This window comes from Callithrix jacchus, chromosome 4, assembly GCF_049354715.1.
Source record: "Callithrix jacchus isolate 240 chromosome 4, calJac240_pri, whole genome shotgun sequence".
Lineage (NCBI taxonomy): Eukaryota > Metazoa > Chordata > Mammalia > Primates > Cebidae > Callithrix > Callithrix jacchus.
Genome location: NC_133505.1, coordinates 28977462 through 29121640, shown reverse-complemented (window position 1 = coordinate 29121640; position 144179 = coordinate 28977462). Strand labels below are relative to the sequence as shown.

The 144179-nt window shown below is 43.1% G+C and overlaps 1 pseudogene; it reads left to right on the top strand.

Annotated features, from left to right (window-relative positions):
- Positions 1-72103: 72103 nt before the first annotated feature.
- LOC108591137 (small nuclear ribonucleoprotein G pseudogene) lies at positions 72104-72451 on the top strand (annotated as a pseudogene).
- Positions 72452-144179: the final 71728 nt, after the last annotated feature.

Sequence of the window (144179 nt, the reverse complement as noted above, 5' to 3'; positions counted from 1 at the left end):
CATAACGTTCTCAAGGTGCATGCATGTTGTAGCGTGTGTCAGAGTGTCCTTCCTTTATATGGTCAAATCTCATTCCATTGTACTTATTTTATTTCTCCGTTTATCTGTTGATGGACACTTGGGTTGTTTCCACTTTTAGCCATTGTGGATAGTGCTCTGTGGACGAGAGGAAGTATTTGCTCAAGGCCTTGCTTTCAATTTGTTTGAGTATATTCCGAAGAGCAGAATTGCTGGGTCATATGGTCATCGATTAGTTTTTTGAGGGACCATCAAACTGTTTTCCATGGCAACTGCACCATTTTACATTTCCACCAGCAAGTATGAGGGCTTGAATTTCCCTATGTCCTTGGCGATACTTGTTTTCTATTTGTTTATTTAACTTTTATTATAGTCATTTTGGTGAGTGTGAAGTGATATCTCCTTGGGATTTGATCAACATTTCCCTAGTAACTAATGATGCTGACTTTTCATGTCCTTATTGGTCATTCGTATTATCTTCTTGGAGAAATGTCTATTTTAATTCTTTGGACATTTTAAAATTGGGTTGTATGCCTTTCTGTTGTTGAGTTGTAGGTGTTCTTTGCATATTCTGGATGTTAAACCTTTATCAGATACATGGTTTCCAAACATATTTTCCCATTCCATAGGTTGTCTTTTCACTTTCTTGCAAATGTCCTTGGATGATCCACAACTTTTCCAAAGCAGGTAAAATGGCTTTTCTCCCTCTCTCCCTTTCCCCCTCCCTGGCCTCCTTCCTGCCTCCTTTCTCTGTGAAGGCAGACAATTAAGTGACTGTGGGAAGGAAGGGGGCTTTGATGTGCTGGGACACCAAGGGAGACCTTCTCAATCTGGCTTTCTCAAAGAGGCCCTTTCTTTCCTGAGGGTATCACCCCACAGAATATAAAATTCCTCATGGCGAATTAATCATTTCCCATCTACAGAGGCTACTTTTCAAAGTAAATATCCCAATCATCCCTCACTCCTGGGCAGAGTCCTAAGCTCTGCTCAGCCACATCTGCTTCTAGCAACCCATGTGTCAGGACGCCCACGTTCTGGGGCAGAAACTCCACCGTGCAATCACAGAGCAAGGCTGCTTCTAAGACCTTCATCTCTCCGCTGCTTCATAATGGGGAAGAGATGTGCCTGAATGTTTCAAATTAAGACAGGGTGTGGGAACCTAGTTCTGAAATGAAATGACAGAAACCTCAAAGCTGGGGTCATTGCAAAGGATGCTGTTCATGTTTTCCATCTGAGTCCAAGACAGAGCTTGGCGTTCTGTAGAGAGTAGTCCAGTCTCATTAACAGAGTCAAGGCCACTGCCACTCCTGGCGCCCCTTCTCAGCTGGGTGAGTGCCCACACCTGCCAGCAGCCCTCCTCCTCTGTCCCCAACTCTAGAGGTCCTGAGGGTGGCAAGAACAGATTCATTCCCCAGGACTGTGTCAGTGAAACTCAGCCAGGGCCTTGTGTGTGTGTGTGTGGTGTTTTTTTAAACATTTATTATGGAAAATTCTAAGCACATGCAAAAGAAAACCTCCAGATTCCCACAGTCAGCTTCAACAATTATCCACGCATGGCCAATCTTATTTCAATTTTACCCCCACCTTCTGCCCCCTGCTCAGTACCATTCTAAAGCAAATTCCAGCCCTCATATAAATTCAGTCATCCAGGTTTCAGATTATATCTCTAAAAGATAAGGACTTATTAATATAAAGACCCAAATCCACGATCACATGCCAAAAATATTAACAATGATTTCTATCATCATCCCATATCCAGTTATGACTCATATTTCCAAATGTCTCATCAATGTCTATTAATGATTCTATTTTTTTGAATCATGGATCCAAAAAAGATCACACATTGCATTTGGTCAATATGTTTCTGGTATAGCTACACTGGGTGATAAATAAGCTAAATCTGGTTCTTGGGAGAGGGGGTGGCAGGTAGTGTGTTCTGGAGAGGTGGACCTCATCACAACAGAGTCCCCTGAAGTGGGTCTTCAGGAAATGTTTGCAGGAGGTGGTTCTCAGAGAAGAGTATTCAGATGGAGGATGGTGTGGGGGGGTTCGGGGAAGTTTAGGTGGGATATTCACTTGGTAGCATTTAACATTTTTATAGTGAGACCACATTTGTACGTTATGTATGAAATTTTAAAATGAGTTTAAAAATAAGGGAATAACCTGAAGACAGAGCACAGTCAGCTTGACACATTCTGGAGATGTGGCTTGGAGACAGAGATGTCTGTGCAAATACAACAAGAACAAGTGAAGGCCCTGAGCAGAGGAGAAGGCCAGGAGCTCCCTCCATCCTTTACCTCTTCCTTAGGCCAGAGGGACAGCAGAGAGGAAGACCTGGGTGTTCTTTGGTCCTTGGCCATGAGCTCCACCGCCCTTCTGCTAGACCTGTGGACGTACCATTTTCTGCACGTAGATTTCGACTTTCCACCTTACCCTGCTGTGATTTTTAGGATCCTGTCCCTCCATGGCTCACCAGATACTGGATGCAATTACAAGAATCAGATAGAGATGAAAAACGACTAGCTCTGATGAATAATGCAGGTGGGACCAGTAGCCACAAGGGCTTTTTAAATTTTAAAAAAAACCCTTGAAAAGGTCAGATTCCCTCCTGAGCCTCAGGTGCAGTTCTAGCCACCATCCTTCACCCCACTGGAGAGAACAGGGCAGGACGCCTGACCTGGCCTGAAGATGGAGAGCCCAGGAGAGGCAGAGGTGCATCTGCCTTTACTTCCTTCTCCCAAGCGAACCCGGTAAGCAGAGGTCTCCATTCTCTGGGGAAGAGAGGGTGAGGGATGGAGAGAAGCTGCAAGACTCCTCCCCAGCTTTTCCCCCAGAGGAGTGTGGTGGAAAGTCCGTTCTCTCTTAGAAAACCTAAGGAGGCAAAGATAATGCAGCCTCTAGTTTAGTCTCTGTGCTTCACTTAACTAACTGGGAATGTCTTTCCCTTTCCAGTACTGAAAAGAGAAACAATGTTTTAAATGTGTCATCCTAACCACTATGCTGCACCACTGTAGGGCTTTTTAGGGCCAAGTAAGAAGTTCCTGTGTTCAGACTCTGCCCTTAGGGCATAGGGATCTATTGAGGAGAAATAGCATAGACTTCAAGGTGAGTGACTGAATGTATTTGGCTGTTGTTGGCACATATACACCATGGAATGCTATGCAGCCATAAAAAAGGATGAGTTCATGTCCTTTGCAGGGACATGGATGAATCTGGAAACCATCATTCTCAGCAAACTGACACAAGAACAGAGAACCAAACACCACATGTTCTCACTCATAGGCGGGTGTTGAACAATGAGGATGGACACAGGGAGGGGAATATTACACACTGGGGTCTGTTGGGGGTTGGAGGGCTAGGGGAGGGATAGCAGGAGGTAGGGAGATTGGGGAGGGATAATATTAGGAGAAATACCTAATGTAGGTGATGGGGGGATGGAGGCAGCAAACCACCATGGCATGTGTATACCTACTTAACAATCCTGCATGATCTGCACATGTACCCCAGAACTTAAAGTAAAATAAAATAAAATAAAAGATAACATCCTAAAGATGTAACTGGGAGGCCAGCAGAAAACCCCTGCTTTAGATGTTCTAATCTAACTCAAAAGCCTCATTTCTAAGGCAAGTTATCTCCAAATGGAAGATCCAATACTGTTCTGTTGCACGTGGCAATGAAACATGAAATCTACAGCTGTGGAAATATGGATCCCATTGTACACAATTTTTAAAATAAATTCTATTTCTGTAAGCAGTTCTAGGTTCATAACTTGAGGGCAGAACACAGAGATTTCCCATGCACCCCCTGTCCCTCCCTCAGCCTCCCCCACCATCAGCATCCCCCACCCGGTGAGACATCACTTAGAATGGATGAACCTGCATTGACACATCATTATCGCTGAGAGCACATGGTTTGCATTAGGGCTCATTCTTGGAGCTGTATTTAATACATTCTACGGTTTGAGTAAATGCCTAATGACATTATCCTCCATGTAGTATCACACTGAGCAGTCTCACTACCCTAAAAATCATCTGTGTTCCAACCACTCATCCCCGATTCAAAGATGAAATTGGCTTTTATTTGTGATTCTGGAATTGGGCAACACCTCATTCTGTAAAGTAGAATGAGTGCTCCAATGAGATGAGCAGAGGCCATCTGTGGTTTTTTTTTTTTTTTTTTTGGAGACAGACTTTCACTTTTGTTGCCCAGGCTGAAGGGCAATGGTCTCAGCTCACTGCAACCTCCGCCTCCTGGGTTCAAATGATTCTCCTGCCTCAGCCTCCCAAGAAGCTGGGATTACAGGCGCCCACCACCAGTTCCAGTTAATTTTTGTATTTTTAGTAGAGACAGGGTCTCACCATGTTGGCCAGGCTGGTCTTGAACTCCTGACCTCAGGTGATCTGCCCACCTCCACCTCCCAAGGTGTTGAGATTGCAGACATGAGCCACTGTGCCCAGCCCTAGGCAGTTAGCTCTATAGGCAGAAAAGTGCTGAAGAAAGCAGCAATGGGACAAAAAAGTAGATTGGGTGCATCCAAGTTACTTTCTTCATAGGGTTAAAACAGAGGAGACTTCCTTATTATGAATATTCCGGTTGACTGTAATATCCTGGGTTTTTTGCGGGTGAAAACTGACTTGTTTCAAAGTTGAGCCTGATTATGTGGTACTGAGCACAAGGGACTCCATTCTGGCTTGGTGTGTTCTGCTGGGGCTTAGCGCAGGAGCTTGGCCCAAACCAATGGCCTCCTGTAAAATTTGTTTACCACCACCCACTGGCTTTTCAGGTCCTTGGGTTTTAAGTCCTCTTTGCAGGCTTGGCCATCTTTTATGTCTTCCAGACCACTGTGACTCTAGAGTTTCTGTCTTAGTCCCGGAGAATTTCCATCCCCAACATTGTCCCTCACTTAGCTGGCAACAGTATCCCCTTTCTTTGTCTAATTAACTGCCATTATAAGCTAATTTATTCATGTAAATCAAGGAATCCCAAAAAAGAAAAAAATATACCAACTGAGTCAGGGCAAAGCAGAGAAATAAAAGTACATGGTAATGTTATGGTAATAGCATTTTTATTATTCAAAGATCATTATTTTTCTCCAAGGCTTTGAACAAAAGTTGTTGATTTATATGATGGGTAGTACTCTTTCAGAATACAGTTATTTATTTTAATTTTATAATTGCAACTTCTAGGGTTAAGTCATCTTAGGGCACAATTATAGAGGAATAACAATTAGTTAATTGAAATATGCGACTAGTATAAAATTACCAGTTTTAAAGTCAGTAAAACATAGGACGATCTTAACTTACACAAATGAAGACTGAAAGGTTGTATTGTCTTGGCCAATGATCCAGTTGCAAAAGTAGAGGGTAATTTAACCTCATGCAATTCCCCAGTTCAAGCTGTGATGATGGATGTCCACTACATTTATTTTATGTTGACATAGAGTGGTTAACCTAAGCACAAATGTTTGATAATAACAGTGTATATAGCAGGCCTGGACATATGAGGTTTGTTCACTATCTCAGAATTAACTTTTGCAGTGATAAAAGTCAGGGACGTGTGGAGAGAAGAAGGAGAAGCAGAAGGAGAAAGAGGAGAAGAAAAGGAAAAATTCTTGGCATAAATTGTTCATCAACAGGCGATTTTCATTAAAACAAGGTTAGGATCAACTCTGGAAAGCTTGATAAATCCCTGATAAGGTGCCCAGATGTTCTAATGAACTTTGTTGGGGGTTTTGCCATTTCAAGTTTATGTGTTTTGCCCAAGGCCAATGATTGGGATGGCCTCAGCATCTGATATTGATTCTTCAAAGAAGCAACCCCTCCTTGCCCCGGGACATTGAGTGCCTGCTGGAGAGGCTGCAAATTGGATCAGCCTAATAGAAACTGCAGTCACGCCTGGAAGCAATATTCCAGCTGACGTTTCCAGGAACAGCGTTCCAAGAAAGAAAGGATTCTTGGGATCTTTTCGCTGCCTGACAGTGATGAGTCTGTTTTTCAGGCCAGAGTGCAGGTTGCCTTCTAAGACCCCCAATACGTTTTCAAGTCTACTTCTTGAAGGCCCGAGCACAGAAGATTCACTCAAAAACCAATTGATCTACAGTTCTTTGGTTGATTTCCCAGGCTCTGGGGATTCAGAGATGAATAAAGCAGGGTCTCTCTTCTCGAGGAACTTACAGGCCTCTAGAGATGTATGTATGTCAACTGACAAAGACCGTGATGTGGCAAAAGCATAAAAAGACTGTTAGGTCCCTAGACCCTCAGCCTAAAGCTCCCACGTGAGACTTGATGGCTCCTGACACCCAGGACTCTGTTCTCCTGTCTCACACGCACCTGCGCTACTAGATCTGCTGAATTCATTTCACCAAAGAAAGATTTGTCATCAGTTGTTTGTCCTAATCTGATTGCTCTAAATTTTGTAAAATTTACAACAGGGAAGAAGGAAATGGACAGATATCAGTCACCCAAGCTATAAAATGATTTTTTAAAAAGTTAGTTCTCATTTGGAATTTGGTTCAAAATAGAAGACCAAAGAAATTCTTTTGTCCTACAAAAGTGCATCAAGATTCATAGCTGAATTTGGAGATATTTTACTTCAAATAAAGGTATGTTCTGTCTTTAAAAAAAAAAATCAGCCTTCACTTGAAGTTAGCTACAAAAAAATGAATATATAAATACGAGGATTAGTTGGTCCAGTCCACTGTTCTTAGCACTATATTTCTGTTGCATTTATTTAACACAGTGATAGGCTGCTAGATCTGAAAGGAAGCCTGGCCCCAGAAGGGCAAATCACTTTCATTAAAAAAGCCAATAGCAGTGGGCTGGTGGGGGCTGCCTGGAGCCCAGGGTTGAGAAGAATTCTGAGTTCATGTTGGAGCCCAGGGAGGTGATCAACAGATGATGTCTGCCATGAAAGTGACTTGGGGAGAAAGGGCACGCCTCATAGATGACAGGCTCCTTTTCTCATGAATAAGAAATGGGACGCCCCGAAGCCATTGACATACAATAAGCTAAGTGTGTGCTCCTGGCAGAGCTTAGAGGCAAACCCATGTTTCCCCCTCTGTAGAGGAGTACATGCCACAAAGGAGGAGTTGAATCAGCCAGGGAGCCAGCAGTCGGCGGGGAGGACATGCACGCGGATCAGCCCTGGCGGCACACGCCACACCGTGCACTGGGGAGCCGTTATGGCTACAGCCCAGTTTCCTGTCCACTGGAGGCCTTTTCTTGGCAGTGGATGGGGACAGACAGCAGGACTTGACCGAGCAGAGAATGAGGGGAGGGATGTGCCCTGGCATATGGGAGAAGAAGCATTCCTTGCACGAGTGGCAGCGATTAGTCACACTTGGTTCTATCCATGCTTCCAAGCCTGGCTTATCTTTAACACCCTGTCTACCTGAAGACAAACAATATAAAGGAGAGAAAAAACACTTTGGGGTCATTTGGAATTACTTGCGTCACAGCACCGATGACAAGAGCAGCCATCGAGCCACGGAGCAGGGGGAGGAAGCTGGGTGCCAGGTCTGCAGCTCAGGAGCCGGCTCCTCACCTTGTGCAAAAAGTACTTTTGTTAGACATTCCTGGTCAGGACTTAGAAAATGATGTTTTGTTCCAGAAGTTATTTATCCTGAGATATCTCCAACCTAAGTAGCTTTCACCAAAATGTCTAAAACAAAACAGAACAACACACACACACACACACACACACACACACACACACACACACTAAAAATTACAACCTCTGAATTGAGCTGGCAAGAATAGTATATTGGAGAAGAATAAAAATTTCATTGTGGGGGTTTCTATACTAATGAAGTAACAAAATTTGAGGCCTGGAATAATAACTAAAAAAAAAAATTTAGCTGGATTCCAATGGAACAGAAGACGAATTGTTTGACGACAGTGGAACAAACACCAGCAAGTGCTCATGGGCAGAAATCGCCAGTATTCTCATCTATGGTATTTCTGAATTCTGTTCTGAAATCTTAACAGGACAGGGTTCTTCTATTTTGGCGAACTCCTATCCAAGGGTGGAGTGTTTTGGGTATTGACACCACCCATGTTCTGATATGAGGAATGTTCCCAGCTCCTCTCTGTTCTCTATGACTTTGGTTTAGGTTGACATGATAGTGTGAATGCCCTTGTCACCACGTGACATGTCCAAGCCTGACCTACCCCTGCAGGCCCTGAAGAAATTCTCTCTCTTATCCTTGTCTCATGTCTCACTCACTGACGCTCTCTTTCCCTTGTTTGAACAATTGCCATTCCGTTTGCCCCACACTTACTTTTACTGCTACCCATCACTTGTGCAAAATGGTGACTGACTACAGACTTATGGTGCAGTGAGCAGATTTGTCCAAAAGTGCCCCTGGGGGCTCTGACTTTGCGTTGCCTGGTAGATAAACTCTCTGGTACCGAGGGGTTTCCCTAATTTTTTCAGTAGAAGAAGCTGCCCCAAACCTCATTTCCCTCAGGACTGGGGATTCCTCCCATTGCAGAAAGGACCCCAGATTCCTACGGGTGCATACATTCTTCAGGCTCAGGGTGGTCATTGTTCAACAGGCGTTTCATGCTGTAAAGAGCGACAGAGCAAACCCAGACTGTCTGGCGCTGAGTAGTCTTGCGTTGATGTCCCCAAGGACAGGGCTGCTTGGCTGTGGGGTTCCTGTGAAGAGGGAGACCCTCGGCCCCTCCTGGAACACAGCCTGTGCGTTAGGTCCTGCTGTGCCCGGGGCTGGCACACTGCCCTGTAAGGTGTCGGGAAGCTCAGGGGGTCCTGCACTGTTCTTCTCTTTTTGACCCTGGCGCAGGTGAAGTCTCCTGAGAAATTCTGCTCAGCTCATACTGTGCAACTTCCAGACGTTGTCCTGCCCTTCCGCGCATGAGGGGAGGTGCACAGAGGGTGTCACTGGGATGAAGACACACCCCTGGGTGGTTGCATCTCATCTCCCCTACTGCATCAGGGACGGTTTAGCCAGATGGGGCCATTGTAGCTCCTCTTACCTGGTGAGGACGCTGAGGAAGGAGACACGGAGAGATCCTGGGAGAACACAGGGTTACTGTGAAGGTCACAGTGATGAAAAAGTGAGGGTTAAGGAAGGGGGCTTAGAAGGCAAACCCACGAAAGAAGACGCTGAAGTGAGTCCTGCTCCGGCCCCTATGTGCACTTAAGCAAAGGCACTCAAAGTCTCTGAGCCTCACCAATGGCCTGGAAAGCCAGGGGTCTGCTCGCCTGACACGAAGTCCTCTTCTTCTCTGCGTCCGCTGCCAGGTGCCCCTCTTCCTCAGCACCCTCTTCTCTCCCTCTGGCATCCCGAGCCCTCTCTGGTTTCATCCTGTCCTGCACTCCAGTGACTGTGGCTTTTTCCTTCTCCATCTGCCTCTCCCATCCTCTCCTCCTCTCAGTCCATGTCCCCTCCTCACCGGACACCTGGAACGCCTCACTGTGTGGGGCTAGACAGCTGCTGCCTGCCAGCACTGTGGGCCAGCACGGGGCCTGGGGCCCCCTTGGCATTAGCTGAATTTAGTTGAGAAGAAAACAAAGGTACATACCAAGGCACCGAGTGCCATGTTAAGGCACCACGCACGTCCCAGGGTATCCACCAGTACCCTCGGGACAGAGGGGCACCGCTGCAAAGGCATGAGTGCCTGGAGAGCGAGGAAATTCCCACAGAGCAGATTGTGACAGGGGCCTCCAACTACAGGAATGCAAGGAGCCCCGGGGCCCCACTGCCAGCTCTGAAACCCATCACTGGCTTCCACCTGTCCTTGGAGGTTATGCTTCCTACAGGCAGGTGGAAGACTAAGGCAGTATCTCTCCTGGGAAATGGGGAACTCCTCTGATACGCCCTTTGGCTTGAGAGCCATCTGATAGCCCCTCAGATACATTCTAATACTATGGAGTGGTCCCGGGGTGTTCCCCAACCCTTGCCCTCCTCTCTCCTTCAGTAAGGGTCTGACTTTCACCACAGCCCGGGGGCTCCTCCAGGCTTACCTGGCTCTCCCATTCTTAGAGGTCTTTCCCCTTAAGTGCTTCTCTGAGGACCTGGACTAACACAATGGGCCTTGCATCTGGCCCAAGTGTTGGCAGACACAAGGAGGAAGCCTCACTGCCGAGCCTCAGAGCTGGAAAGGGATCTTGAACTCTGTGACAAGTCAGTAATGTCTGTTGTTTCCCACTCCTGGGTAGTAACCACATGAATGGTCAGTGTCTGTGGAGTCACAAGATGATTCAGGCTTGCAAGGCAATTAAAAATTCCTTAGATATGCCCAAGAAAATGTGATAGAAAATAACAAGCATGATTCTGACATTAGGGCAGGAAAAGGGTAGACCCAGAGTTATTCTCTCCAAATCTCTGCTTTTTATTTTTAAAGCTGTGAAGACCCATCTAATTGGTTAAGATGTATGACAAGTATGCCCCAAACATTTTTTCAACTAGCTCAAACCATTCTACTTTATAAAAGCATTCCAGGAGTAACTACTAGGAAATTCAGATGATCAAATGAAGACTGTCAAGAATCTTTCCAGATACTAATGCCCAACATCCACTAGGCAATCTTGGAACCGTGACTGATTAGAATAGTAATTCTAAGTTAAATGGTGAAAATGCTGGGTCCGCAGAGGAACAGGGTTGAACTGCCCCAGCAGGAGCTGACCATTTGTTCAGCAGGGTGTGGAACAGTTCATGGAAATGGGTAGACAGGCGCTGACCTAGTGATTCTTACAGCATCTCCACGACGTATTTATTATCATGCCCATTTTGCAGATATGAGTGCAACTGAGGCTCAGGGTGGTTAACTTTCACAGTCGGGCTCAGGGTGGGTGACTTTCACAGTATGAGCCACTGAGGCTCAGGGTGGGTAACATTCACAATCAGTCAATAAAATTGGACCCCATGTCTGTTTCATCTAGTCTTCCCCGCATTCATACTTCCAAGGGCCTGCATTCATCCCACCAGGTGAGAAGATGCTAAATGGCCCTGCAGAGCGTAGGCAGAGTCCGTGCCCATCCACTTCTCCGTCCTCAGCATCCAGGCTCTGCCTGGCACAGGCAAGATCCTCCATAATATGCTGAGTTGAAGGGAACGAAGTGACAGTTTAATGAAGGGCCATCTTTCCAGTGTTTAGAAACCGTGTTTGCTTATTTGTTTTTGCTTCAGCTTAATTTTCTTTTAAGCCTCCACCTGTGGTCTCTGTGGTTTTCAAAGGTTAGACTAATTCATCAACTACAGGGTTGCCCTGCCCTGGGGCGGCCTTTCTTCCGAAGAGCAGGCGCAGTGACCAAACTCTGTGCCCTGTTCTTTGGTCTAGAAACATAGTCGCCCAGCAAAGTAGATTGTCAGTCCTTGTGGTCTGAATTAACCCAACTGACCTGGAGGAACCCTGGAGGAAAAATGGAATTCTCTTGGGTGAGTAGGTCAGTACCTCTTTCGAGTTGACTTTTCCTTCCATTTCTTAGGAATGGTTTTTTGAGAAATGTTTTATAAGTGTATCTCTTCTTAATACAAAAGAAATATCTTCATTATAGGAACATTAGATATAAACATAAGCAAACAAGAGAGAATTTAAAAACACTCATGGTTTCTTTTCTGTCTCTTTTTTTTTTTTTTGAGACAGAGTCTTGCTCTGTTACCCAGGCTGGAGTAGAGTGGTGTGAGCTCGGTTCACTGCAACCTCTGCCTCCTGGGTTCAAGCGATTCTTACGCCCAAGTAGCTGGGGTTACAGGCATGTGCCACCACGCCCAGCTAATTTTTGTGTTTTTAGTAGAGACAATGTTTCACCATGTTGGCCAGCCTGGTCTGGAACTCCTGACCTCAAGTGATCTGCCCACCTCAGCCTCCCAAAGTGCTGGGATGACAGGTGTGAGCCACCGCTCCTGGCCTGATTTCTTTTTAAAATTTACCACAATTATGACTCCGTAAGACTCATTACTTCATCATCCAAAAATCAGTGTTATTTACACCCCAGCATGTGCCTTTCCAGCCCCTTTATACATTTGTCCCGGATGCCCCATAACCTTTCAGTGGTCCCTGGGTGCTGACGTTGTTCTCCACGCACAATGCTGTTGGAGATGGACATTTGTGATTTTGAGATACTCAGAGCAGATGTTGGTAAATATTTGTTTTTCTATTTGCCAGAACATGGGGTGATGATAGTACCTTTAATTGGGACGCTCTATATTTAGACATAGTTGTTTCTAATTGTATCAGCTTATATTGACTGCTCCGTCATATATTTTTTTTAAGTTAAAATTATGTTGTGAACATCTTTGTACTTCCACCCCTAGTTGCTGGAGCAGCAGGATGGGACCCCCTGTTCTGTGGGTGCCATCACTTACTCACCCCATCCTCTGTTCCTGGATATTTAGTGGCTGATGCTTCTCCCCACTCTTTTCAGTTACAAATGATGCTTTCAGGAAAACAATTTTACTATGTCTTTTTGTTTTTCTCCCTAGGTTATATTCCTCAAAGTAGAATTTCTGGGTTAAAGGGTATGCAGATTTTTAAAGCTTCAAATACTCATACCAAATACACTTCCAAAAAAGTTGTTCTTGCTCACATTCCTACAACCTCGATGAGAGAGGCTATGTTCCGACCACATACTCCTGCAACTCCGTGTGTGTGAGCATGTACATATGTGTATACAGTCGCCAACTTTATAAACAATATTTTATTTTTCAAAAATTTTTCCCTGTTACTTCTTAAAACATGGCTGGTTTACGAGAAAATAAACCTATCTTTCCTAAGAAATGAATTCCTGGTCCTTGATGTCTCTGGCATTCTATATCTGTGTTTTAAAATATGAGCTCATTCTTATTCAGGTATGTAAGGCCAACAGATCAGGAGATGACTGCCATCGAAGAGACAGCTTATTACACACAGTTCCAAAGAGGAAGGGCGTGCCATGTCATGAGGGCACAGGAAAGCACCAGGGTGGTTGGGAGGTAGAGGAAGGGGAGACACTGGCCAGAGCCTTTACTGGGTTTCAGCAGGGAGGGACAGGTAAGGAAGGGTAAGCAGGCTGAGGACTGGCCTGCTCGAATCGTTTCAGCAAGTTCTAGCTCATAGGACTGTCCCTAGTTGTCTGGTACATGGATCTGGGTGTATTAGGGCAGGTGGTTGGTTGCCAGAGCATGAGAGCCCCATAAGGGAGGTGGTTGGGTGTATATGAAAGGTGAGCTTGCACGTGAGTTGTTTATCATCTCAAAGAATTAGTTAAATGGGGATGGGGAGTGGGGCGAGGCAGAGTGGGGAGGAGCAGTCTCTCCAGGGTCAGCCTTGGTCCCAGATTTGGAAGCATCAGAGTATAGAAAATAAAGGCACAGCTCACACAGTATGCCACTGGCTCATGGATGGTGTGCCGGAGGTTGCAAAATGATCTCGTGTCAAGTGAGGTGACTCAGGCTGCTGTCCTTGTGGCCGCAAGCCCTGCTTGGAGAATAAAGACCCACTTGTTGTAAGGGTCCCCCATACATCCCAGCACCCCATGCATCCCACCCCCTGAGTGGGACTGAGGGCATGCTCCACCTTCTATCACAAAGACCAATTAGTATTAACAAGATGGCGCCCCGGAATGCACTTTTTAAATTGTGGACTGTGTTAGCAAATTCCTAAAAGCACACAACACCTCTTCAAGCAAGAAGGTGAAGTCCTGCTGTTTAGAGTTCACTTTTTCCTTGTAATATATTCTATTTCGGAGACCTTTCTTATACATTTGATTTAGCCAGGGCTCTTTGCCAAGGAGTTTCCATCCACCCTGCTGCTATTTGAGGCCATGCTTGCTATGAGTCTGGTTTCTCCAATTCCTCTCCTTGCTTCACCCACTCCTTCTGAAAAACACAGCTAATTGATGGTGAATTTGGCCACAGAAGCCTATTATTATAAGTGATGGAATACAGGAGGATTTGTGGACTAGAATTTTTTTTCTTCTTCAAGAATTACAAGCTAACCCCAAATTATGGCAGGAATTCTTCAGGTTCAATAATTAAAAGGAAAAGGCAGTCCCCACGGAGAGAAAAACAAGTGTGGTCTGCAAGATATCTTTCAGATTGAAGCAGACTGTGTAACTCCCAAATATTACGAATACAAATTAGCTATATTTGATCACTGGATCTTATTTACCCTAATTGTCTTCATTTCTGTGGTTTCCGCAAACATTGCATTTACAGCACACTCATTGTAGCAGCTCAGTGTTGGGGTCTGGATTGCCCGGGTGGGCGGTGAGAGCCAGCTTCAGATTTGAGGAGGGAAGAGGGTAGATGGTGGGGGGGCGGATGAGGGGGAAGGGAGAGGATGAGGGGGAAGGGAGAGGATGAGGGAGAAACAGACACAGAGGAAGGGAATGAGAAAGACAGGAAAGACAGAGACATAAGGACAGTGAGAAACACAGAGAAAGAGAGAGAGAGAGAGGGAGCAAGAGGGTGCTTTTTTGGGAGATATGCTTTTTCTCAAAGACACAGAAGTCTTACACATTCAGACCAAAGATATGCTAAAAGCCAACACATTGTGTTATGTGAAATGTTTCGCTTGTCTCTTGGAATGATTGATGTGAACCTGAGAAGAATTTGAAATTTGAGCAGCCAAACAACCAGGAATTAAGACCTTATCTAAAATTTAGGCAAAAACTCCAGACCACTGTAGTTAAGAAATTGGGTTCAAAATCTCCTGAGAAGTGACTTTCCCACAAAGATTTCTGACACTTCCTACTTCTGCATGGATGAGAAATATGACAAAAATGTACCATTGCTTTTAGTATCGCTTGTCCCTTTTTCTGGTTTGGGGTAAAAGTAGGAAACCAAGCGATGCAAACCAATGAATAAACAAGTGTCCCTCGGGGGAGTCATTCTGGTGTTTTGGGCTGCGCTGGTTTGGATTTCGGGAATGTCGCAGGGGGTTCTCTTTTCCAAGCTTTCTTTTCTGTTCCCAGAACCTCAGCCTGCAGCGGATGTGGCACTATTGTCACAGTGGATGCGGATGGTTGTGCACTGGCTCTCCTCGGGTGACTTGACTTAAACTTCTGGCTGGTTCAGAAGGAAAACAAGACTGGTGGTCTTCATGGACCTAGTTTTTGTGGGCATCTGTTTGTGTGATGCTTGCATGCACGTCCTGTTCTGCGGAGCTGGTGGGCATCCCAGCAAAGTCCCAGAGCAGAATGGTGGGGGTCCCAGTGGGTGCTGCGGGGAGGCTGGTGGTGGCCTTGCTGTGCTCACCTTTGCCCACAGCTGGATATTATTGCTTCACGTGTGAGGAGCCCGTGTTTCCACTTCCCCTGCACCAAGAGTCTCCACACACACAGTGCCTGGCCATGCACTTATGCTCTGGGACATGGGAGCCGTGGGGACCATGTAGACAGAGCCACATCTGTGCCTGGGCAGGAAGCAGAGCAGGGAATGTGCCTGGGAGTCTGTGTGTCCTTGCGTGTGTGTGTGTGTGCGTGCATGTGGACATGTGTATATGTGTGTGTGTGTGCACAGGATGGGGCTGTAGTGATCTAGACCTTTAGATTCTAGGGGATTATAATTGACTTCAGGAGGGATCACGAATAGCTGGTTGCATCTCTGACAGGCTGACAATCCTGCACTGATCCATGCAGGCTATTTCTATCACAAATTGGATTTGCTCCTGAACAGCCAATTCTTGGGGAAATGCATTGCACTTCTTTTCTGGATGAATGATATGGCCTCAGATGCCGATTGGCTCCTACCCTGGTTGAGTCAGGAGAAGATGCAGGAGGCCACGCTCTTCCTGGGGTGGCCATCCTGAGAGCTGCCAGGCCCAGCTCACTCCACCTACTTCCTCAGGATGGGAAGCCCAGGTGGAGGAGGCATGTCAGGAAAGTTTTGGTGGATAGTAAGTTTTTTCTCACTCCAGGGTAAAGCTCCAGTATTGCAGATTCAAGGAAAAATTTTGTTTCATTTCAGTTTTCGTTTTTTCTATCCAATGTAGGTCAGCCGGATCTCTCAAGCTATTCTGACTGGCTTCTAAGGCATAGCCTGTTGATTCTAAGGAAATTTGCATTATTCTCCATCACAGAAAGGTGAGGGGGGAAGTTTGTTGGGGAAGAGGAAACAAGAATTGCTAAGACTGGTTAAGAAAATGTCTGCTCGAGAGTTTAGTTCTCCAATGCTTTTGGGGGACAGAGAATTCTGTAAAGATCATGAGGCCTTCCAGAGCTTTCCATCTTTTTAAATGAGGAATTTGTTTAAAGTCATCCATAATTTAGTAATATGTTGCTTTAAGATGCCAATATTTTAAAATAAATGACCACATAGTTATCAATAAGCCTTCTATTCTTTCAATTGTTATTTGCTAGAAACTTTTGCTGGACTTGCTCCACTGATCATGTTTATTATTTGTTTTGTGTATGAAAATGGTCTGTTAGAAATTGTGTTACAGTTTACGGCTCAGTATGCAGGACCAACAGCAAATCTATCTCCTTACCTGTCTACAATGAATCAAGATTCATTTCAGCATTTCAGGCTGATAGCACTTATGTGGTTCTTGCTTGTCCCCAACTTACAATAACACAGTCTTTTATAAAACACATCTTTCCACGTTTATAGCCTATAGATCGAGCCATCAAAAAACAAATGATTTATTTAAGTTCATTAGTCTAAATTTTAGATGTGCTTCTACCACTCCAAAGCCTATTAAACCTATTACCATAAGTGAGTCTGTTCCTTCATCTTCCATGAAATGCATAAGCCTGCTTTAACTATGTAGCTATTAATTACATACTAACTGCATGAATATGGAAAATCATCGTACATGTTTTATGCATCACCCCTGAGATGTGCATGCCTGTTGCAAATTGAGTAGAGTTGTATCAAAATTACATTTCACTTTTATGAATTCGACCTTATGTGTTCAGCAAAAAGAAAAAAAATATTAAATGCTGTGGTTAGTTACACCCTCTCATGCTTCACTGTATGTCCTGGACTGAAGCAAGGCTGGGGGTTCCGTAGGCGCCGTGCCCCTCATCAGCTATGTGCGGCATAAACATCCCAGGCACTGGGTGCGAGCCTAGGGCTTACAGAGAAATGGCATCTAAACCCAAGCAACAACTTCATTCGCTGTTTAACCAATGAAGCAGCCAACACTTCCACCAATGAAGGAAATGACGAAGGACATGTCCACGTAGGGCATTCTGAGGACGGTTCAAGGTCCTATTTCCCTCTTATGTTCTGACATGAGAAGCTACTCTGTGGGTGAGCTGCAACTCCACTCAAAATGAATGACAGATGGGTGGTATTTCCAGCACAATTTGAACTTCCTCGTTTCTGTCTCATGTTTACTTCTCTGTTGTTTCTGTGATCCTTTCCTGAACTGCAGCCTGCACTCAGCACTTGCTTGCTGCCAGCTGTGCAAACGCAGGGCAAAGAGACGAGTGCGCTGGAAAGTCAGAACAAAAGAGTCAGCAGGGTGTGTCAGCCTCAGCGTGGCTCCAGGCAGCACCTTCCCTTGGCAAAAGCAGTCTCTGAAGCAGAAAATAATTCGGTTCTGACACATACGCAATTCTTACAGAAGCAACCCGTACCTCAGAGGTCCCCTTCTTAAGGCTTTCTAAGGAGTCACCACGTCCTAATGAAACACTAAGTAGGCCTATCCTGACCACTGCTTTTCAGCTTTACTTTTAAAAGCACCATTTTCTGAAAATATACCCTGCCCTGACTTGAGCTGAGGATGGATTTTTATCATTAGCTGTAGCTGCTGCTGATATGCTGTGAAGCTAATTTCATTCAAAATTCTGAAGCTCCTTTGATCATGAACCAAATGTTAAAACAGATCATTTAAAATTATAGAGTGAATTTTGGCATTTCCAAGCACACACAATAACAGGTTTCCTTTGGACTGAGTCATCCGAGTTGTCTTTTTATAGAATAAAGGTGTATGTGATACATGGAGACTCCCCAGTTTTCTCTTTGTTGGATTCAATAGTCACCGAATCTGAAGTCCCATTTGCATCAAGGTTAACACTAAAGCTGCACCCACATCACCTGGCCCTGCAGATTCTGATGTACTAGATGGTGGTGGCACAGAGGTCTGAGGCTGGGCGATGGTAGTGGGTAGTCCTTGTGTTGGCTGGACCCGTCCCCAGGTCTCCAGGAGAAGGTTTCCAGTTGTTGCTGTGGCTTGGCTCGTCCTGCACCGTTGGGAATGCTGCTCATGGAAGAGGATGGCCTTTCCTCCCTTCCCATGTCCAAGCCATCCTGCCATTGTCTAGTGTGAGGTCCTGCTGCAAGCACCCTGAGAAAAAAGAAACACAGAGAGAATGCGTGACAGACACAAAATTTGCATCACAGAGTGAAGTGGAAAGTTTTCCATGGCTTCTCTGGCTATGTGTCTGTGCGTGGATGGTCTCCACAGGTGCTCTACTCTCCGGGCAGTCAGGTGCTCCGTGCTGCCTGGAAATAGGCCATTGGCAAGTGTTCATTAGCCCAAAACATGGGACACCCATTTCTCTCTGGATTTAAGAAGCTCACATTCACCCTTTTGTGGACATTGCTGCCTCAGGGTTTATGAGCTAGGTTACTAAGCTGTAAGACCTTGGCCAACGTTAGCAGAAGATGTCCTCTAAGTGTCCTCCCTTAGTTCTCTTGCCTCGTAAGTTATGACAAGAGCTACGCATCTCAGAGAAGGATCAAGAGCCTCTTTTCTCTCCTCACATTCTCGTTCCTTCCCAAGGCTCATTACACACATCTGGGTTCCCTTTACAAAAGCAAAAATTATTCTCCTGGATATCTATGTTGGGGGAGAATTCACACTTCATCTTAAGGTCATGGGAAAATAATGTAGGGGCTATAAAGGGTTGAAAAGCGATAGCCCCCCCCCCCCCATCCTCCAACCTGTGAATGTGGCCTTATTTGCAAACAGTGTCTTCATAGATATAATCAAGTTAAGATAAGGCCATACTAGAGTAGGATGGCCTCTAAATCCAACATGACTGGTGTCTTGACAAGAGAAGGAAGTGTGGACACACACACACACACACACACTCACGGAGAACACCATGTGAACACGCAGCCATTTGGGGATGCTCTGCAAGCCAGGGAATTCCAAGCATTGCTGCAGCACCAGGAGGAGCCGAGAGAGAGCCCAGTACAGAGGATCTCTCAGGGCCTCCAGAAGAAAGAGGCTGGCCAACACCTAGATTAAGACTTCTGGCCTCTAGAACCGTGAGAGGATACGTTACCGTTATTTTAAGCCACCCAATTTGAGGTGATTTGCTACAGCAACTTTAGAGTTTAGAACTGTGAATAAAGGTTAGTAGCTCTTATTAAATTACCTATACTGTAAAATGAAACATTAGAGGTTAGACACTAGTTAGGGAAGTTATCGGTGGTATTTAATGCATTTTACATTGCTGATAGTGGGGACTCCATAATCATTTCCCACTTCTCATTCCTTATTCTATGGAGACATTTCAGGATTACCCTCTCCATGCCTTCCACTGAGACGCCTATGTCATTATTTTCCTTTGTGGCAGATAATCAAGGTAAGAGGCATTTTTCTCCTGGGTCTGCTTGATGCAGAGAAAACCCACGTGGGTTCCCCACTCCCCATGCACAAAGCTGCACAGCCGGAGAGCAGGATGATTTTCAGGCCTGGGTTAACACTGCCCCTTTGATTGCTCTCAATTTCACGCTGAAAATGGACACCACAGCTTTGTTGTCTTCTTTATCTCCTTTTCTCTTCCCAAACCCCAGTCTTCTCTTTTCTGTCCTCCCTGAACAGCACTGGCCAGGGGGGAACATGGGTCAGAAGGGCAGGCGGGAGGAGCTGGTACAAATCACTGAGACCCTGGTTATTGGTGTACTGATGCAAATTCTCCCAAAGAGAATTTTGCCTGTAAACATCGTCATCAGGGCCTTAAACCAGAGCCTTTCATTGGTCCAGAATCCCAACAGGAGAGGTGCAATGTGCATACACACTTAGGAAATGATCAAAAAGCTAAGTCTACCCAGAATGAAAATTAATACAACCACTCCAGAAAACTGTTCAGCAGTGATCTCTTAAAGCTCAACACACACATTACCTAAGTCTCAATGATCCAACATACACGCACACAGACATGCACACACTATGTTCAGCAAAAGACACGTGTCTGTTCACGGCAGCACCATTTTCACAGCCCCTGCTGTGGGAACAGCCTAAGCATTCTAGAATAGAATGAACAAATACTGGGAGGAATTCACACAGTGGAAAACCATGCAGCAATGAGAATGAACATAGCCTGGATAAATGCTGAAACATCATCTAACGCAAAAGGAGTCCATATCAAAAGGCACATTTGACACGGTTCCATTCACATAACATTCAAAAACAGCACAAATGGGACGATGGCCTTAAAAGTTTGTGTGAAGGCTACGGCTGGAGGTGGAGGGCCTGGGGCCAGGAGGGAGCTTGGAGGAGGCTGGTCGTGCCTGTTTCTGGAGCCCAGTGCTGCTGGCATAAGGGTGCTTCCTTTTTGAAGATCCATCCAGGTGTTCAGCTATGGGTTGTGCACGTCCAGCAGTATTCAGGTGGCCAGTGTTGGCCAGTGTAGAGTGTAGACCACCACAAAACCACAGACTACCAAAGACTTCGATGAGAGCTTCCCAGAAAAGTCCCTCAGATGTGTCGGGTCCTAATGGAGTGCACTGGAGCATGCATTGCAGCACAGGTCCTTTCCTTTCCGCAGCTATAACATCCCTGAACCTCAAAACATTCTAATACATGGTGGGTGGCTCCAGCCTGTACTTGGCCAGACCTTCCCATTAGACCCCTATTGAGTCAGGATCTCCACAAGAAATAAATGGTGGATCAAATGATAATAATTTGAGGGGATGGGCAGCGTTGAAAATAGGGTTTTGAGAAATGACAGGGGATAGTCACGCCAGATGAGGGCAGCCAGTGGCTACAGAAACCCGAAAGGAGAGCGTGCTGTGGCAAAGGCTGGCTGGAGAACTGCCACCTTAGCTCGGAGGACAAAGTCCGTCAGAAGCAGCTCTTCAGGAAGGAAACTGAGGAACAAATGCCCCGACCTCACTCTCCATCACCAAAGCCAGCTGGAAGTCAGAGCACAGGAGCCCAGTGGAGGGGCCCATGCCAGGATGGAGGAGACACATCATGGACCTGCGGAAACCAGAACGGCGAACAGCCTCTGGGGTAGATGCCGAGAGTGCTGTGCTTGAGGCCACGTGGAGCCGCAGCGGCTGCTGCCTGGCCAGGCCCTCTGCGGCCAGCTTTGAAATCCCAGAGCTTTGACTGGTGAACAAAATGGTTTGTGTTTGCCTAATGTATTAGCTTTAAATACTGTCTAGAAATGTCTTGATTACTGACAAGGTCAAAAAAGGGTACTTAGATAAGAAACAGAAGGAATTCCTTGCACAGGGTTACCCTGGAAGAAAAATGCCTCAAGATTTGCTATTCTTTTTTTCTAAAACCCTTTTTCCTGAAGTTTGCTAAACACAATGTGACAAAATCTAAAACATGCAAAGTAGAACCAGGAGCAGTGGCTCATGCCTGCAATTGCAGCATGTTGGGAGGCAGAGGTGGGAGAATTGCTTGAGGCCAGCAGTTCAAGACCAGCTTGGGCAACACAGGGAGACCCCATCTCTACAAAAAATGAAAAAAAAAAATTAGCCGAGCATAGTGGTGTATGCCTATAGCCCCAGCTACTCAGGAGGCTGAGGTGGTGGGAGGACTGCCTGAGCCCAGGAGTTCGAAGCTGCAGTGAGCCGTGATTGCACTATTGCACTCCAACCTGGGTGACGGAGTGAGACCCCATCTCTATTTTATGTATTTATTTTGAGACGGAGTTTCGCTCTTGTTACCCAGGCTGGAGTGCAATGGCGCGATCTCGGCTCACCGCAACCTCCGCCTCCTGGGTTCAGGCAATTCTCCTGCCTCAGCCTCCTGAGTAGCTGGGATTACAGGCATGTGCCACCGTGCCCAGCTAATTTTTTGTATTTTTAGTAGAGACGGGGTTTCACCATGTGACCAGGATGGTCTCGATCTCTTGACCTCATGATCCACCCGCCTCAGCCTCCCAAAGTGCTGGGATTACAGGCGTGAGCCACCGCGCCTGGCTGACCCCATCTCTAAAACTAAACAAAAACACCCTGCAAAGTAAAAGTTGTTGAACAGAAGCCAGGGGGTGGGTGAAGGGATAACACCTGAGGTCAAGACAGGAACTGGCAACAGCAAATTAAAGGGCAGGAGATGGACTCCTTTTCCCTAAAACCTACACACCACCGACTCTCAGGTATAATGCACCCAGCCCAAAGTTCCAGAATCTCAGTGCACATTAAAGGGCTTTTCCTTTATTTGCTTTGTGCTTACCTGAGATTTAATGATGGAGAAGAGACAGGGAGAGCACGTCTATGGTCATAGTTCATGCACATTTAAAACATGAATTATTTTGGTGGGGATGACATAGACTCAGAAATGTGCCCACAGGAGCAAACAGCTCCATGCATTTCGCACTGTGGACACACCCGGCAGCCATTAGGCTGTGATGTTGTCTGGAGCCTTGGGTACGCTTGGATGACCGGTTAGGCCCAGTGCCATGGGAGGGGCTGCCTGAGCCACCCTCTGTGAATCAGCCCAGGCTTCTTTTTCCTGGTGCACTTGGAAAATGATGGATCCTCCTAGGGAGAAAAATCCTCCCAAAAAAGTGCTTGCATGGAGTTCTGGAAAGGAAAGAAAAACAAGCTAGTGAAGTGGGATGGGATGAATTGAAGATTATACGGGAAGTGTTTTGCCATATTTTATAGAACAGCGTATCGGGCATTGCCGTCCAACCTCCTTTACTCATCTGGAAGAAGCAAGAACTGTTAACAACCTCACGAGTAAATGTAGTGAATTCTAAGGCGTGACTTGCTTAAGAGCAGGAATGCTAATGTCGGGGGTGGTTGTAGTATAAAAAGAAGATGTGTTTACAGAAACTTAATTGAACCTTTAGGCTGACAATGGGCTTAATAAAAATGACCTCTTTTTGCTGCTTTATCGTGTAAAATCCAGTAGAGCGAGTCAGAAGAAAAGTGACCTAATACATATTGCCACTCCATCAAATTCACTGTCTCGGGGAGCTGTGGATTTAATGATACTGACCAGACTTTACAAGTATTGGGTTCTTTTGGTCCATTAATAATATTTAGGGTGTGTAGTAACCACAAATGAAGTTAGGATGGTGAGCCTGGAATAATGAGCCTTCAGGTCTTGGGGCTTATCCTGCTTTGGGGTTATGTTTTCCATATAGGATTACATAATTGGCTAGCAAATGTATAATGGTTTGGATGTAATAATGGCATAGTCTGACTTCCTAGCGGTCCCTGACTTTCCGAAAACCAGATTCATCCAAAAACTTAAAAACCAAATAAATATTCCTTCAAGTGATTACTGCATTCCAGTTGTCATCTGGCTTGTAATGACTGGTTTTCAGTGTTCAGTGATGGCCCGGGCATAAAATAAATCTCGCTCCGATCCTCCATGTCAGCACAGGCATTAAAGCCCATAAACCATCCTCTGCCTCGTCTGTCATTGCCACCACGTTCTGACTACGAGCTAACATAAACCTGTCCTGCTGGCCCAGCAGCCACCAGACAGACATTTTATGGTTGCTGTTCCCTAAGCCAGATGAAAATGATTATAAACTACAAGGGCTCTTTGATATGACCTATTAATAGCCATGTTAGTTTTTGATGAGGGTTGCAGGGAGCCTTGGCATGGAATGGTTGACAATGGGCACTGTCTTCTATCTCCCAGGGTGATGCCTGGGGCTGCTCCACGCCTCAGCCCCGGGACAAAGGTGTGCCTCCGTCTCCCACACTGCTGCCGCTGGCCTCCTTCTGTCCCTCTACTGGGAAAGAATGCTCGACATTCAAGCTATTCCAAGCAGCATCCTTGATGTCTCGTTTCACGGGTCTGTCTCACACCGTGGTGAGCGCTGGCTATAACTCTCATACCTCGGCTGTTTGTCTTGGCAGCTCCTCCTGTTTTGCTAACTGGACAGAATCTGGCAGAGGCAGCCTCCCCTGCACACAAGGGAAGGGGTGACATCTGTCATCCTCTTCTGCCTGTGGGACCCCCACAGAGGCCTCTGGGCAGGGCCAGAGGGTGAACGTTCTTCATCTTTCTCTTTCTCCCTCTCCGAGCTGTGAGGAGAATGCTGAGAGGATGAGTTTGCTCACAGCCTTTTGGGCAGACATTGAAGTGAAACAGATGAGGAGGGTTGCCAGGGCTGACTCAGAGTGGACACCTGGGGAGGAGACCCGGGGCTCCCACCTGCCACACTGGCCAGCCCTGGCATGAGGATGTGCTTTGCACACTGTCCAAGCCATGAAATCACCTGCATAGGGGAAGTTGTGTTTTCCATGTGCCCAAGTGGCATAGCTCCACAGGTACCACCCAACAGGGCAGGGGCATTAGCCAGGCAAACCTTCCTCATAAGTTTAGACCTCCAGGCTGAGCAAGGGACCTTAGCCAAGACCTCCTGATGCCAAGGGAAGGAGAATGGGCCAGGGGAGGCAGAGCTTTGGATAGAATTTCTCCTGAATTAGAGATAACACTGACTGTCCGGTTGCAGAGTTTAAGAAAGAATATAGAGTAATGAAAGGATTCAGAAACTGGAGAATGAATTCTAGTCATGTGTCAGACGAGATTCTCTCACTATTGGCTTCTGCTGAGGGAAGCAGGGATGAGAAATTGGCTTCATCCAGAGTTGGCTACTATATTTTTGTGACTCACAGCCAGTGTGTGGCACTGGTCTTCAAGAAATGTTAGCTCCATTGTTCCCAGTTTGGTTTCTTCATCGGCTTTTACTGGAGGTTTGCATATTTGACCACATGTCCATCTAAACATCCTCCAGGGTAAAATCCCAGTTGTCCTTTGGACAACTTTGAAACATTCTAACCAAGATGATATTCCATGGACACCCCTTGCTGTGGCCCTCTCATGACTGTTGTGTCTAGATGGTACTGGGGAGAGCTCAGCTTGTCCTTGGCCCAAGCAGGAAGGAGCCAGTGACCACAAGGACAGGGCTGGAGTTAAAGAGGATGAGAAGACAAAAAATAATGTATAGACTGTAGAGCATTTGTCCTTGTGGATGGGGCCGGAACAATCCATCTTGACACTCACGTGAAATGGTTAGATTTCAACCCAAATACTTATCTCTGTGGAGGACAATGTCATCAAGGATCTTAACAAGTGATAAATGAGGGACGAGGAATGTATTATTCTCTGAAAGGTTGTCTTACTATGGGGAAATAAATTTTTAAAGAAGCCACAGAGGCAGGGCGCAGTTGGGGTTACAAACCTGTAACCCCAGCACTTTGGGAGGCCGAGGTGGATGGATCACCTGAGGTTAGGAGTTCGAGACCAGCCTGACCAACAAGGTGAAATCCCATCTATACTAAAAATACAAAATTAGCTGGACATGGTGGCATGTGCCTGTAATTCCAGCTACTTGGGAGGCTGAGGCAAGAGAATTGCTTGAATCCGAACCCGGGAGGCGGAGGTTGCAGTGAGCCAAGATCATGCCATTGCACTCTAGCCTGGGCAACAAGAGTGAAACTCTGTCTAAAAACAAAAACAAAACAAACAAAAGAAGCCACAGAGAAGTGACAATTAAAATAAACCATGTGTGCTCACTTCGGGGCAGTGTGTTTGGGTTTTCCTTGCCTTTACAGGGGCCATTTCTCACCTGCTCCCTCGTGGGATGGTTTTGGGTTGTTTCTCACTGGTTCAGATTCATTTGCTAAATGAATTCTTAGCTTCGCTCCTCTGCTTCTGCCCACAGGGTCTTGAGAAAGTTGCTTCACTTTATTGAGCCTCAGTTGAGTCATCTGTGAATAGGAAGAGCCTTAATTACCTCTTGGAGCTCCTACTATACATAAGTTCAGAATATCTAGATAAAATGTGTGCAATTGAATTTTCTGTTTTGCATCAGACTCTTTTTGTTAGGAAAATAGGAAAGTGTTGAACAAGAAAAACCTCTTTATTTTCCTCTGACTCTTACATCAAAAGCTCTTAATTTCTAGAGAGAAATACTTCAGTTTCTGTTGTAGCATATTTCAATGTCTTTCATTAGGGACAGCCAGAAAGTGTTACCTAGTTCATATGCCATGCACTTCCCGATTGGGCAGGAGTGAACAAAGGGCCACTTGCACCAAACAGGGATTTTATTGTCACCTGGAGAGCTTGGCTTATGTTTAGATGGAAAGGACAAGGAATGTTTCGGAGCATGGAGGAAGCTTCCCAGGCTCTGAAAGGAGGGCACAGTAGAAGAAGGGCACCCTAGACCCTAACACATCACAAGTTAGTGTCATGGATGTCCAGGGCCTTGGGCTGGTTCCATGTGGGCACTGTCTGGGCAGCCATCTGAGGCTCCACATAGGGTCTCCACTTCCTCCTCCAGGCATGCTTCCTCCTCCTCCCTCTCCGCAGGGTTTGTTAGAGCTGGCATGGTGGCTTCCCAGTACGGGAATCACCAATCTGCTGCTCTTGTCACTTTTCCCTTGTCATGTTCTGTCTCTCTCACACACACAGGCACCCACCCTACTATCGTTTCAAACATTGCTTTTGGCACTCTCCAGGCCAAGCTATAAATAAAGGGTGCATTGGCCCCGTCAACTGTTAAATTAGAGCCATGGCGTGTTGCTGAGAATACCACGGATGACTCCGAGCAGCGCAGCAGAGCACCAGCTGAGAAAGAGCTCATTCGACTCATCTAACTATGATGTCATCCTGCCAGAGTGCTGGGGGTTCTCATCTCCTGGGGCAAGAACAGCATGCAACCCTTATGAACCCGTCTTGGAAGGCAGTTGGGGAGTCTGAGACAAGACCATCGGGAGTCTCAGGGTCACTTTGGAGAGGTCTCTGTGCTGGAGGGCTGTACCTCTCATGAAATGGACAACTTACATAAGTTACACACGGACAAGAAAATAAGAAACTCCTACTCAGGGCTGTGCTATGTGCAGTAGCCATTTAACATCAAGAGCATCCCTGTGAGACAGGTGCTGACACTGGCCCATTTCATATTGGAGGACACTGAGGCACACAGACTGCGTGACTTGCCCAAGGCTGCCCACCTGGTTAGAAGAGCTTCAGGATTCCTATCCAGTCCAAACTCAATATGCGAGGTGGCAACTATAGGCTGGAGTCAATCTGGATAACTGCCTGTTGTACGGCCTGGCAACTAAAAATTGTTTTTTACGTTTTGAAATGATTGGCAGAATTAAAATAAGAGAATATTTCATGACATCATGAAATTGTATGAAACACAAATTTCAGCATCTACAAATACAGTTTGATTGGGACACAGCCACCCTCATGCATTTGCAGGCCATCCACGGCTGCTCACAGGGTCCACACACAGTCCACAAAGCCTGAGATCTTTACTATCCAGCCCTTTACAGAAAAAGTCACCAAACACTAGTCTAAAATGTCAGTGTGCATCAGAACCCCTTGAGGGGCTTGTTAGAAGGCAGCTTCCTGGCCCCGCACCCAGTCTCTGATTCAGTATGCCTGGGGCAGGGCCTGGGAATTTACATTTCTAAAAAATTTTCCAGGCGACAGTCATGCTGGTCTACAGACCACTTTGAGAGCCACTACCCTAAACCCTGGTGCTCTACTGCTTGTCATCAGGGTGGCTGGGGCAGGTGAGGAAGAAGTCTAGCCGTTTCTTGTGAGACCCATGCTGAGGCCAGTGACCTCTGCAGCATATTCCCACGTTCCTTTGCAGTAGCTGTTCACCTTTGTAACCATGTGAGTTATTCATGCTGTCTGCTGTGATCCTGAGGAATCCAATGGGCAGGACCAGAACTTTTGAAGTACAGCCCAGCATTGCTGTCTGGCATCCCTATAAAGCAGATTTTGAGATTAGCATGAGGGCCACTAAGCAGTGCGTCCTCTCTGGAGCAGTGTCTAGCGGGGGTGGGACTGGAGAGAGGGGAAGTTGGACTGCTGAGGATATCACAGAGAGATAGCAGCCTTTCTACAGCAGAGGCCTGAGTGCACACTCACTGAGAGGACCCTCTGTGCAACAGGGCCACACAGGAGTTTCCCTGCCAGATGATCCAAGTGTCCAGGGAGGGGACGTGGCACACATTTCTTGTTCAGAGGGGGCAAAGGAAAATCTGCCCCATTCCTCCCAAAGTGATTGGCATGGAGGAAAGAGGGGTGCCAGTTCTGTAGGCTGAGCTGGTGACTGTTGAACTGCTCCTGGGCTAGCTGGAAGGTGTAATTATTTTTACTAGTTGGCGTTCTGGAAGGCTCTCCTCTATGTGAGATGAAAGAGCATATCTTTAAGAGCTGCAACTTTGAAGCTCTAATATAGAATGCTTTTGGTGGCAAGTAATACTTCATAAGGGGCTTGAAGACCCTTGGTGGCCGAGGCAGTCCCTTTATCGCCTGGGCTGTGCAGGACCGAGCTTCCACAGTGCCACTGTGGCGCAGCAGAAGCAATTGCAGTGGTGCATCGAGGATTTTCTTTTGCACTGAGGACTCCAGTCCCACCTTCACCCTTGGACTGGGAAATCTTTGGGGTCCATGGACAATTCTGAGAAGGGGATACTTAAGAGAGTGATGTTAGAATTTGATGTTTTGGTTTATTGTATCAGAAAATAAAAGAGGTTGGATTTATAGTTCAGTTTGCGGTTCATATCAATTTAAATAGCATTGAAATACTGATAGGGCCATCATGGTTTTTTTGGTTGCTGAAATCCCGTAACCAAAACAATGCCTCAATAAGCTTTTAACCACAGCTCCCAAGCCCAGGTCTATAACAAAGTTTTTACATGCCTCTGGGTAAAAAATTATGAGCCAAACATTTATAAAGTTAAATTTCTAGGCCTATTTTTTATTTCTAATCCTATTTTTTATTCTGCTAGTGTATTGTTATGTATTTTCCTACATATTTAGTATCAAAATTTTCTTCCTCTTATGAAATATTAGTGATTTTAAATGATAGGATTGTAAAAAGTGTTTTTACTTGGTAGATAAAGATTTAGCAAACTAATACGTACTTCTCAAAGTATTCCTAAATCAGACTGTTCTATAAAATCTATTAAGTATGAGAATTGTTGATATGATGACTTGTAAACCAATGTAATCCAAGTTAAAATGTAAAACCCACGGCCAATATCACACTGAATGGGCAAAAACTGGAAGCATTCCCTTTGAAATCTGGCACTAGACAAGGATGCCCTCTCTCACCACTCCTATTCAATATAGTACTGGAAGTTCTAGCCAAAGCAATCAGGCAAGAAAAAGAAATAAAGGGTATTCAATCAGGAAAGGAGGAAGTCAAACTGTCTCTATGTGCAGACAGCACGATTGTATATTTAGAAAACCCCCTCGTCTCAGCCCCAAATCTCCTGAAACTGGTAAGCAACTTCAGCAAAGTCTCAGGATACAAAATCAATGTGCAGAAATCACAAGCATTCCTATACACCAATAACAGACTTAAAGAAAGCCAAATCAAGAACGAACTGCCATTCACAATTGCTAGAAAGAAAAGAAAAGAAAATACCTGGGAATACAACTAACAAAGGATGTAAAGGACCTCTTCAAGGAGAAATACAAACCACACTGCTCAAGGAAATAAGAGAGGACACAAATAGATGGAAAAACATTCCATGCTCATGGTTAGGAATAATCAATACTGTGAAAATGGCCATACTGCTCAAAGTAATTTATAGATTCAATACTATCCCCATCAAGCTACCCATGACCCTCTTTGCAGAACTTGAAAAAACCACCTTAAACTTCATATGGAACCGAAAGAGAGCCCGCATAGCCAAGACAATTCTAAGCAAAAAGAACAATGCTGGAGACATCACACTACCTGACTTCAAACTATACTATAAGACTACAGTTATCAAAACAGCATGGTACTGGTACCAAAACAGAGGCCTCAGAGGCAATGCCACACATCTACAACCATCTGATCTTTGACAAACTTCACAAAAACAAGCAATGGGGAAAGGATTCCCTATTTAATAAATGGTGTTTGGAAAACTGGCTAGTCATGTGCAGAAAGCAGAAACTGGACCCCTTCCTGACACCTTGCACTAAAATTAACTCCAGATGGATTAAAGACCTAAACATAAGACCTAACACCATAAAAACCCTAGAAGAAAACTTAAGCAAAACCATTCAGAACATAGGCATAGGCAAGGACTTCGTGACTAAAACACCAAAAGCATTGGCAACAAAAGCCAAAATAGACAAATCGGATTTAATTAAGCTCCAGAGCTTCTGTACCGCAAAAGAGTGAACCAGCAACCAAGAGAATGGGAAAAAATTTTTGCAATCTACCCACCTGACGAAGGGCTGATATCCAGAATCTACAAAGAACTAAAACAGATTTACAAGAAAAAACAAACAAACTCATTCAAAAGTGGGTGAAGGACATGAACAGACACTTTATAAGACATCGATGAGGCCAACAAATATATGCAAAAATGCTCAGCATCACTGGTCATTAGAGAAATGCAAATCAAAGCCATATTTAGATACCATCTCATGCCAGTTAGAATGGCGATCATTAAACTATCTGGAGACAACGGATGCTGGAGAGGATGTGGAGAAATAGGAACACTTTTACACTGTTGGTGGGAGTGTAAATTAGTTCAACCATTGTGGAAGACAGTGTGGCGATTCCTCAAGGCCTTAGAAATAGAAATTTCATTTGACCCAGCAATCCCATTACTGGGTATATATCCAAAGGATTATAAATTATTCTATTATAAAGACAAATGCACATGTATGTTCATTGCAGCATTATTTACAATAACAAAGAACTGGAATCAACCCAAATGCCCATCAATGATAGAGTGGACAAGGAAAATGTGACACATATACACCATGGAATACTATGCAGCCATAAAAAACGATGAGTTCATGTCTTTTGTAAGGACATGGATGAACCTGGAAACCATTATTCTCAGCAAACTGACACAAGAACAGAAAATCAAATGCCGCATGTTCTCACTCATAGGAGGGTGTTGAAGAATGAGAACACATGGACACAGGGAGGGGAGCACTACACACTGGGGTCTGTTGGGGGGAAATAGGGGGGGACAGCAGGGAGGTGGGGAGGGATAACATGGGGAGAAATGACAGATATAGGTGATGGTGGGATGGAGGCAAGAAATCACATTGCCGTGTATGTACCTATGCAACAATCCTGCATGTTCTGCACATGTACACCAGAACCTAAAGTGCAATAAAAAAATACACACACAAAAGAACATTGGATGAAAACTTAAAATTTCAGCTGGGTGCAATGGCTCATGCCTGTAATTCCAGCATTTTGGGAGGCCAAGGCGGGTGCATATTAGCCAGGTCAATATAGCAAAACCTCATCTCTACTAAAAATACAAAAATTAGCCAGGGGTGGTGGCATGCCTTGTAAGTCCAGCTACTTGGGAGGCTGAGGCTTGAGAACAACTTGAACATAGGAGGTGGAGGCTGCAGTGAGCTGAGATTGTGCCACTGCACTCCAGCCTGGGTGATGGAGTGAGACTCCATCTCAAAAGGAAAAAAAAATCCTTAAAAATTTGAAGACTCTAGTTCATAATAACATAAAAGAAAAACTTGTAAAGTACTCCATAATTTACATAGTATTTCTGTCTCAAATATCTTTCAACCATTAAGTTAAGAGTGTGACTGGCCATGTGTGGTGGCTCACACCTGTAATCCCAGCACTTTGGGAGGCCGAGGTGGGTGGATCACCTGAGGTTAGGAGTTTGAGACCAGCCTGGCCAACATGGCGAAATGCCGTCTTTACTAAAAATACAAAAATTAGCAGGGCATGGTGGTGCGTACCTGTCGTCCAAGCTTCTCAGGAGGCTGAGACAGGAGAATTGCTTGAACCTGGGAGGCAGAGGTTGCAGTGAGCTGAGATTGCACCACTGCACACCAGCCTGGGCAACAGAGCGAGACTCCATCTCAAACAAAAAATTTAAAAAAAAAGAGTGTGACTTAATGACAAGCGCAACACTTGTATGCTTTTTCAAAACTGCTCCTGAAAGCCAGCAATGTTGGTTTCTCCTTTACCCTGGATAAAATCTGGGATAAGTCGGAGGGTGGGGGGAAGAGGGAGGGATGGCATTAGGAGAAATACCTAATGTAGATGATGGGTTGATGGGTGCAGCCAACCACCATGGCACATGTATACCTGTGTAACAAACCTGCACGTTCTGCACATGTACCCCTGACCTTAAAGTATAAGAAAAAAAGAAAAGAAAGAAAATTTCCTCTAGTCACTTCTAGTCACCGCAACAGTTTAATTTTAATCATTAGAAGACCTACTTCTATGCAGAAATATGAGCTCCAAACCTCTGGGTATGGGAACAGAAATTGCCGTAGCACACTAAAAACTCTGTCCAAAGAAATTCTATCTATTTTCTTTGCCGTTAACCATTCTATATCCTTGAGATGGTGTTGAGTTGAGCTGCAAAGCCGGCCTTGGCCACAGGCCCTGAGAGTCCTGCCCAGTTGCCCCAGCACCTTGCCCTGGGACGTGGCCAAATTGGCCACCTGCTGTTCTGTTCGTTTCTCCGATTTCTGTCTCGCTGCTCTTTTCTGGAGTTCATCAGCTCTCCCCGGCTTCCCGCCACCCGGCTTCCCGCCTAGCGGTTCAAACTGGCCAACAGTTGCCCACCAACTCAGCCCCCAACTTTTCCACTCCTTCAGTCCTTCAATCCCTATGATACTACCCTGCCCCTCTGAGCGGCGCGGCCATTTTTCCTTTTCGTCCCGGCTGGCACTCCCGGAGGCGCTTTCCTCTCAATAAAGCCTGAACTTAAGGAATTTCCTCTAGCCTGCGGTCCGGTTTTTTCCGAACGAGCTCAGTCCTCCCGCAGAGGGTAGGTCGGACACCCAGCTGAACAGATCTCCTCTTGGTCAAGGGGACCCTGGAGAAACCTTAAAAACTGAGTTCCTGGCCATGAGAGGAGGGAAGGTCAGCCACCCTTGTTACACTGCTGCCCTTGCTGACTGCCATTGGCTTTCTCTTTAAGGGTTACACAGAAACCAGCCCTTTGGAAAGACTCGCTCTACCTCCCAGCCAAGCCTCATGCTGCCCCTCCCGTATGGTTTTGACACAGGACTGATCAGCATTCCTTCCTGATGAGAGATGACTGACCACAGAGTGGCTCTGGCCTGTCCACAGACGCTGCACACAGAGGGCCTCCATGTCCGCTGCTTTACCATTTGATGTTTAGAGCCTCCTTGAAATACACTTAAATGTTAAACGTCTCCACCCCAAGGTGAGCAGGGAAGCGTGCTGCATGACGGTTGGCTTGTGCACATGCCCTTGCTCCCTTTTGTGAGTTTCCATCACTCCTCCCATAACCTGTGGAACATGTGTACTCAGCCAACCTGCTCAGCATCCATTCCTGTTCCTTTGCCCTATCCCCTGAAGTACTTTTTCTGGAGGTTACACTTCTCAGCCTGCAAGATGGCCAGCCTGCAGGCTGTAATGCTTTATGAGAAATAAAGCTTTTTCCAAATTTATGAATTTCATTCTTCAGTTGGCAGATTTCGGACACTTGTTTTTCTTGTACAGTGACTAAGCATATTCATGGAACTAATGACCTGCATTAGCTAGTTTGGTTAATGACTTCCTAGAACAGACTATTGTGAGGTTTATGCTATTTTCATTGATGTAACTAATTTGTCTCAAATCCACAAGACATTTAAATTTTTTTTTTTTTTTTTTTACTAAGCAGAGTCTCGCTCTGTCATCCAGGCTGGAGTGCAGTGGTGAGATCTCGGCTCACTGCAACCTCCGCCTTCTGGTTTCAAGCCATTCTCCTGCCTCAGCCTCCCAAACAGCTGGGATTACAGGTGCTTCCCACCCCGCCCAGCTACTTTTTGTATTTTTAGTAGAGATGGGGTTTCACCACATTGGCCAGGCTGGTCTTGAACTCCTGACCTCATGATCCACCTGCCTCAGCCTCTCACTATGCTGGGATTAACAGGCATGAGCCACTGCACCCGGCCAAGACATTTAAATCTTATCCTTAACATGTTCATAAGATTCTTGCATCTTCATTGATTAGATTTTTCAGTAATCCAACGGCCTGTTCATGATTTTGACTCAGAATTTATTTGTTCTTTTTGATGGATTACTTTTTGAATTATCTGGACACTTTTTGGTTAAAACTGGCAATTACATCAGAATAATTCCTATCAATTTTATCACATAGCTTCTTGACATTTGTTCATATTCCACTGATTTTAATGTGAATTTTTCCTCTCTGTTCCTTAATAAATTTAAGCTTGGCTGAAGAAGACACTTCAAAATACATTAAAGTCAAGGGTTCATTTATTTTCGTAAAATGTTTTCTTTTTCTTAATTGCTGAAAAAAATGTGTTCCAATTTTATCAAATATGCCATTCCCATCAAAAAAGAAAGAAAGCCCGGTGAACTTTCGTTTTGACAAGATATTGCCGACCCTGTGCAGGTAATGTTACCTAACTGATGACTGCAGGCGCTTGTCTCTCCTCTACTACCACCGCGGGGTACTGTAGCATGCGTTCTTATCGCTGGCCCTGCGTCGTCAAGTCTTCTGCTTGGTGAGTAGACACAATGTGCAGCAGGAATATTCCTAGAAGCCATCCCTACATCAGGATGATTAGCAAGAACTTAACAGTAAGAAGAGTGCCCGGAAGTCACATACATTTATTCCATTAAATCCAAATTAATTATGGCCCCAACTCTACTGCCCCTAACTGGATCCCAAGTGGCCTTCAGCCACCTCAGCTCCCCCTGCAGAGGAGAAACATGATGAACTGGACATGAGCATGGAAAAAGACCTGAATTCAGTGCTCTTAAAGTATCTTACTTTTGCAAATTGTGTTATATATGAGCACATGGGCACAGCGTTAGGAGCCCGCTCGAGAAATGCATACTCACGTGAACACTGCCTGTGGTGCTCACCCAGGCCTTGGAAGCGGGTGGTGCACTGAAGGGCGCTGCAGTGTCAGCTTGGCTCGTTTTATAGCAAATCACTTTGAACACCTATTAATTAATTCATTTGGCCATTCTTGTTAATTCTTAAAAATTCTACTACACCCCCAGTACTGGGAGATATCAAGGGCAGGAGAACCTGCGTGGGTGGTTTACCATCCCCCTTCTTCTCAGCTGCTTTTCCTTTTTCTTTTCTTTTTTTTTTTTTTTTTAAGACGGAATTTTACTCTTGTTTTCCAGGCTGGAGTACAGAGGTGTGATCTCAGCTCACTGCAACCTCTGCCTCTTGGGTTCAAGCGATTCTCCTGCCTCAGCCTCCCGAAGTAGCTGGGATTACAGGTACCTGCCACCACACCCAGCTGATTTTTTTGTATTTTCAGTTGAGACAGGGTTTCACCATGTGGCCAGGCTGGTCTTGAACTCCTGACCTCAGGTGATCCACCCACCTCAGCCTCCCAAAGTGCTGGGATTACAGGCGTGAGCCACCACGCCTAGACCTTCTCAGCTGCTCTTTTCCAATTTTACAAAAGAAGGGCAGGCCTCTTCCTCACATTGGGGCACATTCCTTCAGGATGTAGAAGTGCTTGGGGCAACAAGGAGACGATTCAAAATGTTGGTGTTGAGAAAGCAAATGAGGAGCCAGCTTATTTTTAATATTCTGCCTTTAGTAAAATTAAAGGAAGATTTCATGGATTGGCAGCTAATGGATGGTTAAAAATAGCTTTGATTATCCGTCATAATATGACTTTTGGCATGTAACTCAGAAGAAGTTCAAAGAATTGAGTGACGTTCCTGCTACAAATCCTTCGTTTACCTCCACTTTTTTATGTGAACAGGGTTTCTTTGTGTTTACACGTATAAATCATTGCTGAGTTCTTTCTTATTCTAACAATATGTAGTTGCTGTGCAGGGAAAGAATCACACAGGTATACTGAAACGTTTTTGAAAAGTTTGAAATGGGCAAAGAGATTGCTGGGTGTCCGTGCAGCACACCCTTCCAGGTTATCTCCGACTTTCATCATCTTTGAGCTATTTTAGAACACTGAACGTTGAAAACGTTGAATAGTAATACAAAGAATTCTTCACCAAAGAAATGTTGAATTGTTTCCAGTGGTGATAAAATTAATTATTGCCCCTATAGATATTGACACATTTTGGATCTATTTGTAAGTTCATTTCAACATTTCTAATTGCCCGAACACTCCCTCACCACCCCAGCATGTGTGTGTGTGTGTGTGTGTGTGTGTGTGTGTTGGATTCTTTTTTGAACTGGTTATAGTTGATATCTGACTGGTACCCTTGTTGGTTGATGATGTAAACAAAATCTTTGTTTATTAAAAATAAAATATGTTTATTTTATGAAAGTCATGAGGATTTTACCTTTTAAAAATTCTGATACACACACACACACACATACACGTGTGCGCGCTCGCGAGAGAAAACAAACTTGACCTGTGCGGTTTCTACTTTTGAAATGTATTGAGATATAATTTTTCCCTGCACTGTAACATGGATTTCTAAGATCCAGGGCAAATAACATTATGTGCCCCTCCAAATTAAAAAAAAAAGTCCTAATGAAATCACTTACATGCAAATCTCAAGGACTATGTGGATGAAAACAAGTTTCTAACGGGCACCTGAGCAGCTGTGTATGGAAGTGGAAGTATCAGGAGAAGCCCTTTAGCTTGGCAGAGTTTTGCTGCTCAGGACCATCCTGCTGTTACTGCTTATCGCTGATCTAGGCTGATGGCAAATACCAGGGACTTTTCAACATCAACTAGAAGATGCATCCCTGTCTCCCAGGGTCACTGTCAAATGTTCCCTCAAGCTCTGATTTTCTATTCCCAAGGATTTTTTTCTTATCAGAAATAGTCCAAATCCTACTCGTCAATTGTACTGTTTTGTTTTTTGCTACCTGCTTTTCTCTTGTTATGCTTCCAACATCTTTCAGTGAAACCCTCCTCAGTAGCCTCCCCCCACTCCCCTGTGCCCACTGTATCTACTCAGAAAAAAGACAACAAATTCATCATTTGCAGAAACTCAGAGGAGTGCTTGATTTTGTCCGGAGCCAACTAATTACATTCGCAAAGGAACCAGAAAATTTCTCACGGTGTGTCAACTCCACAACTAGGCAGAAGAGACAAAACTCAACCAGGCTGATGTACGGCAGTTCAGACCCTCCCAGGAGCTGAATAACAACTCGGTGTCATGGTCCTGGCAGCACAGTGTTAAGTTAGATAGACATCTCATCTGATCGGCTATGGCTGGCCTTGAGATGAGCAAGGAAGAAACGACTGACATTAGATCCATTTCTTGGGTGGTAAAACCCCTAATTGCCCCTGCACACCCCCCACCACCCCAGCATGTGTGTGTGTGTGTGTGTGTGCATGTGTGTGTGGAGATGGAGAGAGAGCAAGAGGGCATCTTGTGCTTGGCAGGAAAACTCGTACTGAGTAAATATGTGCCTGAAGGGAGGCCAGGGACAGTAAAGGGAAGAAATGAAAGAGAAGAGTGCAGAGAGATCCCTACGGGGGGCCACCAGAGAAACTTCCCTGGGACCTAGGAACATCCAGGATGGCTGGAAAGTTCCGTGCCTTCTCCCTGGGTTGGGAGGATCTGTAGGCTCTAGAATGTCTACATTTGTCAGTGTGCGTTATACCTCCAGGGCACGCTCCTCTATTTCATCACACATGGGTTTTCTTTATCTCACAGGGCTGCAACAGGAGTCTGTTAGTGAGCTCAAGGCCCAGCCCCTTAACATGTTTTCCCCAACCCTGAATCTTTTCATCTGCTTCCCACCAAGTCCTGGAGACTTCCAGGTGTTAACTGAAATGACTATTTAGGCACCAGGTTCAGGTGGAGCATGCTGATTAGAATCTGGTTGGCTAAAAAACCTGTTGGCAGTGTCTTTCTCAACTCTCTCTTGCCAATGGAAAACAAGCCCACTGCCAAACCCCATTCAGTAAGAGGCGCTAATGAACCTCCAGCAATTAGACTGTTGATGTCAGACTCATTAGCTGGGGCCAACGTTTGTGAAGTTTGACTTTTAAGCCAGTTTTCTCTCTCTCTCTCTCACACACACACACACACACATGCACACACGTGCACACATGTGCACACACACGTACACACATGCATACTTGGCAACACTTTACTTCCCTGCTACCCACCTATCCATGAACCCACCCACTGCATCCCACAATCATCTAGAGATCTTTTACCTACTCTTAGAAAAGGTCAGGGTTACAAGTATATAACTCCAGCCTTCTGATAAGTAAAGCAGATTCTAATATTCAAAATGAAGCTACAATTTACCTGAACTTTTAAGAGTAAGAGTCTGTTCCCCATATGCCTCAGCGCAGCATCTGGGCACATTGGAGTGAAGAAGGTGTCTGCTCACGCCTGGCTAGTGCTGTGCTGTTAAATGCTTAACAATCAGCTCTCCAACAGTGAAAAGCCCTGGCAGCATCTGCCTATTTCCATAGTGTAAATATTCCCTTCATGGCTGATGATAAGGCACAAACACAAGGCCACTCAGCATGGAGTTGTGAAGGACAGCACATGGTTGTCTCTCAGATGCCAGCAGGAGCCAGCTTCAGACCCGACTGGCTCTGGGCTTACCATGACCCAATCTCTAAGCATAAATCAACTACCCAGAAGAGTAACAGCTTACGAAGTAATTAGGGTCAGATTTGGAAGCAGGGTGGTGTAGAGAATCTGAAAGGGTTTTTCAGATTCAGATTTCCCAAGAATTATCTTTGGCAGAGTAAGAACCAGTAGTATCAGCTACACACCGGAATGACCAGTCTCTTGAGTTGGACAATATTTATCAAGCATCTTTTCATGTAGCACACTTTAATAAAAGTTTAAGCCAAAAGGGGCCAACCTATGCCCTCTATGGCTATAAAAATCTCCAGAAGTTGATGACCTGTTTACAGTTTGTGACCCAAGATTCTTCATACAATAATAATAGGGTTTTGTGAAATTTTAGGATTTGGAAAAGACCTCACGGAGTATCCATTCTAGTGACTTTCAACTCTAGCAGACTCAAGACCCCAGTTCTCCCCCATTTAATGGAGGAATAATGGAAATATGTATTTTAGGTGTACAAACTGATCAGTTTTGTGTATGCATACAACTTTGGAACCATCAGTACCATCTTCATCTTTTAAAAATATTCTGTAACATACCATGAAAGAAACTCATAGATCTGTAATCCACTTACAAATATATTTTTAAAAATCAATATAATGATCAGGTAGTTACTAAATGTGCAGGTAGTTCTGTGCCAGGAGGACATAGTGAAGAAGTGAGTTAGGTGCATGTACATAGAGAACCATCAAAAATCAACAGTCAGTATGAATGAATGAACACTGAACAGAAGAATGAAAACATGTGGGGCTCAAAAGTGGGCAGCTTTGCAAAATGTGAGCTGATTTTCCAAACCGGTGCCCAATCTTGTCATTGTTCCAACAATAAAATTTTAAAAGTCTCAAGATTTACATGATCACTGTATATTAAGCCTGTGTAAAGAGTCTTTGTGCTTTTATGCAGAATGGAGTTAGATTCTAGGCACAGATAATGTTATAAGCAGGCTTTTGCCTACATGGATATATAGCATAACATTCTCAGATCTTGCAGAATGTGAGATAATTATTTTGGGGAACGGTCTTGTGCATCACAGGACATCGCCCCCTGAATTCATGTGACAATCCCAAAATTGTCCCATTGCTCTTGGGAAGACGCAGATGTACTGTGATACATATTTTGCAGAAACAGCTCTTGTGCTCTAGCTGCATTAGCTGTTTTCAGTCATAAATAATATAAAGCTCTGGCTCCCACTGGCTTGGACAACCTAAGAATTTATGACCTCACAGAACAGCTGCTCAGTAATGTCGCTGGGGACTGAGATTCTCTCTCTGCCTTTCCTGCTGCCCTCCAGTTGGCTGCAGGCTGGCTGCGCAGTCCAGCGCCTGTTGGACACAAGTCTCACCAGAGGAGAAGAGGATGTCTCAGAGATGCCCCTTCTGCAGGCTCCCTCATTTAGCAGTGCCTCTCAGGCAAACAGGGCAAACGTGATTGGCTAAGATGAGCCAGGATCTTCCCTGGGTGTTGTCATCTGTTTGGGCTGCTGTATCAAAATACCATCAACTGGTGGATTCTAAATAACAGAAATGTATAAACAGCCCTAGCTAGCAGTCCCAGAGGCTGGAAGTCCAAGATCAAGGTGCCAGCAGGTCATCGTCTGGTGGAGTCCCACTTCCTTTATTGATGCTGTCTTCTTGCTCTGTCCTCATGTGAATGGAAGGTCAAGGAGTGTCTCTTGAGCCTCTTTTATGAGGGCACTAATCCAGTTCATGAGGCTCCACCCCCATTACCTAATCTCCTTCCAAAGGCCCCACCTCCTAAACCATCACCTTGGTATTGGTTTCAACACACAAATTTTAGGGGGACACAGGATTCGAGCCATAGTATTGGGGCAGTATATGAGCAAGTGGATATCAGGATAAAATGGTGATAACTTGAAGGAAGAAAAGGGGAATTGGGGATGTGGCTTAGGCAATCAAAGGACAGCATCCAATGTATAGAGAAACTGGTGAAATGTTGACTGATTGTGGGTGGGGCTAGATGGACAAGGGAGGTGAAGGAGGGTGGGGAGCCACACCCTGAGATTGCTGCTCACCTTTCTGTTTCCTATGCAGGCAACAGCAGAGGCCTGAACGAGGGGAGAAACCCAGGGCTCTGACGGTCCCGGTGTTTTGGTCACCCTCCATGATCAGCTGGCAACGCGATGGGGGTGCTGGGCCTGGCTGGCATCTCACAGAATCCACAGCCCTGAAAACCGTGCTTGCCCACGGCAGCAAGCACCTTGCGGGCAGGCTGGATTTGTGTTCTGTTTCAAGCCCAGCACTTACTGGGACCATCATACACGAAGCACTTGATGGTGTTTTACCAAGTGACTGAAGGCAGCTCTGTCTCTGGGCTGGCCATCTGCCATTTGGGCTACTTGTAAATCCACAGCCTGAATTGCCAGGCATATCTCCCGCTTCATCTACCCTTGCCTCACTCATCCATTCTCCTTCTCTATACAAGGGCCGTTTTAATTCCTGCTGGGTAACGCTGAGCAGAAAGTCACTTTAGGAACTAACTGTGGGATTCCTCCCTTGGACAGAGCTGACTTTGCTTAGGAATATATCTAAATTGGCATGTTTGTTTATGTAGATGAGGGCATGGCCCACAATGACCAAGAAATTGAGAAACGCACGGTGCTAGAGAATAACAGGATATGGTGGGTGGAGACTGACAGCAATGCATGAAGAAGGTGTGAGGGCACGTGGACAGCACTTCCACCATGTTGGAAGACCAGAGACACAGGGGGAAAGTCAGCTGAGAGGCTCACGGGAGCAGCTGTGGAGGAGGGATGCCTGGTTTTTTGTCTTGAATCATCTGCTATGCTGCGTGGTATGCCCCCCCAACCCTATCTTCCTCAATCTCGAGTCAGGGTCTCCTATACACCCCCCAACTTATGTGACTGGAGTGTGGTGGAATCTGTGGCTGGGTTGGGGTGACATGGGACAGAGAGAAGGAGTCACTCACAGGAGGTGAGCTGTGGATGAGATCGAGAGGTCAGGAGGTCAAAAGATTGGAACAAGAGGTGACCATGGGAATGTCACCCCACAGAGTTTGCAGAAATCTTGGGTAGGGCCCTGGCCTTCCCACAGGATGTGGGAAGGAGGCTTAGCCAAGTCTAGTTGAATCCTGGAGGACCTGGTGGCCCCACTGACTCCTGTGTTACACAATCTCCACCGCTCACTCTTCTGGCCAAAAATTGACACAGGGAATAAAAAAATGTAGAAACCCAGGATCTTGATACATCAAGTTTGGCGTGACTATAAATGCAAAATAGTACATGACGGGCACCTGGCAGCTCTGTTCACATTTGCCCAAGCATCCATCCCATTCCTAACATTTGCAGTCCCAGCAACTGGGCCAGGCACCAGGAATAGCAGGCGTGGGGCTCTGGTTGCCTCGGTGAGGGATTCCTCACGTTGGACCCACTACCCTATGGCTGTCTCACCAAGTCAGCCATTTCCCTCACTAGCTCTGTTACAAACAGTCTGCTATTCACCACCCTGTGGCTGGTGGGGCTTACCTATCCTAGGGAGTCTGGAAGTTAATCTAGAGGAAGGGACTTCTTGGCTGAGACTCAAAGGATGGGACGGTGTTAGCCAGGCAAATAAAGGAGTCTGATGAGTAACAAGAATTCCAAAAGTCCCCATGGCTTGGTCTGTCTCTGCAGTGGTTTGATCAGAGTTGTGGTGTCCCATACAGGAGACTGGCCTGCAAAATGACGACATGCATGCCAGGTCTGTAAACTCTCAGCTTCTTCCCGAGACCCGTATGTATGTGGGTGCACACACATGCAAATGCACGTTGCATTCTTTCCTCATCCAGTGCATGGAAAGCTCTGGTGTGTGTGTGTGTGAGAGAGAGAGAGAGAGAGAGAGATTTATCTCATTTCATTGCTCTACAAAGAATGAGGATATGGTGGGGAGGATGAATAGAAGGTGCTCTTATAATTAGGTGTGCGGAGATTTTGATTGCTTATTAAGACAGCAGTCTGAAAAATGACACAGTACTGCAGTGGTTAAGATTATAGAAGCCAGCTTGGCGCGGTGGCTCATGCCTGTAATTCCAGCACTTTGGGAGGCTGAGGTGGGTGGATCACCTGAGGTGGGAATTTCAAGGCCATCCTGGCTAACATGGTCAAATCCCATCTCTACTAAAAATAGACAAAATTAGCCAGGCATGGTGGCACGCACCTGTAGTCCCTGATACTTGAGAGGCTGAGGCAGGAAAATCACTTGAGCCTGAGAGGTGGAGGTTGCAGTGAGTTGAGATTGCACCATTGTACTCCAGTCTGGGCAAAAAGAGCAAAACTCCATTTCAAAAAATATATAAAATAAAAAGATTGCAGATGCCCCTCCACTTACAATAGGGCTACAGCCCAACAAAGCCTTCCTACGTTGGGTGTGTTGTAAAATATCCTAAGTCAGAGATGTGTGGCTGATGGGGAGGGGGGCTCACTGCCACTGCTCAGCACCATGGGAGAAGTATGGTGTCTACGAGTGCGTTGCACCATCCTGAAGTCGAATCATTGTAAGTCAGGGATGGTTTGTACATGCTTTGAAGTGATTGTGTTTGAAATCTGGCTCTGCCAAGTTCAAGCTGTGCCAGCTTCCTGGCATCTCTGTGACTCACATCTCTGTTTCCCATGGCAGCCCATCTGACACCATCTATCTCCTGGGCTGGTTGTGAGGGGGTACTAAGATCACGCAGGTGAAGCACCTGCAGAGTGCTCACTAGACATCAGTGAATGTTACCGTTTTCACAGGGGAGGGATATACCAAGATGACTCCTTTAGCTTCCCCACTCATGGAGGTGCAAATGGTATGAAGTATCTGCCTCTGGATCAAAGAGAACAATCCATTTCTAGAGGTTCTATTTTACAAATGTGGTTCTTTTTACAAATGTCCTCACTCATCTTCAAAATCCTAAAGTGATAAAATATTTATTGAACATTAAAACATTAACATAATTAAATAATTTAAAACATTAAAATAATACTTGGCTGGGTGCAGTGGGTCATGCCTATAATTCCAGCACTTTTGGGAGGCTGAGGTGGGAGGATTGCTTGAGGCCAGGAGTTCAAGACCAGCCTGGGCAACATAGTGAGACTCCGTCTCTATTAAAAATAAAAAGGTTAGCCAGGTATGGTAGTGTGCTCCCGCAGTCCTAGCTACTTAGGAGGCTGAGTGGGAGGATCGCTTGAGGCCAGGAATTTGAGATCATCTGGGGTGTATTAGTTGGTTCTCACTTTTCTATCAATAGCTACCTGAAACTGGGTAATTTATAAAGAAAAGAGGTTTCATTGGCTCACAGTCCTGCGGGCTGTACAGGAAGTGTGGCTGAGGAGGCCTTAGGAACCTTTTAATCATGGCAGAAGGTGAACAGGAAGTCAGCACATTCTTCCTACATGGTGGAAGCAGGAGGGAGAGTGAAGGCGGAAGTGCTACACACTTTTAAACAACCAGATATCATGAGAACTCCTCATTATTATGAGAACAGCAAGGGGGAAGTCCTCCCCCATCATCCAATCACCTCCCCCCAGTCCTACAATATTGGGGATTATAATTCAGTATGAGATTTGGGCAGGGACACAAATCCAAACTATATCACTGAGCAACATCGAGAGACTCTATCTCTACATAAAATAAAAAACAATTGCCAGGCGTGGTGGTGGCCCATGCCTGTAGTCCCAGCTACACAAGAGGCTGAGGTGGGAGGACTGACTGAGCCCACTGCACTCTAGCACTGTAGCCTGGGTAACAGAGCACGAATCTGTGTCTCTGAGTGAGAGAGAGAGAGAGAGAGAGAGAGAGAGAGAGAGAGAGATGGTGGCCCATGCCTGTAGTCCCAGCTACACAAGAGGCTGAGGTGGGAGGACTGATTGAGCCCACTGCACTCTAGCACTGTAGCCTGGGTAACAGAGCACGAATCTGTCTCTGAGTGAGAGAGAGAGAGAGAGAGAGAGATGGTGGCTTATGCCAGCAGTCCCAGCTACTCAAGAGGCTGAGGTGGGAGGACTGCTTGAGCCCAGGAGTTCAAGGCTGCAGTGAGCTATGATTGCACCACTGCACTCTAGCACTATAGCCTGGGTAAAAGAGCAAGACCCTGTCTGTAAAAGAGAAAGAGAAAGAAACAAAGAGAGAGAGAGAGAGAGAGCGAGAGAGCGAGCGCCTCTTTTTTCGTTTACTTCCTGTCATCGGATGTAGTTAACTACGTGTTGGGTGGGTTTTTGAGGATAAATCCAGGGTGGTCCAGGAAAATTCAAAATGTCTCTGGGAAATTGCAGCAAATAATGTCCTCAGGGCGCCTTTATATGTATATATCTGAGCAAGCATCGAATTAGGAGGTGGAGATTTGGGTTGGAGTTCTGGTCTTTAAGGCCTCCATTTTTGTGCCTCTCAAACAAGTATATTTTGCCTTGCTCTTGTGGTTTCTAAGATTAAATTGGAACTATATAAACAAAAGTGCTTATAAAAGTGCGATCCATTCCACAGGTGAAAATGATACCTGTGTTCATTTCTCATCTGGTGCTATTCTCTTAGGAAGCAGTCACTTCTTCAAGAATTTCTCAGAACCCATGAAGAAAGAGTGACTGGAATAATTTCTTGGCGATTGCCAAGCGTTCGGAGGACGAATGTTTTGTTGGCTTGTTTTCTTAGATATATTATATCACTCTGCTACTCAGGCTGGGCTCAGTGGTCCAGTCATAGCTCATTGCTGTCTTGAACTCCTGGGCTTAAGTAGGCTCAAGTGGGCTCAAATGATCCTCCCACCTCGACCTCCTGAGTACCTGGAACACTTGGTGGCATGTGCCACCAAGCACGGCTAGTTTTTGTTTGTTTGTAGAGATGAGGTCTTGCTATGTTGCCAGACTGCTCTCAAGCTCCTGGCCCCTAGTGATCCTTTGGCTTCTGTGTTCCAAAGCGCTGGGATGACACAGGTGTGAGCCACCAGGCCTGGCCTGAAAGGCGAGTTTTAGATGTCATATACTACTGCTGTTGCCTACAGTGATTGACGTCTTACACTAACACAACTCAAAAGCAAGACAGCTAGTCCTGGGCGAGTCATCAAGAGTTCTGGAGCAGAGAGAAAATAAAAGTCATTCCCTTTCACTGGTGTAACTTTCTTTCCCAATGGCCCCCAAGACAACTCCCATCGGGGTCATTGAGGGGGGCACTTAAGGCATCACCAGGTCTAGTTTCTCCATAAAACGTCCCTGGTGTAAAGTTAGCTGTACGTCTCTCAAACTAGCCGCTTTGAATGGCTCTGTCATTAGGAAAGAATTTAGTGGCCTTACATTAATATAAGCTAATGGTTTCTGGAGGATTTTTGAGCAGCAAATAATAAGTTTAAGCAGCCTCCTGAGAAGGCTGAATGACGTACAAACTCTAAAGCACCTGAGAGCAGTATGTCTGCCCTTTCTGGGAGCAAAACTTCGGTTATTGAGCTGAATTTGTCTGAAAGCCACTAGCTCCGACTTCATATGTGTACTTGACCCTCCTATTTCTTCCATGTCCCTGGATGACTCTTTTTTGTTTGTTTGTTTGTTTTTTTGAGACGAAATCTCACTGTGTCACCAGGCTGTATAGCGTGCAGTGGCGTGGATCTCAGCTCACTGCAACCTCCGTCTCTCAGGTTCAAGCAATTCTCCTGCCTCAGCCTCCCAAATAGCTGGGACTACAGGCACACGCCACCATTCTCAGCTAATTTTTGTATTTTTAGTAGAGACAAGGTTTCCCCATGTTGGCCAGGAGTCTCCTTTCTTTGTTTTAATCTCATGGTGTCCACTATAGAAAATGACTTTGTGCCTGTGGGAGTTTGGGGAAGAAAAGAAGGAGAAAGGACAAGGGCAAGAGCATGAAGGGAAAGCCTGCTGCGTGCCAGCCTGCTTGCTGGCTACATGTGAAGAAACTGACAAACTGATTTTGATGAATGCGTGGTACAGAAAAGCACTTGACATCAAGTCAGAATGCAGTGCCTTCAAGTGTGTAGGAATAGTTTGGTGGACCTGAAACATGGCCAGTTAACGTTTTTTCTGACACTAAACTTTTTGGAGTTCTACACAATGACATAAGAACAAACCATAATCTGACGTATTACACATACATAACACGGCATAAAATTTACTGTTTTAACCTTTTTCTTTTTAGAGAGACAGGGTCTTGCTCTGTTGCCCAATCTGGAGTGCAGTAACATGATCATAGCTCACTACAGCCTTGAATTGCTAGGGCTCAAGCCCTCCTCCCACCTCAGCCTCCCAAAGTATTGGAATTACAGGCATAAGCCACAGTGCTTGCTGGCCCGTGTAAACCATTTTTTAAGTTGACCATTTTCGGTTCTTAGGCATTAAGTCCATTCACACTGTTGTGCAACCATCACCATCAATTATCTTCAGAACTTTCTCATTTTCCTCAGCTGAAACTCTGTATCCATGAAGCAGCTTTCATTGTTATTGGAAAACAGGTAGGTTGTTGAGGATGCCTGATCACCGTGGCACACTGAAGCACACGGACAACACTCTCGGAGGAATGCCATTCTGGGTTGCGTCTCCATGGGAAGGGGATCATCGAACAGGCTCTTTGGAAGGGCCCAGGCAGAATGATGGGGAGTTCAGATTAGCACCCCAGCCATGGGGACTGCCTGGGGCAACAATGTGAAGGATGGCAGCTGGACCCCTCCTCAGGGGTGCTGCAGCATCCTTTCATTTCCTCCTTGCTGACTGGCTTAGCAGTCCCTGGTAGGAGTGCAGGAATAAAACACCAACCCAGCTCCTGCGTATGGTTCACATGCTGACCCTTCAAGAAAATACCATCTGAACATTTGGCTATTGCCAAATTACCCCAAAGAAATGATCTTTGAGCAAAGGGAAAAGTATTTTTCACTCCCAGCCTGGTGAGTTTTCTCCAAAGTAAACAGATATGCCCTTCCAAAAATAACCATTTTGCCCACTGGGTCTTAACTGTTTACATTCGGTGAGATCCATAAAGAGCCAGGATTTAGGCCAGCAACACTGAAGAGGACATCTCATGGATGAAGGCTCTCATTGTGCTCTCTGGAAAAGGCTTTCGGGAGAAAAGTCGGAGCCTCGCAAAGAGAGCAAGGGAAGGAGGGGTTGGAGGAGCATGGTGGGTGCGGGGCCTTGAGCTTGGTCAGTGCGCCCTGCTGCAGGCCTGGTCTGCTGGCATTTCTGGGGAGGAGGGTGGGCAGCAAGGGTAGGGTGTTTCTGGGGAGTTGATGGCATTTAGAAATTATTTTCTAAAACATAACTCGAATGTCTCATGTTTTGATGATCCGGAATTGCCTTGGGAGACTTTTAGGCTGACTGGAGTCCTGGGGGCCTTCAGTGGCACTCGGTGGATGTTGCGGTGAGCAGCTGGAATGCTGACCCAGGAGCAGAAGCCTCCAGGGGGGTCATAACCGCCCGCAGGCCAGCAGCATTGTGAAACAGCCCTCCTGAGGGGGAGGCTCACATGACCGGGAGGGAGTTTAGGGAAGAAAAGAAGGAGAAAGGACAAGGGCAAGAGTGTGAAGGGAAAGCCTGCTGCGTGCCAGGCACCTGGCTGTATCGTTCAGGTCTTCGGAGATCATGTGACTTTAAGGAAAGTGTGGCTCTGAGAGCTTCCATCACTTGTTGAAGGACACGTGGGACCTTCTGCCAGTGCCGGTCTCCATTCGCCTCCAGCCCCGAGGTGCTGCAGAGACGCTTCACGCCTCCTCACAACTTCCAGCTAGAAGGAATGCTGACAATCAAAAATATTTCAGATAGTTTCAAGAAGAAATAGACATTCAGAAAACCACAGAAAAGTTTTTTTGGGGAAAGTCTTAGCAATGGTTTGCATTTAGATAGTAATAAGAAGATACATTATATGTGTAAATCCAAGAGAGTTCACATAGATATGCAGTATTTAAAAGACGGTGCTATGAAGCCAGGTGCTAATATTCCCATTTTACAGATGAAGAAATTGAGACTCAAAGAGATAAGTGACTTCCTGGTTCACGAATGAAGAAAGAGGAGGAACTAGCTCTAGAACCAGATCTTCCCATAGTTCTTTCTGTGACAACCCATTGCCTTTGAGCAAATCGATGGAAGGCATTTTAAATTTAGATTGATCAAAAGGTAATTGTCGGTTATAGTTTCATTGGTCTGAAAGCCTTTAAAAAAATATTTTTGTTAAAAACACGTAAGGCAATTATTACCTGATAAACTTCGATTCTGAAATGCCAACCTCTTTCCAGGCTAAGGTCTGTGTGAGTCTTGGATCCTGTGAATGACTTTTGCTACGTTGAATTTATAAAGCATGACACTGAGTTAAACTACTCAGTACGGGAGGGGAAGGATGGTTAAGAAAATTTGGAAGAATTAGGCAAGAGTGTAGAAAACGGTCAGTTTATTAGAAAAAAAAAGACTAGGTTTTAGGCTATCCAGTAAATATTGTATTTCTTTTAGTCATTTTCTCTTGTCTGACTTGTGCAAAGTAAGAGGTCAGAGAAGTTCTCTGAATGTAGCTCAAGGTCTTGGGGCAGTTTAGCAACGGGCTGTGCATAAGATCCACATATTGTAACTTTTTCTAAACTGAAGAACTTTAATTGCTGGTTCCCAACCAGGAAGAAGAAAGTGATTTTGATGTGTGAAATGCAGAGTCAAATAGATTTCCCAGAAGCATTTCAGCTGTGAAATGAGGACCTGAGGGAGTTATAATGAAGCGTCAAGCCTGGAGGGGAGAGGGGGAGGAAGAGTGTTAAAGAGTGATTGATAACAGAAGTGTCCAGATGGTTTCATTATTTAAATTTCATTCCCAGTGCTGGATTTGTAAATACTAGCGAGATTAGTAATAGGAGTTACAAAGGACGCTTAACCTCTACCAGGCCATGTGATTCATCTGGGGCTACCTCTGGCCCCAACTCCCCTCCGAGACTGGGGCCTGAGTACCCCACTGTCCACTCCACATATCCTCTGAGATACACAGAGCAGCTCAATTTCCACACATCCAAAACCATGCTCCAGGTTTCTGACAGAAGCTGGTGCACATCCAGCTTTCTGTCCCTGAAGCCCAGGACCCCAATTCCAGAGGGTAAAAGTGGGCAGTCTCCTCCCTTCTCCTCCCTGCTATTGCCTTATCCTCACTCACTCCTCACCCTCCATCACCTCCCAATCCCTCCTCATCCCCTCCTCACCCTTCCTCATGTCCTCCTCACCCTCCTCAACTCCTCCTCACCCTCCTCATCACTTCCTCAACCCTCCTCATTCCCTCCTAATCCTCCTTATCTCCTCCTCACCCTCCTCATCACTTCCTCAACCCTCCTCATTCCCTCCTAATCCTCCTTATCTCCTCCTCACCCCTCCTCACCCTCCTCACTTCCTCACCCCTCCTCATTCCCTCCTAACCCTCCTCATCTCCTCACCCTTCGCTTCTCCTCCTCACCCCTCCTCACCCTCCTCACTTCCTCACCCCTCCTCATTCCCTCCTAACCCTCCTCATCTCCTCACCCTTCGCTTCTCCTCCTCACCCCTCCTCACCCTCCTCACTCCTCCTCATTCCCTCCTAACCCTCCTCATCTCCTCCTAACCCTCATCTCCTCCTCACCCTCCTCATCTCCTCACCCCTTCTCATCTCCTCCTTGCACATCCCCACCTCCTCCACACCCTCCTCATCACTTCCCCACCCACCTCATCCCCTCCTAACCCTCCTCATCCCCTCCTAAACCTCCTCATCCCCTCCTAAACCTCCTCATCTCCTCCTAACCCTCCTCATCTCCTCCTCACCCTCCTCATCCCCTCCTCACCCTCCTCATCCCCTCCTAACTTTCCTCATCACTTCCTCACCCCTCATCATCTCCTCCTTACCCTCCTCATCACTTCCTCACCCTCGTCATCCCCTCCTAACCCTCATCTCCTCCTAACCCTCCTCATCTCCTCGCCCTCGTCATCACTTTCTCACCCCTCCTCATCTCCTCCTCACCCTCCTCATCACATCCTAATCCTCCTCATCTCCTCCTCACCCTCCTCATCTCTTCCTCACCTTCCTCATCTCCCCCTCACCCTCCTCATCTCCTCCTCACCCTCCTCATGTCCTGCTCACCCTCCTCATCTCCTCCTCACCCTCCTCATCTCCTCCTCACCCTCCTCATCTCTTCCTCACCTTCCTCATCTCCCCCTCACCCTCCCCATCTCCTCCTCACCCTTCTCATTACCCCCTCACCCTCCTCATCTCCCCCTCACCCTCCTCATCTCCCCCCCACCCTCCTCATCTCCTTCTAACCCTCCTCATCACTTCCTCACCCCTCCTTATCTTCCCCTCACCCTCCTCATCTCCCCCTCACCCTCCTCATCTCCCCCTCACCCTCCTCATCTTCCCCTCACCCTCCTCATCTCCCCCTCACCCTCCTCATCTCCCCCCACCCTCCTCATCTCCTCAGCCTCCTCATCTCCTCCTCACTCTCCTTATCTCCTCCTCACCCTTCTCATCTCCTCCTCACCCTCCTCATCTCCTCCTCACCCTCCTCATCTCCTCCTCACCTGTCTTATCTCTTCCTAACCCCTTCTCATCTCCTTCTAACCCTCCTCATCACTTCCTCACCCCTCCTTATCTTCCCCTCACCCTCCTCATCTCTTCCTCACCCTCCTCATTTCCTCCGCACCCTTCTCGTCACTTCCTCACCCTCCTTGTCTCCACCTCACCCTCCTCATCTCTTCCTCACCCCTCCTCATCTCCTCTTCACCCCTCCTCATCTCCCCCTCACCCCTCCTCATCTTCCCCTCACCCTCCTCCTCTCCTCCTCACCCTCCTCATCTCCTCCTCACCCTCCTCATCACCCTCCTCATCTCCTCATTGCCCTCCTCTCTCTTCGTCACCCTCCTCATCTCCCCCTCACCCTCCTCATCGCCCCCTCACTTTCATCTCCCCCTCACCCTCCTCATCTCCCACTCACCCTCCTCATCTCTTTCTCACCCTCCTCATCTCCTCCTAACCCTCCTCATCTCCTCCTCACCCCTCCTCATCTCCTCCTCACCCTCCTCATCTTCTCCTTATCTCTTCCTCAGCCCACCTCACTCCTCCTTATGTCCTCACCCATCCTCATCCACTCCTCACTCACTCCTCACCCTTCCGTACCTCCCTTCAATCTTCCTCCCCGCATTGATCCCTCCTCACTCCCCTGTCTCCCCACATCCCCAGCACTCCCTCCCCTGTCCAGACATCAGGGTCTTTGTCTTGAACTGGTCTTTAGCCTTTATACAGCTCTGCCAAACCCTCTGCTGCCCATTCCAATGAATTCTCACTCTGCAGCCAGATTAATCTTGATAAAAATGAAACTTGCAACATATCCATAGATTTGCTAATTGTTTCCCGATGTATACATATATCAGAACATTACGTGGTTTACCATAAGGATATGAAGTTTGTATTTGTCAGTTATACCTCAATAAAGTTGGGGAAACGCACAAAAAGCCATCAACAGCTTTCCCTGTCCCTAGGAGAAGCGCTGTTCATATGGTCTTGGAGACCCTGGCGGTGGTGGGGCGGGAGGCGGCCACCAGTGTCTCCAGCAGCCACTCAGCCCTGCTGCTCTTGCAGCCTCAGCAGGTCCTCACCCTCACCATGCAGCCCTGCCACCCACCCTCTGACACGGCCCGGTCTTACATGTTGGCCTCCCTGCCTGGACAGACACGTTCTCCTGGCTTTGCTGAGTTAACTCCCACCCCTCCTCGCCCTTCAGATCACAACCTGGTCCCAACCACCCCATTGGGCGGCGCCCCCTGTTGGAAGAGCCTGGAACTCCTGGTGCCTCTGCTCGGAAGCCCGTTTCAGAATCCGAATTTAACTCCGGATCATGACTATTGAATGACTGCGTGAGCCTCTCTGGATTACAAGCCCCACACAGGCAGAGACTGTTTCTGGCTTTGCCTTCTATACTTTTGAGTTGAAAGAATCAATAATACGTGAAATCCTAACTAAGCAGGAAATTGCTGAAAGCGTTTTCGTGGTTGCCATTTCTACGGAAAGCCTGTTCAGTCCGAGTATAATTAAGTTACGCTAATTTAGACAAGATAAGAAATAGGGGAGTGGTCATGCTCAGAACAGCCATGAAAGTGCAAACCTAAAGGATTGTGGTAAAAAAAAAATCACTCTGGCAAAATGAATCTGTAATATCATTAATAAAGTTTGATTCTACATGAATTAAGTTAGCTTCCTTTCTCCTCGTTTTAACGAGAAGACAGACAAGGCTGCATTCTGCGCATGGTAACTTCCTAATTTTCTAGCGATTTACCCCCCTTTCTTACTTTTTATGTTATCCTGGAGCTTTGGTTATCTCTGTACAACTTTGGAGCTCTCAGAGGAAGAATCCTCACATATTTGGAGAACGCCAGGTTTGAGAAGAACTTTGAACAGTGTCCAGCTTTCAAAGATCTTGGAAAACTCACAGCCATCTCAGCCTGCTTGTCGTGATTTCTGTGGATTTTCACTAAAGTCTTTCAATGTACGCATCTGAAATTTCCTGAAGAAATTTAATGAGTTAAACCAGTTAATCAGCAACTCGATGGTTTTACCAACTTGCTAAACTTGAAAGTGAATCTCTATCCAGGGAGGTTTACTAAGTGGAAGTTTGAGTCTGGGGTAAGGCTCCCTGTTCTGTGAGTGTTTGCCTATGAGTCCTACGCTGTATCTGCATTAACATTCTGAAGTTACACAAAATTTACAAAGGCAACGGAAACAAGAAGTGATTACATATCCATGGGAACCTGGGGATACTGTAAATCAGCCCCCTCCACCCCCGCCACGGCTGGCTCTGAGGACTCAGCTGACATCTTGGCTTTTAGATTTGGGGAACATAATTCAACCTCAGCACTGGGTTCATCATGTGGCTTCTTCCCAGAAGAGCCTGAAAAATGTCCTGAGAGTTTTCAGATTACAGCTTATTAAAATTCTTAAATCATCTCAAGAAGGGAAATAGAACCTGAGTGAAACAAGTATCTTTTTTTTAAGTGACCATCAGAACAAAGTCTGGTGTTTTATACTAAACAATTACTATGAATTGGGCTGCCATGGAGAACTATTTCAGGCTTTGGTTGAATTTAAGTCACTTACTCATGGCCATATAATAAGTATATTATGCTTAAGATGCATGACTGTGCATGCCTCATGTAACACAATATTAAGAAACTTGAAGCCAGCTTTCAACAGCTGAGGCAGAAGTTTCAACAATTTTCCTGTGAATTAGCATCATTCTGAATTAGCAACGTGGTTAGACAGCCAATTTGGACTATTGAGACCCCAAAGTGGTGTCTTCGGTCTGATTTATTTGTTTTGGCTGTCTAGGTAACTCCCAGTCACTAGACAATCATTCATGGGGAAAACAGGGGAAATGCCCTTCTTCTGTGTATGTCTCCTTTCTGGGCCGGTATTAAAATAGGAGTTGGTAAGACTTCGCCTTTCCTGTGATTGAAGGAATGACTTCACAAGGTCTTACATTTTTACTTTTCATTCTTGAAGCCCAGACAGCAATGGAACCTCATGAGCCCTGGAAAGCCCCTGATGGCAATTGTGGGATGATATGTTTTAATTGACAAAAGAGCCCCTTGGCTAAATTCTCAGCTTTGTAGAACTTGTCAGAAGTGTTCAGTTTCAAGCCAAAAAGCTGCCAGAATGAGGGCCAATCATTAATGACAGAAAGATTAGGAGAGCAGACATCAGCTGGCTGTTCACCAGCACATAATGAGACGAAATGCTGACAGTAAACTAAGGGCAATTGACCCACAGCCAGGACTGCGCAGGAGGGGACCTCAGCACCAAATGCCTCCCACCTCACCTCGGCATTTCTAACACGCATAGCAATGATTTGTCTGTGCCTCATGATACAAAATATGATGCTGTGAGTGTGTTCCTAACTCAAGTTTTTAATCTGTTGAACATTTACACTGTTTCAGGCACAGGGGAAAATGGAAGAGTAAAAAGAAAGCAAGTGAATACACCACCGAAGTAATTTACTGAGCAAACGCTAGAGAGTGGATCCTAGGTATTCCAGAGGTCAACACTCACACACAGTGGACCCCAGATAATCCATTGTGGATTTTTTCCACGCTGTGAATTAACTCCAAGAAAAGTTTTTGCATTTCTGAGTTATACATGGGGTTGACGGATGATGTAACAGAAATACAGTACAGAGACATCTACTAATGGATCTGAAGATAATTCTGCCCTTGCCCTGGTCGTTGTGGTTTTTGACTTGTTCTTGACTATTGAAGATGGTTGCTCTTAGCTTTGTAAGAGCTACAGGTGGAGTGGAGAAATATTTTTTTTCCATTTGCCTCCTGGCAGCACCCCTTTCGTGGTACCAAGTCAGAAGAGTGAGGTGCTTGATGGAACTGAACTTCAGTTGATCAGTCTTGAGATTTACTGTTTGTTGTGATTTCCTAGAAAAGAAGCTGGAATTTGGCTAAGAAACTTTCTGAATACTTACATTTTTCCCTTAATTGTAGAATCCCCATCAATATAAACAATGACAGGAGAAATAATTACTATGTGAGTATTTGTACCTTCTCCCCCACTTTCACTCAGGAAAGGGCATCTGTCTTAGCCGCTTCACTTCTGAGTCTTTACTGGACAGAGATCATGTGAGGAGATAGTGGTGAAAGTAGAGAATCCAGGAAAAGTTGATTGATTTCCCGGAAGTTAGAGGTGAAAAGAAAGGGATGGATGGGCAGGGAGAAGGGTAAGCATTAGCTCAGACTGACTTGAAGGAGTATTTTGGGGAGAAGGAGGAGAGAAGATTTAGGGGAAGTTGACATGCCACTGGGACATTGAAAGAAAGAGAACAATGGGGAAGAACATTTTCCTTAGTCCTTTATGAATTTTGTTTTTATTTTACTTATTTATTTTTGTGGAGATGTCATCTCACTGTTGCCCAGGTGGATCTCAAATTCCTGGCCCCAAGCGATCCTCTCACTTTGATCTCCCACCTTTTCTTCATTTTAATTAATAGAATCCCCTCTGCATTTCTAAGGGAATCCAGTAAAATCTATTTTAATTGTTTTTCCAGTTCACATCATGGATGACAGTGTTTCTTTGTATTTAAACCTTGCTAAGACTGAGTGGCAAAGTGTCTGGGTTTATGTGGTGACCTATGTAATGGAAGCCTTGCCTAAAGGATGCTGAACATGAGCGTAAAGAAGGGCAATTGTGGCAAAGGCCCCCAAGGCCAGAGGCTTCTGTGGTGCTGGTGATGCTTGGATTTGATGTGTGGGTCATAGATACCCAAGTATCCCAGCTCTGTGCCCACGAAGTTGCAAGGGTCAAGGTTTCAGGAAGAGCTGGAATGAATGATTAAACTGCAGACATAAATAGGAGCACCTGTGCGTGTTTCCAATAGGTACATTCCTTGAAATAAAATGTCTTGTTTTAAACCTTGTGTGTAACTCAGGCAGGGCAAGACGTTTAAAGCCAAAAAAACACTATTTTCTATTTTCTAAAAAGCTGCTGTTTTCAAAACAAACGAGGGCAGAATAATCATCTCAAAGTGAAACAGTCAGTGCTTGGTCATTTTCCATCAGTGCCATAGCAATTTTCACTAGCAATTAAAAAAAATCCTGTTCCAAGCAGAAAGCAGGTTTGGCCATGAAAGTTAACTCCCTTCCGGCTCGTGATCAAATGTGACTTCCAGATTTATAAGCTCACAGGCCACTCACATCGTGTTAGCTGTTGAAGCAGGGCGAGGTTTGGCTTTGAAAGATGTTTACAATATTTTTTAGATTCTGTAATAAGCAAGTGTCCAGTGAAATTTACCATGTGGACCCCAGAACGCCGCTGCCGTTTGCCGCCTGAGTTATCAGCTGAGTGTTGTCGCCTAGCTTGATGACAGAGGCTTAAACAATATCAGAATGACATGGTAATGCTGAATCATAAGATGCTGAAAGACCTTTATCTGAGTGTCCTACACACCAATGTTAAGTGAAATCATCCTTTCTAAAACTTTAGCCGATTACAGGTTTTCATATGCCTCGGGCAGGAAGCCAGCCGTTTCTGGGAACATGAGAAAGTACGGATTTGTATCTCCTCTATGTTTTCATGGAGTGTGAATTCATTCCACTCAAATTATTTTATTGAAACGTCTTTTAAGAACCTGGGACTGGAGAGTCACGGAGATGTCTGCGGAATAACTTGGCTGTACTAGTTTCCTATATCTGCGTGACTCAGGGCTGTCAGTGCAGGTGGAGCTCCCCATCACCGATATTTTGGAGCTCAGCATTTCATGAAGTTATTTCCAGACCCCAGGCATTCTGAGGCCCGTATGTCTTTGGCTACCAGGTAGAGCCATCGACTGGGAATACAGGGAGGTGGTTAGAAGCTGGGATGAAGAATGACCTGCGTTCCTCGTGTATACTCATACTCACAATTAATGTAACCCTAGGGCTAGCTCTTTGGCAACTGCCTCCCCTGTTCTTTCTACAGCCCCTTCCAGGCTGCTGTATCATGCTCTTTGTGACAGCTTCGCTTCATTTCAAGCCTACTCTGTGTGTTATTGTAATCAGATTCAGTGCAAAAATGTTAAAGAGGGTAGAGGAGGAAAAGGAAGACACGCTGATCTGCTTCTAACAGCCCCACCACCCCACACGCACACCTGGTCTTCACGATCCCTTCTGTTTGTTTAGTTCTGTGGTGTTCCTCCTTTCCTCCTTCCTATTCAAATCTTTCAGCCCAATGAATTGCACAAATTAATGTGAATTAAAATAAAAAAGTTTTGAGAGCTGATATAAGAACCTTGAATATCAGTTAGGCATGTGTTTGGCTGAATGTAACAGAAAACCTGAGGATGTTTCAATAATAAGAAATGGGTTTGTGTCAGGTAACAAGACATCTCAGTGTAACTGGAACAGGGTTATTATCCAGGCTCCATCTGACTTCCTGCTCTGCCACCCTGGGTGTGTGGGTTTTCATCCTCATTGTTGCAAAGTGGTTGCTTTACTTCCAGGCACTGCATCCTTATTCCAGGCAGTAATAAGGAGACAAAGGAAGGAAAGGGAACAAAAGGCTGAAAAGGGCAAAAGGAGAAGACTACTGATTCTCTCCTCTTTAAAAAACTTCCTGGGACGCTCAGCTGTAATAAACGTACTCATTTATCATAGCTCAGAGCTGGCTCTCATATCTGCCCTTTGCTACACACAGATTCTCTAGCTTCTGTATTGGAAGGAGGCGTGATGCATGGCTTCTGTATAGTTTCTTGAGGACTGAACACAGTATAACAAAATCCAGAGGAAATACATATGTTGACTCCATGAAAGTGGCCTTGAGGCAGATTTAAATGAAGAGTCAGGATCAGCTATGCCTGATGTGGCCCTATGTCCAAGTTTGTCTGAGATGCTCCCAGCTAAAGCCTGGCTTCCTGGCTTAATTCCTAATAGTCCCACCCACCTTTTACTTACCCCAACTTGTTATTCTGAGAAATTTCATGTTATCATGAAAAAGGTTGAGAAGATGTTATGGGAATCACTGTATATTATCCACTAGATTCTACCGCTATTTACTACTCAGACCGCTCCATTCATCAGACCATCTTATATCTTTTTGGGTGCATTTTGGAGTAATTACAGACATCACTATACTTATCCTTAGTTATGTCATTAATCAGAGTTCTATATTTGTTTACAGTTTTTTTCTTTTGAAGTAAAATTAATATAGAACAAAGTGTATGACCTGAGTGTATGTTGGCAGAATGGTGACAAATGTGTAACTCGAATCCCTACCAAGGCATGAAGCATCACCAGCATGCTAGAATGTTCCCTGATGGCCTCTCCTGACTGGAGAGGCCTCCTCCTGCTCCTCCTCCCTCCACCCAGGTGACCCAGTGTTCTGATTTTTTTTCAATATATATTATTTTGCCTGTTTTAGAACATCTACTAAATGTGGTCATACTGTAGAGACTCTTTTGGGTAAGGCTTATTTTATTCCGTGTGAAATATATTTTTTAATTTTTGTGGGTACATAGTAGGTGTATATATTTATGGGATACATGTGATGCAGGCATGAAATGCATAATAATCATATCATGGAGAAAGGTGGCCCCATCCCCTCCAGCATTTATCCTTCGTGTTATGTGCATAATATTTTTGAAAATCATCCATGTTGTTGTGTATTTCATTGCAGAAACTTGCTTTTTTAACTCTTTCTAGAAGAACCAAACAAACTCTAGATTCTGCTTAAGTCCACATTGGTTATTTTCAAAGGTGGTTTCTAAAAACTCTGTAGGGAGCAAAGATTTTTAAAACTATTAAGGAAATGCTGCTCTCTGCTATTGCAAAGAATGTAAACTCTTAGAAGTAAAGAAATGTTTGGTTCTTTATTTTACAGAAAGGAATGTGGGGTTGGGAACTTCTAAATGGCCGATTTTAAATTTAATGTCTCTCTAAGAGATATAAATTAGCAGCAGCAAAATATTATGGCCCTTCAGATGCTTCGGTCCTTGAATTGTAAATTAAAGTTGGTTTAGCCATTTGGTGGGACTTACTGTACTAGAAAGAGCTGTTAAATATTTTATGGTATCTAAATGTACTTGCAACTATGGGCAGTGTTCCTGCCCCCTGACACATTTTTGTTAGAGTGAGAAAGGGAACAACGGAAAATGCACATAAAAATATTCTCAGTTAACAGAAGTTGAAATGAATTAGAGACATAAAGAACACACATGTTTGCACTTAGACATGGTGTATGGCTAATTTTTTCATGAAGAGCGCCTTATTACTTTTGCTCTAAGCGGTATTCTAAATGCTCGACATTTGACAAGGGGAATTTCCCTTCCCTTCTCTCCTTTCCCTACAGTATATATTAAACTAATTGCTTTATTTTAACAAGGGGGACCCTGTTTCCCTAACCATCCTCTGGACCCCCAGCCTGACCTTCAACTCCACGGATCTTTGCTGAGAGATAATTGCACCACCGACGTGATTTAGTGCACTTTGGCTCTCTGCATCCAGCCTTTTCTGTCTTCGAAACATTTTTAACTCTGAAAGGGTCAGGTTCCCATCCTCTATAATTCTTGGAGAGTCACATAAAACTTAAACTTGGCCCAGAGTTTCCTTATCATTTATAATTTCCATAATACTCTCAGAGTCACAAAACTATCTAGTGTTTTGGGGATGAACGATTTGTTGTTTTTCTTGAATAAAAATTCTCTGAAGAGTAAGGTAAGGAACGCCAATAGGCTTAAAACTGTCATGGGAAATTGTAAATAAAACTCATGCCATCAGCCACAGTGCCTTCTTTCAGGTCACCTTTTTTTTTTTAATTTTACTTTAAGTTCTGGGGTACATGTGTAGATCTTGCAGGATTGTTACATAGGTATACACATGCCATGGTGGTTTACTGCTTCCATTCCCCCGTCACTTACATTAGGTATTTCTCCTAATGTTATCCCTCCCCAATCTCCTCACCTCTTACTGTCCCTCCCCTAGTCCCCCAAACCCCAACACACCCTAATGTGTGAAGTTCCCCTCCCTGTATCCATGTGTTCTCATTGTTTGACACCCACTTATGAGTGAAAACATGTGGTTTTTGGTTTTCTGTTCTTCTGTCAGTTTGCTGAGAATGATGGTTTCCAGCTTCATCCACGTCTCTGCAAAGGACATGAAGTCATCCTTTTTTATGGCTGCATAGTATTCCATGGTGTGTATGTGCCACATTTTCTTTATCCAGTCTATCTTTGATGGGCATTTGGGTGGGTTCCACATCTTTGCTATTGTAAACAGTGCTGCAATGAACATTCATGTGCATGTGTCTTTATAACAGATGGATTTATAATCCTTTGGGTATATATCCAGTAATGGGATTGCTGAGTCAAATGATATTTCTATTTCCAGATCCTTGAGGAACCACCACACTGTCTTCCACAGCGGCTGAACTAATTTACACTCCCACCAACAGTGTAAAAGCATTCCTATTTCTCCACATCGTTCCAGCATCTGTTGTTTCCAGATTTTTTTAATGATTGCCATTCTAACTGGCATGAGATGGTATCTCCATGTGGTTTTGATTTGCATTTTTCTAATGACCAGAGAGGATGAACATTTTTTCATATATTTGTTGGCCACATAAATGTTTTCTTTTGAAAAGTGTCTGTTCTTATCTTTCACCCACTTTTTGATGGGGTTGTTTGTTTTTTTCTTGTATATTTGTTTTAGTTCTTTGTAGATTCTAGATATCAGCCCTTTGTCAGATGGGTAGCTTGCAAAAATTTTTTCCCATGCTGTTGTTTGCCAGTTCACTCTAATGATTGATTATTTTGCTGTGTAGAAGCTCTTAAGTTTAATTAGATCCTGACTTCAAACCATACTGCAAGCCTACAGTAATCAGAACAGCATGGTACTGGTATCAAAACAGAGATATAGACCAATGGAACAGAACGGAGGCCTCGGAAGTAATGCCACACACCTACAACCATCTGATCTTTGGCAAACCTGGCAAAAACAAGCAAAGGGGAAAGGATTCTCTGTTTAATAAATGGTGTTGGGAAAACCGGCTAGCCGTGTGCAGAAAGCTGAAACGGGATCCCTTCCTTACACCTTATACAAAAATTAACTCCAGCTGGATTAAAGACTTAAACATAAAAACAAAAAAACATAAAAACATAAACTAATACCATAAAAACCCTAGAAGAAAACAGGCAAAACCATTCAGAACATAGGCATAGGCAAGGACTTCATGACTAAAACACCAAAAGCAATGGCAACAAAAGCTAAAATTGACAAATGGGATCAGGTCTACCTTTAGAAACACCCATTGTTGAGAACTGCTTCTCAAAAATTGAAGTAAACATGCAAGACAACTTGGCAATGGCATGAGAGCTTGGTCCTTCTGTTGTGGATGGAGGGAGAGGTGGAGACCACACAGGTTTCAGTGTCCCCATCCTTCAGGGTTCAAGTTCCTCTTCCCTGATGAGTTCTCCCTGACAGAGCCACTCTGAATTCCTCTGATAGCAAGAAAGTCTACACAGTTAGTGTAACGCATGAGCTCCCTTCCCGCTTCCCTTTGCTCCTGGGATGTTTGGTGGTTTGCTTTGTTTCTCCAACTTTTTTTAGTCCTTGAGCTCAGGAACCATGTGCCATTCTTTATGTTTTCATATCGCATTATGTTTATACTTATTTCAATGTGTCTTACAGGCTTACTTTTTTTTTTTTGAGATGGAGTCTCATTCTATCTGCACACCAGGCTGGAGTGCAGTGGTGCAATCTCAGCTAACTACAGCCTCTGCCTCCTGGGTTCAAGTGATTCTCCTTCTCAGCCACCCTAGTAGCTGAGATTACAGGCATGAGCCAACCTGCCCTGTTAATTTTGTATTTTTTGTATTTTTAGTAGAGATGGGGTTTCACCATGTTGGCCAGGCTGGTTTTGAATGCCTGACCTCAGGTGATCTGCCCACCTCTGCTCCCCAGAGTGCTGAAATTACAGATGTGAGTCATTGCACCTGGCGTTACCTTGTTTTTTCAGTCTCTGGGTTTTGCAAAATGCAGAGAGTCATGGGGAATTAGATCACATAATCATTAAGGTATCTCCAGGTCCCTGAATTCACTCTGTAATTTTGATATGGTTTAAGGGAAATTTCAGCATATAATCACAATCTAACAACAGCCTTCACCGTTTTCGTGGGTTGAATATCCATGTTCATTCTTCTCCTCCCGCAGTGGACTGCCCTCCGATCATTCATTCACTGAGAAACTGTACTCCCAGGTTTGCAAACCTGAGGGTTGGGCTTGTCTTTGAATTAAACATGGAATAAGATCATAAATCACCTGGGCTCAGGTTTCTGTTCCGCCACCTCTCTGTACTCTCGCTGTACTCCAGTTCCCACTTCTGCAAAATGAGAATCATCATAATCCTACCTGATAGGATTCATATGAAAATAAGTGAATTAATATTTGCGAAGTGCTTAGCATGTGATGCATACGACATAAGAGTTTGTTACAAAATAACTCAGGGCTTCTACTAGCAATGGAGGAAGCCACTTGTCTTTCTCATACTTTACGTGTGCGGGGGCTGTGAGGAACGCCACGGGAGAGACTCAGAGGGCGTCCTGTGGGAGCTGTCTAAATGGTGTGACTTTTGGATCTTCTGCCTTTCAAAATTCTTTCCCCTTGGCTCACTGAGGCTTGAAATTCCACAGGCACACCCTCCCATTCCTTTGATGTCTGCCAGACAAGGACTTTGTCCTCCACAAGAATACCCCGCGAAGGGGAGGCACAGGCAAAGCCTCTCTGGGCATTTTTATTTCCTCATTATGTTTATCAGATTCCTCCTGAGAGGAGATTCCACTGGGTGGATTAGGAAAATGAAAACAAAGCAAGAGAATGTTGGGTATCTGCCTAGTATGTGGAAGATAAGAAGGAAAAAGAAAGATTGGGACCTTGCCTGGGGTGGCCGCACCCTGGGAATAGGTGGAACAGAGAGCTGGCCTTTCGTGCACAGCGCTGGTGTCAGGCAGGGCAGCCCGAGCCCCACCTCAGCCACTTATGAGGTGGCTCTTCCTCACGGCTGATCCTCAGGTTCCCACCCGCAAGGATGCAGGTGGTCACCTGGCCCCATGAGGTTGTAGCAGGAATTGTCTTCAGTTATTTGAAATGCTTGGTGGTGCCTCCAGCAAGCAAGCACTCAGTAAGTAGGTGCGTATAACCTTGCTCCTTTCAGGCTTTTAGATAATCTGCATTTCAGGTTTGCTCTTTGACTCTCAGAAGGCAGATGGCAGAAAAAATCAAGGAAGCTTTCAAATAGTTACCCATTTCAGAACCCAGAGTTCCCGGTGGAATTTCTTAATGAAAACGATGCTAAATCAGTCACTGCAGTCTCCAAAGAAAACTGCTCATAGCGCACAAGTTTGCGTTAAGTAGTTGTCTGGCTAACAGCACATTCACTTTCGTACTAGTTGGCAACGTAGACAATTAGGATTCTCTGATTGTCAGATGCTAGAGGAATCTATTAAAAAAACTGGAAATAATAGTGAATTTTTCTATCCAGTGAAATTAGCCATTCAGATACGGTGAGTAAAAAACAAATCGAGGAAATGTATAAATCTAAGACTTTCAAAACAAGTGGTATAATATTTTATTTATGCACTTTCTACCTAGCTCTCACTTCTTAAAAGAGAATCTTGCTCTTCGGGATCGGCTTAAACAAATCACTTCTGAAATTTCCTCTTTTGTAATGAACTGGGCTGAGTCAATGATTTTATTTATAACATTATCTCCAGACAGCCTCAGATAAGGAACTCCAAGGACTCTGCTTCTGAAAACCAGACCCCGCCCTGACCCTGACGCTTCCCATCTAAAACATCTGGGACAAGTTACTTCGCTTCTCTAGATCTTGGTGGTCTTGTCTGTAAAAGGGGAATAAAATGATCCTTCCCACAGCATTATTGTGAGGCTATGTAAGATGTAAGCATTTTAAATCTGTGAAATGCTACAGAGTAGTTATCACCGCCACTAATTGACTGTCACCTTTTAGGCAAGGACAAAGTCTGAGCCAGGCTTCTTTCTAGTCCCATGGCTAAGTGCCATGGTCCTGAAGAGCATAGCACACATGGATAATGACGATGGGAGTGAAATAGAAATGAATCTGAGTTCTGTGCAAAGATTCCTTCAACTCTTTGTTATTCTGGGATTCAGAAAGAGGGCGCGGCACATGTGGACAGGAGGGATACAGGGAGGGGCAGTGGCTCCTTTGAGGCTGGCCAGTGGTGACACCAGAGACTCAGCTCCCTCTCAGGTTACTGAATAGCAGAGGGCCAGATTGTGTGGGGCTCAGGTAGAAAATGGATTTCTGAACACCTCAGGGTCTCTTCTGTGCAAGATGCAGGGGGTGCTCTCACTCCCCCTCCACGTTACTGCGACTCCTGTCTGTACAGCAAATCTTCGCTTTCCTTTAGTTCTTCTTTGGGAATCTTTCCTGCATCCTCAGGATCAGCAGCAATGGGTGTTCCTAAAGGTAGACCTGACGCATCTATTGCCATGAGCGTGGTGAGCCAGCGAGCATAGCTAACATGTGGCAGGAAAGGGAAGGAGGAGAGGCACTGTAAACCAGCACCATATCCCCAGGACAACTAATTTATTTCAAATAAGCCAGTGGCATGGCGTTCTTGCTAATGTCAATCCACTTCATTGGAATTTGGGAAGAGGAGATGAGTTTCCTGCATTGGCTGGACACAGGAGGCTGTGTGCTCTATTGTGCTGGTTACCAGCATTGCCCTTTTGCCCCTTGCTCTTCGGGGCCTGCTGTTTGCTGAGGCCCATTGTTCTCAGCTGCCTTTCCTCATAGATTGTAGCTTCTTGGCTCAGTCCTGCAGTGAGTTGGAGATGGTTTTGCTGAAGGTCTTGGAGTTATCCCTCCAGCTACAGGCCATGACTTCCAACCTAATTCTTTTTGTTATTTTTCATCTTTGAATAACTTCCAAACACAAATCCCCATTTCTATCTGTGGTCAGTTAGTGTAGTTGATGGCAAGAAAAGTATAGGTTGGCATGGTTTCAAGTTTTGAGCAAGTCAGTTATGCCACGATTGGACAGAGTATCTCTAAAAAGTCCAGCCATAGAATCATCCAGCAATCCAGCAAATGCTGCATATTGGCCACAGGGGCAAAGGACGACTATTTGGTTGGGATCTGTATAAATCCACCATCAGCATTGGAAAAGTGCTTTCTGGAGGAGGTCCTGCTGATGTGCGTGTTGATTGGCATGGCATGGCCAGTGTAGCAGGCCAGTGCTTGTAAGGGGCCAGCCTCCCTTCCTGGCCCCTCACTCTGCCCCCGCCTCCTGCAGGAAGAGGTCAGCTTTTCCCACATTTGGTCCTGACTCTGTCCCTGCAAACTTGACTCATCCTAGTTACAGTTATTTGTTTATAGATTTGTTTTCCTCTACTTGATTCGAGGCAACAACATTTTTCTGTAAAGGGTCAGATAGTATTTTAGGCTTCCTGGGTCACACGGTATCGACTACCCACCTCTGCAATCATAGCAAAAACCCCCAAAGGACAATATGTAAACAAATGGGTGCGGCCATGTTCCAACAAAAGTTTATTTATTGACACTCGCATCTACATTTTATATCATTTTTACATGTCATAATCTAGAAGCCAATATTCCAAACTTATATTTGCCTTGTTCTTTACAGTTGAATAAATACTTTCATCAACATCATTGTATTTCATTCCCTTGCCTGATAACCTCAGGGAATACAACGATCCTATTTTATTATGGATGGTGGAATTTATCCTAAGAGAGCATTCTGGCTTTTCTAAACCCATCGTTCCAACACTGATTTTCCATGGTGTCCAAACAATTCCCCCACAGAAAATGCCTTGCTAGTGTTTTTAGTTTTTTCTTTTCAAATTTTTATTTACTTTAGGAGATGTTGTGGGTAGTTTTGGTGACCTAATAATAAATCAGGTCTCTGTAACACACTGCAGCTTCTCGGTGACTATACTTCATACCTGCCAAGAGAGTAAAGTCTGTCAATCCTTGTGAACATGAAGTAAGAGTGAACTCTGGAAATTCCATCAGTGGTTTAATCTCCATGGGGGACAGATGAGCCTCAGGGGCAGGTGGCCACTGTGCTGGCTATTGTCTGTTGGCCACTCAGCCTGGATCTGTTCTCTACCCTTCTCAGCATGTTCTGTGTCCAGTTGGGTTTGATCGATGGGCAACATCAGTGGAATATCAGAGGATGAGAGGGAACAGAGACTGAATGCTTCATTCACCTGTCTGTCCTGGGAGCTACAGTGGCTGTTTCTCCCATGGGGGGGTACCCCCATTTGTCCTGGGTCTGCAGTGGCTGTGTCTTCCATGGGGAGCACTCCCCTGCCTGCCCTGGGTCTACCATGCCCCTGTTCTTTATCAGGAATACTCTCTTGCCTGTCCTGGATTTGCCTGGCTCTATCCTCCATGGAACCACTGCCCTTTCTGTCCTGGGTCTGCAATGATTTTGCTATTTGTTTTCACACAAACTTTAGAAATCAACTCATTTAGTAAAAACCATCCTGTTGCTTTTTTATTGGGATTATGGTAAATTTATACATTAATTTAGGAAAATACATTTTTGTGTTTGTTCAAGTCTTTATTTCTGTCCAGTAGCATTTAGGAATTGCATATTTTTATTAATCATATGCTTGGGCTTTTTAAATTAATTCCACAAATGGGATCTTTTCTTTCATAATTTTTTTTAAGAAACAGTATCTCACTATATTGCCCTAATTGGGTACAGTGGCTATTCACAGACAAAAATCAAGATACGCCACAGCCTCAAACTCCTGGCCTCAAGCAATCATTCCACATCAGTCTCCTGAGTAGCTGGGACTACAGAAATGTGCAACCTTGCCCAGCTCTTTCATCATATTTAAAAAATTCCATCAGTGATGTAATCTCTACTTATTATAGAAGTTTTCTACTCAACAATTTTATTGTATTCTATTATTGGTTGCATTAATTTTAGATTGAATTAGGTAAAATTATAATGATTTTACTTTCCATTTTCCAATTTTGTGATTTTATTTCTTTCTGTTGTCTAATTGAAATTTTAGTACCTGTAGAACAGTTTTAAACAATAGTCATGATAAAGGACATCTTTTATTTGTTTTTGAATTTAAAGAGAATCTTCTTATCAAATAATTAAACTTCTAAATTGTTAGGTATTTTAAAAATCAAGAATGGATTTTGGATGTTGAATTTTACCAACATTTTTCATTATTTATGGAGATTGTATCAATTTTTTCCTTTAACATTTCAATAGGTACATTATATCAACAGATTTCCTTGATATATTGAACCATCCTTGAACTCTTGGGATAAAGCACTTAGTGTGACACATTACCCTTTCAGTATTTTTCTGGATTCTATTTACTTATTGAGGTAAGAGTTCATCTGTCCAAGACTGAGCTCCTAAAACATGGCTACCAGGAAGAGCTGGTCTTTCAAGCTATGTGGAAACTGGCTACAGTGCAGTGTTTAAGCATCAGTTCTGGTTAACTGCAAGGCCTGGATCCCAGCTCCTGAATGTGCCAGGGTAGGGACTGGTATTTCCCTAAACATTAATGCTGAGATAATGATAAATCCTGCCATTACATTGCTCCTTTATCAACTATAGCTGCAAGATTTAAAGCCCAAGATTTTCAAGGGATCAATCTTTCTCTCACCAGAGGCAGAGGATACAATGCTTCCTCTCCAGACTCCATGAGCCATGGGCTGGTAGGCTACAACGGAAACCAAGGTTCTACAGCATTATGTTGGTATTGCATTTTATTGCCTTTTAGCCCGTGATTATACCAAGTAAGGGCCGATCCCTCTCTAGTAATGCAACATAAAAGCCCATCAACCCGAGAGTCAGGATCCTTCTCTCCAGTCTCAAATCTGGCCCCACCAGGTTGCCTGTTGTGCTTCAGACAGCATGGATAACAAAGGATCACACATTTGCCTGAGAATGCTGAGTATTCATTATTTCCTGTACATGCTGCTTCGGTGGGTCATCTGCCCTTATGTGCACTAGTTTGTGTGTGTTTTCTCCGTGGGTATTCACAAATGAAATTGGCCTATATTTTTCTATTATGCAATAATTTATGAGAGGTTTTGTTATCAATGTTATGCTACTTGCATAGAAAGAAAATGAAAGTTCTGAAACAAATTAAATAGCAATAGAGTGACTAATCTTTAAGGCTTAATAGAAATCCGTGGGAAATGTCCAGATTTGATGCATTTTAGGGAGAGATCTTCACTTATTTTAATTCTTCTGTGTTATTTGGTCTGAGTAGATTTTTCTGCTGAGGGATCAATTTTGATAATCAATATGCATTTATTTGTATAACATTTTAACCTTAGTCTCTTATAATTTTAAATTTTTATTCTGTATTCACATTATTATTTTTAGTATTTTATGTTTGCATTTCTCTCTTTATTCATTCTAATGTTTTTTGATATGAGATTTAGTAAAACCAACAACTGAGTTTATTAATGGATATTACTGATTTCCTTTTTTAAAATTGTTTCATTTCTGTTTCTATCCATCAAAATTACTTCTTTCTACGTTCTTTACATTCATTCTGTTATTTTTTTCTCAGGTTCGTAAAATGCATGATTAATTTACTCCTCTTCCATACTTTGCTTTTAACAACATAACATCTAAAGCTACTATTTTTTCTGAGCACTGCTTTACTGGTACCCCACAGGTGTGTGTGTGTGTGTGTGTGTGTATAGTCCTCATTATCATTATTTTCTAAATATTCTGCAATTTAGATTTTGATTTTTCAGTGATGCAAGAATTTAAAAAGAGTTTTCAAAAATGTTTTTAGTGGTGGTTGGATTTTGTTTATATGTTTTCTCTTTCTCTCCTTCTTTCCTTCCTTCCTTCCTTCCTCCCTTCCTTCCTTCCTTCCCTCCTTCCCTCCCTCCCTCCCTCTCTCTCTCTCTTTCTCTTTCTCCCTCCCTCCCTCTCTCTCTTTCTCTCTCTCTCTCTTTCTTTCTTTCTTTCTCTTTGATGGAGTCTCGCTCTGCCTCCAGGCTGCAGTGCAGTGGTGCAATCTCAGCTCACTGCAACCTCTGCCTCCCAAGTTCAAGCGATTCTCCTGCCTCAGACTCCCAAGTAGCTGGAATTACAGGCATGCATCACCACACCCGGCTAATTTTTGTACTTTTAGTAGAGATGGGGTTTTACCTTGTTGTCAGGCTGGTCTCAAACTCCTGCCCTCAGGTGATCTCCCTGCCTCGGCTTCCCAAAGTGCTGGGATTACAGGTGTGAGCCACTGCACCCAGCCCTGTTTATTTGTTTTCTAGTTTCTAATTTTATTATTAACTTCTCATTTTATTGAATTATGATAAAAATGTTTGTATTTTTTAACTTAATCAAAATTGATATTTTCTGTCTGCCTGACTGTAGTTCATTTTTATGACTATTACTAGGTCATCTGGGAAAAGGATGTGTTCATTCTCTGATTTCAGAGTACAGCATCTGACATATAGCAATTAGATCTGCTTCATTATTGGTTTAGGTCTTTCATTTGACATTGCATGTGTGTGCACATGTGCTTGAGCTAAGATGAAGCGAGTTTCCTTTGTCGGTAAATTTCTGCATATTTCTTCTTGCATTTCCTGTGGGTTTTACTCCATCAGTGTTGCTGTGCTGTACAGTGCAGATTCATAACAATTATGTCACCACTGGGAATTGCAAACTCCAGCATTTTAAAGTGTGTTTCTTTGTGAATTGTATTATCCTACCACTTAAAGCACATGTGTTTGAGGGCATATTTTTATAGTATAGCTGTTCTGAAAACACAAACCAACCAAGGCCAAGGAAAGACAAGAGCCTGATTCTTTTAAATTTATGAAGATAGCACTAAAATTCCTGCTACAGAGTGAGCTTCCTCAGTCTCAGAAAATGGCTTCAGTTCAAGTAGTCGGATCTTTTGGAAAAAAATTCTATGTTTGCACGTATTTGAACCTTTCTGACCAACAGCAACAACAAAAAACACAACACGATGTAAAGAGCACATTCCTCACAACTAATCATCTAACCACAGAGGGAACTTCACTTCCTTCCTTCTTTACCACCTCCCCTTTTCTTCCCAACCCTCATCCCCTCTACCTTCTCTCTTGCTGTCTCCTAACTTATATCCCTTGAATAAATGTGCTTTTTCCAAGGAAGATTGCTCCTGGCTCCTGTTCTCTCGCAGCTACTGACCATTTGAACTCAGAATGATGGGTTCCCTGGTGATTAGGTGTGGGCTCCTAGAAGTGACAAAAAGTCCATCTGGGCTGTGGGATCCTTAAACCCCAACACTTCACACGTTTAACTTTTCACCCTTGAGAGTCTGTCACTTAAGAGTTTTATTTTTCTACTCCCACTCTGTGCCACTCTATCCTACAGACTCATTTTGCAGAAGCAGCAGAATCCAAGCCTGACAGGTAATCCCATCTCTCCAGATTAGATGAGCTCGAAACAACTTCTTGGCCCTAACACGTTGTGCAGAGGCACACAGCCAATCTTTGAAAGCACAAATGGGGGAAATTTGGAAATGGAGAAAGAGTGATGTCTCATGACTGTTAGTATGATTTAGATTAACACATCTTTGGCTTGGGCCCTGGAAGTTGGATTATCTTACAAGGACTTGTACCAACACAGAGCCTGCAGAACACTTAACTATACAAGGCATACAGTGACCAGGATGGGCAAAGACTCCCTGGCAGGCCACACTTTATCCCAGGGCACGTAAGTATCGGAGCAAGAGCACAGAGTAGTCCTGGAGTGCTTCAAGTTGGGTCAGAGCACCAGAGATTTGGAACAAAATTAGTATCTTGGAGTTTATGATGACTGGGTTATAAACCAGAAGCAATTGAAGATTACAGATGTTTTAGTATTTTATAATGAGATCATTACCTGTGAAATTTTTTGTTTGGGGCATTTTAGCAAGATATAAACTCAAGAATAGATAAACATCCAGATTATTGGAAAACCTTGCTGATGTAATTTCAGGGTCACTTTGCCATGTTAACTCATGGAGCATCATCAGAGAAGGGAGCTGGGCAAGGTCCTTCTTGTTTACTTGTTTAAATATAAAGGCTGAATTTTGGAAATAATGAACCAGTAAGCTTGAAATCAATCCACAGCAACATTCTAAAACACATCACTAAATTAATATTTACCAGTAGATCTTATGCATGAAAGAGCAGACCCATCATTTCTGTTTTGGATGGAGTTGCAATAACAAACTTATAGATGGGAACGAAGAACTAGCCCTTCACTTCAGAATCGCTGCAAAAACATCAAAACATTCTCATTTGATAGCAGTCAAAGACCAAGCTAAATGAAGATAAAGACAGATGGTTTCAAAGTTTGTTAAACATCTTTGCTAAATAATATTAGTAATGGCCCTTGTCAGCTGGAAGAGACAGCCTAACTCACCACCTAACTGCCTGCCAAAATGTGGAAGCAACAGTGTAAAGAAATTAAAAGTGCTGGTTCTGGAATGAGATGAACTGGATTTTTAACCACATGCTTTCCGCTTTGGCCTTGAAATGTTATTTACTTCTTCCTGCAGCGCCCTCTGTTGACAGAGCTGGGCATTGTGTCAAGAGAATATCAACAGGGACCAGCTCCAGCATTGCAAGACAGGCAAAGAAGAGTGTGTTTGGAGACAATGTGACACCTGCCACAAGCTGAGTGCTGCTTTCCATAGGACTTCATACACCACTCTAAGGACTTTTACCAGAGCAAGAGGGCTTTGAGCAGAAGAATGGCACAACCTTATTCATACTTTCAGGATGATTCTGCTTCCTGAGCTGAGAATGGACCAAAGGAAGGTAAGGTGGAAGCTGGTGAGGAGGCTGTTGTGATAATATTGCAATAAGAATTTAGAGGCTGTTTAGCATTTATGTAATAAAGATATTCCTATGTGACTATTATGATATCTTGCCTAACTATCACTGCTAACTCTAGGTCCAAATATGAAATCAGTATTTTTTAAAGAACATTAAAAAAATCAATCACCGATTCCATTCCAAGGCCTCTGTGTGCCCGCGGAGTAGACATCATGAGCAAAGCTCACCCTCCCGAGTTGAAAAAATTTATGGACAAGAAGTTATCATTGAAATTAAATGGTGGCAGACATGTCCAAGAATATTGCGGGGATTTGATCCCTTTATGAATCTTGTGATAGATGAATGTGTGGAGATGGCGACTAGTGGACAACAGAACAATATTGGAATGGTGGTAATACGAGGAAATAGTATCATCATGTTAGAAGCCTTGGAACGAGTATAATGGCTGTTCAGCGGAGAAACCCACGTCCTCTCTCCATAGGGCCTGTTTTACTATGATGTAAAAATTAGGTCATGTACATTTTCCTATTAGACTTTTTGTTAAATAAACTTTTGTAACAACAGTCAGAAATGTTTTCTCAGATGTTCTGAATATAGAATATTTGCTCTCATTCCATTTTTTCTGACATGAATTTTCCTGGTTGACACTGATTTAAAAGGGTTTTATGCATGAAAGTGGACGAATCTTGTTAAATGTGAAACATGAAAAAAAAAAATCAATCACCACAAAATACATGCCGACTCTTATAGTAGGTAATTATGATTATATTGCATTATAAATTCAAAGTAAACCAAATCAAACAGATATTTGGAGTGTTGACTTTTTTGGCAAAGTGATTTCTTAACATCTCTATTTTTTAAATTATTGGATATTTTTGATTAGTAATACATTCACATGGCTTTCAAAATAAAACAAAGATATGCAAAAGTATTCAGAAAAAAGTCTTCCTTCTGCCTTTATCCACCATTTATCCTGTTCCCATAAACCTTGTGTTTGCAGTGGACTGAACAAATAAAATGTGGTACAGGCTGGACACAGTGGCTCATGCCTGTAATCCCCGCACGTTGGGAGGCTGAGGCAGGTGGATCTCTTGAGATCAGGAGTTTGAGACCAGCCTGGCCAATATGGTGAAACCCCAATTCTACTAAAAATACAGAAATTAGCTGGATGTGGTGGCAGGAACCTGTAATCCCAGCTACTTGGGAGGCTGAGGCACTAGAATCGCTTGAACCTGGGAGGCGGAGGTTGCAGTGAGCTGAGATTGTGCCACTGCACACCAGCCTGGTTGACAGAGCGAGACTCAGTCTCAAGAAACAACAAAAAAAGAAAATGTGGTTCATACATGCCATGGAATGCTATGCAGCCATAAAAAAAATAAGGTCATGTCCTTTGTAAGGCCAATAGCCTTGTTAAGAGCTGAATGAACAACACCCACCCCGCTCTATGCCTGATAACAGTTTATCAGGCAGAACACATTACTCAGCATCTGGCTCCTCCATGTGGGCTCCCCTCACCCACTTCTGCATTCTGCCCCAGGTTTATATTTAGCACTAGACTGTGCACTCTCAGCACCAAGCTATGCATTTGAACCCGTGAAAATTGAAGAAATCCCACCAAGCCTTACCCAATGGCAACCCACCCCATGCATCCCAGGCCAGCACCCCTTAAAGCCCCCTAAAACCCTCTGCCCTGAGAAGTTAAGTGCAACTTCTCTAGCCCTCTTTCCTTAGGACCACAGAACCTCGTCTGGGAGATAAATAAATTGGCATCTGATTGTTCTTATACTGGCCTCAGTTTCCTCATTTTAAACTCGGCAGTAACCATTACATCCTTTGCAGCAACAGAGATGCAGTGAAGGCCATTATCCTAAGCAAATTTATACAGAAACAGAAAACTGAATATAACATGTCCTCACTTATACGTGGGAGCTAAACGTTGGGTGCTCATGGACACAAAGATGGGAACAATGAACACTGGTAATTTCAAAAAAGGGGATGAAAGGAGGGGAATGGTTGACAAACTACCTATTGAGTACTATGTTCACTACTTGGGTGACTGAATCATTAGTCCAAATCTCAGAATCAAACAGTATACCCTTATAACACACGTGCACATGTACCCCCTGAATCTAAATTTAAAAATACAAACTTTTATTTATTTTTGCATCTCTTTCCAGAGTTTTTAAGTAGTAGTGTTAGCAAACACAAACATATGTTATTATCTCCCCTTTCAGTTTTACACAAAAGGAACACACTATGTACACAGTTTTGTTCACCCTGCTTCTTCCACAAATATGTATTTCTGGATATATTTCCATATCATATGTATAGAGAGCCTCTTCATTAAAAAAAAAAAACTGTGTGTACCTTACTGTATATAAATAATCCTAATGGAAATTTGGGATGTTTCCCATCTTTTGTTATTACAAACATGCCGCCATGAGTTGCCTCATAGATATATGTCAGTTTTTTGCATGTGTGCAAGTGTATCTATAGGTCAGTTACAGAAGTGAATTACTGGGTTAAAGGGCGATACACATTGGAAATTTTGATAGCTGTTGCCAAATAGACCTTCACTGTGGCCGTAGCAATTTACACTCTCCCTGCTATGCATGAGAGAGGTTTCCCTACAGCCTCTACCATGGGGAAAGATTAACAACTTTTAGATTTTTGCCAAACTGATTTATGAAAACTTACATCTCAGTATAATTTTATTTTGTATTTCTCTGATAGTAAGTGCAGTGAGCCTCTTTTCTTACATTCAACAGACAAGTACTTTCCTTTTTCCTTTTTCTTTTGAATTGTCTGTTCATATCCTGTGCGTTTTTCCAGTGGACCATGGATCTTGGCTCTGTGTTTTCAATGCAATTGAGACAAGTCAAGCACTATATATTATTTTGGGTCTAAAAAATCCCATTGCCTTTTAATGTTGTAAAACTTACAGTAAGTCTGCCATTTTAATACTAGTAAATATGTCTTATTATACTACAAAATAGTCTTTGTTCAGAGGCTGAAATTAGCAGTTTCAAACATGGCTCATATGTATGTGTGTATGTGCATATAATGATGTCCTTCTTATAAAGTCACATGAGGTCATAAAACTTTACTCCAGAAAGGGAAACTGAACGCAAATGAGGTCTCTGGAATATAGCTATTCTGAGGCTTAAACATAAGGTCCCAGATTAGCCTAAGCATCACTCACTTGAAGGGGATAACCTTTTTAATTATTTTAAGCCCATATGTTGAACAGTTTCCAGTCTAAATCATTAATATCAAACCAGATTCCTGCACTGGCTATTTGATTAGTGTACAGTGAATTATATGTGTATTAAACTCCATTTTATTAATGAGTTTTAAAAGCACCGTAGACATCGTGAAATAGAACGTCAGCGCTGGAAAGACCTCTGTCATCTTGTCTAAGCCCCTTGTTTTACATAAGCTATTAATATAGGCTTTGTTTTTTACATCTCTCTCTTTATTTTTCTTCAACTTTTAAAATGTTTTTAGTACCTGTCACCCTAACATCTGGTTATAAGTTCCCCCAACTTCCATGTTGTATAGACAAAAGCTTTCTTGCTTAGTTCTTGGCTACTCCAAATTTTAGTGGTCACTAGAAAAAGTTCTCCATGGCAGAAGGCCTATTTTTTTAAAGTGGATAAGCTTCAGTTTCCCAATGGGTCAATTAAGAATTTTTGATTAGAAGTCCTCTAAAGTTGCCTAAGATCCAACCATATGTAGGTCTCTGAGAGAATAGGATGGATTCTTCTACTTTCCCTAAGGAAAGGGCTGCTCTGCTTTGGGGCAAAGTTAATATTTCTGCATAGCTTTGTTACATTCTATTTCCTGAGGTCATAACAGTCTGGGTTCCAATTACATTCCTAGAATAATGAGCCTGTTACAGTAAATGAACATTTTCAAGTGCAACTGAATAACCACCTATTGAGTGTGCTGGCACCTAATAATTTTCCCCTTGGCAGAGGAAAGAAGTGGGCATTTGGGTAATGGGAGGTAGTTTGTGAAATGTGATAGAGAAAAGGATGATGAGAATCTGAAGCAGCTCTCCACACCTTGCAGGGCTCTGCTTAATCGAGGCAGCCGGGAGATGCAGGCGATGGGACCTTTCTGCAAAGGTGGAGGCCCCTGACTGCATCCTGACCCCACGAGTCATCCAATCCAAGTTTGTCTCCTTTCTCCTTTTAAAGTTGTGATTGATATCAAATGACAAACCAGTATCCCAACTCTGTTAGATTAGAGCTATCTCAAAGAAAGGGGCTGGATCAAGCCTGTGTCAGGAGAGTAAGCCTTAGCAAGAGATATTTTTTAAAATGTTAAAACCACGATTTTCAACAAAGCATACTCTATGTAACAATATTTATTGCCCTTTGGCTTTGTGGTATTTTCATATGGTTTTTATCAAGGCAACTTTGTGACTGGACATACACAAGGCAAGCGTTCTGTTCAAACAGCAAAAAGAACACTGGTTCATGACCACCAGCATAGCAAGTCCTGATGGAGGAATTCCCCTCAATAAGAAATGAGGCAGGCCCCCAACCCAGGACGGAAAGAAGGAACAGCATCAGGGCATTGTCATCCACAAATATCTAACCGTGTTTTTTTCTTACCAAACAATTCCTAATATTTCAAACTTCCACATCATATTGGAAAGAACCATATGTCTATTCTGGCCCCACAACTTTCTCTGTGAACTTGTACAAGCTCCCTATTTGCTCTGTATCAAGGTGGACTATCCAAGCTCAATCAAGCAGTAGCTCCATTTACAAATACTGTGCTCGAGGCCAGATGTGGGATTGATGCTAGGGCAGATTCTTGAGGCCTCCGGTCCACAGTAGCTGTTTGGTGGATGCATTTTCCATTCCCATTAGGAAAAAAAAAAAGGATGAGACACCATTTGTATTCACATGAAAAAGACAACAATAGGCATTCATATTTTTGGCCCAGAACCATGTGAGCTTTCCTGTCCTCTGTATTAGTCCAAGGAAATATGGACCACTGGACATCCTACAAAATATTATGTTGCTTTTTTTAACTTGACATCACACTGATTCTCCAGGACAAGCAAGAGGTGGCTAGAATATTGGTAAGATACATGTGTTTCAAAGGGTAGGGGATCAGCCACGTACAAATTCAGGGAACTGCCATTTGAGGAAAGTTTTCAGGGGTTTGGTGGTCAGGGAGGTTGTCCAGGTATTCCCTCCAAAGTAACAGACACACTGCTACATCCTGCATTCCTACCGCAAAGGAAGTGCATTGCCCGTGTGGCCTCCTGGAGTTGTTCAGGCAACATTGCACACTAAGGATATGCTCTGGGCCCTGTATCAGATGGCATGGAAGGCTTCCAGCTTTAAATGGGGTCTGAAGCAAATTCAGACATCCCATGGGGGCCATACGAGCTGGCACAAATCCTGTGGTGTCAGAGGTGTCAGTGGGGCCAAATGTGTGAATTTGTGCTGAGCCCCAGCAGAGGAATCAGCTCATGCCTCTGGGGTGCTGGAGCAAGGCCATGCAATTGCATCCACAGTGGAGCACTGCACACCTTGTGAGAGACAGCTCTTGGCATATTACCAGGCTCTGGGGGAGATGGAACACACTTGGCCATAAGACACTACAAGCTCATTCTTCAGACCCATTAATTCATAATGTTGGCCCAGTGGCCATCTATCATCAGATGGAGATGGCCCATCTGGATCAAGTCTGAACAAGACCAGAGGAATAGCAAGCTGCATGAGCAGGTAGCCAAGACTTGCATGTCACCTACCCTAGCTCATCCCTGTGGCCGGTGGGATCCTCTATGACCAGCTGGAGGAGGAACTTAGTTGGAGAGAGACCATTAAACTTGGATTGTGGGTGCAAGCAAGAAATAGTGGCTGCATTGCAGTCACTTTCAGGAGTGGCCCTGGAGACAGAGCAGAAGGAAAAGCCTCCCAGAGGGCAGAGTTGTGAGTGGTACACTTGGTTATCCACTGTATGTGGAAGGAGAAGTGGCCTGAAGTGCAAATATATGGTTTTCTGGGCTATAAGAAATGGGTTCACCAGCTGGTCAGCGGCCATGGAGGAGAAGGAAGACAAGATCAAAGACAAGGAGGCCAAAGACGGGGCCATTTGAAGTCATGGTGTGCCGCTGGGGAGGGGACACAAGGAATTCAGCTTTTGTATTGCTTGCTGGTGTCTACCATAAACCACACACTGCATAAGGAAGGAAACAAGTGGCTCAACCAGCTCTGGCTGACCAGCTTGTGTCCCTGAAGCTAGTACAATGAGCGTGCAACTAGAGCAGCCCTGGTGGGTACAAATGCTTGAATTTTTACTTATCAAGCTGGTCCAGCTACTGCTGCCTCTGAAGGGCCAATGTGCCATCAGTGGAAAGCTATGCTGAGCTCCCAGTATGATGCTGTGTTTCAAGGAAACCAATCAGCCTCTTGATGCAAGATCTTCCATCCTGAAAGAGCCAGCAAGTTGTCTTAACCGAAGTAGATGCCTTTTCAGACACGGTTCGCCTTTCCTGCCTCCAGGGCTTCAGCCAGTGCGACTATCCAGGTACTCATAGAATGCCTGATCCATAGGTATGGAACCTCACCAGCGCAGCATTCAACCAGGGGGCCCGCCTTGGAGCAAAGGAGCTACAGATGGGATTCCCTGGTTGTATCACTTCTATGTGCTCCAGAAACCAGTACCAGAATAGCCTTCTAAAGGTGAAACTAAAGCGTCAGCTCACTGAAGGGATAGGGTACCATCCTTCGGGACACAGCATAGGTATTAAACCAGCAGCCCTTGTATCGCACATGCTGTTTCCCCAGCAGGGAAAAGAAGGGCTGCTGTTCCTCAACAAAGGCAGCAGGAATATGTGCCGCACTCAGACCATCCACTCGGGCCCAGTTGTAACCGGGAATGGAAATGTGCAGCAACTCTAACCTGAAAAGGACACAAAAACCAAGGGCTCAGATGCCTTAGAAACAAAGGTTTGAGTCACACCACCAGGCCACCAAGGCCACCATGGTAGCCATGGATGAAGGGAATTCAGAATGGATAGCGGAGAAGGGCTGATGAGTATCAACTGTCGCAAGTACCAACTCCCTGCAGTGGTAGGGGTGTGGTTTACCCATGCATTAGTCAGGCTTCTCTGGAGAAACAACCAATAGGAGAGAGAGAGAAAGGGAGAGAGATTTATTACAAGGAATTGGCTCACAGGATTATGGAGGCTGAGAAGTCCCTTGATCAGCTGCCTATAAACTGGAGACTCAGGAAAGCTGATGGCATAACTCGGAAGAGATGTCCCTGTTAAAGCGGTGAGACCAGAAAAAAGGAGTAAATTCCTCCTTTCTGTGCTTTTTGCTCTATTCAAGGCCTACTGGATTGGAGAATGCCCACCCACATTGGGAAGGGCCATCTACTGAGTCCACTGATTCAAGTGCTAATCTAATTTGCCAATCTCACAGACACATCCAGAAGTAATGTTTAATCTGGGCATTCCATGGCCCAGTCAAGTTGGCACATAAAATTAACCATCACTCCCCAGTAACCTCCCTCTACTAAGTCTCATCTCAGGAATAGCCCGCTGGATCATGGAATAACCACTCCCCAGATATGCATGGAGATGTGGATTCACAACCATCAGGGTGATAAATCACTTAGAGGTCTCCTTCAAGAAAATCTGCTGCAGAAGGCACAGTTGACTAACTGTGACCTTGTACAGGCCCCAGTTCCTTTGGATCCACCATGGCGATCATGTTGAGCCTGTGTTTTCCCCAAACTACACCCAGCCATTGATTAAGCATGGCAGAACAGCTAAACCTGGCTCATTCCTGCCAGAAATGGGACCCTAACCATGGGCAACCTTTACTCAAAGACTCCTCATCAGCCCAAGACTTTCTCCAATTTTCAGAGGACCTGAGCTGGCGCAGGTTACAGATACCTGCAAAGACAAAAAAGTTAGTTAAAGATGAAGTCTGTCTTCAGCTTTGAAAGCAAAGGGTATTATCCTATCTTATATTTTACATGTGTAGTGATCCATTTAGAGAGGTTTTTAGTTTGTGGAGATACAGTCACATGTGTGGTTAAGAGCATGGCTTCTACACTTGCACCCCCCTAACTTAGTCACCGATGAGCTCTTTGACTTTGGATGAGTTGTTTAATTCCTCCGTGCTTGGTTTCTTTATATGAAAACTGGGTATATCAGCCAAGGTTCAGTCAGGGAATAGAAATTACACAACGTATTGATTTGCATCTCCCTGACGATCTGTGATGTTGAGCATGTTATACCTCAACATAAATTCTCGATAACTCACAATCTAGAGCACAATATACTTGTTGGCCATTTGTATGTCTTCTTTGGAAAAATGTCTATTCAGGTCCTTTGCCCATTTTTAAATTGGGTTATTTGTGTTTATGTTCTTACTATTGAGTCATACGTGTTCCTTATACATTTTAAATGTAACTCCCCATTGGATTGATGGTTTGCAAATATTTTCTCTTACTCCATAGTTTGTCTTTTTATTTTGTTTATTGTTTCCTTTGCCATACAGAAGCTCTCTAGTTTGAGGTAGTTTCATTTGTTTATTTTTGCTTTTCCTGCCTGTGCTTTTGGTATTCAAGAAATCATTGCCAAAAGCAATGCCAAGGATATTTTCGCCTATGTTTTCCTCTAGCAATTTTATGATTTCAGGTTTTACATTTAATTCTTTAATTCACTTTAAGTTTATTTTTGTGTATGATTTAAGATAATGTCTAATTTCATTTCTTTGCAAGTGATTAACCAGTTTTCCCAGCACTGTTTATTGAAGAGATTCTCCTTTCTGCATTGGTACCTTTGTTGAAGATTAGTTAGCTATACATGTAGGGGTTTATTTTAGGTTCTCTATTCTGTTCCATTGGTTTATGTGTCTGTTTTTATGCCAGTAGCATACTGTTTTGATTACTATGGCTTTGTAATGTAATTTGAAATCAGAAAGTGTGATGCCTCCAGCTTTGTTCTTTTTTAAGATTGCTTCAGCTATTTGGGGTCCTTTGTGGTTCCATATGCATTTTAGAATTATTTTTTCTATTTCTTTGAGAAATGTCATTGAGATTTTGACAGAGCTTGCACTGAATCTATAGATCACATTGGATAGTACAGAAGTTTTAATGTTATTTATTCTTCCAATTAATAAACATGCAATATCTCTCCATTTTTTTATGTCTTCTTTAATCAAAACCACAGTGAGATATCACCTCACACCTGTTAGAATGGCCATTCTCAGAAAGTCAAAAGATATAGGTGTGGGGGCTCACACCTGTAATCCTAGTATTTTGAGAGGCTAAGGTGAGTGGATCACTGGCGCCCAGCAGTTTGAGACCAGCCTGGGCAACAGGGCAAAACTCCATCTCTACAAAAAAAAAAAAAAAAAAAAAAAAAGTGAGGTGGAAGGATCATCTGAGCCTGGAGAGGGCTCAACTTCAGTGAGCCATGATGATGATGCCACTGCGTTCCAGCCTGGGCAACAGAGTGAGACCCTGTCTGAAAAAACCAAAAAATTAAAAATAGAGCCATTATGTGATCCAACAATCCCACTTCTGGGTATATATATAAAGGAAATAAGATCACTAACTCAAAGAGATATCCATACTTCCCTGTTACTTGCAGCATGATTCACAATAACCAAGATATAGAAACCACTTAAGTATCTGTCAACAGATAGCAGATAAAGAAGATGTGGCATATACACACAATGGAATATTATCTAGTCTTAAGAAAGAGGGAAATCTTGACATTTGCAACAACGTGGATGAACCTGGAAGACATTCTGCTTAGTAAAATAAGTCAGGCACAGGACGACAAATGCTTCATTGTCTTACTTACCTGTAGAATCTACAAAAGCTGAACTCATGGAAATAGAGAGTAGAATGGTGGTTCCAGGGACTGAGGGTTGGGGCAAATGAGAGGTTTCGCAAAGCATATAAACTTTCCATTATAAGATAATAAGTTTTGGAGAGCTAATGTACAGCACGATTGCTATAGTAACAATGATATATTATATATTGGAAATTTGCTTACAGAGTAGATCTTCAGTGTTCTCACTCCACACACATGCAAGTAACTGTGTGAAGTGGTGAATTTGTTAATTAGCTTGATTGTGGTAGCCATTTCACAATGTATATGCATTTCGAAACATTATGTTGTGCACCTTAATTGATACACTTCTTATTTGACAATCATACTTCAAAAGATGGGAAAAAACAGATAGCACATAAGGTACTTTCCATCTTAAACCACACAGTTCTGGAGGCGAGAATTCTAAGGTCAAGATGCAGGCAGAATTGAGTCCTTCTGAGGCCTGTGAGGGACAATTTCTTCCACACTTCTCTCCTAACTCCTTGTGGTTCCTTCAGTGTTCCTTTGTTGCTCTCTCCTTCACCCTCACAGGGCAGCTGTTCCCGTGTGCATCTCTCTGTGCTCAAATCTCTTCTCTTTACAAAGACATCAGTCATATTGGTTTAGAATTCACCCTAATAACCTCATCTCAGCTCCCTAATTACATCTTCTATGACCCTATTTTCAAATAACGTCACATTTGGAGGCACTATGATGTTAGATTTCAACATACGAGTGTCACATGGGAGCGAATTCTACCTATAACAGGCCAAATAGAATAAAAAGAGACCTCTAAGTAGGATATGGAACTTGGCTGGTGCTAATATCTCTGCGATCAGAGGAGGGGTTCCTTTGGCCTGCAACCCAGATCCCTTGGGAGGGGACACAGGTGCTGATGCTGGTAACTCAGAGGGGATGCAATGACACTGATTCTGCAAATATTGAAAAAACTTCAAATGTGATTCAGCTGTTGCTACAAGAGGAAATTGCATCTTCCATATTGAATAAGTCTTGTTGGGATGAAACTCACAATTGCAGGTAAACAGGAAGCCAACAGAAAGGAGTAGACCCCTTCTTCTTCCTCCTCCTTCCGGTCTCTCCCCAGCTACACAGTGTGCAAAGCCTAACAGGGAGCGAGCTGGAGTGCAGACTGTGGTTTACAGAGCCCTTGCTGCAGCGAGACAGAAAGGCTGGAAGGAGGAGGTTGGGGTGGGAGCCAGGCATGCAGTCTATCCCTTTGTCCACTCACCTTCCAGACACACCCTCTTCTATTTGGAATTCCATACTATGGCAAAACCAACTCTCTGTTTTCACCTGATGACAGGCAACTATCCTTTGAACAAGCAAAAATGTTTCTACCCTCTCCACAAAATGAGGAAAAGCAGCAGTCATGTCCAGCTCTGGGAGCAGGCGGGGAAAGGCACACCATTAATCTCTGTCTAAGCTAATCAGTCCTCAGATTCAGCAGCAATCCCACCTGCATGTGTTGTTACTTAAAGACTAGACTGTCAAGTTACCTTACATCAAAACTTACGTAAATCAATAATATTTCTATAAATACATTAAAAATACATATAGTTGCTACTATCCCTGTAGCTGTAACTGATCATGAGACGATAGTTGGTATGTTTTTAAACGTCTTTATTTATGTATAATTTACATATCATAAAATTCTACCCTTTAAGTGTACAATTCAGTGGTTTTTCATATAATCACAAAGTTGTGCAACCATCACCACAAACACTCTAATCATCCCCAAAAGAAACCCCATACCCACTAGCAGGCACTTCCCATCCTACCATCCCCAGAGTCCCTGGCAACCAGTACTCTACTTTCTGCCTCTGGAAAGACATGTGCCTATTTTGGACACTTCATAGTTTGTATAAATGAAATCATATGATATGTGACTAGCTTCTTTCACTTAGCGCAATGTTTCAAAAGTTCTAGAGTTTTCCTCATAGCTGATGTTTATAATGATTTAATAAATGGCACAATGGGTAATACTCATTCCATAGAATTGTTATGCAAATTAAACAAGTTAATACATGTAAAACTTTTAGAACAATGCCCAACATAATTAGTGCTTAATAAATTAGCTATTATTGGTTGTTTCACGTGGTATAGAAATATTTATGGAGACAACAATAGGTGTTATGTTCTGGCTTTACTGACAAATCAACAGATGTTTTTTAAAAAACAGGTACATGTTTAAAAGACAAACTGGTGAGCAGCAAGATGCTTGATGCGAACTGAGATTTGTCAAGTTTCCAAGTTTCATGATATATTGTCCAGCACAGGGTAAGGTCAACATACAGCTACTCTACTCACTCTGTAGGAAGAAATGTAGGATAACACTTCAAATTACTGTATTCTAATATTCGACTTCAAAGCATGGGTCCCCCAAATGTGTTCCTTATATTGAAACTAAAATGTGTATTATATTTGTGCTTTTCTCATCTTATGTTTTTTTTTCTCCTGCAGATTAGCTTGCTGTGATCTGAGGATTTGTAATTACTAATATTAGAGGGCTGAAGAGGGTGCTCAGGTACTCTCTTTGGAAAGGTAATCAGGCTAGAAAGCACCTAAATCTCACTGCTATTCTATCTCTAACTCAGAGAGGTTGGGGGGATTGCTTGTTTCCTATGCAAGAGTTCCTGGCACCTGCAGGAACTGCAGAGAACCTGGTACCTGGTGGATTCATTTGAGTGGCCTGCTGACCTCTCAGGAGGCCTAACCCTAACCTGATGTAATAGTTACATTTAGTAAAGGGAGTCTACTTTGTTTTTTATAATATATTTATGTATTTAAAAGAATTCAATTGGGGAGTTTTAACAAGTACAGAATTTCAGCTTGGGAAGGAATAACAGGCTTGCAGACAGACAGCGGTGATGGTTGCACAATGTGAAAACAGCCGAAGGGGTAGCATGTACTTAATGCCTGCGAACTGTTCACTTAAAAATGGTACATTTTATGTTTTGGATATTTATCATAATGGTTAAAGAAAAGATTTAATAAGGGCATCGAGGCAGACATAGACAGAAATGTTTGCTCCATTAATTAAATTGCCTATGCTTTTTTTTTTTTTTGAGACAGAGTTTCGCTCTTGTTACCCAGGCTGGAGTGCAATGGCGCGATCTTGGCTCACTGCAACCTCAGCCTCCTGGGTTCACGTGATTCTCCTGCCTCAGTCTCCCAAGTAGCCAGAATTACAGGCAGCCACCACCACGCCCAGCTAACTTTTGTATTTTTAGTAGAGATGGGGTTTCACCATGTGGGCCAGGATGGTCTCGATCTCCTGACCTCATGATCTACCTGCCTCAGACTCCCAAAGTGATGAGATTATAGGCATGAGCCACTGTGCCAGCCCAAATTGCTTATACTTTTGAAGTCCATTTCCTCATTTGTAAAACGGATAGTAGTTTCTCCCTTATAAGGTTGTTTCAAGGGTTAAGTGAAGAATATACACACACACACACACACACACACACACACACACAGTAATAAAAACAGCTTCTGACATGTAGGTAAACTCAATGTTACTATAAACAAGCTAAATAGCCATGCTGTTATAGAGAAGAAAAAGTAATATCTTTGTCTCATCCATTGCAAGCTTCATGGTTGAGTCTCCAATAAGAAAAGACAGACTGGCCAGAGAAAGCATAATACATTTACTCAACATAAGTTTTACATAACACGGGAAGCTTCAAAAATGAAGACCCAAAGAAATGGGGAAATCTGTGTATTTTTAGGAACAGTCGTGCAGAAGAGTGACTGGAGGACAAAAGGGTGGGATATAATGGTAACAACTGGGGGAATGTAAGGCTTGTTTGTTCAGATTCTTCTTGGTGTCGCTGTCCCTGTATGACGTTCCTTCCTGTCTCCAGGAGAAGAGCGAGGAAGAAGGAGAAGGTCTGAGAGTGACCTTCCTAGATCTCATGACATGCTTTAGGGAAGAAGGGACTGGGAAAGGGAGAGGGGTCGTTCTGCTTCTGCTGTTTTCTCTGGTGCTGAGATGCCATATTTTGGGGTAGCATGTTCTGCATCCTGTCACTGTCACAGTCAGGCTCTCCACCTGGGCACTGGATCCCAACTCTCGCTTACTCAAGCACATCAGTCCAGCATCCATGGAGCCTCTTTCCTACACCATCAAATCTTCCTGTTATTTCTTCTGACCAGAGAGGAAAAAAAAAAACCTCTCTCTTTGGACTGTAATTTTCACGCTAGCTATGTTCTACTTTGCTGTCTTTTGCGAGAAAACCTCTCAGAAATGCTGTCGACATTTGCTGTTTCCAATTCTCGTCCTCTCATTCTCTCTTAAGCTCTTCCATCTGACACCATCACTACTGAACCTGCTCCCTTAGAGGTCACTAATGATGTCCACATGGCTAAATCCAATGGCAAAGCACTGGTGTTATCAGCTGACTCCTTCTCTTACCCATAGGCAAGTTCCTCCTCTTTGACACTCTTTCTGCCCTTGACTTCCAGAACACTCCAGGCTTTCTGCCTGCTTCAACTGGCTACTATTTCTCCATCTCTTTTGCAGATTTCTTCTCCCCTTTGGGACACAGCAGTTTGGTGTTCTGAACTGTTTGTCATTCACCCCTGGATGATGTGATGACTTATGTCTGTCAATTCCCAAATGTCTGTCCAGCCCAGATCCTCCCATAACTCCAGACTCCTTTATCTAACACCTCCGCCTGAATTTCCAACAGACAGGTCCAATTTAGTATAACAAGAGCTGACCCCACAGTGAGTCTTCCCCATCTAGTTAATTGGTGACTCCACCCTGCCAGTTGCTTGGTCCAAAAACGTTGACTTATTCCTTACTCTCCCACCACATAATCCAGTAAGAAATCATTTTGGCTCTGCCTTCTCTCCAAAAATATATCATAATCTGATCGCCTCTAACTATTTGAACCACCAACGTGGGTTTCTTCACTGGACTACTACAATCAGTTTTCCAGCTGGGGGTCCTAGCTGCCACCCTAGCTCCTAAAGTCCATTATCAACACAGCAGCCATAGCAGCTCCTTGAAAATGGAGCTCACACCACATCATTCCTCTATTCAAACACTGTTCCCAGTCTTTAAAAAGGTCCTCAAAGCCCTGACCCTACCCAGCCGCCTCTCTAACTCAAGGAGGTCCAGTGTACTGCTCTCCTGCTGCTCCTCAGCATTCTGGGTATTCTCCATTCTCAGGGCCACTGCCTGGAATGTTCTGCCCGCAAACCATGTCAATAACGCCTTCATCTCCTTCCAGTTTTTGATCATTCCTCACCTTCTCAATGAGACATGCATGGCCTACTCTATTTACAATCCTGTGACAACACACTTTTTCCACAGCACTGACTTTGGGGCATACTAAATAGTTATTATTAACCATCTGCCTCTCTTCTGCTAGAATGTAAGTTCCACAGGGTGATGGCTTTTGTCTGTTTTCTTCATTGATGTTTCTTATGCACAGAAACAAGGTCTGACACATAGTTAATTGTCTCAAGAATACTTGATAATGAATGAATGAATGAATGAATAAAAACAGCTTTCAATTTTCGGTCTTTTCTAATCTTTATGCATTCTCTCATTTTGTGATATTTCATATAATGTGATTTTGCATGTATGTTTGGATATTGTAATAACCTTTATTTTTTTTAATGTGTATATTATATATATATACACATTATATATATATATATAATATTGATCAAGTTTTTCTGAAAAGGGCCAGATAGCAAATATTTTTAGGGTTTGAAGGTCATGTACTATTTGTCGTGTGTGTTTGAGAGAGGGTGTGTGTGTATGATGTACCAAATTGGACCTAAATTCAGGTGGAGGTGATAGATATAGGAGTCTGGGGTTATGGGAGGATCTGGGCTGGACAGAGATGTTTGGGAATTCTCAGCCTATAGATGTAAGTCATCAGATTATCCAGGAGTGAATGTAAGTAGAAAGGAGGGTAGGACCGAGGACCAAGACCCAGAACACTGAGCTGTTGTCTTCCAAAGGTGAGAAGGAACTCTCAGAAAAGATGGAGAAACAGCAGCCAGTTAAAGCAGGCAGAGAGCTGGACTCAAGGGCAGAAAGTGCCAAAGAGGAGGAAGTTGCCAGTGGGTCAAAGGAGGAGTCCATTGATAGGACTCGGACTTTGCCATTGGATTTAGCTGTGTGGACATCATTGGTGATCTCAAAGAGGTGATGGTGTCAGAAGAGAGATATATACATCCCCAAATCTTTACATTCTTAGCTTGTGGACTGGTTACAAATATCTGCAGACTCATATATTATGATTAACATAATTAACCTCATTATTGTACGTATGAACTATTTCCCATATGTTACTAGTAAAATTCTATTCAATTAATAAACTTTTGTCTGTTGTCTTTACTTCCAATTTTTCCTGTTTCATTGTTTCCCTTATTTTTGTCCCGTTTTCTTTATTACTTCTTTTATTATTTAAGAAGTCAAAGAACTATTCCTATAACATGGCATGAATTTATTATTTGACCTTTTCAAAATTGTTCTATTATTAATATTTTAATTCTAAAACAATACATGCTCATTACAGAGAATTTGGAAAACAGAAAAATTTAAAGAAGAAAATATAAATCAATAATAGATACTAGTAGTAGCTATTGTTAATGTTTTGTGAATTTTTCCAATGTTTTTCTAAGCATATGTATATGTTCTTTAAAAATAATAAAATTAGGAGAGTACTGTATGTATATACAAGTATTGTCTTAAAATTTTTTCTTCGTCATGAAAGCATTTTCTAACATCATTAGAAAATATGATTTTTCAATAATACCATTTAGATGGCCACATAATGTAACATTAATATTATGTAACAATTTATCACAATTATTTAAGCTACTTCTGTTTTAAGCAATGCTTTTCTGGAGTTTCTGACTATTTTTAGGTTGGATTCCTGAAGAAGAGTTGTGTTTGTTTAGATCTCTTTTTCACAAATGCTCTTCTAGAGAGGATGGACCAATACCCGGTCCTTTGAGCAATATGGGATGGGGCGGCTTCTCTGTGTATCCCTCACCATCAAACTAGGGACAGTGACAATTCCATCACTCAGTCACTTCCGAACGTACCGACCTTGCTGGATAACTGTTGTATCTTCTCATTTCTTTTATCTGTAGCTCAGCTTTTAAGAGCCCATGTTTTATAATTACACAAACATTGGTTTAAATCTTGGCTCAGCTGCTTAGTCTGACCTCGGCCAAGTATTTACAGTACTCAATTTCCTCACTTCTTAAATGCGGGTAATGATAGCTACTTCATGAGCTGCTGTGAGGATTAAATGACACAATGCAGGTAAGTGCTCCAGACAGCAGCTCCCTCAGAAAGTCAGCTCGCCTCACATCTAACTCCTCCTATGAATTTATGAATTCTCTCTCTCTCTCTCTCTCTCACACACACACACACACACACACACACAGACTCATACGCTTTTTTTTTTTTTAGACAAGATCTCAGTTTGTCACCCAGGCCGCAGTGCAGTGATGTGATCACCGCTCACTGCAGCCTCGACCTCCCAGGCTGAAGCGATCCTCCCACCTCAGCCTCCTGACTGTCTGGGACTACAGGTGCGCACCACCACACCTGGCTATTTTCTGTAGAGACAGAGTCTTGCCATGTCGCCCTGGCTGGTCTCGAATTGCTAGACTCAAGAGATTTGCTTGCCTCAGCCTCCCAGAGTGCTGTGATTACAGGCATGAATCACCACACCCTGCCCACTTAAAAAAAAAAAAGTCAGACTTCTTTGTTGACTTTTTTGGGCTCTTGAAATTTTCAGTTAAAAATTGTTTTGTTACTTTCAGACAAAAATGTTTGCCTTTGCCATTATTCACGGTGTTTACCTGGTTGACCTTTGATGTGAATCAGAAATTTATGTAAGATAATTTTATCGGTAGTTTTGATTTGTACGGGAGAAGGCATCAGAGTTGCTGCTCACATGGGCTCTACCCAGTGGTCTGTGTACTTGGCAGAGCAGCCAAGAAAATGAGCAAGTTTAATTGGGGTAAATAAAGACACTTACACCTCCTACAAAGCTTCAACACTTTAAGAGGAGCCAATGTCTAAGCTGAGAGGCAACTAGGGAGGTAGACAGGTCTGAGAAGGCCACTCCCAAAGAGAGAGGAGGCAAACCAGAGGGAGGTGGGGGAAGGGAAGTTTTCGGCCAAGTTGCTGAGGGGTACAGCCCTGCCGATCTGCTAACCCAAAGCTCCCATGCAGGAGTCATCGGGACTACGGTGGGCAGTTAGAACTCACATCATCACGCAGCTCTGTCAGAGCACTTCCTTCTGCCTTTCTCCCTTTCTCTCTCTTGAACCCCTTCAGATATGTTGTGACTAGAGCCTCTAAGGTAGAGAGCGTTTTTCCATCCTGTGTGTTTCTCGAGTTGAATGTGCCTCTCGGCTATCCAGGTGGGACAAACGATCAGCTTCCTTGACCTTCCCACTGAGATCCCTCTGACACTAGCTGAACAGTTAAACACTCTCCCCAAGTTAAACTGGGTCTCCCCACATTTGTATGTTACAGTCCTAAACCCCAGGACTTAAGAATGTGGCTGTATTTGGAAATAGCATTTTTAAGAGGAAATTAAATTAAAACAAGGTCATTAGGGTGGGTCCTAACCCAGTCCGACTCGTGCCCTTATCAGAAGAGGAGACAAGGACGCAGACTTGCAGAGAGGGAAGACAGTGTGGGGACACGGGGAGAAGCCAACCCTCTACCAGCCCAGGTGGGAGACCACAGGGGAAACCAACCCTGATCACCCCTTGATCTCAGACTTGCAGCCCCAAAGGCTATGAGGAGACCAGTCTCTGTTGTTCAAACCTCTCAGTCTGTGGAGCTTGGTGGGCTTTCCCAGCCGCCATATTCTCTCCCACCTGGATCCCTGCAACAGCAGACATCTGGTGTCTCAGCAGTCACTTTGCTGCTGAGAAATAAAGATAAAATCCTAAGTCCCTCGGCCAACTGAGCAGACACCCTCTTGGCCAGGGGAAGCCTAGAAAAACTGTGAAAACTGAGTACATAGCGATGATGGATGGGAGGTCAGACACGCTTTGTTATATCTGCTCCCTTGCTAACTGCCACTAGGTTTTCTTCCCTAGGGTTAAACAGAGATCAGCTGTTTTGAAAGACTAGCTCCATCACTGATTTTGAACTATCCCCTGACTTCCGCCCCTCTCTTTTGTGGTTTCAGCACAACAACTGCACTCCTTCCCGATAAGAAGCCACCAACCACAGAGTGGATATGTTGAGTCTATGGAGCCTGCACACAAAGAGTTTTCCTGTCCTCCACTTCACCTTCGGATGTCAGAGGGCCAAACACTCCAACCTAAGGCTATGCTAGCACTGTCATTTTGTGTACATGCCACCCAGAAGAGGCATGAAGCCCAATTGCACGTGTGTACATTTCTCCTTTCATAAACATTCATGCCTCCTCCTGTAGCTTACTGAATATGTGCATCTGGTCACCTCATTCAGCATAAATTCCTTTTATATTCTTCCCACCTTCTAAGTGTCTGTTTCTAGCTTCTGGCCAGAGGCTATGCTTCCCAGTCTGTCAGAATGGCTATGCTGCAGGTTGCAACCCTTTCTGAGGAATCTCTCCTTTCTAAATATATGAACCTTGTTATTCAGCTAACACTGCCCAGCAGGCAGAGCAATGATTTTAAGTGTGGATCTCAACACATCACTTCAGTCCTTCTTTGGCTCTTCAGATAAACCCCGTGGTCTTCACCATGGCCCTCCAGGCTCCTGCTCTAGGTTCCTTCTGTGCATTTTTTCTCTTCTTCCTTTTTGCCTCTATCTGTACCTTATATGCTGTTTTTCCCTGCCCCTGAGGACCCTGGTTTGCACTGGTCCCTCTACCCAGACAACTCTCTGTCCTGTAGCCACCTGTGTATTACTTTCCAATGCATATCAAATGTATCTTCCTCATAGAGACTTCCCCAGTTACGTGACCTTATAACTCCTTGGACATCTATTTTATGTGAGGTAACATACTTGCAGTTACTATAAGTAATAATTTGAGAAATTAATCATCCCACCTTTGCTTCCCCATAGCTCTGCACTGTTCTGTAGGACTCTGGGTGCTGCTGGAAGTATTCCATAGTCTGTGCTGTCTAATATAGTAACCATTAGCCCCATGCAGCTATTGAACACTTGAAATGTGGCTAACATGGTGTATTAGTCTGTTCTCACACTGCTAATAAAGACATATGGGAGACTGGGTAATTTATAAAGGAAAGAGGTTTAATTGACTCACAGTTCCACCTGGCTGGGGAAGCCTTATAATCATGGCAGAAGGCAAATAAAGAGCAAAGTTACGTCTTACTTGGTGGCAGGCAAGAGAGTTTCTGCAGGGGAACTCCCACTTATAAAACCATCAGATATCAAGAGACTTATTCATTACCATGAGAAGAGTATGGGGGAAATTGCCTCCGTGATTCAATTATCTCTGCCTGACCCCACCTTTGACACTCGGGGATTATTACAATTCAAGGTGATATTTGGGTGGGGACATTGCCAAACCACATCACATAGCATGTGATTTTTATTAATTTAAATTTAAATATAGGTAGCTACATGTGGCTGGCAGACACCTGGTTGGCCACACAGCTACAGGCTGCCCACTCTGCACAGGCAGGTGCCAGTCTCTGTTGCTCCGCATGGTGCCTCCCACATGGGCATTTAAATATCTGTGAATAAATAAGTGGGTTTAACTAATTTAAATTTAACTAAAGAGGTTATGTATTTGAAATGTCCTATGTAAAGAATATTGTTTGCATCACATTCTCAGCAGGACAAACTCTGCCATTATTCTTGGTTTTTTTCCCCTTTACCAATGAAGTTTGGGTTGACAAAGAGAACTTTTTCAGGGTGTACTATGTAATGCATCACTTGATTAAAATGGACTAATTTTCCACATGGCAACTAGATGGGATTGCATATGCCGATAGATTTTAGAAAATAAGACCAGGAATATAATATAGACCAGGACCAAACAAAAATTAAAAAGCAGCAAGTATCAACTCAAAAAAGCTAATAAAATTTTTCAAAGAAGCAGGCAAAGATTTTTAGCGTGAATCCAAGGATCTAGAGAGACTTTAAGGAGAATGCAGTATATCTTCTCCATAAACACAGAGCTAACTCCTAACTAGGATTACCAGATAAAATTCATGTCGGTTAAATTTGGATTTCAGATAAAGAATGAATAATCTTTATAGCTTATAATGGGCTATTCATTCTTTATCTGAAATCCAAATTTAACCATATTTCCTGTTTTGAGATTTTTTTTTTTTTTGCTAATTCTTGCAGACATATTTAGAATACATGGGAATAAAACAGCCACAGAAGATGAAAGTGTGCCAAGTCAGAATATACATGTCATAACTTAAAATGTAATGCCAAGGAAGTGACAAAGAGTTTTTCCTCATTCCTGTCTGTCTTTTTTTTTCCTTAAATTTATTTCTAGAAACCTCTCTTTTCTCTGTGGGTTTCTCCTCTTGATCATGTTCCCAAAAAGCTAGACGAAGTTTTGACATCTCTTTGTGTTTTATTCCTGTACTGCATGATGACTCTTTTGATGCTGAGGGTTTGTGAGTTTTATCAAGCAGTAGAAAGAAGGCAATAGTCATTGTCTATGAGCTCCTAGGAACAGGAACTTTGTCGTAATAAAGTCTATAGCTTAGGGCCTAGCATAGCACCTGGCCCAGAGCTGGCAATCAACTGAGGTTGGCTGTTCCTGTAGATACATGGTCATTCTGTTTGCAGTGGAGATAGAGAGGGACAAAATTATCACCGACATGCACATATGTGATTCCTATTCTTATTCCCACTGTTTTTCACAGTGCCTCACATATAAGAGAATCTCAGTACTTGCTCATTGAACTGAACTCAGCTGATTTAAGACTGGGAGATTCCTTCCTATTAGGGTGGATGTTTCTTGAGAAACATTTTTATTATTTAGCATGTTGAGGAAATTCAGCTTTGCTAAACACCTCATAACCGTGATTATTATTTGATTACTTTGTATCCTTTTGGGCTGCTTGTTCACAGCACACAACGCTCTCTGGTGTGACAGATCTTGGCCTTAGTAATTGCGAACCTCAGCACTCTCTCATCATCTTGCCCCAGTGCAATTGTGTGAGTGCTTGGGAGCTGGCTGAGTCAGGAAAGTGGATGTAAGTGAAGCAGACAAGGTAGAAATGAACAGAGCGACATCTGGAGAGAACCACAGCCAGGACTCAAATCTAGCCTGTCTCCAGCTCACCTCCTCCCTCCTCCATCACTGCCCCCTCCAAATCAGCATGTGATTGATCATAGAACTATTCACACAGGTCAGGTTGTGCTGTCCCTGCTCAACCTCCAACCCCTCCAGGTAGGTAGCACCAAGGCAAACTCATGGTCATTTTTCCATGCACTGTGGCTATATCTGCATCTGATTTATCCCTTGAAAATGATCCTATGTGTAAACTCTTAAATAACCTTTTAAAATCTCTAATTTCTTTGAATTTTCTACACCAAGTTCACATAGGAATTCCAGCTTGGCCATGGTCACTTTAATTAAGTTGAAGATAGAAAGAAAATGAAAACACTAGTCCTCCAGGTGGTAGAATGTTTGGGTTTAAGGTATGCACACATTTCCCTAGATTTCTAAGATAGATTTTTATGGTTTTAGTCAAAAGTATAAGCTTTCAGGATAATGCTAAGAGATGGTCCATTGAACTGCATTCTTAAACTATGAAAGCCTTCCAATCATCCTACAATCCCTATATTGTAAAATTTTATGTCTCAACTATATTTAATTTTCCATCACCCAGACTCTTGGCTGGGCTTCCACATTTTCTCAATAATGACTTTTCTTACTTGGCTAGTCATGTTACATTTAGCAAAAGCTGGGACACTGATCACCTCTGCCCCTGTCCCCCTCTATTGGGTCATTTCTGATGCTGTCTTGGACTTCTTTCATCACACTGTGGGTCTCTGTATCACTCTGCTCCACATTCATGAGAAATTGCTTATTGGGAAATCCGTCCAAGCAGCCCCATCAGATCTTTTACATCACCTTACCCAAATCTGCAATCCACACCATTGGCTGCAGGAAAGAGGCCTTCGTGTTCTTACCTGACCACAGGGGAGCAGAGTGTGGTATCTATTAAAACGTTTATTCAGATGCCTCACAGTGCTGGAATATCTTACAAGGGGTAGAAACACTGCTTGTTCACAAAGAATGCATGGCTTCAGTGGACTGAGAGGTCAAGATTTCCTTCTGTTTCACACCTAACACACTATGGTCTTCTTGAGCCTTGAGCAATGATTACATGATTATACCGAGCAGGAAGGAGTTGGGGTGAAGACAGAGTGGGAGGATTTTCAGGCTCTCCCCAGGCTATTCTAGGGACTGTTACTGTAGCAGAATGGAAATGTGGTGTGGAGCTATCTCACACTTGGGGCTGGGAGGTGTGATCTGGTCTCTTACTTCCCTGATGTTGACTCTCACAGGTCCTTCTGAAACTGCCTTTGCAAAATTGTGACAGTAAGAGAAATCTGACATAGCTAACTCTATTTGGCTTCTTACCTCTAAGCTGTCCTTGTTCATTCCTGGGTGTAGGCCAAGCTAACTTTAGGAGGAATTTAGTTAATAGTTTAACCTTAAAGCAAGGATGATAACAGCCTTTCACAAAACTATGCATTCTTTGTTCAGATACCAAATTGCCTTTGAAAAACTAATGAAAGGCCACAAGATTAGGAGGGGTCTGAACTCTGCTAAGATGTAGGTGTAGTTAAAGGATAGCCAGCCATTGTTCCAGTGGTCATAATACCTGAAACCTCCCCAATCGTTCCTATAGATAACTATTGTAAAGCCTATGATGGGTGTTCAAGGCACTTTTCAAACTCTGCATTCTGATGGATCAGCTGGCACCACCCAGACTGCTAGTTCATCTGGTCTTGTGACCCCTACCCAGGACCCGACTCAGCACAAGAGGACAGCTTCAACCTCCTATGGTTTCACCCCTGACCCAGCCAATCAGCATTCCCCATTCCCTAGCCTCCTGCCCATTAAACTATCCTTAAAAAACCCCAGCCTCCAAATGTTCAGGGAGGCTAGTTTGAGAAATAACAAACTGCTGTACTTCCACTTAGCTGACTCTGCATTTATTAAACTCTTTCTCTATTGCAAAGACCTGCTGTTCTCAGTGTACCAGCTTTTCTGGGCAGTGTGAAAGATGATCCTGTTGTGTGATTACACTCCTGTCTCACACTCAAAGCCATGTTCATGCTCAAACAGTCTCATTTTGGGCCTTGATTTCCTCTGACTAAAACATTTTTGTTCCTCCTACACATTGTGTGGCTCCACTCCTATTCAACCTTCAAGTCTCAGTGTTGCTGTTGCTCCAGTGGGAAGCCTTCCTATAACCTTTGAGGCCGGGTCAGGTGCCTTGCCGTGCTGTGGGCTTACTTCTACTATTATTTGACATGCAATGTGGAAGAAGTCTGTTTATCTATCCATCCTGTAAGCACTCTCCCTGTCTGTACCCCCTGACACACACGTACATGTTTAGACACACACACTTTGGAGCAGTCATGCCTATTTAGATACATCCACCCTGGCGCACATATACACACAGATGTTGAGTATCTTCACTGCCACAGCAATGATCATTGTTCAGTGTTCACCAAGATCCTTGCTCATAGTGGGTGGTCAATAAATATTTGTTGAATACATGCGAAATGAAGAATGGTATGCCAGAATATGCACTTCTTCTGGTCAACTGCTGTTAAACATTTGATCGGGAATTTTCCATTCATTCTGATTCGAGCTGAGAATTCGCTGATAACAACTGGGACTTTGAAGTCCAATTAATTCTCCCCAGTTCCCAAAATACACCCAATAAGATAAAGTTTGAGCTGTCAAGAGCAATGTCATCCTCTGAATAGTTTCTATCAGAGACTCAAACAAATGCAAACGGTTCCTACTCTTGAGCAAACACTGTTTGTACTGAGAGTAGGTCAACAAGAGCATAGATAAATTAGCACATGCCAACAGGGGAAGCATCATATTAATGCTAACTGTCCAAGATCAACCCACAATACAGATATATTCAACAAAATAAAATAGCATCATGAACCACATGCAGCAACAAAGACTGAGACATTTCAACCTCATAAAAAATATAACTGCAAAAAGATAGGTATATATGCATACAAATGTTTAGATAGAGAGACAGACAGATAGATGGATGGATGGATGGAAAATCTAAAATATAGTAGGGGGAAGCCAGCCCGTTTTTTTTTTCTTAAGGCTGATGATGAGATGAGCAAATTTGCCCTATACTATACTATGTTGTGTTCCATGAAGGGTAGGGAGTGAGAGGCATTGGATGAGGTTAGATGAAAGCTTTTGAGAGAATTCAAGTGAGGAAGACAGGTCAAGCAGCTCATGCCAGCACTTTGTGCTGGGGCAGGGTTGGGGGGTGTGGGAAGAAAAAGGGATGCAGGCAGGCTGGAGTAGAGAACTAAGCTGATATTAAGACAGGGAAGAGATGGGGTCAGCATGAACTATCTGCCCCATCCTTACACGTGGCCAAGCCTTAGTCTCAAGAAACCTTCAGTGAAGTGCCTTGGTGCTTTCTAGAGTAGGAATTGCAATTCTTTTATTTTCCACAGCCACCAAGACTGTGCCTCAGGACCCAGTACATTGTGCAAAACAATGATGATGATAATATCACCTGACACTTATACTGTATTTTGCAAAGCAATTTCACACTTCATATCTCACTTGGCCTGTGTGTTTGAAGAGTTGCTGCTTCCACACCCCACCTGCAAGGCTTTGGGCTGCCAGGACATCCTTATTCGCTGCAATTCCCACCTCAGAGGCCTTTTGTAATGTGCTAGACTCACATGTGCCTTAACAGTGACTCAATCATGCATGGCTTTCCAAAGGCTATATGCCAATACGCACCTTAAAGAGTTCCCCAATGCATATTATCTTGCTCTGAAAGATTTCTTTATTTTCAATAGTCCAGAATTTCCTTCCAATACTCATGTTTCTCTCTATGAGATGAATCTACAGATCCTGGTGACTCAAGGTGTGGCCCATGGACCAGCAGCATCAGCATCACCTGACCTTGTTAAAATGCAGACTTTCAGGACCACCTAGACCCCCTAGGATCTGCATTTTAACAGATCCCCCATGGTCCCAGGGGATTCCTGGGCACACTGAAGCCTGAGAATCTCTGCTATCACGGTTGCACATACCTAAAAAATGTTGAGTACACAGAGGGAAAATTCTTATGATTTTGTTGATAAATGCAGTGTTCATTACAAGCATTCATCCTGTATATCCTGTTAGCTTTGCTGAGTTACTGAATACTCACTGATATTCTTGATACATTTAAACATATAGTTAGCTGGAGAGAGGGTTCCCAGCATCAGTGACTGGACCTCAAGGAGTATCCAGAAGTGGGAGTATTAGGAGAAATCACAGACTACTTTTGCATATTGTTTGAAATAAATATTTTAATTCCTGGGTGATCTTGATTAATCTAGTGTTAAAATATCTAGAACATTGAGAATATATGTACTCAATGAAAGCAGCTGTATTTTAAATAGCCAGAAAACTAGAGATTGGGATGTTCTCTTGTCCATACAGGTTTCACATGATTTATAGAGGGAAAGGCCACTGTTTTTCTTTGCCAGGGTACATTTAAAGTCTACCAAAAGAATTAGGAGGGGACAGCTGGGTGCAGTGGCTCACTCTTGTCATCTCAGCACTTTGGGAGGCCAAAGCCGGTAGATCACTTGAGGTCAGGAGTTCAAGACCAGCCTGGCCAACACGGCAAAACCCGGTCTCTAATAAAACTATTAAAATTAGCTGGGCATGATGGCACATGCTTGAAATCCCAGCTACGTGGGAGGCTGAGGCAGGAAAATTGCTAGAACCCAGGAGGCGGAGGTTGCGGTGAGTCAAGATCACACCAATGCACGCCAGCCTGGGTGACAGAGCCAGACTCTATCTCAAAAAAGGAAAAAACAAAATTTGGAGGGGTGTACCTGAATATCAAGTAGCTGATAGAGTAGCAGTTCATAATGGCAAAGTTTGAAGTATCCAATGGGATAATCAAAAAAATATTGCCTTCTCCTCTCTACATAATAGACAGTAATTATTAATGGTGGTCAAACCAAGCAGTCTACACAACAGGAAAACACTGATGTCTTGCTTGAAAGTGGGAGATTGCTCATTACTCTTCTTTTCTATACCTGAGGTCCTAGCACAGTACTGGACACACAGAACATGATTGTTAAATACTTTTTGAAGTCAAGAACTCAAAAGTCATCTTTTGGAGAATTTTGTTAATCTGTTCAGGATGAGAAGAACTGACATATTTGAGAAATATTTAGCTGGATATAGCTTCCAAAAGAAAAGAAACCTCTAACCATGACCCTAATCTCTTTTCCCATGCCCATGATACTGAGTTTCTATATGTAAAATACCTAAACACATGCCCAAAATAGCAGCAGATCAAGAAGCATTTGCCGGGTCAGTGAACATGTGAATGGATTGTTTCAAGTCCCTCCACTTGCCTTCCTTGTAGAGTCCCGTTGTCACGGCTGTGGGATGGTTACATTCACAATGCTTAGTCTGGCAGAAGCCACAGTCAGACGGGCTATACAAAGATAAGCCAAATGTTGAAAAAATAAGTTCTTATTCTACACAGATTTATTGCAGAGTCGGAACAGAACTTATATCTTTTTATGTTATCTATGTTGTTATTTACTTATTTTAGAGACAGGGTCTTATGATGTTTCCCAGGATAGACTTGAACTCTGAGGCTCAAGCAATCCTCCTGTCTCAGCCTCCTGAGTAACCGAAACGATAGGCGCACGCCACCATGCCCCACTAGAACTCACATCTCTGGAAAAAACGTTCTTGATAAAAACAACAAACTGTCTTTTCTAATTATGATATATAATCACTGTAGAAAATACAGCAATGCATAAGAAGAAATCAAATTTCCTCATACCTATCACTGAGAGATAGCCATAAGTATTATTTGGGCACACTTTCTGTTTTTGTTTTTTAAATTGGATCTCACTCTGTAACCCAGACTGGAGTGCTGTGGAGTGATCTCAGCTCACTGCAACCTCTGCCTCCTGGTTTCAAGTGATTCTCCTGCCTCAGCCTCCCGAGTAGCTGCGATTACAGGTGTGCACCACCATGCCTGGCTAATTTTTTTGTATTTTTAGTAGAGACGGGATTTCACTATGCTGGCCAGACTGATCTCGTACTCCTCACCTCAAATGATTCGCCTCCCAAAGTGCTGGAATTACAGGCATGAACCACCGCTCCCAGCCTTGAACATATTGTCTCTTAATCTTTTTTCCCTATGCACATATACATTTATAAAATCAAAAGCACTGCATTACTGATTTTGCGTTTTACCTTTTTCATCAAATACTGTAGCATGAAGTATTTACCATATTAATAAACATTTTTTGAAAATACCATACCAATGACCACACATATGCACATAAACATACAAAATATATATAAACATTCTTCTATTGTTGCTATTCTAAACAACACTCTGATAACTTCTTGAATGTAAATCTTGTCCACGTTCTGATTATTTTCTTGGGGTAGTTTCCTAGAACACAGAAAAGGCTTTCAAAAAACAGCAGGACCCACGTGCCTTCAAGTTAAGCTAGAGAAGAGCCACGGTTGTGCATCATCTCAGCCCACCTTCGAGGCGTGATCCCTACAGACTCGGGCCTCCCTCAGTCCTGGAGGCGTTGGCTGCAGGCCCATCCAACCACTGAGTTTCTCTTTTAAAGTTTCTTAAATTTCCTGGCTTTTAAAAGAGAGAGAACTTCTTCAATATTTGTTCCAAAAGCTAAAGAAAAAAGTGGGTGGGGGGATGTATATTATTCCTTGAAAGAGAAAGTAATATATTTTTCATCAGTGTGATCTTATCTCACACATCTTTGAGGACTAGTATTAATTTAAAGCCTACTCACCTTCATAAAATGCGATTTTTCTTTACAATGACCTTTTGTTAGAGGTATTTGAGGTTTGTTTTTATAAATAATTCTCACTTAAATGAGAAACTCTTTATAAAATCATTTCAAAAAGCAGTTACACTGTGTCAAGGGGCAAAAAATTACCTTTACCAAAGTTAGAAAATGCATCTGCTCTTTCTGAGATGAAATAACTTCAACCCCAATTTCAGTAAGAATGCATGACTTAAGTATGTATAGACTTTAATACATATACAAATGTGTAGTCATATATAATCTTATACACAGTGCAGAGTCAGTTGATGTTTACAAAATATTTCCCAACCATAATCTCTTTAGATAGTGATTATAACAGAACATTAGGCATGCGTGATATTATTTCAGTTTTGCTGTTGAAAATAATGAGGCTAAGTAAGTTCTCAGGTCACCTTCCTCCATTATTGGTTAGTAGATGACTCCCCTCACCCTTGACTGCTACACGACTTCCCTAACATCCTTCGTGAACTTGGTAACTGCCTAATCAGTCTCGGTTTTGGTTCCATCTTGCAGAATATAAAGACGACTTTCTCCTCACTTCACATAGAGATATTATTTAAAGACAAATCAGTCTGAAAATTGAATACACAAACACACAGACAGACATACGCACGCATGTTCACAAATGTCCTATTTACAAAAGGATTGAGGTGGTTGGTAGCCTTACTAGGGACAGAAATAGTTTCAAAGAAGGGCAACAACAAATGAATATTTAAAAATTAAAATGACAGAATCTCCACCACTTCTTTATTGCATTTTGCAAGATATCACAATGGAAATTTTTCTTCTTGTCAATGACCCCTTCAAAAGACAAAAGATGCCATGCATTGATAAAAATGTAAAATAAGAGGGGGGAAAAAAACACCCCAAACCCGAAACTCGGTTGTTGTGAAAGAAAGATGAAGAGGAATGGCTCTGTAGGTGAAAAGATAAAATACAAACCCAGAGACCCAAGTTTCCAGAGTTCAGCTCAGAAAATAATATGTGTAAATGCTACTGAAGACTTTTTCCGGACTTAAATTTTTGTTATTTGTAACAAAAAAGCAAACATATTTCAAGAGTTGTTATTCAGAATGTGGATGGCTTATATGAGACTGCTTTGTTAAATCACTTCTGTAATTTTACCCATGAAAACCTTTTAAATAGTAAACCTTGGAGAAAACGAATACAATGTGCAATATTCTGCAAATATAAAGTGCAATGTAAATGCTTCCTGACGGGGTGATGAAAACACAGATGATGTCTACAAATTGCCAGTTCTACCTCTGACTCAACCACTAAGGAGTGAGCTTGGCAACTTTCATCTTGCAAAGTACAGATTTTTAAAAAATGAACATGCAACCCCTTCTGACAGATGTTACCTCTCCAAGCAACACCTGATATGTAAGTTTCACATAATGTGAAGACAAATTTGGCTTCTCAGCTATCAAGTCTGAAACAAACAAGTCACTCCTCTGATCAGTTGCAGCCTCACTGGAAAGATGGGCCCTCTCCTCCCCGAACAGCATCTTAACCATGCTTTGCTGAAAGCATGGCTTGAAGCAGCTTTCTTTCCTGTTTTTTCCAAATGCATTTTTTATTGTATATATTATTATTTAAGAGATCTCACATGATGCCAGAGAAGCAAATGAACACATCCATCCTTCCTTCCAAAGTTACCTGCTGTTTTCTGGGGTTTTGTTTTTGTTTTTTGGTAACAGCACCTAAAATCTACTCTCTGCAGCTTTAGCAAAGGCTTCCAGACATGACCATTTCAAAGGATCTTTAAAGAAGAGCACATGCCACAACACCAGGGCTTACGTTTTCAGCAAGTTTGTCGATTTCTAGCTATTGATTTAAGTTTCTGAAAGGGAATTCCTTCTTCCTCCCTTCCTTCTACTCTTCCTTCCTCTTCTTTTTTTGCAAAAGTAAGAAAGAGCAGAGAGATCCAGTGGCCTGAGCATTATTTTGTCCTCGCTTCTTGCTATGGGATCACTGGTGCCCTGAGTGACTGGTTACCCAATTCTGCTAATGCCTCCCACTTGTGTTTGAATAGGGAAAGTTATTTTTAATTAGTGCACTTAATGTCAGTCAATAAAGAGAACTAAGCATTCCCCCAACCAGTAACACACACACACACACACACACACACACACACACACACACACACTCCCTCTCTCTCTCTTAGTCTAATTCCCCAGGTCAGATTTTCTGGCTAGATTCTGCTGTTCATTACAAATCCAGTCTTTCTCTCATGCTCTTGCTTGGGGTTGCAGGGTGTCTTGGCTCCTTTCCACCTGATGTTCTGTTTTTAGGGCCCCCACCAATCTTGATGCTGTCTCATAGGTCTTCTTTTTCCCCCTTGAGATGGAATCTTGCTCTGTCGCCCAGGCTGGAGTACAATGACGCCATCTTGGCTCACTGAAACCTCCACCTCCTGGGTTCAAGCAATTCTCCTGCCTCAGCCTCCTGAGTTACTGGATTACAGGATTACAGGCTCCCACCACCATGCCCGGCTAGTTTTTGTATTTTTAGTAGAGACAGGGTTTCACCATCTTGGTCAGGCTGATCTCAAACTCCTGACCTCAGGTGATCCGCCCATCTCAGCATCCCAAAGTACTGGGATTACAGGTGTGAGCCACTGTGTCCAGCCTGTCTCATAGGTCTTAAGCTGGCAGAGCAATAAGATCATGTCGGGTGGGGACTTCAAAAAAATTGCCAGCTGTCCAGTTGCATGATAAGAGACTCTGACTTGAGTGACCTAGGTTCAGGCCTCAACATTCTCCAATGTTTCCCCCAACCATGGTAAGGAGCAGCTGGAGTTAAGAACCCTGGGCTAATTTTCACCTTTGAATTCTCTCCTCACTTCACATTTTGGCTCCTTATGTACCCCAGGGCCTCTGAGGACAAGTTGCAGAGAGATTTTAAATTAAGAATTCAAGTAGGGTCTACTCTAGTGGTGGGATTTTAAACATTTGAGCTGGCAAATGCTTTGGGATTGGGCTCAACTCATACTTGACCCACCAGCATGGGTTGACTGGGATGTGGCGTTCAGGTCACCCTGATTCCAGATGTGCTGTCAGGCCTGGTGCCGTCACTTCTCAGCCACTTCTCCCTGGCAAATATACAGAGACCTTCAAGAGCCTCCTGGGCCTTGAAGCAGAATCTGACAGACACTGGAGGCTGCAGGCACACACACATGCTCCTTCTTGCCCGGCCCACCCACCCTGCGCTGCCACACTCCCTACTTTACTAAGATTTAAAATCTCAGCCTCCTGAAGTTCTGAGATTACAGACCACTGCACCACTCTTTGGCCAGGCGCAGTGGTCTGTAATCTCAAAACTTTAGGAGGCTGAGGCAGGAGGATTGCTTGAGTTGGAGGCTGCAGTGAGTCATGATTGTGTTACTATACTCCAGCCTGGGCAACAGAGCAAGACCTTATCTCAAACAAAACAAAATGAAGACACCCAACTTCACTCTTCCAAGAATACCGCATTTCAGGGCAGTTGCTCCATCCTCAACATTTCCTACACTTTCCCCTCACTCCTGTCACTAGAGGGAGGTGTGATTTAGAGAAACGGGAGGAAACAGATAAAAGACCATTGTTTCAGCAGCCACACCCTCTCCTCCATTAATGATCCTTCAGGCTATTAAAGCAACTCCTAGGAAAGATGCCTCCCTTTAGTTCAACTCCAACTCTTATAGTTGGTTCTGACTAGCATTGGGTACAACCTACCAGAAGCCTTGATTAGCGGGAGGGGGCTACTGCAGCATGTATGTGGCATGTGCACATGTTCACATGTGCATGTGCAAGTGTGTACGTATGGTCTGCGTGCATGTGCATATGTGTGTGTGCATGTGTGCACCTGTGTGTGTGTGTGTGTCTGCTTTGTAGTACGCATGCTTTGGTTCTGTCAGAGCCTGTTGTCTTTGATGCAAACTGTACCTAGATTTGTCCTGCATCAGCATCTTGGGTTTCTCCCATCCCCCTGGTCACCCCAACTGAATCACAAAGAAAAACTGGTCAGCAAATATGGTTGCCCAAGACGTTGCTGGTGACCTCAGATGAGCACCAGAGCAATGCGGCCGTAGGGAAGGGTGAAGTTTCTTGAGTCCTCTCCATCATCCACACAGATCAGCTTCCCCATCTTAGGCAGGTCACTGTCTTTAAGACTCAGTTACTCCTGTGCAAATAGGCATAACAAAGGCTGCGGTGAGAGTCAAGGAAAATAATGTATGGAACGTGTTTAGCAGAGCCCTGGTATTCAGCAAGCACTAAATAAATGTCGTGAGCCACAGAGAAATCAATAAACTCTTTAATAGGAGTTTACTTCACCTGCTCACAAGAACAAAGAACTGGCCTTTGTGTACCTGCTTGTGCTTCCCACCCCTTCCCCAGCCTCATTGGGCATCTGTGTCTAATGGAATTGCTAGACCTCTCGTTCTTGGGATGATTGTAAATGCCTTGTGCAAAGGAAACACACAGGATGGCTCCTAGGAAAGATGCCTCCAGTTAGTCCAGTTCCAACTCTCAGGAAGCCCTTGCACTGAGCACAGCCCACCAGAAGCCTTACCTTGGGGTGGGGGGAAGCTGCTCCAGGCCCTGCCTCCTTCTCTCCATTCTGGATGTCCCCAGCATCTGCCCTGTCCTCAGTGCTCTGCTTCCCTTACTCATTTCTTGCAATGCAGTGAATGGGACAGAGAGAGGGCACAGAGTCCCACTCCAACCTGTGTCCTCCCTCCTGGGAGGAGAAGACAGCAGGTGGCCAGGCCAGCACAGATGCTCAGGCTACCAAGGGCTTTGGCACCTGCAGCAGCTACACACTATCCACAGCCCCATGTTCCTTCGCTCTTTGACCAGCTGGAATTTCACAGCGACTCCAGGGGTGGGACCAAGGTCAGAGCTTGGGCAATGCTATGGAAGTAGCTGCAAGTCAATTAGGGGGATTTTATTCCATGATCTGAATGGGTGTCTTGTGCCTTGAGGAGAGAAATGGAAACCAACTCCCCACACCCCTATGGGTATCCTCAACTTTGTTCTCATGGCAGCGGAGATGGCTCCGTGACTTCTGGGTGTGCTAGGGCCCTCCTGGACTTCCAGTGCGATGCGCAGGAATTTAATGACAGGCTAGGAAGAAAAAGGTCCACTCTGGCAATGCTCCTGCGATTCAGGTCCCCAAACAAAGCTGGTCTCTGAAAAATAGCCCATTGATCCCTCTTCTCTCTTCAAAGGCGATTTTAGAGAAACTTCTTGACATCTAAGTTATCATTTGTTTACAAGGCCCCATTTCAATGATCAGTTGGAAGCTAATGTTTCACAGACCACATGTTTAAATGCTCACCTCCCTCACTGTTTATGAAAAAGCAGAGCCTGAGATTTCCAAGCAGGCAGGCTCTTCCAGGGGGCCAGGCTGGTGGGGGGTGGGGGCATGGGAGGTCGGCACTCCCTCCTTCAGGAATCTCTGAGCTCGCAGAACTGTCCAGTGCGTGGGTGGTAGAAGGATCAGCTGACAGGGAAGTGCAAGCGTGAAGGCGGCCACCCAAGACTTCAGGTCACCACTGACCTCCCGTCGGAGCTCAGATCTCAGCACTGGGAGGGCATCTGCTCGCCTGCCAAAACAAACCAGCCCCCGTGAGGGGCACATTGCACAGGAAGGAGAGCTGGAGAGGCAGGGAGCTCTGTGTTTCACTCGACCAGTCTCAAGTAACTGGTTCACAATGATGCGATGTTCTTGGCATTGCGGGTAACAAAAGGGCTGAGGCTTGACTCCAGATCTGGTGAGCATTAATAGGCAGCAGCACTGCGGAGTTCTAGAAAGGAGTTGGCCGTGCCTCTGGCCAGCCCTTGCTCTGGTGGTTTTCTACCAATGAATTCCAAACTGCTATTTGTTGTCTTTAGGCCTGAGAATCCATCTGGTTTTGATTCAGGTGGCCTCAGGCTTGCCTCAGAGGTGAAAAGGGTGTGCACTCAAATTGAATTTCTCACAAACTTCAACCCAGAAGAATCCCAGTCTTCCCACACAAAGCCCATGTGCTTGGGCAGCCCCTGGCCCTTAAAGCCTGGCATAAATCAATTTCACCTGTTTGGCTAAATGTGCACATGTTAACCTAATGAAAGTGACCGGTGGAATCAGATAGCTTCTGCACGTGTTCTAACTTGGAGGGAATGGGGAGGGGTGCTGACCTCTCCCTAACCTTCTCTGTCCCTGCTCTTCCTGGTGGGGACAGTGTTTCTGGGCCCTGGTGGGGCTGTTATGAATCCTTGGGCCAGGCTCAGCTTGGGTGGTTCTGAATATGTAATAGAGTCCCACATCCCCACTGAATAGCATCAGAGGAGAAGGAAGTTTTGCATCTAATTGGGAGGGTGGGGGTGGGTATGCCTAATGGGAGCCATTCAAATTAAAATTTCCCTGGAGGCTTCAGATGAAAAATGGTTACACTTTTGCCCCTGGCTTCCAAGGTCAAGTCTTGAAAATAGCACTCATGTCATCAAGCTGAGTGATGAGGCAGAGACCCATCTCGGCAGGATAGATAGCCAAGCTGAAACACCTGCTTGTTAAAACTATTCCCCGATGAACATTAAATACATAAATATTTGATTCACTAAAAGAAGACTATTCCTGTATCTAGGTACTGCATGGGCATTCTCAGGAACAATAATCTGTCAACACACTTTCTTTTTCTTATTGGAAACCATGAGTCAAGGAAGCAAACAGAAGTTGAATCGACTAAAACAGGGATGTGCAAATTGTGGCTGGTGGGCCACATTTGGCCCAAAGCCTGTTTTTATGAATAAAATTTTATTGGAACACACCCATGCCAGTTATTGCATCTTGTCCATGGCTGCTTTCTCAACAGCAGTGTTTAACAATGTGGCAGAGACTGCAAAGGTGAAAATGTTGACTCTAAGATCCTTTACAGAAAATTTCCTGACCTTGCTCTGAAATGTTGTGGTTCCGTTTTCCTTTAGGTGGAGGATGATGTTAACCTTGTTTTGTAAAGAATAACCAAAACCCACAACTCCTTCCCAGAGAGCAAATAGCAGATAGTATCACAAAGAGGGAAGGGGTCGGGCACCTAAGGGAGAACCCCTGGGTGAGGCAGCAGTTCAGATGTCTTTAGCAGTCCTTTCATGAATTATTCTTGCACCCAAGTGAAAATGAAGCCTGATTGCTATTCAGAAAATAGCAATTCATCCCTAAAGTCAACCACACTAGATAACATCTGGAGAGTACTCAAAATTAGGTAAAAATCTTGGAATTGCTCAGTTTTCAAACACGCCCTGGACTGTTTTTCTCCAGCTTCGTCCGTCAGCATCTTGGGAGGGTGGTTGTGTCAGCAAGAGTCTTTAAAGGTTTCCATGTGAAAAAGCAGCTTGAAATGATACCATCTCCACAGGAAAAACAGATCTGCGCAAGGGTCAACCATTTGAAGTTCTTATTTCAAGAAGAAAGTAGAAGGAAGTGTGGAAAATAAAGACAGCCTCTGCCTTGGGATGAATGCTGGATTCTTCTGTGACTTGGCCCACGTTGGCCTTCAGCAGACAGAGTGCCGCATGATTCTGGGCTCGCTCTGTGACAAACGGACCACACAAAACAAAGAAGGGTAGTGCTGTGAGTGAACACTGTTGCTCTCAATAAGCTCTCTGGGGTACGATTGCAAGGAGTCAGTTAATGGCCTCACTACAAAAGAGTCCCAGGGGTCCCTGAAGCTTGACCCCAAAACTTGAACTCTACCTGAACTGATTTTTTTTTCCTTTTCTTTTTCCTTTTTTGAGGTTTGAAAACATTTAATCAACTCCCCTCCCAGGACATTTGATTTCTGTGCACTCTGCACTTCTGGGCTCCATCTGGGGGAAGAAGTGCCAAAACCACCATTCGAAAGGCTGCCCCAGAGGTATTTGCAGTCGGACTGGAAGCAGCAGGTAACGGAAATCTTATGAGACAGTGTGTCCTCAGGAGGTTTTTCTCTCCAGTTTTGCTGGACAGAAAAAGCACTCCCCCGGTTCAGATAAACCTTGAATTAGCAAGTGCACTTTGAAACACTGTTTGGTGGTTCTAATTGCAATAAAAGTGCTTGAAAGCTCTACCCCATCCCCTTGTATTTGGCCATCCTCGTTTTGTCCTATGACATAAGTGCTTCCTAAGCTCCCTAAAGTTTTTAGCTTCCGTTCCAGAAACTCTGACATTGCACAGTTGAGTAGATCATCTCAGCGCTTCCAACTCACTCAAAGAACATGTACAGAGCATCAACAGTATTCCCGCCATATGCTTGGAACTTGGAATGGAGCCTCATATCCCTGAATTCAAGGGTCTCAATCTAGCACAAAGGCAGACACCCTCTCATGAGTTAATAATTGTATATTTTTAAAATAATGGTTACAAAGTTCTTTCCCCCAAATGCCAATTGTGTTCGAGAGTAATTTGTTTCGTCTCGTTTAATAATAATACAAATAGATAGACCAGGTAGGGGCAGGTAGGTTTCAATGCTGAGTTCATCGAATGAATTGGTGTATCTCTGTAGAACGCTGTGTTGAGGGAGATTCTGAGGTTGTATTTGGTTTTAACAGGAAATGGTGCTTGTAAGGTATACTGCCGAGTTAAAATGAGGAAACTGAGGCCAGTAAAAGAAAATGAAAAGCCGATTTATTCAGCTCCCAGGCGAAGTTGTTCTATGGTTTGGGAAGGGGCCAGAGAAGTCTTGCTTGACTTCTCAGGGCATGGGGTTTTATAGGGAGTGGAGGTAATTGATTGGTTACCGGGGAAACAAAGCGAAGACAATTTCATTGGTTATAGGGAGACAGAGCGTGACAGGGCCAGCTGCTATTGGTAGGCAGGTGGGACTACTGGTAAGTGGGCTGGTCAGGGACATACGGGGCAGGCTACTATTGGGCAAGTTTTGGCAGGGTCTTTTTGGAGGTGGGCTGGGGTTGAGTGTATAGTTTGGTGCTGTGTGTAGATCTGGGTGCGGTATGCAGAGGTGGGTGTGGGGAACCCACATCTAGAGGTCAGATGCTGAGTAATGCACTCAGAATGATGACGCAGTTATCAGGCGCGGAGAGGGATGGGTGTGTCCATTTAGCTCCCTGCAAGGCAACCGGCCTTACAGTGCTGTGATTGGTTTGTCATTGATGCCTTGTGTGGAGGGAGGAACAGCATGCATGCCACAAACAGGCCTAGTCTGAAGTGGATATAGTCCAAAGATGAATCATCAATGCAGAGTTAAAACAGGGCTCAAAGCATGGACTTCCTCAGCCCCAACTGTGAACTACAGTGGAACCCCTTGTGCCAGGGCTCCACCTTGCACTGATTTGTGTACGGTGCAGGTCAAAGGCCAGTTCCTGAAATATTGAAAATGCTTAGAGGGTAAGACAGAGATAATAATACGTTAGAACACTGATGTTCATGTAGACCCCCCAACCTGTGATTTATAAAGGGTCTCTACTGCATTTAGATACTCTATCCCAAGAAACAATAAAAATAAAACCTTCCCACCACTTTACTATAAGGCTTTGAAAGTGACCTATGGCCTATCAGCAGGTATAGACTCTAGGGGATTATCTTCAAACTGTAGATGAACCAAACAAGAACTGGGAATTTTTTAGTAGAAATTACAGTATCTGCCTAGAGGTTGGGCATATTTACGCTTGTTGGGAAATGGAATTCCCAATTAATCCTGGAAGACCGGAGGCCCAGCCAGGCCATTGACAGCTGGTTGCCAGGCAGCCTCTGGTGGTGATGTACAAGAACATATTTATCACCCGAGGGCTCTGGGGGAAAGTGAGATACCATGACTAGAGTGCTATAAAGCTGTCTGGCCATTTGGGAGTATTATTCTTATTAAATTAAAGTTCTATTAAAAGGAAACATGTTACTATTTAGATTTCTGTCTGCTTGGCAGCATTTGCTTCATAAATCTTGCAGGAGAAATTGGCCCACTGGAACTGGATGCTGGATATAGCATTTCTTCAACATCAAGAAAATGGCCACACATTTTTTTAATTGTTTCCCTTGCAAATAATTTTTAAACAGTCTTAAAAAAAATGTTTTCCTTGCTTCACTCCCCAGTGAGTTAAAAATGCACACCTGACATTGCCAGTTGGCATAATCTGTTGCAGATTCCAGCAGACAGCAATGGGAATGCATGAAGTGGTGGTTGAGGCGGAGGACGGCGGAACTGCTTTTTCTTGCAGTATGCCGTATGCAAAATGATCCTCTTTATTTTTAACTAATTCCTTTAAGCAAAAGCCCTTCCCACCCACAAGTGTTGCCTAATTGGGGGACATGGAAAATGAATGAAGAAACAATCCGCAAACGAAGAGTGTTTGCTGTTCCCATTTTAGCACTAATTAATTACTGTTGTCAGTAAACTGAAAGCGTGCATGGAATTACATTTTCCAGAGCCTTCTCCTGGACCTAAAGTGGGATTTGGGGTATGTTGCTCCAGGCTGCAAACAGTGGTGGGGCACAGTCTCAGGCTATAGGAGCTCTGGATCCGCAGCCCTTTGGTGTAAAGGATGATGTGTGTCAGTGTTTGTGTGTGGTTCTGAAATGAGATGCTTTCCTACTTCAATTACATTCTGGTGGCTCAAGCACTACAAGATAAGCCTCAAATAGAAGTCCAGCCTTACCAGAAATGACAGGATGTGTTTGAGTTTTCAGATCCAATGGTCATATGTTGACACCTTGAACTACAGGCTGTTCCATGTTTGGGGCTTGATAGGCAGAAACTGAAAAAGGCAGATATTTGGTTCTGAAACACTCCCAACTCCCTTGGAGCCTTTTTCTGTTTGTTTTCTTTAAGCCCTAGTCCTCTGCTTTGCCACTTGTAAACCATTCTTTTCCCCACTTTTAAGCCATTCTATGCTCCAGTCCAGAGGGGTGTAATCCTGCAGTAAAAGGTATTGGATGGGGAGTTCTTTTATTCATTGATTTATTCAACAAATACATGAGTACCTCTTGGATTCTGGGCTCTGTGCTAGGCATTAGGGATGCACACCGATATGGTCTCATTCTCACGCTGTGCAGATGAGGAGAGAAACATTAATCAAATAATCATAAAAAAGAATTTATAATTAAAACTGCAATAAGCATTGTAGCATTAAGTAGAGTCGTTATCAAAGCATAATTGGGGCCAGGGCACATTGCCTGGTTGAAGGAGATGGGTAAAGGGTTAGGAAGTCGGGGAAAACTCTGCTTTGATGATGCTTGGGCCAACATCAAATAGCAACTAGATGGCTTGAGGAAGGTGGAGCATTTCCACATGAGTAGGGTTTTCTGGGTCAGAGGGAGTTCCAGGATGTGGGGCTTTCAGTGTTGAAATCAGGACAGTCCAAAGGAAACCTGCACATAAGGTTACAGAGCCTGAAAAGACGCATCACAGAAGGGACATGGAGCATTTGAGGAATTGCTTGAATTGCTGTAAATATCTGGTAGTACCCCACCCCAGGTGAGATCCAATGAGGGACAGGAGCCAAGTCATGTGGGGCCTTAAAAGTCATCTTCAGATCTCTATTAACAGCAGTGGATTGATTAAAAGTCACCGCTTCCAGGCCTTCTCAGCTAACAGAGCAAGGAAATATACAGGTGTGTGGTAACCTATATATATGGACATATCCATAAATATTTCTCTATGTATCTGTCTCTATGTTAAGCAAAACATGTGTTCATAGCAATGTCTCCAACTGCAACCTATTACTAAATAGATCGTTCTAACTTCTTTCCCATGCTTGTCTATAACTGCTCACCCCAGTAGCTAGAAATTTAGCTCCTACCATTTGTCATGCATTTTCTTAGTTGTTCAGTTCCAGAATATGTGTGTAGTGGTTTTATAATTGTTAACACATTCCTTCACAAAACAACTTAATACCTTCGCAAACTTTATACCATACCTTCATGAGAACGACTTTGCAGTACAGTACACACATTCAGTTCATTTTGCCCTTAGTCAAACATCCACCATTCATTTTCAAAGTTACTGGTATCAGCATCTTTTTCCTCCAACCCCCTCAATGATGGGGTTTCATACCTTTGTAATATAGTTAGATTCTTTTGTTGTAGTCTGCATTCCATCCTAGGATCCCCCAACCTACTAAATTATTCTTTTAAAAATTGCATACACTAAGGTTCACTCTTGCTGCTGTAAAATTCAATGTCTTGACAAATACATAGTGTCATTGTGCACCAGAATAATTTCACTACCCTAAAAAAAATTCCGTTTCACAGACTCAACCCTCTCTCTACCCTAAACCACTGATCTGTTTGCCATCTCTATAGTTTTGTCTTTCCCAGGATGTCATATTCTCATTTTTCTGCGTTTTCATATGAATTTAGAATAAGCTTATCTACAGCTGCAAAAAAATCTTTTTGACATTTTGGTAAGAATCTCATTAAACATGTTTACTAGTTTCCTATTACTGCTTTAACAAAATCTCACAGACTTAGTGGCTTAAAACAACATGAGTTTATTCTCTTACAGTTCTGGTGGCAAGAGGTCTTCAGACTTATTGGACTGAAGTCAAGGTATGAACAGGGCTGGTTTCTTTTGGAGGCTCTGAGGGGAAAATCTGTTTCTTACCTCTTCTGGTTTCTAGTGACCGTCTGCATGGCTTGGCTTGGGACTCCTTCCTCCATCTTCAAAGTGCATTGCTCCATTTCCAAGTCTCCCACTTGCACTTCTGTGTCAAATATACCTCTGGTTCCCTCTTATAAGGATACTTGTGATTACATTTTAGATGTCCGAATTAATCTACGATAGTCTCCCAATCTCAAAATCCTTAGCTTAATCACAACTGCTCAGTTCCTTTATTTAAATATATATTTCTGAGACAGAGCTTCCCTCATGTTGCCCACACTGGAGTACAATGGTGCAATCTTGGCTGACTACAACCTCTGCCTCCAGGGTTCAAGTGATTCTCCTGTCTCAGCCTCCCAAGTAGCTGGATTACAGGCATGCACCACCATGCCCAGCTACATTTTTGTATTTTTAATAGAGACCAGGTTTCACCATGTTGGCCAGGCTAGTCTCAAACTCCTGGCCTCAAGTAATCCGCCCACCTCAGCCTCCCAAAGTGCTGGGACTACAGGCGTAAGCCACCATGTCCAGCCCTGCTCCTTTATATAAAATAGCACTCAGAGGTTTCAAGGATTATGACCCGAATATATTCAAAGATTTGACTCGATCTACTACAAACTGTATATCGATGTGGGGAGAACTGATATTTTAATTATTTTAGTTCTTCCAATTCGCAAAAATGGTATATCTCATTTATTTAGGTCTTCTTTGATTTCTTTTATTAGCAGTTTGTAGTTTTTAGCATGCAAGTTCTACACATTTTGTTGTATTTACACTAAAGTGTTTCCTGTTTGTTAGTGATTATAACGGTATTATAGTTTAACTGGTGGTGTCCATATTTTCATGCCTAGAATATATAAATACACTTGATTTTTGTACTTTGGTTTGTCTTTTATCCTGTAACCTTGCTGAGCTTGCTTATTAGCTAATTAGTTTATTGATATAATCAGTTTAGTTTTGTGGCTTTTGGGGGGATTTTCTACATAGATCATCATGTTATCTACAAACAGGAACAGTTGCATTTCTTCATCTTACTATGTATGTCTTTCATTTTCTTTTCTTGCCTTATTGCATTGCATACAACATCCACTACTGTGTTAAATGGGAATTGAGAGATGGGACATTCTTGCCTTGTTCTTGATCTTAGAAAGAAAACATTCAGGCCGGGAATGGTGGCTCACACCTGTAGTCCCAGCACTTTGGGAGGCCAAGGTGGGTGGATCACCCGAGTTCAGGAGTTCAAGTTCAGCCTGGCCAACATGGTGAATCCCCATCTCTACTAAAATACAAAAATTAGCCAGGCATGGTGGTGGACCTCTGTTATCCCAGCTACTTGGAAGGCTGAGCAGGAGAATCGCTTGAACCCAGGAAGCAGAGGTTGCAGTGAGCCAAGATTGAGCCACTGAACTCCAGCGTGGACAATTAGAAAAAACAAACAAAATATATAGTCTTTCACTATTAAGCATATTGTTAGCTGTGGGGTTTCTGTAGATGCCCTTTATCAAGTGGAAATTCTTCTCTATTTGCATTTTTCTGAGAGTTTTTGTTATAATTCAGTTTTGAATTTTTAGAAAGTGTTTTCTTCACCAATTGATTTAACCCTTTTTTCTTTAGCATATTAGTATAGTAGATTACATTAATTGATTTTGAAATATTTAAGCAGCTTTGCATCACTGAAGTACTTTGCTTGATCATCGCATATATTTTTATATGTTGCCAAATTCTATTTGCTAATATTTTGATAAGATTTTTGGCATCTGTATGGGTCTGTATTTTTCCCTTTTTATAGTCGTTTCCTGGTTTTTGTATCAGAATAATACTAGATTCATAAGATGAATCGAGAAGTATTCCCTTTTCTTCTTTTTTTGGAAGAAATTACATAGAGTTAGTGTTAATTTTTTAAACATTTGGTATTTTTCAGCAAAACCATCTGGGCCTTGAGATGTTTTCTTTAGGGTGTTTTAAAATTATTAATTCAATTTCTTCATAGTTACGTTGGTATTTAATCATCTATTTATTTCAGTGAATGGTGGTAGGTAGTTTGTGCTTTTCAGTAAGTTGGTGGATTCATTGAAGTTGCCAGGTTTATTTATTGTAGTATCACCTCATTATCCCTTTGCTCTCTGTAAGTTCTGTAGCAATCATGCAGGCCGTTTCTGGCATTGGCCAAGTTGTGTACACTCTCTTTTGTCTTTGTCAGTCCTTATACTGGCTTGTCAATTTTTTTCGAACATTTCAAAGAACGATCATTTAGTTTCATTGATTTTCCCTTTTTTCTTTTCGATTTTATCAACTGATGCTCTTTTCTTTATTATTTCTTTTTTCTCCCCTGGTTTTGTGTTAATTTTTCTCTTCTAGATTCCTGTGGAGGGAGATTAGACTATTGATTTGAGAATTTTCTCTGTTCTAATTTAAGCACTTAGTCATATACATTTCCCTGTCAGCACTATTTTAGTTGTAGTCCATAAATATTTTTGCATTGTATTTTCACTTTCATTCAGTTTAATATATTTTTTTAAATTCCCAAGAGACTTACTCTGTTATTTCAGATTATTTAGAAGTGTGTTTTCTAGTTTCCAAATGTTTGGAGATTTTCCTGTTATCTTTCTGTTACTAATTTACAATTTGATTTCATTTTAGTCAGAAGCACACTCTGTGCAATTTAAAATATTTAAAAATTTTGAGATTTGTTTTATACAGCCCAGGATATAGTCTATCTTGGTGTATTTCTGTGGATGCTTGAGGAAAATGTGTATTGTGCTTTTAGGGGGCAGAATGTTCTTATAAATGTCAATTCCATCCTATTGACTGATGACATTGTTGAGGTTTTCTGTATCCTTGCCAATTTTCTGTCTTGTTATATCTGTCAATTGTTGAAGAAAGTATTGTGAAAGTTTCCAATTACAATTACAGATTTTTCTATTTGTCTTCATTCTATTTATTTTTCCTTCACATGTTTCACATATTTCTCTGTTGTTTGGTGCATATTTTAGGATTGCTATGTCTTCTTGGTGGACTGAGCTTTTAATCATTATGTAATATCTCTGTTTCTGGTAATTTTCTCTGAAGTCTACTTTATCTGATATTAATATATAGCTACTAGTGATTTCCTTTGATTCATACTTACATATTTTTCCACCATTTTAATTTTAATCTGCCTCTATTGTTATAGTTGAAGTGAGTTTATTTTAGACAGCACACATAGCAATTTTAAAAATTCAATCTGCCAATCTGTGTCTTTTAATTGCTATATTTAGGCTTTTACATTTAGTGTAATTTTTGCTATGTTATAGGGCTTAAGTCTATTTTTGTTTTAGTTCTCTGTTTGTTTTCTGTTTTTCATTTCTTTATTTTTTTCTGCTCTCCTGTGGGGTTATTTGAACATATTTTAGAATTCCATTTTGATTAATCTATCATATTTTTGAATGTACCTCTTTGTTTAGCTTTTTTGGTGATTACTGTAGACATTAGATTTTATATATATATAACATCACAGTCTACTGGTCTACGTATTGCCAGTTTAAGTAAAGTACAGAAATTTTACTTTCCTTATGTCCTTTTATCCTCCCCCATTTATAGGATAACTGTCTTAAATGTTTCTTCTAAAAACTACATCAGTCATTAAACATAATTTAGAAAACTCAAGAGAAGAAAATGTATTTTATTTATATTTTTCTCTTTCCATTGTTCTTTCTTCCTTTCTGATATTTCAAGCCTTTTTTAAAAAATGATTTCCTTCCTTACTTGTTGGAGAATCTCCTTCAGCCATTCTTTTAGAGCAGGTCTGATGGCAGCAAATTATATTTATTTTTCTTCATCTGAAAATATCTTAATTTTTCCTTCGTACCTTGACACTTTAATCAGTAATAAGATTTTGGGCTAACAGTTCTTCTATTTCAGCCCTTGAAAAATGTTGTGCCACTTCCTTCTGGCATTCATGGTCTCTGGTGAAAAATCTGCTGACATTTGAATCACTTTTCCTCTATAGGCAAGGTGTCACTCCTCTCTTGCTGCTTTTAAGATTTTTGTTTTGTATAGTTTTTAGAAAGTTGACATGATGTGTCTTGGTGTGGATTCCTTCAGGTATAACCAGTTAAGGGTTTGCTTGACTTCGTGAATCTGTTGGTTTATGTCTTTTGTTACATTTGGGGAATTTTGAGCCAATATTTCTTCAAGTACTTTTTCAGTACCACTTCCTTTGTCTTCTCCTTGTGGGACTCTGATGACCTTGGTGTTAGATCTTTTATTATAGTCCTCCAGGTTTGTGAGCCTCTGTTGATTTTTTTTCCGGTTTATTTTCTTTTAGCTGTTCAGATTGGGGAACTTCTGTTCTAACATCATCTACTCATTTTTTTCTTTGTCTCCTCTATTCTGGTGTTGAGCCCATTCACTGAGTTTTTAATTTTTGGTTATTGTATTATTTCGACCTTCAGATTTCCATTTGGTTCTTCTTTATGCCTTCCTTTTTGTGGAAACTTTCTATTTCTCTTCTGAAAAATGTTTTTTCATTTGTTCCAAATTTGTTTTTATTTGCTGTTTAAGCACTTTTTTTTGTCATAGCTGCTTTAAAAGCTTTTCCAGATAATTCTAACATCTTTCCAAACATGGTGTGGGCATCTATGGATTGTCTTTTTTCATTCAGTTTGTGATTTTCCTAGTTTTTAGTATGATGAGAGACTTTTTTATCAAAGCCTGGACATTGTTGGACATATGTTATAAAACCCTGGGTTTGTTTTGTTTTTTGTTTTTTTTGACATAGTTTTGCTCTTGTTGCCCAGGCTGGAGTGCAATGGCATGATCCCAGCTCACCAAATCTACCAGGTTCAAGTGATTCTCCTGCCTCAGCCTCCCAAATAGCTGGGATTACAGGCATGTGCCACCATGTCCAGCTAATTTTATATTTTTGGGAGAGATGGGGTTTCTCCATGTTAATCTGGCTGGTCTCAAACTCCCAGCCTCAGGTGATCTGCCCACGTTGGCCTCCCAAAGTACTGGGATTACAGGCGTGAGCCACCGTGCCTGGCCTAAAACCCTGGATCTTATTTAAACCTTCTGTTTTACTAGCTTTCTGTGGCAATGCTCCAACAAGGAAAAGAGAGGAGCACTACTTATTACTGATTAATGGGGGCAGGAATCCAAGTTCTCTGCGTGATATCCAATGACATTATGAGAAGGGGGAGAGGCAGGAGGCTCATTACTCACTATCGTGGATGAAAGTCCCAGCTCCCCACTCAGTTTTCTCTGACAGCACCCCAGTAGGGGGTTAAGGCTCATTGCAGCTTTGCAAGAGTGAAAGTCTGGGCATCCCATTGGGCCTTTATTTGTGTTGGAGGGGGGCAAAGTTTTTTCTGTGCTGTTTGCCTGGAATAGAGCAGTCATTGTCTAAAAGTATCCTGTCTTGCTAATCTGCCCTTTTCCTGGTCCTTTAGTTAGAGAGGGCTGGCTTTGTTGGGTTTTTTTTTTTTTGTTTTTTTTTTTCCTGTGCCTGGGTTTCTGCCTTCTTCAGCTCCAAGACAGGGATATATGAGACAGAAAGATAACCCAGGGAACTCACCACTGTGTTATGCCTTAGGCTGTCATGTCCCCAGCTGGTCTGCCTTCTTCATCTTTCAGAGTCTGCATATATTTATTTTGTAGATAATGTGCATGGTCTTCAGTTGTACTTAGAGGGTGGAAAAGTGGAAGACTTAGGGAAAAGTGGATGACCCTAGTTTCCTGGAAGCAGAAGTCCTAGTGAGTAATTTTTGTCCTATTATTTATTTTATGAGTATAAAAGATATACATATTCTTTAGAGAAGACTTTAAAAAAATCATCTCTGATTCCTATGTCCACTATTAGCATTTTCTTTTATTTCTAGTTTTTAAAAATTCACATACAAATTGTAGATCTCTTTTCCTAAAACTAAGGACTACTGTAAATTTTCCTTTATATATTTTATTAACGTATAACATACTATGAGCATTTTTCTCGCAAATATTCTCTGACAACATAGTTTAAATAACTGCGTATGACTAGATTTAACCACTGCCCTGAACTGGACATTGTTTGTAATTGGAAATTACGTTGGAAATAGTTTGTAATTCTCTGTTTCTCTAAATGTTATAATGATAAATATACTTATAGATATATCTGGATTGCACTTCAAGTTATTTTCCCAGGATAGTTGTAGAAAGTAAAAAGACAGGTGGCATTTTAAATTTCTGTATGTACATTGCCAGGCTGATTTCTAGGAGGACCCAGTGTCTGTACTGTCCACGAGTGCCAGCTCTGAGTATTACCACACGTAAAATCTGCGTGGATAAGGACTTCCCAGGGAAACTAAAGCCACTTTGATTTTATGGAATAATACAATTTGAGAGCTTGGGAGGACAGCTGAAGTCACAGAACCTACCACTATGATTTTATTTACTTATTTATATTTTAAAGAAGGGTCTTGCTTTGTCACCCAGGTGGAGTGCAGTGACATGATCATAGTTCACTGCAGCCTCAACCTCTTGGGCTTAAGAGATCCTCCTGCCTCAGCCTCCTCAGTTGCTGGGACTACGGGCATGTGCCACTGAGGAAGGAGACCCTTAATCCTCTTAGGCTTCTAAGACCACTTCCTCCTAGACTTCTACATTGCATTTCAATAGGAGAAGTAAAGGCTGGCAGACCGGGCACCACCCTTAATTGCACTCCTATAGATCGCAGGCATGGTACTGAGAAATCTTTCCAGAAGGCATTGCTGTTGCTTAAACACGATCAAACCCCCACGTAAGTCATGTACTCCAAGCCTACTTCATGGTTCAAGACCCTTTCACTTGTAACCATGAAGTAGGGTCTTGAACTTTCACCTTTCACAGGGTTCAAGACCCTACTTCATGGTTACAAGACCCTTCATGTAATTTCTAGAATTGTAAGCCTTTAAAAGGGCAAGGATTTTCTTTGTCAGGTAGCTCGGTCGTTAAGGTATTTTTCACCTGCCGAAGCTCCCGGCCAAATGAATCACTACTTCCTTCCCTGTTCAGTGTTGGAGAGGTCTGTTTGTAGCCGCTCCCTCTTCACCACCACATCTGGCTAATACTGTGATTTTGTAGATGAAAAGAAAAATAACCAGAGAGGTACGTGTAAAGGAACCAAGATTTTTCTAGCCTGGAGCCATGCTGTGGTCTTGAAGAGGGCAGACACCGCCTAGCCTTGGACCGCTGCCTGAATTCTTGCTTCCCCTGATTAAAAAAAGAAGAAAGAAAGAAAAAAGAAAAACTAGGACCTGTATTTGTAACTAATCTGGCAGGAAGGGTCGTGTTCGGTCTCCAGCACCGAACAGGGAAGGAAGTAAGAAGGGGAGGGTGACATTGCCTCTGCCCCACCAAGAAACCTGAAGTTCTGTTTCATAAAGCAGTTATATATAACCTGTGACAAATTCTTAATATTAGCCTCACTTCCCCACTCTTTTGAAACACATTTGCAAAGGGGGTTAGGGAGTAGCAGAGGGATCCCAGGATTTGGGTCAGAGTTCTCTTTGCTACTCTTAAAGGGATAAGACAGATTCCTTCTGAGCTCCAAGTTTTACCTTTACAAGGAGAGGGCTGGCTGAGATGCCTCTGGGGCTGCCTCCAGCTTCAGAGTCCTGTTGTCCCGTTGTGGTTAGAAGAACCCAACAGCCCGCATCACTACTGGATGGCTCCATAAAGCTGCACAGCCTCCTCCATGCTCTGGTCCGCAGGGCCTCACACACAGAACCCATACCTGCTCTCACCTCTAACCCCAGGTCACATAAAACCTACCTGTTGACAAAATTACAACCCATGTAGCTGTAGATCTCATTGGCTTTTATGCGTGATTCATGAACCAGGGCAGCCTTTGTTCTATTGAACAGAATGAGCAATCTCACTGGGTAAGGGCAGAACAGTGGGTTTGGTAGGTAGGAACAGGGAAACAGAAGGAAAACCCTGACTGGTTAATAGGAGGATACTTGTTTTGGAAGGTTTGGAGAACCTAACTTCCTTATTATGCTGATTCAGTAGACTGGAATCTCCTGATTTCAGGAAAAATTGGTCTGTTTTGGGCTCTCCCTGCTTCCTTCAAGTTTCAGTTTGATGGTGTGGCATTTGGCATGAGTGACTCCATTTTGGTTTGGTCTGGTCTGTTGTGACCTCGTGCAGGAGTTCAATCTGAAGCAGTGGGCTCTCATCTTTGTTTAATGCCAGGTTTCTCTAACCCATCTTGAGAGGTGGAATCACAGCCTTTGCAGGGACTGAAGGGGCAGTGAGTGACTTTGGAAAACAGGAAGTGTATTCATGTTGTCTCAGGGCACAGTGACTTTCATGGAGTTCTGCGGGCCCCAGCGGGCTGCGCATTGATGGATGAAGTGTTTCTGACAGGGCCCATGTTCAGTCAGTGCATTCACAGCTCCCACCGCCACAGGGCCTGGGTCCCGGCCTCTGGCCACGGTGCCTGTGCGTAACACATTGCAGCCGTGTTTTGCAAGTGAGTTCAGTGGTACTGACAGGATCCACATTTCCAGTCCGCAGCCAGCCACACATACAATATTATCTGTGAATGGAAACTGTCACCGTAGATTTCTGCTTGCGTTTTGGCAGCTGTCCCTGATGGGATAGAGCATGTCACAGGGCTTGGACAGCCCCTGCGTAATGAGCCACATTCTCCAAGCACCCGGGAGTCTGCAGTTGCTGCAGACAGACACTCTGGTGAGGAATCAGCAATACTTTCCATGGGGGCAGTTTTACCAAGCCTGTGATGGAGACAGGGCTGTGTAGGCTGGACTAGAAGGATGCTGGGATTGTGGAAGTGTCTGGATAGTTCTGGAAAAATCTAATAGCCATATAAAAGGAGAATAAAAGGTAGGGTATGGGATTGGCCGTGTGGGACTTCTTGGAAATAAAGAGAAATAAAATAACAAGCCGGTTCTCTTGACCTCTTGTTGTACCCCAGGCTGCCGACTAGACTGCTTCACGGGCTATCTGATGTCACCTCAGACTTAACTTATCCAAAACTGAGGTCATCCTCCCCCAGACTGGCTGCTTTTCCTAATTCTGTCAGCAAAACCACACTTCCAGACACCCAGAGCTGGCTTTTGGGAAAGCCTTTGGTTTTTTTTTTCTTCTTCTTCCTATTGAATCTGTCCCCAGCCCTGTTGGTGATTATTGGTCTCTGGATGTCTCCTTCTCTGACCTTTCCGAGTCATGATTTCAAAGTCATTGCTCACAAAAGTAATGAATTAAAGTAACCATAAAAGAAAAGGAGTTTCAGAAAGAAGAACTAAACCCAAAATTGGAATAAACCGGGGGATTCCCCGTTGCTTCATCGTGCAGACACCAGCCTAGCTCAGGACGGAACCTGCAGGTCAGCGCCGGTGCCTCCTGAGCCAAAGCCCACAGTCCACATCGTCTCTTAGGCTTGGAGCCTGCCTGCAGCCTGCCACATCGAGTCCCATGTTTTGTGCCCACCTTCTATGCCCAAGCTCCTGACCCAGCCATTCCTGCCATGTGCTATTTATTCCTCTTTATTAAGCGCTCACTCCATCCCCCCACTTGCCTCCTGAAATGCCCTTCCTTTGAACTGAACTCTGTAAATCTCTCAAAGCCCGGATCAGCCGTGCAACCTCGGACTCATGTAGCTCCTGCTGACTTGTACCTGCTCTGAGAGTCTATTGCACCCACAGCAAGGGCATGGCCATGATTACAAGCTCAGGCCCCAGAACCAGAAGTTACCTGTGTGCAGTAGCTGTGCAATCTGGGCCACGTCACTTAACACTTCAGAGCCTTCATTGTCTTATCTGTAAAATGGGACTAATCATAGTCCCCCAAACTGATAAGACTGTAGAGAGAATTAAATAGGATATTGCACACAGTGTGCTTAGCATAGTGTCTGACAATTAATTAAGAATCATTCAACAAATTCTTGTTGCTATACTTTTTCTTATTCTCCTATTTCAGCTTGCTAGTATTGTCTGCTTTAATGTGGCCCATCTTATCTACTCCATTAAGTTGTAAGGTCTTGAAGGGCAAAAGCAATGATATCTTTCTAATGTGTTCTGCCATGGTGGCCACCTCCCTACAGCAGGCACACGCACGCACGCACATACACATGCGCTCATGCATGTACACATGAACGCACGCACGCACATACACATGCGCTCATGCATGTACACATGAACGCACGCACGCACATACACATGCGCTCATGCATGTACACATGAACGCACGCACGCACATACACATGCGCTCATGCATGTACACATGAACGCACGCACGCACATACACATGCGCTCATGCATGTACACATGAACGCACGCACACACGAAACAATGCTGGAGGAATAACTGAAGGAGAGTGAATAGCTGGGGGTTGTTAAACTTCTGAGCTCTCTGTGTACGGGGAGGAGGGGAAAATGGGGCCTTTGTTATCTCCGATAAGGAAACATGGGCTTAAGAGAAAGAGAAAACGCTGCCAACCAGGATAGCTAGTGAAAGGGCCTTCCTAGGAGACACAGTTAAATCAACTGTTAACCTCAAGGAAGGGTAGACTAACGTGTTTTGGTTTCAGGGAATTTATAAAATAGGTGACAGAAGAGCTGGTAGGGAAATGACAACTTCCAATTCAGGATTTCAAAGCCCATGTGAGAAGGAATTAGAGTAGCACAAAAGATCTCAAACAGTAGAACTGGGGTCAGTACAATCGGTGATTTTATTTTAACCAGGAACAAAATACATAAAGAATCCCTCCATTTCTGAGTCAAAATTCCAAAACCATTCCTCATCAAATAAAACTGAACTAAAGGTAAAGTTGAAGCAGAAGCCAATAAAAGGGAATTAAGGACAGGAAAAATGAACCAAAATACTCTAAGATTCTTTTAGTTTGTCATGCTAAATTAAAAGACAAGCAAAAACAGCCCTCAAATCCCTAACTGGCTTCCCAGTCTGGGAGTTACCAGAGTTCCTGCTCGTCCTGTTGTTTTAATCAAGCCCCAGGGCACTGATACTATCTCTTTTGGTTTATTCATTTCTTCCTTATTTGTTTTTCCTATCTTCAAAATGCACCATTGTATAGAATCTGGGCACAGCTTCAAAGATTACCCCACAATTCAACAATGGTCTACTCTAAAGCCCATCTCCCTCTCTCCTCCACTCCAACCTGTTGGAGACTCAGTCAGCAATTCACATCTCCTCCAGCTCCTCTGACAGCCACTGGTTAGATCACAGTGGGGTTAAAAACAATTAGAAAGGCGCGTGAAAGACCAATGGAGAAGAAGTAAAGGATGCCTCAGAGGAGAAGTCTGTCCAGTAAAACACAAAACGAAATGACAGCAACAGTAAAACCAACTCAAGAATGCTAGAGTCACCCAACATAGTAGCCAGTCAACAGAGTCGCTCAACACAGTAGACGTGTGTTTTTCAGCTAAGCTTTCTGTTTTGGTTTCAGTACCCAATAGAGCATCAAGTTGTGACATGGAAGTGGGCAGGTTGGCATTCTGGCCTGTGCTATTGGTACAAGTTACTGATCGGACTGAGCCCATGAGCAGTGTAAGAAATAAAAGGGATTATCCCGAATAGGCTGCTGGGTCACATCTGCCTTTAAAAATATCAGCTTTCAAAACCATGTTTGCTGCCATTATGATGAGAACTCAGTCACTGGTAGGGGCTGCTGCCACATTCCACTATGCAGAAATGAGAATCAGATAGGCCACCTTCATTTGCTGTGAAAATTTATGTAGGCAGGTATCCTTTCTTCTCTGTGATATATTTTTTTCTTTTCCTTTTTATTAAAAAATTTTTTGGTTGACATAATAATTATACATATTTATAGTGATATTTTGATATATATAATGTATAGTGGTCACATCAGGGTAATCATCAGCACATCCGTTAAGTCGAATATTTATCATTTCTTTGTGTTGGGAACATTCTGTCTCCTCCTCCTTCTAGCTATTGACACTATCGGTAGTATCACTAGAGTCATCCTACAGTGCTGAAGAGCGCTAGAACCTATTCCTCCTATTTAGCTGTCCTTTTACCAATCCCTCCTTATCCCTCCTTCCCCTTCCCCTTTCCAGGCTCTAGTATCCTCTGTTCTTTTTACTTCTATGAAACCAACTCTTTTTTTTTTTAACTTCCGCATATGAGAGCATGTTGTGTTTAACTTTCTTTTCTGGGCTCATTTCACTTACCGTAATGTCCTCCATTTCCACACTCATTGTGGCAAATGACAGTATTTCATTCCTCTTTACGGCTGAATAGTATTCCATTGTGTATATATACCATACATTTTCTTCATTCATTTGCATTGGACACCTAGGTTGATTCCATATTTTAGCTATCAGGAATAGTGCTGCAATAAACATGAGGGTGCAGATGTCTCAAAAGTACCGATTTCCTTTTCTTTGGATAAATGCCCAGTAGTGGGGTTGCTGAAGCATATGGTAGAACTATTTGGTAGTTCTATTTGTAGTTTTTTGAGGAGCCTCCATACTGTTTCCCATAGTGGCTGTACCAGCTCACACTCCCACCAACGGCATAGAATAGTTCCCTTTTCTCCATATACTTACCAGCTTATTTTTGGTCTTTTTGATTAAAGCCATCCTTACTTGGGTGAGATGATACCTCACTGTAGTTGTGACTTGCATTTCCCTGCTAATTAGTGATGTTGAACATTTTTGCTTATATTTTTTACATAGTTATTGGGGTATGGGTGGTATTTGGTTTCATGAGTAGGTTCATAGCAGTGATTTGTGAGATTTTGGTGTACCCATCACTTATGTATAAACTGCACCATATTTTGTAGCCTTTTATCCTTCGCTGCCCACCCACTCTTTCCCCCAAGTCCCCAAAGTCCATTGAATCATTCTTATGCCTTTGCATCCTCATAGCTTACCTCCCACATACCAGTGAGAACATACAATGTTTGGTTTTCCATTCCTGAGTTATAGCACTTAGAAAAATAGCCTCCAATGTCATCCAGATCACTGCAAATACTATTAATTCATTCCTTTTAATGGCTGAGTAGTATTCCATCATGTATATGATATATATATATATGATATATACATGATGGAATACTAGTCAACATTTTAATGGCTGAGTAGTAGTGATTTTTTTTCTATTTTATATGTATAAAATGTAAAAAGTGTATAAAAGGCTGATGTATATATATCATATACATATATATATATATGATGGAATACTATCAGCCATTAAAAGGAATGAATTAACAGCATTTGCAGTGATCTGGATGAGACTGGAGGCTACTATTCTAAGTGAAGCAATTCAGGAATGGAAAACCAAACATTGTGTGTTCTCACTGATATATATATCACAGCTCTTTATCCAATTGTTGATTGATGAGCATTTGGGTTGTTTCCACAGTTTTGCAATTGTGAATTGTGCTGCTATAAATATGTGTGTGCAAGTATCATTTTTTGAATAATGTCTTCTCTTCCTCTGGATAGATACCCAGCAGTGAGATTGCTGGATCAAATAATTCTACTTTTAGTTCTTTAAGGAATCTCCACACTGTTTTCCATAGTAGTATTCCATCATGTATATATCATATATATATATCATATACATGAGGTTGAATACTAGTCAACCTTTTAATGGCTGAGTAGTAGTGATTTTTTTTCTATTTTATATGTATAAAATGTAAAAAGTGTATAAAAGGCTGATGTATATATATCATATACATATATATATATTATGGAATACTATCAGCCATTATAAGGAATGAATTAACAGCATTTGCAGTGATCTAGTTTGCATTTCTGCCAGCAGTGTAGAAGTGTTCCCTGTTCACCACATCCACACCCACATCTGCTGTTTTCTGATTATGGCCATTCTTGAAGGAAGAAGGTGGTATCACAATGTGGTTTTGATTTGCATTTCCCTGATCAGTAGTGATGTTGAGCATTTTTTCATGTTTGTTGGCCATTTGTATATCATCTTTTGCGGATTGTCTATTCATGTCCTTAGCCCACTTTTTGATGGGATCATTGTTTTTTTCTTACTGATTTGTTTGAGTTTGTTGTAAATTCTGGATCTTAGTTCTTTGTCAGATGTATAGATTGTGAGGATTTTCTCCTACTCTGTGGGTTGTCTGTTTACTCTACTGACTGTTCCCTTTACTGTGCAAAAGCTCTTTAGTTTAATTAGGCCCCAGTTATTTATCTTTGTTTTTATTGCATTTGCTTTGGGGTTTTTGGTCATGCCTAAGCAAATGTCTAGAAGGATTTTTCCAATGTCATCTTCTAGAATTTTTTATAGTTTCAGGTTTTAAGTTTAAGTCCTTAATCCATCTTGAGTTGATTTTTGTATAAGGTGAGAGATGAGGATCCAGTTTCATTTTTCTACATGTGGCTAGCTGATTATCCCAGCACCATTTGTTGAAAGAGTGTCCTTTCCCCACTTTATGTTTTTGTTTGCTTTGTTGAAGATCAGTTGGCTAAAAGTATTTGGGTTTATTTCTGTGGTCTCTAATCTATTCCATTGGTCTATGTGCCTATTTTTATACCAGTACCATATTGTTTTAGTGACTATGGCCTTATAATATAGTTTGAAATTAGGTAGTGTGATGCCTCAAGATTTGTTCTTTTTGCTTAGTCTTGCTTTGGTTATGCAGGCTCTTTTTGGGTTTCATATGAATTTTAGAATTGTGAAGAATGATGGTGGTATTTTGATGGGGATTGCATTGAATTTGTAGACTTCTTTTGGTAGTATGGTCATTTTCACAATATTGATTCTACTCATCCATGAGCATGGGATGTGTTTCCATTTGTTTGTATCATCCATGATTTCTTTCAGCAGTGTTTTGTAGTTTTCCTTGTAGAGGTCTTTCAACTCCTTTGTTAGGTATATTCCTAAGGTTTTATTTTCTTTTCAGCTATTGTAAAACGGATTGAGTTCTTGATTTGATTCTCTGCTTGGCCGCTGGTGGTATACTGAAGAGCTACTGATTTGTGTACATTAATCTTGTATCCAGAAACTTTGCTGAATTATTTTATCAGTTCTAGGAACTTTCTGAAAGAGTTGTTAGGGTTTTTAAGGTAAACAATCATATAATCAGTAAACAGTGACAGTCTGACTTCCTCTTTACTGATTTGGATGCCCATTATTGCTTTCTCTTGTCTGATTGCTCTGGTTAGGACTTCCAATACTATGTTGAAGAGAAGTGGTGAGAGTGGGCATCCTTGTCTTGCTCCTGTTTTCAGAGGGAATGCTTTCAACTTTTCCCCATTCAGTGTTATATTGGCTGTGGGTTTGTCAAAGATGGCTTTTACTACATTAAGATATGTCACTTGCATGCTGACTTTGCTGAGGGTTTTAATCATAAAAGATGCTTGATTTTGTCTAATGCTTTTTCTGCATCTATTGAGATAATCATGTGATTTTTGTTTTTAATACTGTTTATGTGATGTATCAAATTTATTGACTTGCATATGTTAAACAATCCCTGCATCCCTGGTATGAAACCCACTTGATCATGGGGCGTTACCTTTTTGATATTTTGTTGTATTCAATTAGCAGGTATTTTGTTAAGGATTTTAGCATCTATGTTCATCAAGGATATCAGTCTAAGTTTTCTTTTTTGGTTATGTCCTTTCCTGATTTTGGTATTAGGGTGATGCTAGCTTCATAGGATGAATTAGGGAGGGTTCCTTCTTTCTCTATCTGTGGAATAGTGTCAAAAGGATTGGCACCAATTCTTCTCTGAATGGTAGAATTCTGCTCTGAATCCATCTGGTCCTGGACTTTTTGGTATTCTGCTGGTAATTTTTAAATTACCATTTCAATCTCACTGTTTGTTATTGGTCTGTTCAAGATATCTAATTCTTCCTGATTTAAGCTAGGAGGGTTGTATTTTTCCAGGAATTTATCCATCTCTTCTAGGTCTTCTAGCTTATGAGCATAAAGATGTTCATAGTAGCTTCAAATGATCTTTTGTATTTCAGTGATGTCAGTTGTAATATCTCCTGTTTCATTTCTTAGTGAGGTTATTTGGATTTTCTCTCTTCTTTTCTCGGTTAATCTTGTTAATGATCTATCAATTTCATTTATGTTTTCAAAAAAAACAGCTTTTTGTTTCATTTATCTTTTGTATTGTTTTTGTTTGCTTGTTTCAGTCTCATTTAGTTCTGCTGTGACCTTGGTTATTTCCTTTCTTCTGCTGGGTTTGGGTTTGTTTTGTTTTTGTTTCTCTAGTTCCTTGAGATGTGACCTTAGATTGTCTGTTTGTGCTCTTTCAGACTTTACAAAGTAGGCATTTAGGGCTATGAACTCTCCTGTTAGCACTGCCTTAGCTGTATCCCAGAGGTTTTGATAGATTGTGTCATTATTGTCATTCAGTTTGAATAATTTTTTCAATTTCCATCTTGATTTTGTTTTTGACCCAATGCTGTTTCAGAAGCAGATTATTTAATTTCCATGTATTTGCATGATTTTGAAAGTTCCTTTTAGAGTTGATTTCCTGTTTTATTCCACTGTAGTCTGAGAGAGTGCTTGATACAATTTTAATTTTCATAAATTTATTAATGCTTGTTTTATGGCCTAATCATGTGGTCTATCTTGGAGAAAGTTTCATGTGCTGTTGAGTAGAATATGTATTCTCCAGTTGTTGGATAAAATGTTTATATATATCTGTTATGTCCATTTGTTACAAGGTATAGTTTAAATCCATTGTTTCTTTGTTGACTTTCTGTCTTGATGACCTGTCTAGTGCTGTCAGTGGAGTACTGAAGTCCCCCACTATTATTGTGTTGCTGTCTATCTCATTGCTTAGCTCTATTAGTAATTGTCTTATAAATTTGGGAACTCCAGTGTTAGGTGCATATATATTTAGTATTGTGATATTTTCAGGTTACACAAGGCCTTTTACCATTATATACTGCCCCTTTTTGTCTCTTTTAACTCCTGTTGCTTTAAAATTTGTTTTGTCTGATATAAGAATATCTACCTGCTTTCTTTTGGTGTCCCTTTGCATGAAATGCCTTTTTCCACCCCTTTACTTTAAGTTTATGTGAGTCCTTATGTGTTAGGTGAGTCTCCTGAAGGCAGCAGATGGTTGGTGAGTTCTTTTTTTTTCTAAATTTTTTTCAATTGCATTTTAGGTTTTGGGGTACATGTGAAGAACATGCAAGATTGTAGCATAGGTACACACATGGCAGTGTGATTTGCTGCCTTCCTCCCCTTCACCTGTATCTGGCATTTCTCCCCATGCTATCTCTCCCCGACTGCCCACTCCCCACTGTCCCTCCCCTATTTCTCCCCAAAGACCCCAGTGTGTGATGATTCCCTTCCTGTGTCCATGTGTTCTCATTGTTCAACCCCTGCCTATGAGTGAGAACATGCGGTGTTTGATTTTCTGTTCTTGTGTCAGTTTGCTGAGAATGATGGTTTCCAGGTTCATCCATGTCCCTGTAGTTCTGTATCTTTTAAGAGAAGTATTTAGGCCATTTACATTCAATGTTAGTATTGAAATGTGAGCTACCATTGCTTTCATTGTGCTCTTTGTGCCTGTGTACTTTGGTTTTGTTTTTTGATTTTGCTTTTTAATGCATATTTTTGTTTTGTAGGTCCTGTGTGATTTATGCTTAAAGAGGTTTTGTTTTGATGTGTTTCCAAGATTTATTTCAAGATTTAGAGCTCTTTTTTTTTTTTTTGAGACAGAGTTTCACTCTTGTTACCCAGGCTGGAGTGCAATGGCGCAATCTCGGCTCACCGCAACCTCCACCTCCTGGGTTCAGGCAATTCTCCTGCCTCAGCCTCCTGAGTAGCTGGGATTACAGGCACGTGCCACCATGCCCAGCTAATTTTTTGTATTTTTAGTAGAGACGGGGTTTCACCATGTTGACCAGGATGGTCTCGATCTCTTGACCTTGTGATCCACCTGCCTCGGCCTCCCAAAGTGCTGGGATTACAGGCGTGAGCCACTGAGCCCAGCCATGATTTAGAGCTCTTTTTAGCAGTTCTTGCAGTGGTGGCTTGGTAATGGTGAATTCTCTCAGCATTTATTTTTCTGAAAAACAACTGTATCTTTCCTTTATATATGATGCTTAGTTTCATGGGATACAAAACCCTTGGCTGATAATTGTTTTGTTTGAGGAGGCTGAAGATAGGTCCCCAATCCCTTCTAGCTTGTAGAACCTCTGTTGAGAAATCTGTTGTTAATCTAATAGGTTTTCTTTTACAGGTTACCTGATGCTTCTGCCTCACAGCTCTTAAGATTCTTTCCTTCATCTTAACTTTGATAACCTGATGACAATGTGCCTAGGTGAAGATCCTTTTGTGATGAATTTTCCAGGTGTTCTTTGTGCTTCTTGTATTTGGGTGTCTAGGTCTCTCACAAGGCCAGGGAATTTTTCCTCAATTATTCCCCTAAATATGTTTTCCAGGCTTTTAGAATTCTTCTTCCTCAGGAACACCGATTATTTTTAGGTTTGGTCATTTAACATAATCTCAGACTTCTTGGAGGCTTTGTTCATATTTTCTTATTCATTTTTCTTTGTCATTGTTGAACTGGGTTAATTCAAAGACCTTGTCTTTGAGCTCTGAATTTCTTTCTTCTACTTGTTCAATTCTATTGCTGAGACTTTCCAGAACATTTTACATTTCTAAAAGTGTGTCCAAAGTTTCCAGAATTTTTGATTGGTTTTTCTTTAAGCTATCTATTTCCACGAATATTTCTCCCTTCACTTCTTGTATCATTTTTTGGATTTCCTTGCATTGGCTTTGCCTTTTTCTGGTCCCTCCCTGATTAGCTTACTAACTAACCTCCTGAATTCTTTTTTGGTAAATCAAGGATTTCTTCTTCATTTGTATCCATTGCTGGTGAACTAGTGTGATTTTTAGGGGGTATTGAAGAGCCTTGTTTTGTCATGTTACCAGGATTAATTTTCCAGTTCCTTCTCATTTGAGTAGCCTCTGTCAGAGGGAAGGTCTAAAGGTCTAGGGTTGAAGGCTGTTGTTCAGATTCTTTTGTCCCACATTATGTTCCCTTAATGTAGCACTCTCCCCCTTTCCCTATGGGTGTGACTTCCTGTGAGCCAAACTGCATGATTGTTGTCTCTCTTCTAGGTCTAGACACCCAGTGAGTTTACCTGGCTCTGGGTACTGGGAGTTGTCTGCACAGAGTCCTGTGATGTGAACAATCTATGGGTCTCTCAGCCATGAATACCAGGGCCTGTTCCAGTGGAGGTGGCAGAGGCTGCAATGGATTCTGTGAGGGTCCATAGCTTTGGTGGTTTAATGCTCTATTTTTGTGCTGGTTGGCCTTCTACCAGGAGGTGATGCTTTCCAGAAAGCATCAGCTGTAGTAGTGTAGAGAGGGACCACTGGTGAGTGGGGCTCTAGAACTCTCAGGATTATATGTCTTTTGTCTTCCACTACCAGGTTGGATAGGGAAGGACCATCATGTTTGGGCAGGGCTAGGCATATCTGAGCTCAGACTCTCCTTGGGCGGCTCTTGCTGCAGCTGCTATGGGGAGTGGGAGGTAAGATTCCCAGGTCACTGGAGTTGGGCACCTAGGACAATTATGGTTCCCTCTGCTGAGTCAGGCAGGTTTTCAGGGAAGTGAGGAAAAGCTGGCAGTCACAGGCCTCACCCAGCTCCCATGCAAACCAAAGAGCTGGTCTATTCCCACCATGACCCCCAACAGCCCTGAGTCTGTTTTTTAGGTGGAGGGTGAGATGGGCTTGAAAACTTACCTGAGACTACCGCCCAGCTGTGAGAGAAAAGGGCTTTAGTTTTTCCCCCACTCCACTTGTGAAGTCTGCACACCCAATTCACACCGTTCTCTGAGTTCTGGCCAACAAGCTTCTCGAAGGATTCAAATTGTTACAAAGTTCAGCTAGAGAATTCCTTCTCCCTGTGGAGTTTTACCCCCTGCTCCTCAGGCCACCCTCCCACTGGATCCCTGTGGTGCCAGGCAGGAATGGGCTGCTTGGGGACCCAGAGAGCTCCCAGGGCCTTTCTGCTGCTTCCTCTACCCCTGTATTTCATTGGGCTCTCTAACTTGACTCAGCTCCAGGTAAAGTCGGAAACTTCTCCCACAAACAGAGCTTCAGCTTCTCCAGTGGGAATGTGTGTCTGGAAGAGGAGAGTCTCCCTCTCCCACTTCCACAGTTGGGGGACTCACAGTATTTGGAGTGTCTCCTGGTTCTGCAGGAGGAATCTGCTTCCATCAGAGGGTCCATGGGTCCTTTCAGGATTGCTGGTTTGTTCTTGCAGTAGATCTAAAGCTAAAATTCACAAAGTGAGCCTCTGCATGCTGCTGTCCCTGAAGATGCAATCTAGTCCTGTCTCCTGTCTGTCAGGATCTCAGCCATTTTCTCATATATTTATTGGATGCTTGCATGTCATCTTTTGAGAAATGTCCCTTCAGATCACCGCTCATTTTTAAACAGGACTGTTTGTTTTTGCTGTTGAAATGTTTCACTTCCTTATAGATTTTGAATATTAATACCCTGTCAAAGGAATAATTTGTAAGTATCATCTGTGGGTTGTCTTTCCACTCTGCTGAGTGTTTCCTTTGCTGTACAGAAGCTTTTTAGTTTGATGTAATCTTCATTTGTTTATTTTTGCTTTGATTGCCTGTGCTTTTGAGGTCTTATTCATAAAATCTTTTCACAAACCAATGTCCTGGAGCATTTCTCTTATGTTTTCTTCCAGTAGTTTTAGCTTCAGATCTTACATTTCAATCTTTGATCCATTTTGAGTGCTGTTCTTATAAGATGAGAGATAGGGGTCTGGCTTCATTCTTCCACACATAAATTGTAGTGTACACTGGACCGTCAATGTGCTGTTGCTGCATGTAAGCCTGGATTTCTTGGTAAAAGTTTCCAAAGTCTTACTGTTTGGCAAACCTGCAAGATTTATATTAGATAGGCTTGAGACCTAGGCACATCTGTGAGCTTAAAATAAAACAGTCTTTCCCTTGTGCCAAAGAACTAAACTCAGAAAGTCAATAGCAAAGTCTTGGTTATCAGCGGGACTGTAATCTGTGCTTTATCTAACTTTAATTCTGGGCTAACTTCGGACCACTCTCTCCATCTTTCAGCCAGAAAGCACCAAGGGAATGAAGCCCAACTTCACAATTTATCTAAGCAAAATATAATTGAGAAAGCAAATCTGCAAAAGAAAAAAATTAAAACTCAAAACAAAAATCAATTCCCTCTACTCCCTATGCACAATACCTGTGGAGCCAAATAACAAAGACTTTCAGGTGATCTGTTTTACTCCTATGCATGTGGAGAATTGACTGTACCACATTTTAACACTACAGTTTCCAGATCATTGCTGGTGACCACAAAGCTGTGCTTTTCCCTGGGTTTGAGGACAGCATGGGTTGGTGAGTTGTCATACGTTTATTGCCATAACCCAGCCATGTGCTGCTACCAAAGCTGAAGCCAACAAGGGTGTCTGAAAAATGTGCAAAAGTGCATGCTCGTTGACTGCCTGGAACAGACTTTGCATAAGGTAAAGGAACAAGACAATTTCCTGCCAGAATCCAGCCCCAGTTAATGGAAACTGGGGGAATAATTTCTGCTGCCCTTTTTGATTCTGCCAAGGTGGGATGCAGTTGCTGGTCATTCTGCTTTCAACTCAACTGCATCCTTGATCCTGAGGTCTTGGAGCAATCTGGCTCTCAATAATTTAATATCTATTAATAAAAGACATAACACATTATGAAGTATTATAGAATATAATATATAAAGATGATAATATATAAATAAATATATTGTATATTTATTTATATTGATATATAAATTATATATTATATAAAAAATATATAATATATAAAGAATATATATAATATATAAAATATAATATATAAAGTTATTACACAGCTCTACCTAATATTACATAGCATGTACTATTGCTGCTTATGCCAATTTTCACAAATGCAGAATACAATGATATAATGTATAATGTTATATACATGATATAATATATTTAATATATGTAATATATAGTATACATATACATATGACATATAACAGGATTATTATATGGCATGCAATTACACTATATATCAAATAATATATAATTATTATATAATATACAATTATGCTATGTATTATATAATGGATATTATTGTATTACTATGACTGTTGGTGCTGCTGACTGACAGAGCCCAGCTGTCAGCCCTCTCCAGGAATTGCTCTTGGCAGCTACCTCACTCAAGGTTCCTGCCATTTTCCTAGGGACAGCTTGTGTCCAAATGACTAGTTGATGTGGAGTGTTCAGGCTTGATCCCCTTATCCCAATTTGGGGTAACTCCACAAGACACTCCAGCTTTCCTGTGGGGCTCCCTGTGGGGTGAGCTGGGAGATCTTCGTCTTCCAGCCAACCCTGCTCCTTTCCCTCCCTTCATATGTAGTCCGCCCAGCGGCACTCTCTAAGGAGCTTCTGAGGGCTCCTTTTATGAAAGCCCACTTCCTGGGGACCTGATTGGCAGCTGTTGGTCTCAGGACTGTCTGGGGAAGCAATGCCAAGGGGGATCCCAGTGCTGCACCCCCACCACTGGCAGTGGGAGCCCATCTCTAGTTGTAGGTTGGCTCTGGAGCAGAGCAGCAGTGGTGAAACTCAGACTGGAGGTGAGAGGGATGTCAAAGTGATGGAAAGAAGGGTACCAAAGGGCATGCTCTATCACATGTTGGAGATATATGGAGGAACTAAAAAACTACAAGGTCAGTGGAATGGAAAGACTGTTGCTAGAGGTGACAGGTTCTTCAGAAAACAAGATGAAAGGTCGGGAAAACTCATGCAGCAGTGAATGGCTGGGCCTGAGAGCCAAAGTCTGCCTTGGTAAAATAGGACAGACTCCTATGTCCTGCAGCCAACAGGTGACAGAGGTGAGTGCCAGGCTCAAGACTCAACATCAGAAAGACCAGAGAAAGCTGAACTCTCAACCTAAACAGGGCTGCTAAGCCAGGATCAGGGACCTGCAGGGGGAGGAGTGGGACTCTAAGTCCTTGGTTGGGGACATTTAAGAAGAGGCACTTGGAAGTTTTGGATCCCTGGGTTCCTTTGAACCCTCTGGCTGCCAGAAGCAATCCATGTCCCCCTGTTCGGGGTGTGTACCTTCCCATTGTGCAGTCAGTGCAGAGGCCTCTCCTTATGAGATAATGAAGGCCTGCTCTGGATCTGCCCTGAGTCCCGCTCTGCACCTGGACCGCTCACTAGGGTAAAGTCACAGCCTAATTTGCTCAAAGTGTGCAGGCCTAGGGGAGCAGGTTAAGGCCTACACTGAGGACAACTGCAGGACCCAGCCAGTGTAAGCTGGCAGGGATTGGGAGAGTACAAATAGAACTGAATGCTGAGAAGGCTGGAGCCAAAGTTAGATGAGAAGGACTGTATGAATAAACGGGAATGCTCCCTCACTCAAAACTTGACCTTGAGATGGTGCTGCACACCAGTGATGGTCCACATCCAGAGGTAGAAAGACCCAAACTGCCACAGCATGTGGTAGAAGAAAGGATCAAAGGCTCAGAAAATGACCTTGCTAGAGCAGCCACATTAGGCAAGGGCAGAAAACCCACCCAATGACCACATTCTGCAGGAGGGACTCGAAGAGTCTCTGTTTGGGATAGCATTGAGGAATGCCAGGGTTAGGGCATCAGCCTCCTGGAGAAGCTCAGTGGCAGTCCCTCCTGTCAGGCCAGGGATAACCCCGGCAGGGCTGTCACAAAACTGGGCTCCCTGATGACACTGGTGAGAAGACCCCTGCAACAGGAGAGGCCAGGTGAGAGGGCTTCAGCATCAATTACCCTGGGGAATGGCAAGACTAGAGGCAGCCAGAACCCTGCCCTGTAGATAGCCATGGTGATAACAGAGGCAAGACCCCTAAGGCAAGAAAAATGGGCAGCCAGCAAGAGCACTGATTGCTCAAACCAGACCAACAGACATCAAGGGTGGATGAGCAGGAGGCTGAGAACAGCGATCCCCATAGAAAGTCAAGATCTGGAAGATACGGAGATGGCGCTATAGGACCAACTCAGGATTGCAGCTCCTAGTGAAAATGCAGATGGTGAGTGCACGCCGCATTTCCAGATGGATCTTTATTACCCATAGACCAGGAGATTTCCAGATGTAGGAGCCACATGGGCTGCCAGCGTGGCTCTTTGAGCCAGCACAGCTGTTTGGGCAGGGGACACAGCGCAACAGCACTCTGTACAAAATTCACTGGTTTGGTTGCCCTATTAAACCAGCAATTAGAGATTTCAGAAGGCAGATTAGCACATTCATCTGGTTAAATGGGACTTAAATAGAAAGCCAGGCCAGGAGATTCCTGGGCAGCAAAATGGTTCCAGCTAGCGCAGTGGGTTGCTGCATGGGAAATCACACAGATCCTGGCACCCTTTCAGCAGGCGACTGGAACACCTGGGAGAGAGTCAACCGTTCAACTTAAAAAAAAGGGCTCTGAGGCAGGGAGCCAGGTGATCAGGCTCGGCAGGTCCCACACCCACAAAAACAAACAAAACAGCAATTGGAAACGCTCGGGGTTGAGTTTCATGGCAAGCACAGCTGAACCCAGGATGGTACAGCTCAGAGGGGGAGGGGCATCTGCCATTACCAAGGCACTCAAGCCCTACAAAGGTACACTGCCATTGCTGAGGCAACCCACCATTGCCAAGGCAACCCACCATAACAGAGAGAATCTGCCACTACAGAGGTGAGCCATCATCACCACAGCAGCTCTAACCATACCATAGAAACAGGACTACAGGGAATTACACAAGGCAGCAGGGTGAAGCCCACAGCAGCAGGGCTGAGTCCAAGACAGCAGGGCAGAGCCCACAGCAACAGGGCAGAGCCCATGGCAGCTCAGCATAACCACTACAGGCAGGTAGTGATTAGACTGCCTCCTTGCTGGGCAGGACAGTGCAACAGATACTCATAAATAAAGCCCTAACTCCCCAGGACAGAGCATCTGGGGAAAAAAAGGGTGCTTTATGAGTTCTGAGCAGCAGACTTCAACGTACCTGCCTAGCAGACTTCAATGTACCTGCCTAGCAGCCCTGAACGAAAAACAGAGCTCAAAGCTCAGCATTTGAGCTCCTATAAAGTACAGACTGTCTCCTCTAGTACAAAGTACAGACAGTCTCCTCAAACAGCTCCCTGACACCTGAATATCCAAACAGTCACCTCAAAAAGGACTGATCAGACTGACATTTGGTGGGCATCATTCAAGGACAAAGATAGCAGAAGAAGAAATAGGTGGCAACCCTCATGGTTCCGCAGCTGCTACAGGTGTACCCCAGGCAAGCAGGGCCTGGAGTGGACCTCAGCAGTCCTACAGCAGAGGGGCCAGACTGTTAGAAGGAAAACTAAGAAACAGAAATACTTCATCATCAACAATCTGGATGTACACTCAGAGACCCAATTGGAAAATCAGCAACTACTCAGATGCCAGGTGGATAAATCCACAAAGATGGGAAGAAACCAGCGCAAAAAGTAGGAAAACACTCAAAAGCAGAAGACCTCGCCTCCTACAAGGGACCACAACTCCTCACCAGCAAGGGAACAAAGCTGGATGAAATGACAGAATCAGACTTCAGAAGGTGAGCAATGAGAAACTTCCACGAGCTAAAAGAACATGTTCTAACTCAATGCAAAGAAACTAAGAACCTTGAAAAAAGATTTGAGAAAATGACAAGAATGGACAACTTAGAGAGGAATATGAGTGAATTGAAGGAGCTGAAAAACACAACACAAGAACTTCACGAAGCATGCACAAGTTTAAACAGCCGAATTGACCAAGCAGAAGAAAGGATATCAGAAGTCAAAGATCAACTCAATGAAATAAAGTGAAAAGCCAAGATTAGGGAAAAAAGCACAAAAAGGAATAAACAAAGTCTCCAAGAAATGTGGGACTATGTGAAAAGACCTGATCTACGTTTGATAGGTATACCAGAATGTGATGAAGAGAATGAATCCAAGCTGGAAAATACTCTTCAGGATATTATCCAGGAAAATTTTCCCAACCTAGCAAGACAGGCCAATATTCAAGTCCAGGAAATACAGAGAACACCACAAGGATATTCCGCAAAAAGAGCAACCCTAACACACATAATCGTCAGATTCACCAGGGTTGAAATGAAAAAAAAAATGCTAAGGGCAGCCAGAGAGAAAGGTCGGGTCACCCACAAAGGGAAGCCCATTAGACTCACAGAAGATCTCTCAGCAGAAACCCTACAAGCCAGAAGAGCATGGGGGGCCAATATTCAACATCCTTAAAGAAAAGAATTTTCAACCCAGAATTTCGTATCTAGCCAAACTGAGCTTCATAAGTGAAGGAAAAATAAAATCCTTTGTGAAAAACAAAGTACTCAGAGATTTTGTCACCACCAGGCCTGCTTTACAAGAGCTCCTGAAAGAGACACTACACATAGAAAGGAACAACCAGTACCAGCCATTCCAAAAACATACCAAATGATAAAGAGCATCAACAAAATGAAGAATCTGCATCAACTAATGGGCAAAACAGCCAGCTAGCATCAAAATGGCAGTATCAAATTCACACATAACAATATTAACCCTAAATGTAAATGGACTAAATGCACCAATCAAAAGACACAGACTGGCAAATTGGATAAAAAGCCATAACCCATTGGTGTGCTGTATCCAGAAAACCCATCTCACATGCCAGGATACACAAAGGCTCAAAATAAAGAAATGGAGAGAAATTTACCAAGCAAATGGAGAGCAAAAAAAAGCAGGAGTTGCAATTCTCATCTCTGATAAAATAGACTTTAAAGCAACAAAGATCAAAAGAGACAAAGAAGGACATTACATAATGGGAAAAGGATCAATAAAACAAGAAGAGCTAACAATTCTAAATATATAAGGACCCAATACAGGAGCACCCAGATATATAAGGCAAGTTCTTAATGACTTACAAAGAGACTTAGACTCCCACACAATAATAGTGGGAGACTTTAACACTTCACTGTCAATATTAGACAGATCAACCAGACAGAAAATTAACAAGGATATCCAGGACTTGAACTCAGACCTGGAACTAGCAAATCTGATAGACATTTACAGAACTGTCCACCCCAAATCCACTGAATATACATTCTTCTCAGCACCACATCACACCTACTCTAAAATTGACCACATAATTGGAAGTAAAGCACTCCTCAGCAAATGCAAAAGAACTGAAATCATAACAGTCTCTCAGACCACACTGCAATCAAGTTAGAACTCAGAATTCAGAAACTAACTCAGAACCGCACAGCTTCATGGAAACCGAACAACTGGCTCTAGAATGTTGATTGGATAAACAATGAAATAAAGGCAGAAATAAAGAAGTTCTTCAAAACCAATGAGAACGAAGACACAACATGCCAGAATCTCTGGGACACATTTAAAGCAGTCTCCAGAGGAAAATATATAGCAATAAGTGCCCACATGAGAAGAGTGGAGAGATCCAAAATTGACACCCTATCATCAAAATTGAAAGAGCTAGAGAAGCCAGATCAAAAAAACTCAAAACCTAGCAGAAGACAAGAAATAACTAAGATCAGAGCAGAACTGAAGGAGATAGAGACACGAAGAACCCTTCAAAAAATTAATAAATCCAAGAGCTGGTTTTTTGAAAGGATCAACAAAATAGACAGACCATTAGCCAGACTGATTAAAAAGAAAAGAGAGAATAACCAAATAGATGCAATAAAAAATGATAAAGGGGAAATCACCACAGATTCCACAGAAATTCAAACCATCATCAGAGAATATTACAAACAACTCTATGCACATAAACTAGTAAACCTGGAAGAAATGGATAAATTCCTGGACACCTGTGTCCTCCCAAGCCTAAACCAGGAGTAAGCTGAAACTATGAATAGACCAATAACAAGGTCTAAAGTTGAGGCAGCAATTAAGAGCCTACCACACACAAAAAGCCCATGTCCAGATGGGTTCACAGCCGAATTCTACCAGACGCACAAAGAGGAGCTGCTACCATTCCTTCTGAAACTATTCCAAATAATCCAGAAAAAGGGAATTCTTCCCCAATCATTTTATGAGACCAACATCATTCTGATACCAAAAAGCAGCAGTGTGGGGATCGCTCCTGCGAAGGGCCATTGACAGGACCCTCGCCATCTTGAGCTTGAGTCCATACACGTTTCTCCTCTCCTGGAGGCTGTTGAGCTAAGGGAAAGGAGGAAGTCTAGTTGCACTGATTTTATAAACATCAATCTTTGCCTCTGACATTAGCAACAGAATGGCTGAACTCAGGTCTTATGGTCTAATGAGACATTGTATGGGTAGACATTGTGTGCCTCCTAGTTCCTTCTCTGCACAATAACTGTATGACTTCATTTACCTCTGCTAACTCAATCATATTGTTTGCATATGATCCTATATGAATAGGCAAGGTTAGAATGACATTCAGAAAGGTCCAGCTATACCTTGTTAACAATCTTACTTGCTTGCTTAATTGATTTTAGAAAAACACATGTTTAGATTTATGATCCCCTTTTTGCAAGCTTTATTGTCCCTTTGCTGTACACCCTTTGATTAAGAGTCATACTTTCTGTACCTCTTTTCTTGTGATTTTTGTTCTTGATTTTATTTCAAGATACAATGGAATGTACGTCACTCCTCAAACACTGAAAGGTATATAACCTGTAGTTTGCACAAATAAACTTGCTGTCTTGGCACTTCTTGCTCCGGCATTGCCTGGCAGTCCTCCAGACCCTGCTCTCTATCTATCTTTTCTTCCGTGCACTCCCTCTTCCAGGTTAAGAACACTTGAGTGGGGCTGAGGCTCTCCACTGGTCAGAAGCCCCCCAGCAGATGTGCCAGACCCCCACACAGCAGAGACTTAACAAGAAAAGAAAACAGGCCAGTATCCATGATGAACATAGATGCAAAAGACTTCAATAAAATACTGGCAAGCCGATTGCAACAGCACATCAAAAAGCTTATTCACATGATCAAGTAGGATTCATCCCGGGGATGCCAGGCTGGTTCAACGTACGCAAGTCTATAAACGTAATTCACCACATAAACAGAACCAAAAACAAAAACCACATGATTATCTCAATTGACGCAGAGAAGGCCTTTGACAAAATTCAACAGCCCTTTATGCTAAAAACCCTCAATAAACTCGGTATTGATGGAACGTATCTCAAAATAATAAAGGCTATTTATGACAAGCCAACAGCCAATATCATACTGAATGGGCAAAAACTGGAAGCATTCCCTTTGAAATCTGGCACTAGACAAGGATGTCCTCTCTCACCACTTCTATTCAATATAGTACTGGAAATTCTAGCCAGAGCAACCAGGCAAGAAAAAGAAATAAAGGTATTCAAATAGGAAAGGAGGAAGCCAAATTGTCTCTATTTGCAGACGACGTGATAGTATATCAAGACCCCATCATCTCAGCCCCAAAACTCCTGAAACTGATAAGCAACTTCAGCAAAGTCTCAGGATATAAAATCAATGTGCAAAAATCACAAGCATTCGTCTACACCAATAACAGACTTAAAGAGAGCCAAATCAAGAACTACCATTCACAATTGCTACAAAGAGAATAAGATACCTAGGAATACAACTAACAAGGAATGTAAGGGACCTCTTCAAGGAGACCTACAAACCACTGCTCAACAAAATAAGAGAGGACACAAACAGATGGAGAAACATTCCATGTTCAGGGTTAGGAAGAATCAATCTCATGAAAATGGCCATACTGCCCAAAGTAATTTACAGACTCAATGCTATCCCCATCAAGCTACCATTGACTTTCTTCACAGAACTGGAAAAAACCACCTTGAACTTCATATGGAACCAAAAGAGAGCCCACATAGCCAAGTCAATTCTAAGCAAAAAGAACACAGCAGGAGGCATCACACTACCAGACTTCAAACTATACTACAAGGCTACAGTAATCAAAACAGTATGGTACTGGTACCAAAACAGAGATATAGACCAATGGAACAGATCAGAGGCATCAGAGGCAACACAACATATCTACAATCATACAATCTTTGATAAACCTGACAAAAACAAGCAATGGGGAAAAGGATTCCCTGTTTAATAAATGGTGCTGGGAAAACTGGCTAGCCATGTGCAGAAAGCAGAAACTGGACCCGTTCCTGACACCTTACACTAAAATTAACTCCAGATGAATTAAAGACTTAAACATAAGACCCGGCACCATAAAAACCCTAAAAGAAAATCTAGGCAAAACCATTCAGGACATAGGAGTAGGCAAGGACTTCATGACCAAAACACCAAAAGCAATGGCATCAAAAGCCAAATTAGACAAATGGGACCTAATGAAACTCCACAGCTTCTGCACGGCAAAAGAAACAGTCACTAGAGTGAATCGGCAACCAACAGAATGGGAAAAAAATTTTGCAGTTTACCCATCTGACAAAGGGCTGATATCCAGAATTTACAAAGAACTCAAACAGATTTACAAGAAACAAACAAGACCATTCAAAAATGGGCAAAGGATATGAACAGACACTTTACAAAAGAAGACATACATGAGGCAACAAGCATATGAAAAAATGCTCATTGTGGGAGGGGGAGGAGGGGAGGGATAGCCTGGGGAGAAATGCCAAATGTGGGTGAAGGGGAAAAGAAAAGCAAAGCACACTGCCATGTGTGTACCTACGCAACTGTCTTGCATGCTCTGCTCATGTACCCCAAAACCTAAAATCCAATAAAAAATTTAAAAAAAATGCTCATCATCGCTGGTCATCAGATAAATGCAAATCAAAACTACATCGGGATACCATCTCACAC